At 40.9% G+C, this 144,179-nt stretch overlaps 3 long non-coding RNA genes across 3 annotated transcripts; 2 read left to right on the forward strand and 1 right to left on the reverse strand.

Annotated features, from left to right (window-relative positions):
- Positions 1–39,226: 39,226 nt before the first annotated feature.
- LOC310761482 lies at positions 39,227–97,676 on the reverse strand. The gene is made up of 3 exons (XR_014547536.1): positions 97,511–97,676; positions 44,359–44,425; positions 39,227–39,339 (listed from the first exon to the last, which is right to left on the reverse strand). It is a non-coding gene; the product is annotated as an uncharacterized lncRNA (long non-coding RNA).
- Positions 94,185–98,795, forward strand: LOC310761480. The gene is made up of 2 exons (XR_014547534.1): positions 94,185–94,344; positions 98,181–98,795. It is a non-coding gene; the product is annotated as an uncharacterized lncRNA (long non-coding RNA).
- Positions 98,796–108,700: 9,905 nt separating this feature from the next.
- LOC310761487 lies at positions 108,701–120,062 on the forward strand. The gene is made up of 3 exons (XR_014547541.1): positions 108,701–108,818; positions 110,578–110,621; positions 119,890–120,062. It is a non-coding gene; the product is annotated as an uncharacterized lncRNA (long non-coding RNA).
- Positions 120,063–144,179: the final 24,117 nt, after the last annotated feature.

Raw genomic sequence — 144,179 nt, forward strand, 5'->3', positions numbered from 1 at the left:
TTCTTTTTTGCCTCTTCACGTGTTGTTTTAAACTCCCTTTGTGGATCTAAGCAACTGCACACTACCAGTGCCCACATGACTGGTGGGCAAGAAATAGCTGAGCAAATGGGGTGATTTCCATCCCTCTGTCCCCTCCCACACACATTTTGCAGAGAAAGGTCCTCCTCAGGGTTAGCAATTGCTTGCTGCCAGCTCCACATTTTTGTTGGGCAAGAAATGGCTGAGCAAAAGGGATAGTCTCAATTATTTCTTCCTCTGCCTTCCCCATCAAAAATTGTTGCACCATGGGACAAAGCAAGAAGAAGCAACTCGATTGGCAGATGCAGCTGGTTGTCTGAGGGATGCTAAGAAGGGCCTTCACAGGCTTTATGTGGGTCCACTGTAGATGGACCTTCTGCATGAGACCTGTGTGACTTTGTTGTTGGCAGGCGGGCCTAAACCAAGGCAGGTACAGCATGAGTTGAAATGGGGATGGGGATGTTACTTAGATGAGCGCCTTGAGACATCCTCAAGCTCAATGGTGGCAGCACTGGTGGAGGAAATAGAGACATTCCCAGATCAAATCAGAAGCCAGTGTGGCTTTTGTAATTCTGTGACTATCCCTGGAAAATCAGGACACTTCAAGGGTATAGTGTATATAATTATATATCTGGGTAAATTTGCTCGGAAGGGGCGGTTTTATCAGGTGTCTAAAACAGTATACTTAAGTATGACACATACTTATGCATGTGCCATATATATTAGACATAACAGTTATTTAAGTTGTAGCCTGTAGTTAAATGTGTTTGATATGACTCATGCCTTAATTTTGGGGTGGTAGGGGCAAAGTTTGCCACGGAAGGAGGCTCACCTCTCCTGTCTCAATATAGATACTGTTAACTGTAATGCTAAATACAAGAACAACCAAGAATACTATTATGTAAGGAAACTCTGTCTTTACCTTATCACTGGGGTCCACTTTTGCCCCAAACAATTTACATTTTAATTGCAAAGTATTTGTTAAATATAGATCAGAGTATATATGACTTATATTTGTAATTAAGTAGAATGCTCTATTCTTGATCTCTGCAAATGTCTTAGACACATAGATATAATTAGGATTCAGAAAGAATCCAGATATATTTTCTGTTCACATTAAGTAGGCACCTTGTGTAGGTTTATTTATATCAATTAAATATATGCTGAAAGAATCTGTAGAATTATAGCAATAAAACCTTCTGTTTGACAGCAAAGAAACCTTTGGGTACTGTGCATGTTTATTTAGAGTGACCTTTTAATGGCTAAGCAAATTAAATAAAATGACTCATTTAAAATGATTTAGAAGCTAAAGTGGTTTAAAACAGCCAAAAGGGCATTTATGTCTCATTTCTGGGAAATTACCAAATACCATGAGAGCAAATAGTATGATAAGGCAACAAGCATACATCAACCTGATTGTTTAAGGGAAGTAAGGAAAAAATGCCAGTATTTTTATATCCAAGATGTGTTTCAATGCCTATTGTTATAAAACAAAATTAGAACTGCAATATTATGCACGCTTACTTGGGCATAATATTGTCCTACTGAGCACAGTGAGATATACACAGATAGTCTGAAATGCTGTTTTGTTGGATAAATATTTTATCTGTTGGGCAGGATACTGTGTTTCCATACAGCAGCCTGCTCCAACCTGGTGCCCTTCAGGATGTGGCTGATTTGAGTCAAGAAAACACCAGATTGGGAGAAGCTACCATGTGTTATGCCTTGAATAATATTATTCACATCAGCGATAACATTATTGCATTGTAAATGTGTTCATGGGAGGGGATTACTGCTGGTTGTTGTTACAATATGTATTTTGTGTTTTCATTTTTTCATTTTGATGTTGTAAAGTGCCCTGTGATCTTTGGCTAAGGGGTGGTTTACTACTACTACTACTACTACTACTACTACTACTACTACTAAAGTTTCCCAGCTCTGAATATGGACCAAGTTGCAATTCTTTTTCAAGTTATTGTTATGTAAATTTCACATTTCAGTTCACTTTAGGGCCTCCAAGGCAGCCCAGAGTCTAGACAATACCATAAAAGCGAAGGTAATGGGCAATAAACATAAAGAGGCCATATGTTATGGCCCACAACTTAGTGGCAGAGCACACTTTTTGTATGGAGAATGTCCCAAGTTCCATTCCTGAAATTTCCAGTTACAAAGAAATCTCTTGGCCTGAGACTCTGTAGACTTACAGAGCAGACAAGACTGCTCCACTTCCAGGTGGGGAGGTCCTGCGGTCAGGCCATGTGGCCTCCACACGCAGCGGGGCTGGGCGAAGCCCCACATCATCAGGGAGTCGCTGGCCATGTCACGGCCCCTGTCCGGCCAATCCAGTTGGCTGGGGGGCACAGCTTACCCCTTTTTAAGCAGCCGCATGGCCAGCTGATCTCCCTTCTTGTTCGTTCTTATTCAACATAAGGGGGAGGCCTCGGGGTCTTGACACACAACAGTGACCCAGATTTCATTTTCCAACACTGTATGTACTCCACATTTGTGCTCCAAATTTGGCTGAAATTTGAAATTCCTAAAGAAACCTCATTCCTTTTACACAAGAGCACTTCTGATGGACCAACACCCACTCCTATCCTCTTTTCTGCCTTCTGCTATATTTCATTCTGGTGCTGAAGCTCATCCATATTGAACTCCAGCCTCACAGAAAAAGGACAAAATAAGAAAAATCCTTCCAGTAGCACCTTAGAGACCAACTAAGTTAGTTATTGGTATGAGCTTTTGTGTGCATGCACACTTCTTCAGATACACATGCACGTGGAAGCTCATACCAATAACTAACTTAGCTGGTCTCTAAGGTGCTACTGGAAGGAATTTTTTTTTATTTTGTTTCAACTACGGCAAACCAACACGGCTATCTACTTGTAACTAGAAAAAAGGACAGGTATTATACAACCCTTCCCTCATTTCTGGAAAGCCCATTTGCTTGCCAGTTCCATTTCCTGCTTTGCCCCACCCTGCAATACTTCCTCCAAAGGAGTCCTGCTCCCTGCCTTATAGGCCTCTTTCCACCTGGTCTAGAATTAGGGTTGCTATATTTTGAATACACACACACACACACACACACACACACACACACATGCCATCACAGTCTCACTGAAACTCTGCCAGTCATTTCCACCTTCCCCAAGCTTCCCCAATCAAACTTTGAGATGGATGAATCTGTCAATTTCAGTTTCTCTTAGTTTCTCACCCCCCCCCCAATCTTAAATTCAATTCTACGCATTTCCTTATCTGTTTTCATGATTTAAAAAAAAAATTCTTGTGAAAATGCACCAGCATTTGAGTGCAAATGTGTCCTGTATGTGATTTTGCCTCTTTTGCAAAAAATAATAATAATTGTCCTACATAATGCATTTTTGGATGCTATTTTCACAACTAAAGTACATGCACATTTTACCCCAATGCATTTCTGTACACATTACTTGTCTGGAGAGCTGCACTACAAATTCAGGAAAGTGACCTTTTTGAAGGGTGGCTGTTTTTTGGTTTGCATATTGTTCTGGAAAGTGTGAATTATGTGAGTTAACCTTTAAATGAGAACTGAATTGAATTTTTCATCCATTCTTATTCAATCTCTGTCACGTCCTTCTGCCTTGGGATGATCTGCTCTTTCTATTCCATTGTTCTGCCCTGTCCCTTCCCATACTGCCTATAATCATCTACTGCAGAAACTAAACTCTTACTCTCAGTCCCTTTCCCCCAACTTTCAGTTCTCTCCTGAAAACAAAATCACTATCCAAACTCCCATCTTCCTCGGGCCACCTCTCCTTTTTATAAAGCAAATGACTCTAGTCATGATCCAAAATTCTCCTGTTAGCACCTCCACACTTCAGCCAAATCAGCATTTTCTCCTCATTTCAGTCACCATCCTCTTTCTTACCCTAAGCAATGTCACTGCATCCTAGTTTTAATTCCTATATTAGTTTTAAACTCTTTCAAACTTAGCATATAATTAGTGTGTTTTTATGAAAGTCTCTGTCAATTGATTCTGTTTAACATATTTAATAAATATGCTAATTTCCTTTTGATGCAATAAAATGACTTTGTTGTGTTTGTTAACCCCTGGGGTGCCAAATTCTGGAGGGTATTCAGGTTTCAGTGTTGAAATATCCGAAAAGGAGATGTCATGCAAGCTGCACGCTTCATACCAGTTGAGTGGGGATTTGTACCCTGATGGTCATGGGGCTGGTCTAACACTCTAACCCCCACATCACACTGGCAAGGGAGTGCATGTATATGCACTGTTGAGAGAAGACATGCTCCTTCTGTGAAGCAGAGTTCTTTAAAATTTCTTTTTCAATGTGTTCAATAAAAAGGGCATAAATGTCTTTTCCAGAAGGTTGGACACATCATGCAATGATTGCTGAACCTGCTACCAGCTGTGCTTCAGTCATCCATTAAAAACAAACCCTGTTGTGGGGTAACTGGTGCATTCAACTATATGGAAGAAATATCTCTATGGACAGACCAGCCAATTTCAATACCCAGGTAAAGTCAGACAGGTCAGCCATTTTTCTTATTGTTCAAAGAGAATAAAATCTGTAATGTCTAAGCAGTAAAATAATTGTCCACGTTTCTATAAATGAGACATTTCCATGCATATTGGACATTTTTGTCATTATACCTTTTGACCTTTCAAAAATAAGGCTGTCATCTGATTATGGGGAAAATGTGGAGAAGTGAAATCTTACAATTCTAAAAAGTCAGGGAGGCAGCACTAAAGGCAGATGAAGGCAACAGATGCTGGCTCTCTCTAAGGGCAGACCTCCGTCCAACTACATAAAGGGAGAACTGATGTGTTCTATGGCCTCTGTGATGTCTTCTTAGGGACCAGAGGATTACAGTTGGCTGGATTTGACAACCCATCTAATTTAATTCACACAAAATGCATATGGGTTAAAACAATATGGTGGAATTCAATGTGATACTATTATGAATATTTGCCCAGGCAGGCATATTATGTGACCCATGAGAGCAGCAAAATAACCAGACTGAACAACAGTAATGGGATAAAATCAGGCCAAATCTGTATTGACAGCAGCAGGCAGGGCAAGGGTTGGCATGGCATTGCGTCCCAGGATCAGTTCATCATTCCACAAACCCCATGTTGATGGAATGGACCTGCCGGGTTTGGTTTGTTCCGGAGCCCCATTCGCATCCCGAATGGAACGTAAGACTCAACGGCACGTCTGAGCGTGCACAGGTTGTGTTTTACCGCTTCCGCGCATGCGCATGATGTCATTTTGAGCGTCTGGGCATGCGCAGGCAGTGAAACCCAGAAGTAACACACTCCGTTACTTCCCGATTGCCACGGAGCGCAACTCGAACGCGCTCAACCCAAAGCACATTCAACTCAAGGTATAACTGTAACATGTTTCTGGAAGGAAGGAAGGAAGGAAGGAAGGAAGGAAGGGAAAGCTGCTTAATGATTCAGGTGAACCTTTTCCATTTTCAATAGTTTTTTAATTGATTAATTGATTAAAACTGATTAAGGTTGGCAAACGCATTTGTAAATCTATAGGGTGTGTACATAGAGGATAAAACCGTTTGCTTGAATTGCAGTTCCTGTAAGGTCAACAGGGATCATTGCACATAGGAGATCACAATTTCAGCTATTATGTAAGTACAACAGAAACAATTACATTTGCAGTCTGATCTCATCAATCAGCTCTCTGACCCTGAAGCACCTAAACCAGGGCAAAATGCTCCATCTGCCAGTGAAGAAAGCCAACTTGTGCCACTATGTGCACGCCAGTAGGATAACCCTGCAGTAGCTGCAAGCAGGCAACTGTCAACTTGTTACACAACACGCCAGCAGCTTTTCAGCCTCTCTGAAGTCAAGGGAACTAGCACAATTCATCTATACATGGAAAAGAGGTTCTGCAGTATCTGGATTGTTACTGGAAGAAACCAAAGCTATGTTGTTCTTCACACACTTTCTGAGTTCATGATATCACTTGTTATGGCAATGTTGCAAGCTACTGCTTCCCTAAGCAAATATATAGGATTGGGATGCTCTTCACAATGTGCTTAGGAGATGTTTCAGTTATGGAATGTTAAAATGTTATTCCACATAGCAGATTGGTTTGACCCAAAATGTTCTACTTTCCAGTGGGACAGAAAAAGAATGAAAGCACAATTAATGAAGCATATCCTCTGGAGAGAAGCTGCAAAATAATCCTATGGATCTTAATGAGATATTAATGCAGTCTGAGTGTTTGGAATGAGAGTGGCTGCTTAGAAGGTGAACCCCTTGCTACACACGCAGACACGGGTAAGGGGATGAAACTGATGGAAGGTCACCCTGTGAGAGGTATTGATGAAATCAGTTTTCAGACAGAGATAAGCCCTCTTTAGGTGTACGTTAGCAACTAAACTGAATGTGCAAGTAGAGAAGGTTATGTAAAGCCATGCTAGGACCACAGCTGCATCCAGAGCTGCATACAGAGAAGTTTTCATGGGCTCAAGAGGTTTTCCCATTGCAGTCATCATGGACAATGCAGAGGATGAGGAGTGGAGGGCAGAACTGAACATTCTGGCCTCTCCTTGAGTGTTCATTTATATCCTGTGATAAATGCTTGAATAGGGCTTGTACTCAGAAATGAAGAGTGGAAGGTTTGAAGCATTTTGGGATGCAGGCTACGAACCTCTGGGGATTTGATTTGAGGTAGCAAATCAGGCAGCAGCCTGCTTGGTGTTTTATGCTGCTTAATTCCACGTATGCTCTACTTGTATATTTGTACATAAGACAAGTGTATATTTATTTTAAAACAGAGTAAGTGAGTCACCCTCCAGTGGAAATCAAATCCCCAAACAACACCAGCCCTGGAACAGCCCATCATTCAAGGAAGTGTTGGGGGATGAGGACTGTAACAACACAGGGAAAGGTAAAGGAAGTATGCTTTTCCCACCCACCCTGCAAAAATGCAAAATATAACATTTAACAAGCAGTGAAGCATAACCTGTTAAAACAAACATAAATGGCATAAAGTGAACACACACACACACAGACACAAAGTATGCTTGTTCTACAAATTTAAAAATATATTTGAAAGGCACTCATTTGTATATGAATATAACTGAGCAACAGGATAATGACTCATAGTGAAGAATATGTTGAGGTCTTTTAGAAAAATGCGGCAGCAACACCCTCAGAATATGTCTCAATATTTTCAAGGAGGGTTTGCTGCTTTCACGTCACATTTTTCAGGAATTAGTAGTCTTATTGCTTTCCTGTTATCTTGGCTTTCAACCTTTAAAAAAATAAAAATAATGATGAATGATAGATTTCATGCATTCATCTTTTTCTGGCCTGGTAGAAGCTAGGTGTTTTCTTTTTATTAAAAAAAATCAAATCCAATTATTTGATTATCATCTAATTATGCAGAAGCCAACATACAAACATGGTCTTGACAGTTTTGCAAAATACTATTTCTATAATTGGACATTTTCTCATCATTATTAATTATACCTCTTTTTTTGGCCACACAGAATAATGAATATAAAACAATCATATTTACAACAGGAGACACTGAAAAACATTTACAGCAGTAAACACTGGAAAACATTGCAGCACATGCAACTGGAAGATGTATGGAGCAGTCCTAAGCATGTCTACTTAGAAGAAAGTCCCACAGAGTTCAATGTATAAGCACCCCAGTCCAAATCTATGTGCATTCAGCAACCGTGTAGACATTACCATAAGCACTTCAAATCAAAATTCAGAAGGGAACCTTGCACTATGCATTACAGGGCACCTTTCCTCAATGAATATCTAGGAAGTGATTACCTGGGTTGGCAAATTCACTTCTTTAACCAGCAGTGTTATAATATTCAAGCACCAGCACTACTTGGGATGCAAAGTAATCAGCAATCTTTTTCATTGTCTTTTTACAAAAATACATCTTCCCACCAGATGGAAACCAAAGTACTCTAAATTAATGGTTAGGAGACACACGAAAGAAAAAGAGTTTTGAATTGCTTATTTGCAACCTGAGCTTTGAGAAAAAGAAAGTGTAAGGAACAGGTAGAGAGAAATGTAAGCCATAAAGAAAATGTGTGTGGGGTTTTTAAAAAATTGAACTGCTCCATAAAATAAAATAAAATATATTCTAATGTATCCACTAAGTATTCAGATATGAATAGCACTGCATTAAAATTCAAGTTGTTTGTCAATATCCCCCAAACTTCAAAAGGATAGTATAATTTAAATTATGTACAGTTTGTGGCTGTGTTAATATTTAATGAAACATAGACAATTTGTGCATGACCTATTCTGCTATTGCTCTCTACAGATTTCTCACTGAACAAGGCAGTGATCATTTTATGCATGAGGGATTGAGAACAAACAATGCAAGGAACAATAAATAACCAAAATGCAGTAAGGATGCTCCACAACAGAAATTAAATAGGGTGGAGGAAACAAACTGCTCAGCCCCTTGCCTGTAAAATGAGGAGCCATAAAACATCTATAGTGCACGAAACTCTGTTGCATGGCATCTTGAAGTGTGTAATGTAATGGTCAACATCCATAGCCAAAATTCTTTTATCCTGTTTTGTAATTTGCTTGCTCCAAAGAGAAAGCATCACAGATTCATAATATGCAATAAATATGTCGTCAAATAAATATGGCGCTAATGCTCAAGTGTGAATCTTACCAAAATGCCCTATAACATGGCTGAGGGATTGTGAATATTTATGTATCTGCATATACCATACATGTTTCCATAAGCTTTTAAAGAAAGGTCAGTTTAAATGGGAGAGGGGTTCACTACTAATCTTGGAGCTCCTGGAAAAGGTTCTCTGCTTTCTTCTGTGGCAAAGTCACTTTTAATTGTATGGGTCCATAGTGTGTCCCTGTGTCAGAGGGGCACATTGCGTGGCATAATGTTATGGTTTCTAGTGAGAATTTCTGATCTTATCCCACTAGATAAAGGAGCTAGTGGGAAAGAGGGAAGAACCAAGAAGCCCAAGAAAACTGTGACATGGTCACAAGCTGCCGCAATTAAATAAAGCAGAAAACAAAAGTTAAATTAAATGGCAGGGTCTGTTAATGAAATGGCAGCAATACATCAAACATGGGCCAAAATGCAGCAACGGGGGCAGGGGAACGGATCAGATGGCAGCACTGAGGTGAAGAGTGGCAAAGTTAATTAATGGCAGCCAAACATGCAGAGAGAGAGAAGAGAGAAAATGGCCAAAATGAATTAAACATTGGCAATGTTTGTCATTAGATTAGCTGCAGAGAAGAAGTGTGGGCAGGATCCAGAATCTGTATATGCTCTGTGAACCGCTTTTTCAGAAGCCAAAAAACCACTTTCTCCCTTGGCAAGTACAGCTGAGAGTTGCGTGTACCGCTCAGTGGTGAGTCACACGGTGGTGTTATAAGTACTCAGATATTGCTCAGTGGATCATGCTATTTGGAAATACAGCTTTGTTCAAGAAGGAATGGGTGAGATTCGGGTGTTTTTGACTTGTGAAAGATCCAAGGCAAGTGAGAAAAAATCCAGCAAATCAGCATCCCAAAGGTGGAATCCATTCCCAATGTGAATGTCAGAAGAGACCTTTCAACCTGAAAGCACATGCTAAATCGAAAAAGAACCCTGGGATCAACGCACGTGAATATAAATAAGCCAGTAGCTTCCTATACTTGGGATTGCTCTGCTAGTGAGTAATAAAACATTTGTGATTTCACACCATTATTGTAGCTTGTACTCTGTTAATCCTATTCAATATTTCCATAGTGCCAGCTGCGCCCTAAGCTGCTCACTTTTAATTTCATTTCGTTTAGGATTCATATGCATCATGTAAGCTTACCAGGCTTGTTGTAGGCAATGCGTCATTACAAAGAGAAGAAGAAAAGCAACAATAGTCAGCATCTGAAATCTGGGCAATAAAAGTGCTAGCCTGAACTCCAACAAGGATTAGTATCCTCTTTTTTTCACAGAAAAATAATAACCAGGCCAGTTGATTTTTTGTTTTTGTAAGTAAAAATGAGATTTTATGTAAATTATATTCTTAACTTGAGTGCTAATGTATTAACATCATTCAGTATAAAATAAGGTTAGCTATGAAAATGTGACAAAATGTACAATATGACCTTCTAATTGTAGATGGCTGCTTTTAGTGTTCATCGTGGAAATGATTTCTCCCTTACCTTTGGCCAAAATCTTCATTACAAGGGCATCTTTCCCCTATAACGTAGCCACCATAGCAAGAATGGGTTGGGAGCCCCAAGTGCTGCTGTACTATGGCATTGTCCAACTATTGTGGGGCTTCAGAACAAGAAGTGGGTGTCCCACTGACAGCTGGGAAAACTGAGGGCCCCCCACAAAGCTATCCTATTAGGGCATAGAACTCAACACAGTGGCACACACCTCCATTCTCCCGGAGTCTGTGGCACTGAGAGCCCTGATATCTCAGATACTTCTGCTGAATAAGGGCACTTTGTGCCAGGTGAAGTTCCTTTTGAGCCATCTTTAACAACAAGCAACAAGGTGTCCAATGAAAATGCCAGAATTTAGTTTAATGTGCACATTAGAGTTGGTGAGAATAATTGTAGTGGTGTGCTCAATGAAATTTGGGTCATGATGATTTTGTTGTTGTTTAGTCGTTTAGCCATGTCTGACTCTTCGTGATCCCATGGACCAGAGCACGCCAGGCACTTCTGTCTTCCACTGCCTCTAGCAGTTTGGTCAAACTAATGTTGGTAGCTTCGAGAACACTGTCCAACCATCTCGTCCTCTGTCGTCTCCTTCTCCTTGTGCCCTCAATCTTTCCCAACATCAGGGTCTTTTCCAGGAAGTCTTCTCTTCTCATGATGTGGCCAAAGTATTGGAGCCTCAGCTTCAGGATCTGTCCTTCCAGTGAGCACTCAGGGCTGATTTCCTTCAGAATGGATAGGTTGGATCTTCTTGCAGTCCATGGGACTCTCAAGAGTCTCCTACAGCACCATAATTCAAAAGCATCAATTCTTCGGCGATCAGCCTTCTTTATGGTCCAGCTCTCACTTCCATACATCACTACTGGGAAAACCATGTCATGATGATTTAATGTTTTAAAAACCCTACAATCCCTTCATTTAGTTCTTTCAGGGGTTTTTTATTAGCATTGTTCTAGGATCTAATCCATTCTTTTTAAGTATCTGCATGTTTTTGAACATATTTGCTTTAGTCATTGATACCTTTTTGCTCCTTACCTAACATATCCTTACCACTGTAGCTCTTGTGAGTGGTGGTACTTAGATATGCATTATCCTTTATTTGTTTTCAAAACATGTTCTGTGTTTTTAATCTTAAAATGTACAGTTTGGAATTTATAGAATGAAGAATGATTACTTTTCACACCACCTAAATTCCAAATAATTTTTTGCCTCAAATTATGAGCATTAACTCTCAAGCTGTATATTTCAGGAATTATTTGGATTTTAGGTGAAATGATAAATAATCATTCATGGTTCAATACATTTCTCATAAACCAAAGTGTGAGGAGTAGAAATGTGTTCCATAGCTTATTTTCTCAGGAGCAGTGAGTGGTTACGTAATGTGAAAGGGCTGTCACAGAGTATACATCATGATCTGGTTTAATCATGTGAAGTGCCAAAATGCCAAATCTTTCATAAGCCCAGTAAGTAAAAAGTGGCAAAATCAGGACATGAAGATCTATTTAATACACAAGGGGCTTAGCATAAGTAACTCATATCACTGCACCAAGCAAGATATCCTGGTATTTCCTTCATGTAGGATGGAAGATATTTGCACAACAGTTGCAGTAATTGTCAGTATTTACAGTCTTATTTCTGATAGTATGAAATATAACATTTTAACTCACATCAAATGCAGTAGTTTAATGTTATTTCATACACCTATTTCCATACAATTTGTGAGTGGCAAATGGGATAATCTCTCTCTCTCTCTCTCGCGCTCTCTCTCTCTCTCTCTCTCTCTCTCACACACACACACACACACACACATTTAAGGAGAGATTTGCACATTATGAATATGGGACTGTCAAGGAAAATAGCAGATCTTTGTTTAGGCTTATTTAGGTATGGTTCAACTTATTCTATGCCTGATCTCATTATGATGTGCATTTTCCTCTCCCACACTTCTTTCTTGGCTTAGAATAATCTGAATGATGCCAGTACATTGGTGGAGATGGAATTGCTATCTATAGAGTTAGAATGTAGAACTTGACTTAAGGCTGCCTCCTTTGTTGTCAGCCCTAGTCCTATACACTCAGTATGCATGTAAAACCAGTGCATAAGGGACAAGTGGGGAGCAATGAGTAGCCCAGCCACCACATTGTGTGAACTAAGTCGTCCCTAGCATTGTATTGGGCAGGCCAGGTCGTCCTCTTATATACCTGCTGGGATTGACAAGGCATCTGACCCTCACCTGAATCTCATAGCTTTCCTATAGCTGCCTGTGATTAGTTATCATTAACTCTTGGGGAAAATAATTAGCATCACACGTCATGTGCATGGAAGTTGCTGAAACAATTAACCAACTAGAAGGATTACTGTTAATAGCACCAATTTTCCTATAACTTGATGTTGCTGGAAAGTTTTGATGAAATGCAAAAGCATTTTTAGTTTGCTTTCTATTGCCACCCTGGAACTTTTCTTTATTAGTGCCACTTTGTTTTGTACGATTCCTTGCCAATGAAGGTGTTAAATGTTCGGAAAAAGTCAGAAGCCCAAGGCAGTATAAGTTCCTCAACTAAGTTTATTCAACATTTGTCAGTGACAACCGCTCACTCATAGGAACACGAGAACCAAACTGACTGGACAACACAATAATGAACCCGAGCATGAACTGATCGTTGACAGTTGACAGTTGAAAGTGCATGCACTTACTTGCCATTAGAACGTTTGTCTACCAACGCTTATACGATTGGTTAGAATGTGCCTTGTAACATAAAAAGTGTTAAACCCAATACATAACACTCCTCCCCCCAACTTCCTAACAAAAGGAACAAACATAGTCATCAAGGTGTGCCGGCCTTTTCCGCTCCCACTGGACCGTCACAGTTCCTGTGCCCGAGTGGGTGACCCAGGAGGTTCCTCCCAGGAGGTACCTGTGGTCTGAGTGGGGCAGTCAGCGAGGTTGGCTCTGAAGGGGGTCACTGGCGATCGAGCCACTGATGATTCCAGTCTGAAGTTGCCTTGCTGGGGTAACTCAATCACCGGCAACCCCTCTGTTTCCCACCCTGGCCTGGGCACAGAATCTCCCGAAGTACCAATTTCTCTGTCCTCTGGTTCTGCTTGAAGTTCTGTGTTCGGAGGTGCCCTAGCTCTGACCTGGTTGAAGTGTCTCTTGTAAACCAGTCCCCCCTCCTACCCTACCTCGTAGGAAACCGGACCTGTATAGCGGGCAATGATACCAGGGACCGAATCCTGTCCGGGCCCATAGTTTCAGATGTACACAGTGTCCCAGCCAGCACCACCGGGAGCTTTTCATCAAAGTGTGCCAACACTGAGTTGGACACAAGCAAGTTTTAATTTTTAAACCTTTCTTTGTAAACATGAGAGATTTTAAATGCTCAGTCTTTTTATAAAGCAAACATCAATAGATTATCCCTGCTTCTGCTTTGTTATTGATCTGATGACGATTTCCTCTTCCAGTTCTCTTCTCAATTGTTACTGGGTTGTTGTTTCTTTTTACCCCTGACAACTATTTGGTTTAACATAGCTTTCCACTCTCAATACTTAATTTAATCAAAACATCCCCTTTGTTGCTTTTGTATAGAAATTGAATTATTATTCTTACCTTGGAAACCCTCACAAAGCATGTTGCAAATATAGCATTGGAAAGAATCACTGCAAAGCTTAACTGAAGCTCAAATTCGGGATGCTGGGATAGTTCAAGACTGAGAAGACTGGAAACTCAAAAGTTCATATGCAACTGCAGCAATTTTGGTAAAGGATATACAAAAACAAAACGTGTGTTACTGATCGCAGTAGTAGATAAATCTTATAGTTTGGACTTACCCACAAGAAAATGTAACTTCTAGGAAAAAAAGGGAGTTGAGATATAAAACAATTATGAAAAACTAATTCAAAAATGAAATTTTATTCCAACCATAAGATACAAAGGTAAAAATATTTAAAATGCACTTTTATAGCCTTATAAACCTTATAACCTTTATAATCTTATACAGGCTAAATCCCAACTGAAACATGTGAATATGAATGTTCCTTAATAATAAATAGGCCAAACATTTTTCTACACTGAGTCCTGTTTAGTGATTGGGCATTTCCTTAGTCTTTTATGTAATAAAACTGAGTTCAAGTTGTGTACAAGTGCAGGATAATGAGCTCCTTTCAGCTTTTTGTTCCTATATTTTCATCAAAAGGAATAATAATATAAATTTCAAAAAAAAAAACTTCAAAGAACTATAATAGAACGTAGCTGTATTTATTGTTCTTTCTTTATGTGTTTTATTCCCACAGAATAAAATCAGTTTGGGGAATGTCCAGTTTATGATGTAACTATGGTTCTTTGCTTAATGTTTGTATCTCTCCTATTCTGTTGTTGTAGGGACCAGTAGTAAGTTAGCATTACAAGAAGAACTTAACTATTTCAGTATTGATATTATTGATAAATCTACTTTAAACATAATGGCATGCCAGCATTGCAATACAGTTAAGACTGCAGTTATGAAAAGAGTGCACCTCCTTGGTACTAACAAGCACTTCCCACTTGTTTCTCTCTAGCTTTTCCAATCATCAAGGCAAATATGAGCTGGGAAATGAAAACCTGTTAAAATCTCACTGTATCAGAATAATTGTATAGAACTCCAACTAAATTTAGCTTAACATGGATGTTGGTTAATAATATCCAGAGTCTTCCACATTACTGAATGATCCACTGGCAGTAAGTTGAGTATCTCATAATGCATAGGCAGTGATGGAGGGTGCGGGAACATCATTTTTCCTGGTCTAAAGTTAGTAGCAATATTATAGAACCATAAGACGTGCTCATTTTGCTTAATTACATGTCTGATTAATTACTCATTACTTGCTTAAGTGCCCACATTCTCTTTTTTTGACATTAGGAGCCTAATTGCTAAATTGCCTTCGTTCTCATATTTTGCTCATCTACTCTCATTTTGATTTGATTAAAAGATTTTCTTCTGAATCTTCTACCTTTTCCATATCCTGCTTGCTCCTTTCTTAGTTCCTTAAGTTGCCATTGTTACAATCAGTTTTGCTGGTTCTCCCCTGGATGCCTGTACATATTATTTCACCTCAAAGCAGACAAGAGAGAACAGATGGTCATCAGAAAGGTCCTGCTGGATCAGACCAAAGTCCATCTAGTCTTGCATCCTGTCATGTCAATGACCAACCAGATGCCTACAGATAGGCTGGAAACAGGACATGGAAGAGTGCCTAAAGTGGTGACCATTGTGGTCTGGTGTGACCAGACGAACAGAGAAGGGAAGGAATTTTGCCCTGAGTGGTTGGCTGATAAGGGCCATGTTCCACTTCTTATGCTCCACTTTGGTCACTGAGATTTTCTGATTGATCACTTTTGGTGGTCCCCTATGCCCCTGAGGTTCTGTCAGCCATTACTAGGCTAATCCATAAAGAAAAAAGATTGGGGGCTCCTGCTTTCAATGATTATAAATATATCATGGCTGAGAAGTATGTTTGACAAGTATGAGTGCTGGTGTTGCTGTTTTTCCAAACGTTTGTTTCCAAAAGATATACATTTCTTATTACTAAATGAGATGAATCCATAGTTTCTGCAATGATAACTCTGCTTACTGGGCACTCCTTCTGGATGAAAGAAGAAGCAATTTTCATTCATTCTCTTTCCCTTTCCCCTGGAAATCTTCTCTAGAGGGTTGGTGGACATTCCAAAACAGTGTGGTATTCCACCAAATGTACATTAACATTGAGGGATTTCCCCTCCCTTAAGGGTTCTGGGTATCTGCAGGTGGAGAGCAAGTTTCATTCCAAGCAGGACTGGAGAGAGTATAGATAAATGTCCCTTCCCAATGAGCTGCACTCCCACTAGCAACTGCCCATGCACCTAGAATTAAAAGGGGGGGGGGTGAACCCTAAGACACAGAACTACTTCTGCCTGTCTTACTCCTCTCCTCTGTCAGAAGATCAAGGATCACCATGGAAACAGCACTAACAGTTTTTTCATGGTGATCTGGGAGAAGAAAGACATATACAGAACCATAAAGATTAGGAAGAGAGTCAGAGACACTGAGCATTCCCTTTACTTGTTTTTATTGAGCAATGTAAAAACAACAATGTAGGAAGCACAGTTATTATGTATTCTTATGATGGCAGGAATACTATATGCTTAATAGTCCAGGTACAGCAGAATTGATTGGTGAATTATGAGAACAATTTGGGAACAGAAAATGAACAGCTCCAAATATTTGGGCAAAGTATTTATTAGGCCAACCAAAATGTTCCTTTTCTCTCATTTTAAGCTATTTAATCGGGTTATAATGCACACTGCTAATGTGAAAGTCTTCTGGGATATATTTTTTTAAAAGGAATGAAGTCAATCCTTTCCTAGTACCCCTATTCAAACTGAAAGCTTTAGAATTATAGCCATTAACTGCTAAAGATGCACCAAAACGCTTTAATACTCTGGGTTGGATCCAATGTTAGTCATGCACAGATCTGTTGAAATCAATAAACACAACTGTCTTTGAGCCATTAATTTTAATAGGTCTACTTTGAGTACGAATGACATTGGATACAATATTTGGTTTAATCCTGGGCATGATCAGGAACATGCTTCAGGTGCAATACAAATGAAACTGCTGTTTCCCTATTAATTTTATTCTTTTCAGGGTTAAACTGCTGTGGTTAAGTTGAGGGAAGGGGAAAAACATTGGTTACTGCCGGCAGCCCAGATGTCTCTGCCTGTGGCCTCATCTCCTGCATCTCACATCTCTTTCTGCATCTTTATTCATTTTACCTCGGCTGCAGTAGAGCTCTCAGTCTCTCGCTACCCAATCCACAACCAAATAATTTGGATGCAAGAGTTCTTTGAAGAATCAGGTTACTGATGATCAGCCAACCAGAAAAAAGAAAATTGTGTTTATTCATGCTATCTTATGAATACTCACAAATCTAATAGTTATACACATTTGCAGGGGTCAGGAGTAGCTCATAAAATAATAACTGACATAGAAGATAGTGGCGAGAAATGACTTTCCATATATAATATAACCAGGTTCAACAATGACAACCTTATTGGTTTGCAAATCACTAGATGCCTGCTGAGTAGTGATGAGTAAATCCACTTGCTTCCAGTGAGGTGACATAGGAAGAGCCCTGAATGAATATTTCCTCCCCCCATCACTACCAATCCCAACTTACTTGTAGAATAGCTCCCTGTACTTAAGCGCTTGAAATAGGTTTCTGCCCTGTGTGGATCTTGGTTCTAACAATTTTATGCTAACTTCTAAAATGTTTTTGCAGTAACTAGGAATTTCATATCATCATCATGATCTTATTTCACAACTCTACCAATGTTTTCAATATTTCTATTTTTTATTTAAAAAGCGTAAGACCAGAACCGCTCCTAACATTTCTGGACTAGGATAGTCAGACCAATGTCATCCATGAGCTGGTAAACTCCAGGTTGAATTACTGCAGTGCACTCCATATGGGGCTCCCATTTAGGTTGGCCCCAAACCTGAAGCTAGGCTGTTCATTGGGGCACCTAAATGTTATGCTGCTGAAAAATAAATTGTGCCGGCCCCCAGTTAACAGCTGTGTTAAGTTCAAGGTGCTGGTTCTGGTGTACAAAACCCTATTCAGCTTAGGGACAGGATTTCCAAAAGTTTGTTTCAGCGTTTATATACCTAACTGATCATTGTGTTCTGCAGTGAGATCTGTTCTGCACAATATAGGAATCAGGTATTAAGTGAGACGACAGCTGCCCTTTCAAACTCCCATTACATGGCAGTCAGGCCTCGTCATCTCTGTTGTCTTTTTAGCACCTACTGAAGACCTTCCTTTTTTGGCAAGACTTTTAAGTGTAAATATGTGTCCCAGTCTGTATCTATGTTGTTTTTATATATGGAGTTGCTTTTAATTGTTCATGCTTTTTACTGAAAAACCAGTTAGGCATATTTTAAAGGAAGTGGAATCAAGAACGGAAATAAAACAAACAGATAAATAATGGAGGAGGGGCAGATTGTGTAAATAAATTACAAACCTCCAACACTTCAGCCCTGTTTGGTATCCTTCACTCTAGCGTAGAGGGACTAAGAGTGAGGCAGAGCCAAGTATTCCTGTCCCTGGAATGTTGTGCACCTTCTAGACATATGTGCACATAAATTAAATCCCAGTATGGGGGGGTATGCACCCCAATCATTCATGATTACAACATGTACACAGGAAGGTCTCCATACTAACTATGCTTGCACTGCATGTGCAGACATTGAGGGAAGGGTGTGGACTACTGAGAATGGCCCCATTCCTTCCTCATGTGTTCTTCAACACTGGAGTGAAGAACACCCGAAAAGGGTTCACACCTATCCAGAAAGGGTTGCCCAGAAGGAACCCTGTGACAGCAAATAAAAATAGTCTTAAATTTCCCACAATTGGAGAGAAAAATCAAAGGCATGGGATGTTTGGCCCATTTGTGCCCTCAAAAAGAAGATTGATAAACTTTCTAGTGTATCTACCTTACAAGCTATGGTCCTGGGTCTCATAGTGTTGATGATGTGTCAAGGGAAGGCATTGGGAAGGAAGTATCCCTGGTTCACAGTCTGTTTAATGCAGCCTTTCTCAACCTGTGGGTCCCCAGATGTTATTGAACTACAACTCCCATCACCCCAGCTAGCAAGGCCAGAACTCAGGGATGATGGGAGTTGTAGTCCAACAACATCTGGGGACCCACAGGTTGAGAACCGCTGGCTTAATGGCTTCTCCACTCAGTGACTGTCCCCTACTAATGCCCACCCAGCCCAATTTTATTTAACACCCCCTGGCATAATAAAACTCATCTGGGAGAAAATGGCAGGGGAGTAACAGAAGACACAAGATGGGTGGGGAAATCCTTTAATGAACCACAGTGCAATTTTAAGCATCTTTCGTCAGAAGTAACTCCAACAGAGTTCACTTTTTGGCTGGCATGTGTGTTAATGACATGTGTCCAAAAATGGTGTGCAAATCTGTTGCTGAAATAGAAACTGGAATTTCTAGGTGGATTCCCAAATGAAATCTTGGCACACATTTCTATTCTGCTCATAGAGATGTGCCTTCATATTTGCTCAGGAAGCTTCTTGAAATATACTTGTAAAATAGCAGTACAGTGTGCTACATTTTGCCTCTTGTTTACCTTGTGAATTATGCAAATTAAATTTCTTTACTCTGGTGTTCACTTGACTATGTACCTAAACAATTTAACATATGAAGCCTGTGCTTGTTTGCACAATCAAGACTGATTTGTAGTTTAAGTATAAAATGGTTGCTTTGGCAGATAAGGCAAGTTATAGTGTGAAATCACTCCACAATGCCTAGAGTTGTTAGGATTGCAATTAGTTGTTTTTACCATCTGGATTTTATTTTCTAAACTCTTCCTTGAATGCAGAAACTTTGTGGAGTGCAGAAATAAATAGTCTGGTAAGACTACTGCTTGATAAATAAAACTTAAGGTCTATTACTTGTGGCAAAAAAAAAAAAGTCATTTGAAATATAGGTTTTACATGTGGCCACTATGGAGCCAAGAAGTTAACATTAGCACATATTAACTCAGGCAGCTTATGTTGGGCACCATGAAAAGGCACTCACAGAGATAAATGCTTGTGGGGTGTTCTGACACCTATGCCAAACCAAACCAAAATAGCTTGTCCAGTTTTCCTTGCTTTGTGCTGTAATGTGAGAAGAACATACAGTGGTACCTCGGGTTAAGTTCTGGAGGTCTGTTCTTAACCTGAAACTGTTCTTAACCTGAAGCACCACTTTAGCTAATGGGGCCTCCTGCTGCCGCCATGCAGCCAGAGCACGATTTCTGTTCTCATCCTGAAGCAAAGTTCTTAACCCGAGGTACTATTTCTGGGTTAGCGGAGTCTGTAACCTGAAGCGTATGTAACCTGAAGTGTATGTAACCCGAGGTACCACTGTAATTTGCTTTCTGTCTAAGGTAGCAAAACATCTTATGCCAACCCTGGTATCTTCACTGAATGATCCAGTGCTATTGCTGGCAGCAATAAGTCTCTTAAAATAATGCAGTTTGCCTGGTGTAGCCCCGCACCCCTGCCAGCAGTGTTCATAGAAACAGCAAAGAGGAGTCACTTTCTTCTGTACAGGCTAACTGCTGATGCTGCCTTGGATAGAGGCTTCAGTTCTGCTGGTGTAGTATCACTTATGGCAACATGGAAGTGCAAAATCAAGGGATTTTGCACATGTTGTGTCCGGCATACTGTGGACTGAAGTTTTGCTGCCACTGCTGTTGTTTCTAGATAATGACAATAGCAGCAGTGGCTTGCTCAGTGAGACAAAATCACAACACTAGTTTCCTAGTAGGTGTGCTGCTGCCATTGACTGGGAGAGGGAGAGGAGAGACAAGGTGGTGGGGAGGCTGATGAAGTGTGAATGCACTGTTGCACCCACACCATCTTGGCTGCTCCATTGCCTTGCAACTCTCCATGACACTCCTTCTCTGGTCTATCTCAGTATAGAGTTTGTTGTCGTTTTAGAACAGGCTTAGATCAGGCTGTCACTTTTCAAGACCCTGCTGCATTCCTTCTCCTTTCTGGAAACTGTCAATCAGGCAAATGTCCATCTGGAATTAGCTTTTGGTCTGAATTTCATCCCTGTTGGCTCAGAAATCCTAACAATAATATTATTAATAATGCCTTCTTTTTTTTTTAAGGGAATGGGTTGCCAAAGAAATCAGGACATTCAGCAACAAACAATTTAGCAACGAGTAAACAGGACTGCTTATATAATACCTGGATTTTCTTCAGCTATGGTTCATCTTATCAGCTTCCATGCTTCCCATTAAAAATGTGCTACAGCCTAAAAGGATTTGACATACATTGAACACTGTAACCAACAAGATTGCAATTCCCTCACTAAAGAGAGAGAGGGACAAGACTGCAATTACAATATAGTTACATATGTAAATCACTACTGTAAAAAACAGATAATTCCAGAATGTTTCATCAAAGAAATGTTTCATTTCAAATGTTTTGTCAACTTCTGTTGATCTTTAGCCACACACATGCATAGAGAAGCCCCTAGTCTCAATGCCATTTAAATGCTCACAGCAAATGTATGCTGTATCTCCTTTTCTAGTCTTATGCTATTTAAATATGGTTCATTACTATAGCAACACAAATTATTTTATTTTTCTATTTGTCTCTTAGAATAGATATTCAAGTTTACTGAACCAGGCTAGCAACTGTTAATTTCGTTTACTCAAAGATATTTAAATCGCAGGTATTCCTCATTATTTCTAGTGGTGTGTCTAATCTGTTTCTATACTCTCCAACAGCACAACCCTATGCATATCTACTCAGAAGTAGAAGTAGAAACCCCACTGTGTTCAATGGGACTCTCAAGTAAGACACTCCATTTTGAGAATGTGAAGTCTGAAATGAGAAATCTTGGTGAGAATCTCAGCACAATTAAACACAAGACTATTTATTTGGCATTAAGATTTATGGCCTCACTTTCGAGGCAAAATGACCACTAACTAAATGAAAGTTAGAATGATGCTGGACTGGAAAGTAAATGGTTACTATTAGCTATGGTTAAGACAAGGAGAATAAGGAAGACTAGTCTAAATTTAAATTAAAATAAGGGAAGATTTGCTGAACAATCGATAAGAATTTGGAATACAGAAAAGGGAGGCATGAGGAAGTCAGGGAAGAAAGGTATAAGAAATTAGGATATGAAATGATACATGTTTTTTGTTCTGTTTTTGTCTTTGTATGTTTATGTATGTTGTGTTTATATGGAAAAAATTCTTGAATAAAAATATTATAAAAAAAAAAATGACCACTTTAGGTTTATAATACCTTAACCTTCAAGCTAGACACTGAAGAAGTAATAATTGCCCATATTATGGTATAATTATATATCCCTTTAAAAATATTCTTACCTTTGACAGAGAAGCCAACACTCCCTGCCCCATCCTACACATACAATCACCCTTTGCAGATAACTGAACACATCTGAATGAAGTTTTAATGAATGGTAGCGAGTAGTTCTGTGGTCTAAACCACTGAGACCCTTGGGCGTGCCGATCAGAAGGTTGGTGGTTCGAATCCCCATGACAGGGTGAGCTCCCGTTGCTCTGTCCCAGCTCCTGTTCAAAAGCACACCAATGCAAGTAGATAAATAGGTACCGCTGTGGCAGAAAGGTAAACTGCATTTCCATGCGCTCTGGTTTCCATCACAGTGTTCCGTTGTGCCAGTAGTGGTTTAGTCATGCTGGCCACATGACCTGGAAAGCTGTCTACAGACAAACGCCGGCTCCCTCAGCCTGAAAGCGAGATGAGCACCGCTGAAGCCTTAGATTAGCAGTACCCGGAGGTCCAGCGGTCCGCCAACCCCGTGGCGAGAGGGGAAAAATAATTCCAGAGACTTCTTGTCAGAGAAAAGAGATTTATTGAGATCTGCGCAGAGGCAGCCAGTGGAGTCCTCTCCAAAGACTGGCTACAACGATACAAGTAAACAAGCATTTTTATACCTGAGAGCATGTCCATCTCCCCAATTCCCTCCAATCAGCTGGCAAGGTTAAGCTTATTTCCTTATATGGCATATGGCTATATGGTTAGCTAAACGCCCCTCCTTCCCTTGTTCGTGTGTTCTTCTCTTGCGTTACTGCATCAGAGAGCATGTGCAGAAAGCAACTGCAGTTTCTGCTTAGCTGAGAGAAAAAAGGAAATGGGCCTCCCTGCTAGCCGGCAGAAAGAGGAAGTTGGCCTCTTAGCAAAGCCGCTGCTCTCTCTCTCCGCTAGCCGGCAGAAAGAGGAAGTGGGCCTCTTCCAAACTCAGCAAAGCAATTTATCAGAGCAATTTATCAGAGCAATTTACTTAAATATAAAATACAGGGAATACCTTCCCTCTCCCTTCACTCCCTCCTCTTCTTTTGGGACAACCTATCTCCTAGGTTCGTCCTGGTCTCTCGGGTTTATAATCCTGGGGAAGAGCAATAAGGGCCATGATTCTTTTTGCATCACACCTTGTAAGCATTGCACGAAGCAGGGTATACAGAGGCAAAGAAGCAGAAGGATTAATAGCGGCCCTGCTAATAATACCACAATATGCCTGAGCCAACTGCCATGAGGCAGCCAAGAATATACCCAACCCCATGGATCACCTCCTGTAGTCTTCAGCGGGTTTCCAGCTATCATTGTTTCCATGTGGTCAATGGTGGCTGAAATGCTCACAATATCATCTGGGACATATTTGTTTTATTGCAGAAGGGCCCACTGATATTCGTATTCTATCAGCTGCCTTGCTTCTTGGGAGGTTGTGTCCCACCTCTCTAAGGAGGAGCCTATTACCTTAACCAATTTTTCCCACCTGTCCTTGTGGATGCTTAATACTCTCATGATTTCCTCCCAACATACTGTATCCGAAAGGGGCTTCTCCCTCTACATATATTAACATACACCCACAGGAATATATATCCACCCTTGCAGAGGCCTGACACACGGAGTGACCATATCAAAGAGTTCTGGCCCCAATATCAAAAGTCCTGGCGGTGCCTTAGAATTTGCTGGGGGGAAAAAGTCTCTACGTTGGGGACGCTGCCCGCGGGCGTCCCTCCCATCCACTTGTCCAGCCGTGCGTAGAAGTGTCAGCGTCCGGAGTGACACGAGCAGAGCGGTCGTCTGGAGCTCTTCTGGAGATGGTTAGCTTCAGAGGATCATCAGGATTTGGTGTAACTGTCCAATTTAAAATAGCCTTCTTCACTTGAGTGTGGTGGACCCAAGGGGTGATGTCAGCAACTTTAACAGCAGTGGGCCTGGGTCCACCTGTTAAGAAAGAGAGAAAATCTCGGGAGAGTGACTGCACATAATTATCAAACAGCACATCTCGACTAGCATGGGGGGGGTTATCATTCGGATACTCCTGAGCTCAATTTGGACAGCTGGTTCTTTAGAGTTCTGTTCATTCTCTCAACTTTTCCAGAACTCTGAGGCCCATATGCCGTGTGTAATTTCCAAGTGATCTGCAATGCCTTGGCCAGCTCTTGCAAAACTGAGTGGACAAAGGCTGGTCCATTGTCAGATCCTATTGACCTAGGTAGTCCATAGCGGGGAATGATCTCCCGTAACAGGCACCTGGTTACCTCAGACGCCCTCTCAGTTCTGGTAGGCCAAGCTTCAACCCATCCTGTATACGTGCAGACCACCACAAGCAGGTAGCGGTATAGTCCACAGTGGGGCAATTCAGTGAAATCTGCAACAAGGTCTTCCATGGGTGCAGTTCCAATATGCTGGATCCCCGGGGGAGCCAAGGGTCCGGTTCTGGGGTTATTCTTTTGACATAGCAGGCGCTTCCTGGAAATCTGGGCTGCCAGTTGATAAAGGTGGGCTATGTAGAAGCACTGCTTCAGCTGCCTGGTTGCAGCATCTGGTCCCATGTGGGTGGACACATGATATCTTTGAGTTATCTGCCGGGACAGGGACTCTGGGATCCATATTCTGTCATCAGGAATAAGGTACCATTCTTCTTTGGACAATGTCAGCTCCTGAGCATCTGCAGTGTCCTTTTCCTGCTTGGTGTATATTGGCTTGTCATCGGTGCTCAAGATCCTTCCAGGGACCAGTGCTCCAATAACCGACGCTGGGGGCTGGTTCCCGGGCTGCTTCCTTGGCCACTCTGTCTGCCAGTCGATTTCCCCTGGTCACTTCTCCTGGTCCAGTCTTGTGTCCATAACAGTGTATCACTGCTACTGCCTCGGGTTCCCAGACTGCGTCCAGGAGGCGCAATAATGCTTGCGGGTGCGCCACCTGACTGCCTTTGGAGGTAAGCAAACCTCTCTCTTTCCACAAGGCCCTGTGTAAGGTTAGGAATGCATACTTGGAGTCAGTATAAATGTTTATCTTCTGCCCCTTTGCCAAGCACAAGGTCTTCCAAGGCTACCACTGCATAGCCTGCCTTCCGCTGCCCAGCCTCAACAAAGCTGCTTCCATCCACAAACCACAAAGGCCAATGGGGGTCTGCTTCATCTTTAAGGTCAGGCCTGCTAGAATATACTTTGTCCATAACCTCAATGCAATCGTGTGCTGGCTCCTCACCTTCTCCTACTGGCAACAGGGTAGCTGGGTTGAGGGCGGTGGTAACCTGGAACTTCAAACGCGGGTGCAGCAATAACATTTGACATTTTCTCATTTTAGCCTGGGAGAGAAAATAGGTACCCTTCATGTCAAGCAAAGCTGGGACTGCATGCGGGGTCACACAAATGGTGTCTTGGCCAAAGGTGAATTTGTCTGCTTTGTTTAGTAGGGTGGCTACTGCCACAACTGCTCTCATACACGGCGGTAAACCTTGCTCTGTAGGCGTCAGGCGCTCAGATAGGTATGCCACCGGCTGTTGCCAGCTTCCCAATTTTTGGCACAAAACCCCTTTTGCCGTCCCTTGGTCCTCATCTACGAATAGAGTAAAGGGTTTCTCAGGATTTGGGATGCCAAGCGCTGGGGCTTGCTGCAGTGCCCTCTTCAAATCCACGAAGGCTTGCTGTTGGTCTGTGCTTCAAACAAAGGGGTCTCTCTCAGTTCCTCTGGTTGACTCATGTAGAGGCTTGGCAATGATGCTGTAATTAGGTATCCATATCCTACAAAATCCTGCAGACCCCAGAAAGCCACGGAATTCCCGGCAGTTCTTTGGTTCTGGTATCAGGATAATAGCCTGCTTCCTTTCTTCACTGGTAACAAAGGGGTGTTTCACTGTGATTGGCATTGCCTCAAGATCCTATGTTGGAGCAGTCACTCTAGATGCACCCACACTCCTTCAGTCGCCCTTCGTGGGATGGGATACTTATTTACTGCAACAGGATTGACAAATGGCTTGGGCTTCACGATTATTGGTGGGATATTCTTTGCCATTCCTAGGGGGTTGCCTTCAGCCCATACCGCGGGGTTCACTTGTTCCAGAATACTGGCGGGGATGGGTCCCTCCTCTTCTTTTACCATCATGAGGCTCCAGTACTCTCTCAGGGGTGCCTCCACAACCAGTTCCCCAAGTGACATAGTGGACATTGTGGCTTCTCCCGATGGCTTAAAGGTAATTTGGGCTTGCAACTTTACCAACAAATCTCTTCCTAATAATAGAATAGGGCATTCTCTCTTCCAGTGCCCTTCCTGTCGGCAGATGGCGCACTGATTCCTTCCAAGACGGCTTCGCCCTCCTCCCCGGGCACTTCCTCTTTCCTGAGGGGTGGGTGTGGTAGCCTGTAATGCCATCAACTTCTCTGTTTGATACTTCTCCTTTTTTCTCTGGACCTCCTCATCTCTCTGATTGTAAATGGTTTGAGCTAACTCCAACATCCATTGCAGCCCATGGTCGATGCAACCCTCATGCTTCTGGATTTTTTCGGCGAATATCAGACGCTGCCTGAGCCACAAAGGCAGCCTTTATAATGGGGGCGATGGCAATATCATCTGGGTTCTCCTCAAAGGTAGGGTTCTAATTTCTCCAATTGCACACATCAGCACTTGAAAAAGGCACATGTTGGACTGTATAAGTGCGTGGTGGTGCTTCCCCACCCTGTCCTGGGGGGGGGGGCCTGGTGGGTCATACACTCTGCGTAGAGGCATCATTGCAGTCCCACCCTTTTTCTGTGCCTTATGGGACTTATAGAGGGACGCCCTGGTTGCTGCTTCTATCCATTTCTTCTGCCATTTCTTCCCTTGTGTTGGGAACATCCTGCTGCTGCCAACAAATGGGAACTAACATCCACTTCTTCCGCATAGGGTTGTACATACTGTTGCAACCTCAATGTCTGATACTGAGTCCACCTTTTTCCTTTCTTTGCTAACTCAATTAGTCCCTTCATAAACTCCTCATCATCCTCTTCCTCTTTGCTCTCTAATTCATCAACCTTGGAGGGTTCAGGCTGAGGGCCGGCTCCTCCCTGGTCCTGGGGCCCTGGGCCTGGGGGATTCGCTAGAGGGGCAGTTGGTGGAGCATAGGGTGGCGGCGGTTTAATGATTTCCCCCTCTTCTCCTTCCGGATCTGGTATCACCGGGGGGCCTTCCCTGCCGGTCTGACTTCCCTGCCGGTCGGACTGCACATATTGTATTTTGTGGGGCGTCGCCTCGGCAGGCTTTCAGCCACGGTGGATTCTTTTCTACGTTGGTTTTCCAGATAGAAATATAGGGGATCTGGTCTGGGTGGACGTCCAAGATATTTTGATATAGTGGGTTGATTAGTTGCAAATTAAAACTGCCCTCCGATGGCCAATTAGTTCCTTGGGTGGGCCAATCAACCTCACATAATGTCCTCATCCTCTCTCTTCTCAATTTGAACCCCCAATCATCATGCTTCGTAGCTGCTTTCCAATTATTCAAGAAAGATTGCAAAGGGGTACATTTGCTGCCCCCGGACCCCATTTTTCAGATACTCCGCTCCTAACCGGGCTTAAGATCCTTTCACACTCCACACACTACAGACTGTGACTTGGACGAGCTCGCGCTGCCAAGAAATGCACAATCCTGCAATCGCTCGGCCAAGGGGACACTAAGCCCCGGCCCTCACTTGACAATTCAGCCACTGGAGTATCTGACATGCAACATACAACACACAACACACAACACACAACACACACCCAAGCCCCCCCTTTCTTTTTTTTTTCCTTTCCTCCTATCCCGTCCCTGTCTGGCGGCACCTTATTGCCACTTTTTCTTTTCCCCTTTTCCTTACTGGCGGCACTCTACTGCTCACAACCAGTTTTCCCTTTGTCCCTTTTCTGGCGGCACTCTACTGCTCACAGCCAGACCCTTTCCTGGCGGCACTTTACTGCTCACGGCCAGGTGAGGTTGATCAAGCCTCTTACCACGCCCTTTCCCTTGGGCTTACCTGTTCCGCTGCGGACCCCTCCTTCGGCCGTCCTCTTTTCTCCCCCGACTGGGTGTCGCCTCAGGCACAGCGTGGCGATCTCCCCCTACGAACTGGCAGGGTGCGCGCTGGAGATTGCGAGCGCTGGTCCTGGTTGCTCACCCGGTCGAGTCTGGCCCCTCGGTCCACCTTTCGTGGGGTGGGGACCCATCCCGGACGAGCCCCCAAAATGAAGCCTTAGATTAGCAGTACCCGGAGGTCCAGCGGTCCGCCAACCCCGTGGCGAGAGGGGAAAAATAATTCCAGAGACTTCTTGTCAGAGAAAAGAGATTTATTGAGATCTGCGCAGAGGCAGCCAGTGGAGTCCTCTCCAAAGACTGGCTACAACGATACAAGTAAACAAGCATTTTTATACCTGAGAGCATGTCCATCTCCCCAATTCCCTCCAATCAGCTGGCAAGGTTAAGCTTATTTCCTTATATGGCATATGGCTATATGGTTAGCTAAATGCCCCTCCTTCCCTTGTTCGTGTGTTCTTCTCTTGCGTTACTGCATCAGAGAGCATGTGCAGAAAGCAACTGCAGTTTCTGCTTAGCTGAGAGAAAAAAGGAAATGGGCCTCCCTGCTAGCCGGCAGAAAGAGGAAGTTGGCCTCTTAGCAAAGCCGCTGCTCTCTCTCTCCGCTAGCCGGCAGAAAGAGGAAGTGGGCCTCTTCCAAACTCAGCAAAGCAATTTATCAGAGCAATTTATCAGAGCAATTTACTTAAATATAAAATACAGGGAATACCTTCCCTCTCCCTTCACCGCAACCCCCTAGTGGCCTTTGACTGGACTTAACTGTCCAGGGGTCCTTTACCTTTACCTTTTAGTGAGTAGTTCATTCACTAGGAAGATAGATGGCTGGGTCTGTGATGAGAACACAGAATACTAGATGAATTATCTGCCTGGTATAAGGGCTGAGGATATGCCCATCTCCTAGATCATGCTGGGTAGGGGTCAGTGGTCACAGTGCATGCTGACACCAATGGCATGTAGAAATGTAGTTGTGAGCTAAGTGACATTTATGTTCTTTTGCTCTGACCCTAAAGTTGCATCAGCTTATCCTTTCCAAACATGCCCAGACAAGTGCTGTAAACAGTAATTATATTGTGACATTTTATCCCAATCATTAACATGTCCTGTGTGTGTTGATATACCCCATATGAAAAGAGGCATTCATTCCTGGGGCAATATATGGACAATTTTCTTTCAGATTTTTAGATAAAAGAAGATGTCTGAAACTACTAATGAATAATGTTTCATGTATGAAAGAGGGAGGGTATTACAGAGTGCAGGGGGCTGGCACTAAGTGTCCATGTTGGAAGGCACATCACTATGAAGAGAATGGTAATAAAAGATGATAAGGGTAATAAAAGATAATAGTTTAAAAGTAATTAAAATACAATAGAATCAAAACGATATAAAAACCAAATATATTAAAATACAGACAGTAAAAACAACACAGCACTATTGAAAGCCCTTCTCTTAAAAAGAGTCAGTTCCCCAAAACATGTTGGAATAAAATGATAGTCATTTGCAGGCAAAGGTCAAGGAGAGAGGCAAAATAGCCTCTCTATGACGGGAGGTTCAATGTCTGGGAGCACCCACCAAGAAGACCCTCTCATGCATCCTCATCAAACATTAGTCAAGAAGGACATCCATGCAAATATTAATAACAAGACAAATGTGTCTACTCTTGTCCATGGTACTGCTTTGACCCCAAGTATCCCTACAGAACTTATTTCAGTATATAGCAACTGTAGCACAAACTATCTAATCTCCCAAAACATTACAGTATGTAGATACCAATGATAGTGTAGGCAGGTAGAGGAGATATCTGCAAAATATGTACAACATGACATTTTCCCATCTTCGTCACCCTTCTGCTAAAGTGCCTTGGGTGTAATTGCCTGCAGCACTTGAAACAATCTTAAAAAGTGTAATAACAGGGAAAGAAAAGAACAAAACACTTCACGTGGGATTAAAGGACCCTACAAAGGCACACACAGGTAGGGAAAGCATTTTCTAAGCACTATGTAGCAGTGATTGAAAAAAAAGGGGAAAAAGCCGTTCATTAAAAAAGAAAAAGAAAATCAACAGAAGCCTTATCAAACACACACATACTGTGTGTTATAATTTTCACATGGTGCCAACTATAGTTCTGTTGACTTAAATGATGTGCTTTAATTTTCAAAACGACCACCAACGCCTCATATGGCCTGTAGCCTAGTTCAGAAACAGGAAAATAATTTGTCAGCAGATAATTAATAATGCAGTCAAGCCATTTTTCTCTGTAACTTGCTCATTATAATGAGGCAGCCTAATTATTGCACTAAGCAAACAGACATATAGCATGGCATACAACTGATTCTGATCATTTAGTTTTCTAATAGATTACATCTCAACTTTGTTTGGAGAAAACAGGAGTGCTTCACAAGATCCCAGAAAGGTTTCAATCATTTTGGACCTTCTTAATTTTGCTTCTAGAATTCAAAATACTTGCACAGTTAAAAAAGAGATACGTATATCCAATTCTGAAAAAACAACAACAATCTGATGAAATCGTTTTAATTAAACAGGCAAATTGAAAAAGGTTAAGAATGAGAGAAAATGGCTGCACTCCAAAGCTTCCTAGGATCTGATGTGTACAGAGCCCTTTCACTGCATTGAGCTTATAAATTTATTTCTCCCCAGAATGTTTAGTTCACCACACTGTTAGCTAGCACATCTACCTAAATCACTACAATAATTTATGTATCTGTTGTGTTGTGTTCTGTCTTTCTGTACTTAACAGCCCAGAATGACTAAGAGCGCGTGCGCACACACACACACACACACACACACACACATATATATTTACAAGATGAAAATAGACGAACATATACATAGTGTTGCACACAACCCCAATCTCCAAATGGTGTAAGATTCCTGGGATCTTGATTCTCACTGAGGGTTCATGTTCACTTTGGCAATTAGGCACAGTTGAGACTGTAGTGTCTTTATGATATAGGGTTTGTTTACACATACAGTATAAACAACCTGAATGTACATTGGAGAGAAGGCTTAGAGCATTCACATCTCAAGATGATTCTTTGCTCCTCTCTTAGGAGCAGCAGGCTTAGGTCTACAAACAGAGGACCTAGCCATGTTGCTTTCCCCTTTGTTCCAGCCTGCTCCAGCCCACCCACCAAGCGTTTTACCAGCCCCCTTTCCCCACGCTTTTCACACCCCTCAATTTTCCTTCAGCCTACATTTTTACACAACATCTGTCAGCTCATCTTAATTCTCAAAGCACTGATCAAACCCTAGCACCCAGAAAGCTAGAAGTGGAATCTTTGATGTGACATGAGGAAATAACAGTGAAAAAGAAGGTTGTGAGGGTCTAGCAGCAAGTGGACCCAAGTGCCATTCTACTCCACTCTGCCTCAGTCAGAAGCAAACACAACTGGGTCAGAGGTGGAAATGCATGGTGATGGGTGGCAGCAACACACTTACCAGAAGTGAACGTATTGAGTGGCTTAACAATCAGTTCTTCCCAGTGAATCCTGGGAATTGTAGCTCTGTGAGGAAAATAGGGATCTGCTAACAACTCTCAGCACCCTTAACAAACTAAACTTCCTGGGATTCTTTAGGGAAAGCCATGACTGTTACAGCCAGTGTACTGCTATCACAAGGGTAGCATGAATAGAAAGCAATAAAGGTTCTTTACAAATTCTGAAATATTTCCCACTGATGAAACATTAGATATGAAGACCTCTCGATCTCCATTAAAACCTTTCTTCTACTGAGAATTATGTTTGGAAAAACAAGTATTTAAAATCTTTTTTACACCGAAAGTTAGGTTTAAATTGCTCTTAGATTGCAAGGCTTTAATTTTGCGAGTGCTCATATTTTAATCTTCAGTGGTTGCAACTGAGTACTCTCCTGTTAATATTTTAAAGAGCGAGATTTGCAAACCAGTTCTCAAAAAGAAAGTTAACGTTTACTTGTAATTCAGATACATTATAGTTTGAACCCTGGAGCCTTTAATTATCCATTTCATTTTGCTAGCTATCTATGCTCTCTTTTCATTTATATCTGTATTGTGTTTGGGGGGAAAAGGGCACCATCATATACTAGTACCTCATGAATATGCAGTGTGCTAATTTTATTAGAAATTTTCCCCCTGGCTAAAGGATACTGTTGCATGTCACCACAATGTCCAAGTGGTGTGAGTTTCCAGGAGTCCCAGGTGTTTACCCAGGGTCTGTGTTTCCTTTTCGGGATGAGGCACAGCAGAGACTGTGGTATCTTTATGATATAAGGAGTATTTACGCATATATAAAACCTGCGTCTATGATGGAGGGAGCAATAACACCCAAAGATGGTCTTGTTTCTCCCATAGCTGCAGAACTGAATTCAAACAGTCATCAAATATCATGGTTGCCTCTCTGGCTTTCCAGTTTTCTGCTTTACTCCTTCCTCATACTCTAAACTCTGGCTTTATCTGTGAAGGGAGTGGTCCCCACCCATTTGTCATCTCGCACCAAGCCCCCTTGATCCCATCACCTTAACCTTAACCCAGGATGCTAGCCTGATATAATTAGCTTCTAACACTTGCCAGATCCAGGGTTTATAGAGGTCTGGCATCCATTTTAACACCCCATGACTTGATTAAATTCTAACACTTGCTGGATCCAGGGATTAAAGATGACTAGCACCCACAAACTCAAAACAAGGTTATGGGGGTAAAGCTTTTGAGCAGGTGGTTGCAGTCCAGATCCAGGCGCTCTTGGAGGAAACTGATTTTCTAGATCCATTTCAATCAGGATTTAGGCCTGGTTTAGGCACAGAAACTGATTTGGTCACCGTATATGTTCACCTCTGTCTCTGTCTGAAGTCCTACTAACAATCCAGTTAATCAATTAGGGATTTAATGAAAATACGGGAGAGGTTGATTATTTTTATTATTATTTAAGAGTTACACTTTTCTACCATCCAGTAACCAAAGTTGCCCAGTGGCTTACAAATAGTAGTTAAAACCACAAAACAGAGCAATACCTAAAATCTAAAGCAGAAGAAATACATCCCAATACAAAACAGAATACAATCAGCATCACAGGATAACTTTAGTTTAAAAGGTTCAAGAAACATTTTTAAAAATCCTGGGAGAATATAAAGGTATATCTGACACTAAAAAGACCACAGTGAGGGTACCAAGAGACTGGTGAGAGGGTTCAAAATTTTTGTGCCCTATTTTGTGCCCTATTTTGATAGCTTCTCATCTCCGTTGGTGAGGGTCTTTGGAGAAGCGCCTCAGAAGATGACCTTAGAGACTAGGCAGATATGAAAGCGGGAAGATTCTCTTTCAGGCAACCGGGCCCCATGCCGCTTAGGGACTTAAAGTAATAATCTTAAATATTGGTTAATACAAGTATTTCAATAGTATAATAGGGGAATTTTTTCTTAAATTTTCCTCCTGTTTTACTTCTCTGACATGTATCTATTCACACTTGTCTCCAAAGTAGAGGGAACAGAAAACCACTGAGGTGGTTGAGACAGTCTGATTAATAGTTTGATTATTTACAGAATAAGGAGATTGTGATAAGAGTGCAATAATGTATCACAACGTAAGTGATTTCTCAATCTCCGATTACTCTGTTGTCAGATTGGGTATTCTGTCACCAAATCTGTATTGTAGCAGCTTAAATATGTTCTTTAAAAAACCCAAAAACCCTCACCAAGTGAGATTGCCAAAAAGCTTTTATCATAATGCATTAAACACCCATTAGTTCAGACAACCTAGGCTGATTGAAAGGGAGTACTTTATCTATAACAATAAAGCCTTGTTCAAATAACAGTGTCTGTTCTGATATGAGATATTCCAGTAGCACAAAAATAGTTTTCTTTGATTGAGGATTTAGCTGTATTTCATCTTTTTCAGAGATATGGAATTTTTTAAGAAAATCAATTGTTCTTAGCATAGGGAAGATTTCTGAATGCCCGGATTTACTGTTTTATTAAGTTTCTGGAATGGTGGCTTTTTCTTACTAACAAAATTCAAGGAAGTGGCAAATTTATTTTATCGATAACGAGGGACTCAGCTCTACAGTTGCAAATAAACGTTTTTAATGTGTTGTAAAGCGCAATATAAAATTGTGACACTAGATGGTGAAAGTGAGCTATGCCAAATTCAATGTATTTTTCAAAACTTTTTTAAAAAAGCATTTTCACAGTGTGTTTTTTTAATATGTGTGTACATTCCACCTAGCTTTCTTTGGCTACTGAGTCTACCTTGTGCACGTGATTCTGGTAAAAGCCAGCTGAAAGCATTGATTCTCCAGAGAACAATTTCCACAGATATGCAACACTGCACCAGTTCACTTAAAATTACATGCAAGATTTTATCTTACTTTGGGTGACATTTATTTTTCAAAACAAGTGCAACTTGGCTTGCGATACTCACCAAAGTTCACAGATTGCAATCCCACTTTCCTTTCTGTTGCTAACAGAGTATTCAGGAATCAACTGTAATTTTATGAGGCAGGCATTGATTTCTTTGTGGAATGGCTCTGCTTGTTGACAGGAAGTGACTCTTTGAATTGGCATGAAATCCCGATGAGTTCATTTCAACAACAAAAAGTGATCAGAGCCTACTGTTCCTTTTTAACTCTTTCCATGTGTTACAAACATAACTTCAGCCACAGGGACCCCTTCAATGATTTTGACTAAATGATAATTTTATGGTGGTTGAATTTTATAAACCTCAGATACAATAGCAATGGAATGGACTACTACAGTTGCAGAACTGTAGAAAGAACTGTGGCAAGCTATCTTTGTCTCTTATCTTGAAGCGTTTTTATACACAAGACCTGTTTTGAGGCTCCTAGATAAGACTATTTATGTGTTGCCTTTTCTATCCAATAGGTCTGCCTACATGCATGGATTTGTGGAAAAGGATAGTATGAGTGCAGAAAAGTTTGTGTTCTAATCTTTCCTTTAAATTCACCATTTAAATTTTTGTCTTCTCTTTGCTATAATCCCTGAAATGTTGAACAAGTTATAACTGGTTACCATTCCACACTTTTTAACTATTTCCTCACCTGATATCAGCTTACATTGTGTCACATTTTTGGATTTGTCCTGACGAGTGAAAGAAAGGTAGTCACATTAATCTCATTCTAATTCCACTTTTATTGGATTTCAACTGTTTCTTTTTTTCTTGCAGACTTGGGCCTTTGACAATACTATGTGGTGAAGGGGAATGAAGAATGCACCATTGTTCCCCATCCATTTCTTATAAACTTTTATTTCTGATCATGAAAACTGGAAACATTATGATATGAAATGTAAAAATTGCATTTGAATAGTTTTCCAGGCTAAAGAGCAGGAGCTTTAGATGTCCTGCAGATACATTCATTTCTGCTTAATGGAGATATTTTTCCGATGTTAAATAATAATAATAATAAAATGCCCGGCTTTAGCAACCTTCCCCAAAATAGTGCCCTCCAGATGTTTAGGAACTGAACTTCCATAAGCATCATCTGGGTCAAAGTTCAGGGAGGATGAGAAATATAATCTGAAACAACAGGAGGGCACCAGGTTGGTGAGGTAAAAAAATGACACAGCATCATGCCATGCATTCAGAATGTAGGGTTTTATGTATTTCTTTAGAAAGAGAATAAGCCCATGCCACCTTCTGTAATTTTGTTTCAAATATTGTCTACAAGTATAAATTTCCCCTTATTCTCCTAGAGTCAGATATTGCTGATTTTTTTTAATGAGTTGACCATTTCTGTGCCAGTTTTATCACAATATTCATTCTCCTACTTGTACATCAAACCTTAAGAGAGCTTAAGACATCGTGAATTATGATCATGATCATTAAGTTCATTTGATCTTACTACCAGGTAAGTGTGTAGGATTACATCCTCAATAAATATTTCAATTTAAATATTTAAGCTTGACTTAAATATCAGCTTTACTTCCACACCCATTTTTCAGGGGGATTTGATGAGTTGTAAAGCACAATTCAGTGTGGTATATCCTGTAAAGAAGACTGAGAGATCAGAATGAAAGTAGTGTTTCTTGGAGCTCTTGGAAATCCATATCTAAACGCCTGTTTAACAATTGATTTTTGCCCCCCCAACACACTTAGAGAATAGATTTTCCTTCCTCCCTTGACCTGACCTCTGCATCTCAGCCACACCTTTGATCAGCATTTGAGGCATTGCTAGGACTGCAGTTATTTTTATTGATAATAGTTTAGTGATTATTTATTGTAATTGTTTAGAATGAATTTCTGTTTAATTATTATTTGCTATGTTTTGAGAGTTAATTTTATTGTATACTATTATACAGTGGTACCTCGGGTTACATACGCTTCAGGTTACATACGCTTCAGGTTACAGACTCCACTAACCCAGAAATAGTGCTTCAGGTTAAGAACTTTGCTTCAGGATAAGAACAGAAATCGGGCTCTGGCGGCGTGGCGGCAGCAGGAAGCCCCATTAGCTAAAGTGGTGCTTCAGGTTAAGAACAGTTTCAGGTTAAGAACGGACCTCCGGAACGAATTAAGTACTTAACCTGAGGTACCGCTGTATTCTAATAGATTATTGAATAGTACATTATTTGATATAAATTATTCCAATTTAAAGTTAGGTTTTATTATATGTATTGAATCAGATTATTATAAGGTGTGTGTTCTTTGTTGTACATTTTGTTGCTGTAAGATGCCTTGTGTATAGTAATACAGAAAGGTGGTCTGCAAATTAAAAGTGAAATGAATGTTTTAAATGTTGTAACCCGCTATGGGAATAGGGTGAAGTGTCATCGTCACCATCTCTTATCCTATCCTGTTCTATTGAAACCAATTGTGTGTGTGTGTGTTCAAATTAATGTTATAAGAGAAATTAAACAGATACCATGCTAAGCCTTTCTAACAATTTGCCCGTATCAGCCTCCATTCTTGCATAGGAGGTTGACACAGTCCTAATTCCATACTACAAAAAGAAACAGTCAGGATTCATCAGAGTGAAGTCAAACCCAAGTAGCTTTATCACCACAAGCAGCTCCATGAACAGACATAACATAGAGATCCCACAGACCATCTCCTATGAACTGAGAAACACAAGAAACTGCTCTTTAGTGAGTCACACCATTGACTCATTTGGTTCAGTTTTGTCTACATTAGCTAGGAGGGGCTTTTCTGGGATTTAGGCAAGAGTCTCTTCCAGGCCTACTTAGAGATGCCAGGACTTGAATCTGAGACCCTCTGCATACAAAACATATATTCTACCAGTGAACCACTGCTTGTCACCAATAGCACAATGATTTGCACAGTGTCTGTCATGTCCCTCAATCACCAGTCACATTGTCCATGCGGAAACTTACACAGTATTACACACCATTCCTTTTTCTGCATCCCCTTCTGTACAAAAGTCAAGTGTAGTAATATGATAAAGAAGGCTATACAACATCAACTGTCCACTTCAAGTGGCAGCTCAGCCTGAGCACAGCTCCTAATTTCCGAGATCTGCAGAAGCTACACATACAAGTGGTGCTGAAAGGGAAGCTGTCGAGTTGGATTTAGAATTCAGAAATTATGTGTATTTTCAAATCCCTATTCCATACAGCAGCCAGTACAGATTTTAATTTTCTTTTGAAAAGCATGAGGCATCATGGCAGATAAACATTCCAATATGTGTGTAAATATCAGTCTGCTCATAATCATAACTATGGCATATGGGACCACTCTTTCTGATCAACTATTTAGTGATTTGCCAAAACAGAAGTTAAGCAAATAAAGCTTTCTGAGCTAAAGCAAACCCCCAGTGTCCGTGCACAATGTGCCTGAAGTATGACCTACAGAGGCAGGCCAGCAGTTGCCAAAGGTGAGCACAAGAATGTCATTCTGGAACTTCTGGAACTTCCAGGTTTGACGAGAAGAGAAACCTAGGCTGCAATAATAACACCACTCAACTAAGAGTAAGTCTCAATGAATTAAATGGGATTTACTTCTGAGTAGACATGCTTAGGGCTGAAGTCTAAGTCTCTGAGCCACAATATATGTTGATTGTCCCAGCCCTTTAAGCCTTTTCAGTGGCATTTGTGCTTAAACATTGTTCTGAATATTTTAGCCCAAATCTCCACCATCTTTCTGTGACTATGACCTTTCAGTACTTTATGACAGTTTCACTTTTTAATGTATTAATTGTGGAATTCATACATAGACGCTTGAAGTGGGACAGGTGTAATTTTTGTAAATTATATATTGTAATTTTTTCTTTATTTGTAATATGATTTTGCGTATTTGTTTGTTGTGTTGCGACCTGCAGGGGAAACATTTTTATGATGAAGGGTGGGGTATACATTGACTAAATAAATAGGTGGGGTTTTATCAAACTAAATACCACTTCTGTAGAGTCTGGTAATTTGGGAGGGCTTAATCAGAACTGCAATGGAAACTATTTTCAGATATTAATATAGTTTCCCTACAACTCAGATAGCACAATTTCTTATTTGGAGGCAGTAAATCAGCACACTTTAAATCTACCACAAAATGTCATTCATAAATAACCAACAATATTAGACAAGTCACATAGATAGATGGAACAGAAGTTTCAGTCTTAGGTACAAATTCTGTACCTATTGGTAAACCAAACATATAATGGATAGGTAGCTTATGTATTAAATATTTATGTATTAAATAGTGGGTGGCACTGTGGTCTAAATCACAGAGCCTAGGGGTTGCTGGTTAGAAGGTCGGCGGTTCGAATCCCTGCGGCGGGGCGAGCTCCCATTGCTCGGTCCCTGCTCCTGCCAACCTAGCAGTTCAAAAGCACATCAAAGTGCAAATAGATAAATAGGTACCACTCCGGCGGGAAGGTAAATGGCATTTCCGTGCGCTGCTCTGGTTCGCCAGAACCGGTTTAGTCATGCTGGCCACATGACCTGGAAGCTCTACGCCGGCTCGCTCGGGCAATAAAGTGAGATGAGCGCCGCAACCCCAGAGTCAGTCACGACTGGACCTAATGGTCAGGGGTCCCTTTACCCTTTACCTTTAGAGTCACTTTGGGTTGCCTTGGGCAAGATAAAGCAACTAACACATTTAATAAATAATTGTAATCATATTAATAATAACAACAACAGTTGAAGTGTTTAGATATTAGAGTCTTTGAATGTCATTGATTCTTGTCCACTGCCCTGCATTCTGAAGAAACTCCTCGAACCCTGAACATATTTTTGGTATGACTCTTCTCCTGCATCAAGTCCCTAAAAGAGATGTAATAAAGTGTTTATAAATAATTGCACAGCAAAATAGAATATAAGCTATTCAATTTCCAGCCGCAAACATTGCTAACCAAAGTTTGGGGAAATTATGAGCATGGCAAAACAATGTAACTATTAAACCACGTACAGACCACAGTGATTGAGATGGTGGATGAATAGACTTTGTGCATATGGCAAAACACAAGCATTGACCTCTGTATACATCCTGGAACTCTGTGGCTTTTGAAAGCCACCATTAAAGTTTGCCACCCAGACCTTCTTTAAAAGGTGTGAAAGACTAATGATATAATAAGCAATTCATTCACATTTTAGAGAGGTTGCAGAGCAATTAAGCCTCTACGCTGTAGCCCAAATTTGCATAAATAAATGCATGGCTACATAAAAAGGGGAAAATCTCACATTGTGAACTCCTGTATCGTGAAGTCATTATGTCCAAATTTTCCTTCAGAGAAAAGGAAATTGGGAATCTGGAAAGGGGACTAGCAACATTTCACTCAAAATCTCTTAATTTCTTTATGAGAAAAGGCAGAAGACAGACAAATTTGATTTGAACAGCCATGCCGTGCTGTGGTTTTTACAGAACTATTAGCAATGTAAGTAAACATTCCAATGGTTTCAGTTTGATGCAATAAGCTAAGATACGGCCATATAATTAGTGAATCAGTTGAATTAGATTGCTGTGAGAACTGTGGTAGACCCATATTTGGGGGCTATTTTTTCCCATTTCTGTAACACACCAAGCCTGTGTTATCTGGACATACAGTTGCATGTGTATGCCTTTGCTGTAAAGGCATAACTCCATTGTGTAGATCAGAATCCTCCCACAGCATAGCCATGGTAGCAATTTAACTGTGCCCTGTGCTGTTCTACCAGTCATCTGAATGGTAGATTCCTCCTCCTTACACAGCCAGTCAGACTGATTACAGCTGAATCGGGAACATGGTAAGCATTAACAGAAGTTTCCCCTAAACGATCTCCTCTTCATTTGTCTCACTCTCCTAAGGCACACGGAGCTAATCATGTAGAAAGAGTACTTTCTTGTTTCTTATGTGATCTTTGGCCATGGCTTGGCGTAATTCTCTTCTCTAATAGGCAATGAAAAGGAGTTATAGTGCTGTTGGCAAAGAAACTAATGTTAGAATGTCACAAGCTAAATGGATCTGTCGTGGAACTTAAAAGGGATGGTGAGCATCATTTTAACTAGAGAGGAGTTATTGCTAATCAGAATAGCTAGAAATAGCCCTGTATTGCAAATTACCGGTTCTGAATAGAATCCATTGAGAGAATCCAAGCTCGCATCAGGCTCTTTGAGAGGACAAACTGTTATTACGGAAACAACTCTAAATTTTAGAGCCTACAGTACTATCGATGAAATCCAACACAGAGTTAGGCACTGGAAATTTTAGATCCCAGATTACTATCAGCAAAGTTACATACACTTAAGACAATTGATTTCAGTGGCCTTAAGCACACCTAACAGTGTTGGGCCTATATAATGTATTTTGCCAGGTCTCGTCCCCTTCAAGTCTAGTCATTCAAAGCCCACAAATTAAACATACATTATGTATACATTGATTACCTCGCTTCCTCTTTAGCCGTGCACAGCCTCTCCAGCTGGGAGCGGCTGCGCGCAGCTATGGCAGAAGCCAAGACAGCCAGCAGGATGGATCCTGCTGGCTGTCTTGGCTTCTTTGCTCTTTGGGGCTGGGGGGGGGGGAACCCGGGCTTCCCCTGGCAGCCCTGAGAAGCTCTGGGAGAAGTGGACAGGCTGCGCGTAGCCTGTCCGCTGCTCTTTGGGGCTGGGGGGGCGGAATAATATTTTTTTCTTGATTTTCCCCTCTAAAAACTAGGTGCGCCTTATGATCAGGTGCGCCTTATGGAGCGAAAAATACGGTAAGTACCATGAGAATTCCTTCTTTTGTAACATATCTATAAGTATCAGTGATCATAGCATAGCATAGCATAGCATAGCATAGCATAGCATAGCATGATGTTGTCAGACATATAGTATAGGAGTCCACATTTGTAATGTAGATAATATTCAGTTTATGAAAAAGAAAAATATTACAGGAGCAATTATGAAGAAAGGTACAGAAGGAAAGAACACGAAAGTAGCTGCTAAATGTATCAAGATGGAACAATGTTCAGTCTAGTGCTATGTATGCTGATTGACAACAGTGGTATTAGTTATCAAGCCCAGCTCATTTCCAGCCAAGCTGCTTAAGATCCCTTTACTTGAAAAAATAAGTAACTTAGAACCATTCTCAGTAAGAAGTATCATTGGTGGATATGTCCTTGACTGGGGTGTAGGTTAAACACAGAATGACCAATATAACCTGCACTGGTTCAGCAAAACCGTGCTTTGAGGTCCATTGGGATATGAATCCAGTTTTTTCTCAAAGTCTGCTGCCAAATGGCCACACATGCACAAGAGCTTTAGCTAAGGCCTTTGTACCAGAGTCCACTCTGCCACCCACAAGCTGATGCTAAACATTTGGTGACCCTCTGGAATAGCATTTTATGTGGTACAATCTGTCAGGAAACCAGCAAAATTACACCTTGAACTTTCCTGGAAATACTTTGGATCCTGGACATAATGCGATGTGACCAGAGTTTGTGTTGGTAATTCCCCAGATATTTTGGCCATGTGTCACTCAATTATTCTACTCCTTAGCACAATTTCAGGATGGTAAACAACCTAGCAAATGTTATTCCATTTTTTTTAAATTACCAGGCAGAACTAGAAATATTTCTTTTAAAGTGTCACCACAGTGACAACTGTACTAAACAAAACCCTTTTTGTGCGAGAAGGTAGTTATTAGACAAAAATAGATCTAAGAATAAACTTTTTTATTTAATAAAAATTAACACATCTAGACAGCATGAAATATTTGCTGATTTGGGGCAGGTGGCAAAAATTATAGATTATGTGGAGAAAGTCACACATGCACAGAAAAACAACTGTTTTGATTGAAAAGAATCTGCGTTCCATGTTTATGTTAGATAATTCCTTGTCATTAAATTATAGGTTGCATTATATTCATTACGGGCAGTGAGAGGGCATTGAAGCATAGCTAATCAATGTGTTTCCAGAAATCAATGTGAACTAGACACCCTATAATTTAATTATAATTATTCTCTGAATCAAAGCATTGTTATTAACTATAGAAAATTGTCATATGCTTATAAATATTGATATTTACATTATTATTACTGTTGTACAATTATGATTATTGTAAGGCAAAATCAGAGTAGAACTGTGTAAAATGGAAAAAAGAACCCTTTTAGTCCAAAGCAATAGAAATAAAAACGATGGAATCAGAAATAAAAAGATCTGGATATGAAGAAGGAAACTAACTGAACATATGAATGAAGGGGACAGATAGGGATGGCAATAGAGATAGGTGGTCTTCAGCATCAGTTGAGATTGGGAGTGGCATTGACAACCATATGTGGAACATGTGCAGAAAAGTTCTTTTCCAGGAATTCCTAATGTGCTTGTAATTGCAACTTTTTTACTCCCGCTAAGATTAACATCAGAGCTATAGAAGAAATGTAGAAGACCACAAAGCATGTATCGTTTTGAAAATGAGCAAATCTTTTCTTATACCTGACTCATTAAAAGTAAGTATAGAGGACACATTAATTGAGCAATAATTCTGAAGCAGACACATATGATCTGACCTTCAGGGATCAGTCCACAGATGCACTCCAGAATCAGCATACTGCTCAATCTCCACATCCTTATGGATTTTGTCTGTGTCATTTTACATCATCAAGACTTCTCACTCCCAGGATGCCTTGCTGCATTGATTTCATTACATGTGATGCAAAGGTTCACACTAGTTAGCCACTGTTATGATGCTGAAATTATTTTTAAAAAAGAAAAACAAGAAAAGAAGGCAGACAGCCCTGAGACCACCTCATAAGCACTCACAACCCAGACCATCTAGTATTTTTAAATGCACATTTAAAATGGGATGCACATAAATGGAATGGTATGGACTTCAGTTCCATTCCCATGACAAAGAAGCCTGACACATATATTTTCATTGGGACCATTCCTATGTACTTCTCTATGCAACTGAGATGGTGCTGGCCATCTATCTGGTGTCCCCCATATCCAAACATCATGTTTAGATAGGGGTCTATGCATGTAGAGCTGGATGTGCATGGACACATTGTCCACACTACTGCTGTTTACAGCACCCAACTCAACCTGATCTGGAGCCCTAGCACAGCCTTGCATATTATTATTATTTAAATCCCTAATGAAGCATGTGGTCTTTCCAACCACATGTTTAACCAGAGTTTAAAACCTTAGTTCATTGTGAGGTTAACAGCATGGTGTGTGTGTGTGTGTGTGTGTGTGAGAGAGAGAGAGAGAGAGAGAGAGAGAGAGAGAGAGAGAGATTACAGTTCACACAGGTGAATTGTACACTAAATCTGGATCTGGGCTACTGTTATTTCACCCCTAAAAATAAATTCCTGTGGGGCCTTTTTGTATCATCTGGAAATGCCATGAAAACATCCCTTTACCCATTCAGAGGATTCATGCCTCAGTGCTAAGGTACCGTGGGGAAAAAATAATAATTGGAAACTGTTCCATCCGTTAGGAAGCAATAATGGTCCAAATGTGTAATTTTGATGGAGCATCCTGCTGTGTGTTACATCTGCTTAAAGTTGCAGGCTTAACAGCCCTGATTTTGTGAAATTTGACAATATTGAGGTCAGATCAATGATATCGTAACATATGGCCTTGAGGAATCTGTCTGAAAGAAAGGAAAAATTGCTGCACTTGTTTATACAAAAGCAGCTTCAGCCATTGTCAGCTCTTTAGCAGTTAATGATGCCAGAGATGCTTACACAGCATCATAGGCCAAAGAAACAGGGATGGAGGCTTTAAAAATGTAACTAGAAGTACGCTAAAAATAACAGTATGACAACAATAACACTGTGTAAAATACAGCTGCGCTGGTCAAATACTAGCCATTTACTCACCCAAGGGAAGAAGGGGCGGGGGATGGGGAAGGAAGCATTTTCTTCTCTGCCTTGGCAACATGTTGGTCTGTAAGGAAAATTCAATACAGTGAGGGCTTGTTCCAAGCCAGTAAAGAAGAACAGGAATCAGAGCAGGAGGGTAGGGAAGGAAAATAATCAAATGACAGCTCACACTGAAACTGCTTGCCTCTGCCAATTGCTGAAGGAAAGAAAGTCCAGCTGATAGGAAAATAGGCTGCTACTCCTGAGATTTTAACAGACTTGGTGGGGCGCGAAGGGGGAAGGAAGAGAAATAACTCAGGGTGATATCATACACCTACAAAATATTGGCTAAAGAAGATAATAGTTACACACATAGAAATGGCAAGGAAATGATTAAAAACAAGGCACAAGTCTTCTTCACCTTGTGAATTTATTTTCCCACCTATTTGTATTATGCCCTGATATTTCTCTGAGGAGCTTGCAACGAAAAACATGACTTCAGAAGATGCTTTCTGGGTGGGGCAGAGGTGGGATACTAGCTGCCTGGCAGTGAGTTGCCTACTAGGAAGAGAGGGAATATTCCGGGGAGACTGGCATTGTCCCTTGGGGGCATGGCATGTGTCCTGGGGGTGTGGTGCCCAGCATGGGGGGGTGCACAGCGTGTGTCCGGGGGGGCATGATGGTACCTCCTCCCCGATAGTGCCAGGGGTGGTGCACTCCCCCCGTTTCTCCACCAGTGTCCCCACCTCCTGCATTCCCCCCAAAAGTATGTGGGTCAGGAGAACAGTGGGGGGGGGGGCAGGAGACGGGAGATAATTCCATCCAGCAAGCAGAAATGATTTCACTGGTGGATACATTGCCTTAGTGTGATGCTACATTCCACTCACAGTATTCTCCAGAACTGTTATGCAAAGAAGGGGATTAGGGGGAGCTAAATAGTTGCTGTTTTTGCTTTTTCTTCTTCTTCCAAAGACTGGAAGAAATCTACAAAATCTTGAAGGATTGAAGTAGTGTTGAGTTTCCCACTATTTTCCAGTGATAAATACAGGCATTCCAAAGGGATGATCCCATTTCCACTACAAACCTTTGTCTTGTATTAAATAAAAATATATCAAAATTTAGTATTAGGTGCTTTATGGCTTCAACCTTTTCAGTATTCCATACTTTGATTGCCCTGCCCTTCCACTCTACTTACAGTTTACAACCTTACAGAAGAGCAGATACAGCACAATTGTCCAGCCAAAAAACCCCAAAATATAAAAGATCAAGCAGAAAAGGTCAAAAGTTTGCATGTCTATTTTCTTGCTAGGTATAATTAAACAGGCATCAAAATTTATAGACCTCATTTACTTTGATGAAGCATGTAAGGTGAGAAAGGGATAACCTAATTCCAATGGTCTTTATGAGTATGAGGAATTATACTAGGAGCCTACAAAATGGCCAATGGCCAGGAATGATGTGACCCCTGTGAAGGAATGAGTTAATTCTCCATAAGTCAGTTGGAATGATTTATTTCTAAGGTACAGCTGCAGAGTGCACATGATGTCCTGATCTCTGTTGCAGTCCAGCCTTGGTAAGAAGCTCATGTTACAGCTTTCTGTGTAGGACAGATTGTTGAGACAGAACTGGAAACAAATTGAAAAAACTGAAGATCAGAGAAATGTGGATTTTGTAGGACTCTGGCAACTTTGTACTATACACTTGCTGAGAACTTTGTTGAATGAAGGACTCTGAAAGCTCTCTCTGGGCTCAGAGAGACTTTTTGAAGCAACTGTGTATAGTTTGTATATAGTTTCTGAGTAAAACAATCTCTGCTACACTCACATTTGCTTTGGTAAGCTTATTCGCCTTGACTGAACTTCTGACTGCACACAAACACACCATCCCCGCCATGAAAACTTACAAAGTCAACTGTATCTTAACAATTTATTTCAAAACGTAAGAATACCTAGAATGTAAATCATGTAAGGACCATCATTTGGTCTTTTCTCATTCTGCCTTGAAGACATAATGCTGCCTGATCTCAAAACATTGACTAGAAAATCAGGAATACACTGTGAGCTCTCATTCTTTCCTATCATGTGCTCCTTTCCACCTTTTTTCATTTGTTTGATGCTAATTATGGCAAATGTTATTTCTGCACTATATGTCAATGTCTGTTCTTTTCATTTCTCCTTTTTCTCATCTTAAATTCATATCACTAAATTTCCATATTTGTATTTTTTAAAAAAACTCTTAATGAATATAAACTGATCTGTAGCAATGTTCTCAGTAGAATAAGAATTTTGGCATTCTCATTTTTGACCATTGGGGGGGAGGGGGGAATAAAAATTCAGAAAATTGGGGTTTTAAAACACACTGGGTTCCTCCATGGCTTCCAGAGGCTCAAAACTTCAGCTCCTTGACCTCCAACAAATGGAGCCTCATGAAAATGATGGTAATGGGAAGGTCAGAGCCTACACACTTGTTTCCACAGCCTACTCTTGAGTGTTTAGTTAGCACATCTACAGACTGTCTGAAGAAGACTAGAAATATTTTTATCATTTTGCTGGTTTGGGACATTTGCCAACTTCAACATGGCATGTGTCCTTTATTGTTAAATTATGGAAATTATTATTGGTAATGTAACAAATGGTCATGAAATTTATGAGTAGATAGATCTTTCTGATATATTGACCTATGGACTTTTATAACATGGATGACAAATTTGTGGCCCTCCAGGTGTTTTAGGACTTTCACTGTCCCTGACCATTACCAATTCAGGCTGGAGTTGATGGGAGTTAGAGCTCAATGACATCTAGCGGACCACTGGTTCCTCATCCCTGTCTTATAATTGCTGATAACAGTCTATACTTAGGCCAGAACTACAAGTGATGTGTACTAGGGGAGTGGTGCTAAAAGCAACATTCTTAGTGTTACTTTCCCTGCCCCACTTCACCTCACTGGTTGCTTCTGGCAAGGAAGAGATAGGTCAGCATGGGGAGTGCCATTTAGGAAGCAGTTTACAGCAGTCCAGTCTTACTGAATGTCTGCCATTAACATAGAACAACTGGCAAAAAATATTAATTGGATTCACTATAATATCTCATTTATGCTGAAATCTGGCAATTTTCTTTGAGATGTTTTGCAGTCTGAATGTAGTCACGAATGCAGATATGATGGTCTGGCAGAATAGCAAATGCATAACAGCAGGATGTTCTGGAGCAGCTGCAGGTCTGCTACAAATATTCATCTGCCCCCCACCCCCGCCGGCCACCCTGCAAAATACTTGACCATAAGAAAATGAGTGAAATGATTAGTTCATCCTCGGTTAGAAGCAGTGCTTGACAAAACAAGGAGTATCTTAATGAAGCAATGCTTAATTTGAAGTGACATTTATGCACTTCGGTGTTTACCAAGTTCTCAGCTACTTTCTCATGTAATTACCTGTCTTAGCAGTGCAGCTTGACAAACTCTTATAAAGGAAGAAGCAAATGAGACTATAACAAGTGATTTGCCTTTTTTGTGTGTGTGTGTGTGTAAATGGTTCCATCTTTAAAATCAGGCTAGATTCACATCCAGAAGAAGTGTTGTGCCAAACTCTGATCCCTGCCCCCCCCCAATCTATTCACTCTCTGGGAAAGACATTCACTTTGGATAATGTGCGTGAATTTTAAAGGGGTTGGGGTGTGCTTACCTTATGAATGCAATGAGGTGCCCAAGGGATTCCTTTCCACCACCACACCCACCCACAAAATAGGCTTTTAACACCCTGTTAGCACTTGTGCTTCGAGCCCCAAAACCCATCCCGAATGGAAATACAGACACAGTGGAGACAGAATTTAGTTTAAATGTTAATGGGCAAATTTTGGCCACAACTTTATTAAAATACACAAATGTGACTGGTATTGACTTAGGCATTGGTATCAAATTATATCTGGCTCCTGCCCCACCCTGCAGGAAGCCTGGAAGGGTAAACAACCAGCAGGGGGATCTCTGTCAGTGTATATTGACTGGTGCTCACCCCTGGGGTTCCCAGGGTTCCCTAGCCCCTCTCCGGCCTTCAGACGAGTTCCAGACCCCCAGATTCCTTTAACGGAATACCCTATTCATTGGAGGAGCATGTGATGGCTGCACTTCCCCTCCCCACATTCCCCTAAACCAATGCCTGACCACCAAACCTGACAAAGTTGTGACAATTGCTAAGAGGTAGGCAAAAACCAAGTGGCCACAGCCAATCTGCCACATTGGACAAAATTCCTACCCGGCCCCTGTTCCAAAACAGGTGACCAACCGAAGTCCAAAGCAAGGCCAAACACGACCTATTAACAGGTGGGCGGGCAGGTGTTCGGCAGCGCAAAGCAAAAGGAGGTCCCTACATCACGCTGCCAAATAGATACCCCCAACCTTGCCACGCTGCTGATTGGCTAAAGGCCATTGGCATAACTGTGCACCACCGGCTTGGAGCGCGGCAAGCCCCACCCATAAGCTGGTTAGGGAAGAGTTTCAGGGCTGAGCACAACATGGACCCTCTGTTAGGAGGATCCAACTTGTAGCAGCAGATGGTTCTTTAAAGAAAGTATTTAGCTTGGCAGGCATTACATGGCATCATATCCAGAAGTGCTGCAAAGCTGGAAGCTTGTCTTCAAAGGTCTGTATGCTGTTGTGAGCATGTGAATGGGAGTTTTAAACCTGTTTTAAAGTGTCTGGGTGTAAAAATGTATACTTTTTTTACAATGAGGCTTTATGCACCCCACAATCCTTTTGAAGCTTCTTCATTTCATCACCCCTCAAATGCTTAAAATAAAGACCATTCAAAAGCTTGGCACAACCCTACCCCAATGTAACTTCCTAGTGAAACACTTAAATTGTAATTCTAGCTTTTAAGAGCATCCTATTCCCCCCTTTAAAATGATAGCTTTTCATTTCAGTTTTTAGCCTCTATGGCTGCCTTTTGTAATGGATAATTTGTGGCGGGTGGTGGTGGTTATATGTGACTGTGTGGAATGTGTAGTTTGGTTCTTCTAACTGTGGGGCTTTGATATTTGTTTTCCTGACATAATACTATGGCTTCATCAGGTAGACTTGTTGACTTAAGAAGTTGAGTTTCGCAGAATGCTGTACAAAATGAAATTCTAAATATGGTTCTAGCTGACTTCTCTTGTGCTCCATACCTTCTGGAAATATTTTGTTATACTTACATGGCTAGAAACACAAATGTGTAACATTCTATCTTGCAACACATTTTTCAAAAATTACCCAAATAGTAAAAGAAGCAAAAGGCTTCATAAATATTGTTGAGCTGTGGAAGCAATTGTAGAACAAATTATACACGAATGATATCAGTGTGAATGATTGCATCTTAGAACAAAGGAGAATGCCCAGTTTTGTCCAAACTATTATAAACATTTCATTTGTTATATAATGAAAGCAAGCACACACACTCATATTGACTTAATCTAAGAACAAGTAGGAATTAATTATTGATCATTCAAGCATTGCAAAGCATGTATAGTGTTAAGTTGTGGGTGAACATATCAGACAACACAGTGATTCTCCAAACAGCTCTTGTTTATTCACAGGCCAGAACAGAACTGAACTGAAGGGTTCAGCCAGCCTGCTTATATAGAGCTCCAGTACAACGCAACTGTAACAATGTTCTGTAACTATCCAATCACTGAACGTCACTTTCAATCCCTTATTTGCATACGTGGACCTGAGTGAAAACTATCTACAGTATCCTCCTGCTGGCCCAGGGTGAGAACTTCAGTACATAACATATAGTTTCCTTGGTCAATTTTCTCTCATATAGTTAAGGTACATGATTTTTTGACATCAGAGAAGTTTAGTTGCTTGTGTGTAAAACTCTAAAACCCACCATAAAAGTGTGAATCACTAATACTGATAACTATGCATGCCACTTTGCCATTTTGTAAGAGCACATTTATGACTATATATAAAAATGGAAAGTGCTCCACTACATATCCATGTATAATATGCTTTAGGGTGTTAAAAACTCATCCAGATGTCATTTTTAAGAGTACTGAAAATGGCCTGAAAATAGCACAGAATCTAAATACACTTTAACTCTATATTGATTTTGTCACTCTCCTCTAGGATTTTCCCCATTGAGTTGCACTATATAATATACTACCAAAAATCAGGCAGGAGAAAGGCCAAAAACAACCTCCCAGGTTTGCATTCTTTTTGTAAAATAGGTTGCTTTTAAAAAAGTGCATTCATATGACATGTGAGAGACAGATATTAGGATAATCAACTCATAGAGAGGGAACAGGGTTGTACTCAGTAGCCCATATCCATCCTTCATATGCTGCGTGAGTCTTCTATACAGAGCTGGTGTCAGCCTTCTCAAACCTGGTGGCATCTAGATATTCAGGACTACCGTTCTAGCCTATCATTCCTTACCTTACCATTACCCATCTAGCTGGAGCTTATTAGAGTTGTAGTCCAAAAAATCTGCAGAGCTACCCTATGGACTAACAAAATTATATTGTATATGTCCCTTTGCAAGTAATCTGTACTTTGCCAAAAAGTTAAGTGTGGAAGCCCTGATCAACTCACAGAGACTGGTAAAACCCTCTTCATTTCCGTCATCTGCACAACACTGCCATGGTGCCAGGTTTTATATATAATTTCATAAAACTCATCCAAAGACAGATTTGACAAATATTTATTAGCAAATTAATACATTAAGGAAGCTTTTTAATGACAGTTAACTACCCATTTCTATCAACCACTCCTCACAATTATATTTTTGCTACACGTTGTAATTACAGTGCAAGAAAAAGGTCCCATACGCACAACTAACCACTTAGTAAATGATAGGCTACGTTGATAATTGCAAACAAGGTCGAGCTAACAGAATGAAAATACCTTTCTAGGTTCTATAATAATCTTCCCTGTGGGCTGCTCTCCTATTGTATATGCCTCAATTGCTTTAGAATTCAAAAGACAGATTAAAGTAATATTTGCTTGAATTGTTCCTGCTGCCAGCCGCAAACCCTATTTTGCACATTTTGAATTAATTATAACCTGTTTATCCCACTTTCAAAGAGAATGTGCTTATTTGTTCTATACTATACTATATACGCTGAGCATTTCCATTACCTGCAGTTATAAACACTTACTTGAGAGTAAGCCCCACTGAAGAACTCAATCAGATTTAGAAGTACACAAGTATAGGATTGTACTGTTGGTTGTTGTTAATCAGTTTGTTAGTTATTTGCTGCATAAGGGGTCTTGAAGGGACTTGCAAAATTTTAAGAGCATAAAGATTGACATAAAATCAAAAGGAAGAAAATATGTTATATTAAAAGTGCTACAGTAACTCTTGGTACACTCTATGTTAACCTAAATAATATGTTCAGGTCCTAAATATGGAAATGGCTGAGCTGATATTGGGGGCAAAATGCTTCAGATTTCAGCAAATGTCTGCGACAATCACTTGCACCATACTTTGTCTTTTAAAAAATAACTACGTGTAAGTGAGCATAGAATTCCCACCCTTGAGGTGATAATAATGATAGATTTTGGGGAACTTTTTGAGGGTCTGGAGAACGAAATTTCATCTATAAAAGGAAATAAGTAAACAGCCCACCCGTCTTATTTAGTCTGTTTGACCTGATTCACCATTCCATGGAGAATCTTAGGCACAATCCCCCCCCCCGGGATTCTTTATTTCCCTCTTCCTTTGAAAACATTTTACATGAGTTAATTAAAAGAAAATGGTTGCTACAAAATGGGCCCCACTTCTTTCCAGGAATCCATTTTGGGTGCCAAGCAATGCCAGCTGTTCCGTCTTTCATTTTGGAGTGAGTGAGTCATACTTTTGCCAAATAAGCAAATACATAACCAGTCATTAGCATTTGGTGAAATGAGATTCAAATCCTCTTTAAAAAGTAATTCTTTTACACTTAGTATATTTCATTTCTTTTACAATACTTCTTCCGGTTTGCCTTACACTTTGTTCCCAGCCATGCTTTGCATGTTCAGACCTTTAAACCTCCCCCTTAAAAAAAAAAATCAGAAGAGACTCAAATTTTGGGTTGGTTTTTGGAAGAATTTAGGCCACAACTTTATTGATTACAGCAAGTGAATGGTTGCATAGGCTCTGGTTTGACTAGCTCCCTGCACCCTTGCAGGCAGCGCTGACCCAGGGCACCAGCATAGGTCAGCCTAGGGTGACCACCTGAATAAGCGGAAAGCCAGGAACAGGCTATCTCCACCACCCAAATGCCCCCCCCCCCCCGACTCAAGCACAGGCACAACCCCCTCACAGGGGTTGACCAAACCACTGAGTCCCTGGATTCCTTTAACGGAATACCCTTCACATAGGGATGGCAAGAGCGTTCTCCCATCCCTATCATCTGAACCAGAGCCTATCTGCAACCTTACAAATTGTGATGATTTGCTATGTGGCAGGCGAAACCCAAATGGCAACAGCCAATCAGCCAAGTGGGGAAAATTCCTGCCGTGCCCCTGTCCCAATGACAGACGACACACAACGGCATAGCAAGGTCAAGTGCACAGCCCTAAAAGGGAGAGGTGGACGGGTGTTCCAATACATGCACTGAAAGAGGAAGCTCTGGGTCACATGCATAGATACATATAGGTCCCTTGATCCGTTTAGCCTGCACCCCATTGGCCTGATTAAATCCAGCATCAAGGGACCTACTGATTGTGTTGTGTTGTGTTGTGGCTAATCAATCAACCCACCCATAACACAGGGTTTGGTTGCCAGGTCTCACCGCAACACATGCCCTCTTTAAGGTTTCTCAGAAGGAAGCTCCTCTGAGTTTTGTAGTATTCAGCCTAAGGGACTCAGGTGGTGCTGTGGTCTAAACCACCAAGCCTCTTGGGTTTGCTGGTCATAAGGTTGGCAGTTTTGAATCCATGTGATGGAGTGAGCTCCTTTGTTCCAGCTTCTGCCAACCTCACAGTTCATACCAGCACGAGTAGATGAATAGGTACCACTGCGGCAGGGAGGTAATGGTGTTTCCATGCACCAGAAGTGGTTTAGTCATGCTGGCCACATGAGCATAGATGAAAACTAAGTGAAGTGATGCTAAGTTTCTAGATACCCTAAATGACTAGCCAAGGCATAGGCAAACTTGGCCCTCCAGATGTTTTAGGACTACAACTCCCATCATCCCTAGCTAACAGGACCAGTGGTCAGGGATGATGGGAATTGTAGTCCCCAAACATCTGGAGGGCCGAGTTTGCCTATGCCTGGACTAGCCTATGAGGGAATGTAGTAACAGGGCTAAAAAATATCTGAGATGGGCTTCCATTGCCCAGTAAGAAAAGTTGAAAGAAACACAACCCCTCTTGATCTATTTTTTTGTCAAAATATATCTATGTTGTAAGAAAGCGTGTTCTCCTTAATGGAGAGCACGTGTTGCGGTGGGGTCTACTGAGCCACCCCCTTTGTTGCCAGGCAGGTTCTCCAAGTTGGCCTGGGGGCAGTGATTGGTTTGCTCGGTTGCTGGGGTAAAAGTGATGTTGCAATTTTGGTGGGAGGGGTAAAATGTTTAAATAATCTGCACGCAGCTTGGGGCTTTCTCTTTGCTGCGTGCAACGGATCACCCGCCCACCCGCCCTACAGTAAGGGGTTGTTGCGTTGACCTTGCTATGCCTGTCATGGGGTCGTCTGCCTTCGAGCAGGGGCCTGGTAGGAATTTTTCCATCTAGCAAATTGGCCAGCTGTGTGGTTTTTGCCTACTGCGTAGCAAATTGTCACAACTTGTAAGGTTGGGGTTAGGCATTGGTTATAAATTGGTGGAGGAGGGGTTAGGATAGGCTGGGCCTGCCCCTCCATGGTTGCTGTGGAAAGGGAATTCCATTAATGGAATCCTGGGGCTTGCCATCTTTTCGTCCAATCCCTGGAATGGGACTAGGGCCGGCAAGCCTTCGGTGAGCTTGCGGGTGAGAATTGAGGGCCTGTGACTCAGCTCCAATTCTCCCCCGACTTGTTTTCCCACACTGGCTTTCGGTGGTGCCCTGAAGTCAGTTCTGTCCCCAGGCGGGGGGACAGATAGTCTTAACCAATGCCTAAACAACCACTCACGGTTTGTAATTGAATAAAGTTGTGGCCAAAATCATGCCAAAAATCTTAAACAAAAGTTACGTGTCTGTTGTGAGTTATTTGGGGGGTGGATTGGGGACCTCAACACGCAATCATTAATTCAAGTGCTGTACTCCATCCTCTGTTTAAAGTGCCCCTTTCTGTGTTCAAAAGGGCATTTTTGCTTGGGAGCATGCATCAAAGAACTCAGTGAGGCTGACTTCCAAATAAACATACATATGATTGAACTATAAATAAATGTATTGACTGTCTTCTGAACTCAATTGACCCAAATCAACTATTAATATTAGTGTCCTTTTCAATGAATGATTTGTGATGACTTTCTTTTAAACAGAAAGGTACATGATACAGACAAGTGGAATATGAACACACAATTTCTAATGAAGAAATTGATATCTATAATACAATGCATGTCTATAATGCATTATTCATACTGGAATAATGGACACTGTCATCAATGGCTATTCAACCAATACGTTACAGCAAAATACTATTATTATCATTCTTTATAGGGAAATAAGGTTTGACCTCAGAAATGGAAAGCTTTGTGAAATCACACACATCAAGTAACTTCTAATTTTGCTACACCATATACAAAAATATCCTCATTAAAATGTAGTAAACATATTTACCATGTAATCCTAAATCCTGTAATCTTCCTAGAACAAAACCCCATTGAGATCAAATAGATTGACTCCCAGGAAGAATGTCTGGGGGGATCCCTAACATGCCACTGTTTTCTTTGGTGCCTGCCAAGGCCTTCTCCTGCTCCCCCCCTTTTCTTTGTAAAAAAATAAATCAAATGTTGGAAGGGTTGTTCAGCTGGGTGTGTTTTGTGGTTCCCTTCCCCATACAGGGTAAGAGGAGACCCAGAAGGAGTGATTCTGGAGCATGTCCAGTTTTCTTTCTCTTTTGGGGGTACTTTATGGTGCTAATTACAATTTGTAATGTCTCCCGAGGCCCAGAATATTTTAGAGCACTGATTACTAAAGTATGCATGATGGGTATGCATCAGCCATGGAAAGTGAAAAAAATATAGAATTGAAAGTTTGATAGTAATTACCATTTTCTCCCCATACTCCATATGTTATGAATGGTAACATGGCTCAGGTGTAGCCTTCTAGCCTAGTACTTCTGAAGTAGCTACTATAGCAGAAAATGCAGGATACCATTTCATATGCTTCTGAGGCATCATTTACCCTTTTGTTGGACGAATGAAATGTGTTCTGCGTCTATCATACTTTGTCTGCTGCAACACAATCACAACTTATATTTTGGCCAGCACAGGAAATTCTGCTGGTCCCTTTCTTCTTAGCTTCCCCTGTTTTGTATTTACTTGTACTTTTTCAGTCAATGAAATGGAAGCATTAGTGCACATAAAATGTTTTTCTTTCCTTTTTAAGAAATGTTCATTCCCTTAATTTCAACAGAAATAAAATGTTGTTTTAAAAGTCATTCTAATTTCATTAAATGGTACCACACAGTTCCTACAACATGAATTACTTGTGCGGAATAGCAATTTAAAAAGAGCATTTCAAAGAAATCTCTTTCCAAAAAGCTCTTAATAGAATATTTGTTCAGCTACTGCTGCATGTCAAAAGTGCGCACTCTTTAAAAATCGGAACACATTTGTAACGACTCCAGAACACTGAAGACATGTAGCACAGAACAAAACTCCAGAGAATTCATAATAGCTTTTCTGAGTGCAAAATGGGTCTATAGATAACAATTTAATGTCTTCCTTTCCATCCTATCTTGGATAAATTATTCATTTACCTCTTGTTAGTTAAATATGCATATTTGATGGTGCTTTAAAGAATTAGTAGTAATTTTTTGCAATCAGAAGTGTTTCATTCAGGATCTGGGGATTTCATGAAATTATTATCTCACCCAACCCCAGAGTTCTGCAAAGTATATGCAGGCACATCCACTGTACGTGAAGCTTTTGCTGTAGCTCAGATGTCTGATTTGGTGGCCTAGCTCAGAAGTAGCATTCAACTTATGGTTTAGTGTCATGTGAGCGAGTCTTGCTCGCTCTCCTTTGGGTGCAGTCACAAGGTGGAGACTGGAAGCTTTTGCTTCCACTTTTAGCTAGCTACAGTTGCTACATTGGTCTGCATGTGGATAAACAGTGGTTAATTTTAACTATAGTTGGAGGAACAAGTCAATGCTGTGAGAAATTTGCAAGGCACTTTGAGGGCAAAAATGCTTATCTCCATAATGAGCACTCACACTTTACAGTGTGGGTGCCCTTTGCCAGATCGTGCAGGGTGTTGCGGGGGGGGGTCAAATTTGACCAGGGGGTCCGGCGCGCTTCCGCTGCGCAGCTTTGCTTTTGCCCCCTGGAACCTTTGACTCCAGCAGAGTAAACACAGCAAGAAGTAGAAGCTTGGACGTTCTGTCGTGTGGCAATAACTCAGGCTTGAAACACAGCAATCCTTATCTTAAAGACTTTATTGCTGTACAGTTCAACACATCGTAAATCTTCCCGGTGAGACGCAGCTCATGGCTCCTTTCTCCGTGGAGCGTAACACACAGACTGGCAAAACACACAGAGATCCACGCCCCTTCCGTGTTCTCTGCCCGCCCTCAGAATGTGAGGCGTCACCACTCAGAACTCTTAACCCTGTAAGTTCTGAGCCCCCTCAACACCCCCTCTCGAATCACGTTCTGAGGGGACCTCTGAGTGTTCAACACCTTCCCCATTGCCTTCCGCCCCTTCCTGGCATCGTTGTTAGGCACCTGTTGAACCTCACAAACCTCAGGTTCGCACTGTGCGAAACCAACCCACGCATTTGAGACCTGAAACCTCTCAGGTGGAATCCCCTTTGTTGCCCTTGAAGACCGTCTGGGCACAAACTGGGGTTCCTCTCCTGACCCACTGGGGCCAGCTTGGGCGTCTTCCTCATCAGAAGACTCCCCCTCTGACTTGACACGTCTGTGAGCTTTCTCCATTATGCGCACAGGAGATGAGGGCTCACTCTTGGACACTCCCTTAACAACCTGTGGAGACGCCTCCCCCTGGTCCTGATCCTGATCATCGACCAGATCACCATTACCTGGCTCTCCCTCCTGCTCAGATTCGGATTCAGACAGACAATCTGAGACAGCGTCATGGCTGACTTTGCGCCTTGACCTATTTCCCTGCTGCTCTTTGAACTCAGCATGCTTGCTGACCAGAAGCTTGGTCTGATCACCTTCTGGGTATGCGAACCTCCACCCTTTGGTCGCGGGTTCATACCCACAGAAGATCATTTCCTGGTACTTTGGACCATCTTCTTGCTGCAACCACTTTGGTACAGGCACCATGGCCCTGCAACCAAAAGTGCGAAAGAAATGCACAAGCGGCTTCTGCCGATGAAGCAGGAAATACGGGGTGTCACCTACCACTGCATTGTAGCACCTGTTCATCGAGAAATTGGCCGTTTTTACCGCCTCCCCCCAAAAACTGTGAGGCAAACCAGAGTCATCCAGTAGAATTTCGGATGCTCGGACCAGAGCCTTACTCCTAAGCTCTGCCACGCCACTCTTCTGAGGCGAAGTCACCTTGTGACGTATCCCCCTCTGGCGAAAGAAACCCTTTAGAGCAGACCCAGTGACCTCAGAACCACGGTCAAACTGGAAACCTTGCACCTTGGTGGAGAACCTCTGTTCCACCTCTGCAACCCAATCTTTGATCAGTTGCGCTGCTTCCTCCTTAGCTTTCAGCGTGAAAGCCCATGCGTTCCTGCTAAAATCATCTGTCAGCACCAGCAGATGCCTGGCTTTGCCCAGACTTGGCTGTGGCATACCTACAAGGTCTGCATGCACAAGCTCAAAAGGCTTTGTGGTCACCCTCTCCACTCTGGGATCATCAAATCCCTTGTTTCTGGCTTTCCTGCAAGCCTTGCAATTCAAAGGTTTCCCACACTCTTTTACCTTGCAACCTTTGGTGCACTCTGATAACATCTGGACGTCCTCGCAGGACCCATGTGACATCCTCTTGTGCCACACGCAAGCACACGACACATGAGTGTGCCCCCCTCCCTCTAGAGGTGATTCCAGAACAAAGAGGTTGTTCTGATCTTTTCCAACACTTACGAGCTGCTCTCCACCTCTGGAAATTGTACAAACATCCTTTTCAAAACTCACAGAATATCCCTCCTGTAAAAGAGAAGGTACAGACAGCAAGCAATGCTTTATCTCAGGGAGAACATAAACCTTCAATTCAGCCTGTAAAAAAGGGACAAACAAGTTAGAAATATGTGTTACACGGCCCTGTGCACCTGTAGCAAATCTAACTGTTTTCTCAGTGGAAACAGCCTTGCAGTTCCACATTTGTCCATCAGGTGGCGCTGTTACCAAATGGGCATTCGCAGCTGAGTCAACAACCCAACGTAGGACCCTTTCCCCACTGGAGTTGTCCTTCTTTGTTGCCTTAGCAACTGACTTGACCTTGGAGCTCTCGCTGCAGGTGGTGTTGTCCAAAACTGCCATTGACGCAGACAGTTGAAAAACGCTCTCCTCCCCTTCCTGCCGACCCTGGGACTTCCCACGCTGGCCTCTTCTCCCGGGCTGGTTCCCATGGGAAACGACCTTGGGCGCATCCTGCCTTGGCTCTCTCGCTCTCTGTGGGCAATTGCGACACAAGTGGTCTGGGGAGTTACAAACAAAGCAGCGGCGAACGGAAAAAGCCTGAACAGAGCACTCCGCTGGTCTGGCCCCCCTGCTGCTGGAAGAGCCGCCCGAGCCAGCCTTGCCCTCTCTGATACGCCGTTCTTCTTCATCCCCCAGACGGCCGGTCACATATTCCAGCGTCAGCTGCTGTGGATCCATTGACTCCAGAGTTAGACACAAATTGTCATAACTCTTGTCCAGAGAGCTGAGCAAGATATAAACTTTCAGCTCCTCTGAGAAGTTCACCTGCAGCAATCTCAGCTGGTTGAACACAGCAAGCATCTCAGTTACATGCTTTCTGATGCTGACCCCAGGACGCAGCTTCATCTCAAACAAGCGTCTGGTGGTGTGTATCTTTGCCCCAGCTGTTGTTCTGTGATGCACTCTCTCCAGTGCTTGGTAGGCCTCCTGCGCAGTCTCAAGTCCCTCAACCAATGGCAGTTGCGAACCCTCCAGGCTGAGCACTATAGCTCCCAGGGCCTTCTGGTTCTTTCTGCGTGAGGCATGAGCTTCTGCGACCTCCGCTGCCGTTGCTCCGGCTCCTGGCTGGGGCAATGGGGCCTGTTGCACCGCCTCCCACAGACCCTTGGCTTGTAGCCAGGCCTTTAGCTTCCTACTCCACTCTTCCCAGTTCTTGCCGTCCAGCCTCTCAAAAGGGACGGAGTACGATTCATGGCTGTCTGCCATCTCTCCCCGGGGCCCAGCTTACTCACGAATACCTCCGGTCCGGCAGATCTCAGCTCCTCCCAGCGAACTCCTGGCTGGCTTTTGGCTGCTCCTCAGCCGATTCTGCCTGCAGCTTTCACTTCCCAGCGAGCTCCCTTCGCTTCTGCTGGCACCAGCTTCTCCTTGCTGGCCTTTGGCTGCAGCCCTCTCACACGCACGAACGTTGCTTATCTTTATTGCTGACACCCATAACCTGTTGCGGGGGGGGGGGTCAAATTTGACCAGGGGGTCCGGCGCGCTTCCGCTGCGCAGCTTTGCTTTTGCCCCCTGGAACCTTTGACTCCAGCAGAGTAAACACAGCAAGAAGTAGAAGCTTGGACGTTCTGTCGTGTGGCAATAACTCAGGCTTGAAACACAGCAATCCTTATCTTAAAGACTTTATTGCTGTACAGTTCAACACATCGTAAATCTTCCCGGTGAGACGCAGCTCATGGCTCCTTTCTCCGTGGAGCGTAACACACAGACTGGCAAAACACACAGAGATCCACGCCCCTTCCGTGTTCTCTGCCCGCCCTCAGAATGTGAGGCGTCACCACTCAGAACTCTTAACCCTGTAAGTTCTGAGCCCCCTCAACACAGGGAACTTACTGGTTGTATGGGCTGGCCTGCCTCTCAGTGTTATTCTTTGGAGGTTCACGCCCAGCCTCAGTTAGTCAATTTACACTGCTGGGAGGTGGGGCCAGTTGCATAAATAGGGGGTGGAGCCGGCAGCAGCCAGGCAGTCGGGCTCAGGAGCTTCACCCACCCACCCAACCAACCCTCCCTTTGTTTAAAGTTTCTTGTTTGCAGGTTAACCCTTTTCTTCCTGTTTAGTGGGCGCTGCTACATTCTTTTGACTGGTTGCTGTTGAAGAACCAGGAAGATCCTGCATTGGCAGGTTTTGTCCTCCCTGTAGCAATTTGTCATAACTTTGGCAGTTTAAGGCCTTGGGTGGAATCCTTTAGTCTTTTCTTCCCTATAATGGGTGTGTGTGTGAAGTGCTGGCTCACCCCCCCCCCCCCGCGGCAGCGATTCCTGGTTCCCTCTTAAAGGGGTTGTAACATGGGTGTCACTGGCCATACACTGAAAGATTGTCAGTGAACTACCCTGCGTGCGGGAATATGGGGTGGGCTGCCTGCGTACACGTGTGTCTTGCAGTGCACCCCCATATCCCATTAACCCTGAGGAGCCCCAGTTTCCCCGGCTGGGGGGCTGGGAGGGATACACGCCCAATGCCTAAGCCAAGGTCTTCCTACATTTGAAAGTTTAATAAAGTTGTGGCCAAATGTTAATTCCATAGCATATTATCACGAGTCATTATTCCTTTCTGGTGGCCCCTGGGGGCTGGGGCAGTTGCTGCCTGGTCACACAATGTATTGAGAAGCATTGCTATGACAGCTGCTGGGAAAGTGGTTGTCCTGATTCTCTGAAGGCTCTGTGAGTAAGGTGTCCCTGCAGGGGTTCAGGGGAGGAGATGTGGGCCCTCCTGCCTGAAGTTCCACATGTGATGGACCAAGGAGTGGATTCATCCCCTCAAGACTGTCATCAGCAGAAGACAATCTCTCCAAAGGTTCCTGGTTTGGACCCAGGACACCCAAAGATCTAGAATGATTTTCCTTTTGCTGCAAAGGAAATGTTTATGGATACAAATCCAACTCCCAGATTGCACATGTAAAGATGAATGACCTTTTCTTCTAAAATGCAAAGCAAAAACACCAAAATATATTTAAGAAGTAGGGCACTAGAAGCTCCCACACTCCACCAATCAACATAAGAAATGCAGGAAAAATGGGTGGTTATAAACAATACCCCAAAGCTAAAAATTCCTCATTTTACACATGCACTTATAACTACCAGATCGAAGCCAGCTGCATGATGGTGAAAATCTATTCTCTCCCACGTAATGATCCTAAAAGTAAATTACAAAATATTTATTTTAGAAAATCATGCCCCACTTTTCTTGCTGCAGAAATTTGGTACCCTTGCAAAGGTTTATGTGCTGAGACACATATAAATCTTTTGCAAAGAAAAAAAAAGCGGTGGTTGAGGAATAGTATTGTAATATGCGCTGACACCATCCCAACTGTGGTGTTGTAAATGGCTATCTTTTAAGGTTCTATTTTGCCCTTCATTTATTTAGAAAAATAGACTTGCTGCACTGGGTTTGGGGACCATTGAAGTGTCTGGTCGCAGCTGGTCAGTGCACCCTCTCATCTCCATGTCATCACCTCCCAGTGCTCCAAGTCCTTTGCCATTTCTGACACACTCGCACAGACTTTGCACTCTGTTGCTTCCATCACTGTCGGGAAAGCTCAGTTGCTAGAGCATGAGACTCGGAATCTTAGGGTTGTGGATTTGACCCAAAGATTCCTGTATTACAGGCAGTTGGACTAGATGACCCTTGTGGTCCTTCTATGATTTTATTCTCATAGTAAGGAGGCTACTGCTGGATAGTGCAAGCTCTACACACCCGGCCGCAAGGAGAGTAAGGAATTCTGTTAGGATGCATTGCACAGCAGTAGCCATACATTGAGCCAGATTGACTGGGGGCATCTCCCAGAAACTTCCTATTAACAAACAGCAGCAATGTCATGATGGGCTCAAGGAAAGCATCTGTCCATAGCCAAACTTATCATTCCTACCTGCTGGCCTGCTTGGGGAGTCTATACACTGACATTTCCCTCTCATATACTCTGTAACCAACATATAGAAGATTAGGGGAAGGTCTGGGAAAAGACAGGAGTGTGCAGGAAGTTTGAGCAAGCACAACTTCTGACTTGTACTTGGTTGGTAGAGAGGTTGGCAGAGAGCATAAGCACAGTCTCACTTTTTCCTAAGGAAAAGCGTCTTCTTGGGTGAGATTTTTAAAGCAAGGCTCACTCCTTAAGAATCCTTAGAAAGCTTTTTAAATGTGCATTTTGCTTATTACAATTCCCACCGTGGTGCTTTTTGGTGGGTTTTTTTTTTTTTTTTTGCTATATATTCCACGCTTTCATACTGTATCTTGTCAAGCCGTAAATGCTGTTTGATTTCTTTTTTAAAGGAAACCAAGTTTTTATAAAGACCTTCTGCTCAAGCAGTTTGATTCAGATTTAATGTCCATGCAAGACCTGTCAGGACTCACAAAAAATTGCAGGCATATGTTCTTTATGGATAATCTCTCACAGTGTGGTTAGCACAAGCAACTCACAGTTTGTGTGAGAATTTATCTCTAAGAAGCATGCCTCAAACTTTTGTTTGTCAAGCAATAAATTGGAAAGTAGTTTTAAAAGTGTAAAGGATGGTCAGAATGTGGAGACTGTCTATATTTTATGGCTCCAGAGAGGCGAACAAAGATGACACACTGCCAGATTTGTTAAAGGCACTGCGTTGTATGCCCTCAAACAACCCGTTGGAACATCAAGAACATTTACTAGATGACCCAAGAGGCCTTCTGCAGACTTATTACCTGCAGGGTTTCTCTCCCCCACCCACCCAGCTTGACATGATTGCTGTTATTCGGACAGGAAAGTTACCTTTTTGTCCTGTAAACCTCATTTGTAATAGAACACTCTTACAGACACTTCAGTTCTAAAATGACATGGCAAGTGTGATAAGGAAAACAATGAGCAAATAAAATGTTGGCGACTGAGAGCATATAGCTTTCAAACAAAAGGACAAATTGCTGCAGTAACCTGGCCTGACATTGAACAATACACTTTCTTTGTATTAGCGTGGGGTATAATAGTTCAAACCCCACCCACTGCATCCATAATTAATCTATAATGGGTTGGGGTGGGATTTTTTCCACACAGGATTTGCTCCTTGTCCAGTTGAAATTTCTGGCCATTATTCTATTGGCGCATATAGCTGGGAGCAAATAGATATAAAGTATTCTCGAATAACTTAGATTACCATTCCATATCCCTGTCACTTTAGTCTTTAAAAGATTAGCGTTTGATCTCCCTACATTTAGTATTTGATGTAAAGAAGCAGCTAAGTGTTCTTACTGTCAACATGCGTGTTATAGAGTTTAATCATATAACACCTAGATTTTCACACTTTCTAAAGTGAAAAATATGTAAGCAGGAGACATTTCTACAGACTTTGCTGCTGATGCTTGATTGCAAGGTTATTTGGCATCTTATGGTCTTAATATTAGCCCCAAACACTGTTAAAGGATGCCATTGACTGATATAAACTCCACTCTTATACCTGAGGAATGTGTGCATACATTCATAGGAGCACTTCTAGAATACTATCAGATCACGAAAAATACAATCCTGAATCTGCTTATTAGGTGCTGGGAGGGAGATATGAATCTGTCAATTTCAGTTTCTCATTTTTACAACCATCAGTTCTATTTTCCCTCATTTTTACATCAGATTGCATTTAAAAAAAAAATCCTCATGAAAATTCACCATAAAAATCAACATATTTTAAATACAAATATAATGCCTTTCTGTGTGTTTTCTATAACATATGCACACTTATATACACTCCCCTCTAACATTCATTCTTTTATTGGGGAACTGCACCACAAAATTCAGAGATGTGCAAATTTTGAAGGTAGTTGCATTTCACTGAACCTATTGTTTCAGGAGGTGCAAATTAGGTAGATTCACAACAAAATGCAGCAACTTGTTAGTAGGGATTCAGTCAGTAGGCCCCACTGAACTCAGTGAAACTTACTTTTGAAAAGATGTGTATATGATTGTGCTGTTAAGATATCTTCCTCATCTAGTGACCTGATTAATTTAGGCAGATTTTCACGTGGGTAGCTATCTGAGAACTCATTCTAATAAGAAGGGTATTAGAATGGTAAGCACAAAACATGCTTTACCATATGAAACTTACTGACCAAGTTAAAGATGCTTCTGAATCATTCTCCTTCAAAAAAAAAAACAAAAAAAACCCCCCGCTTCAAATCTAAAGCACATGGTCCCAATACTGAATCTGCACTGATGTTTGACTTTTGCACTATTCTTTTAGTTTGCATTGCCAGAATATTGAAGATCTCTGTCCACTCTTTCCCTTAGTATATAGCCATGTTGTTGCTGCATGTCCCTGTTCTCTGATTAGTAGCTGATCAGGAATGACACTTAGAAGTATTCTCAGATATGGTGCTATTCCTGTCCTTGATGTTTCATCCTTCTATGTTTGAATATCTTGATGCTTTGATTTATTTTATCATCATTTTATGGTTTGCTTTCAGCTACCTTGTAAAGATTTGTATTATTAAAGGTGGAAAAAACAATCCATCAATAAATACCATATAAGTTTTCAGTTCAACACTTCCATGATTTCTCAGTTCTGTGTAATACTGTCTACAGAAGTGCAGCTTCTCATATGGCCTTGATTTTTTTAAAGACCAGACTGATTTAAACAGGTGTGAATTCTAACTTGAACCTCCATAGTCCTTTATTATTTGTGCCAGTTTTAGATCTTCCTTCATCATAGAAAGTCTGAATGTCTAAAAAACCACAGCAGACTTATCATTCCTCAGTAGCTTCACAAAAGGGCTTGGAAATGTTCCACATTTCCTTTATTCTCTCCAAGCCAAAATCTTTTGTAGAAATCATAAGAAAAAGAAATTATTCATCTATTGAGAGGCTTGATTAATAAAAATGACTCTGTGGGATTAAGCAAGGAGACTGCAGCTTGTAAGAGAGTGTTTATCTAATGGAAAACATCCCTTTAGAAGGAATGGAGCAAAATTTGAAAGCAGTTCATGCAGGTATGCCTGGAGGGAAAAATACTTTACAACCACTTATTTGATCAGTTAAATAACATGTTGGCTGATATTATTCTATTTTCTGTAACAGGATTAGTCAGGTGTTTGCATTCTCTAAGTAATGATAGATAATGTGGTTACCACCCTATGTTCAGTTCATACAGTTGAATATATATAATGTGTCCTGCTGCTCAAATTTCCTTATTCCTGTTGACATCTCCCCCTTTTATCCTATTTCTCAAGTTTAGTAAAAAAACAACAACCCCACAATGGATGTGAGTTACTATTATTCAATTGATTTCTATCTGCCCACATCTATTGGAAATCTTCAGGAGTTCACAGTCGCTGCGTTTCCAATAGCAATGCTCCCAAATGCACTGCTGCTTTTGAAATGGCATTGAAATTGTTTCTAATATCTTTTAACCAGATTGTTTGCAGAGATCTCTAATTATATATCTGTTTCATGCTTCTTTACCCTCTCAGAACCATTTGCACGGTAAATTTCATTTCTTCTATCTCTATGTTGTTCTCCTATTCTGCATTCATACTGGATAGAGAATGTTCACAGCAGAAATTTTTGTCCTCTGAATACAGGCAACAGAGGCTTCCATATCATGTTCATGCCAAATCTTTGAATCAGGACTATTGAGCAAATTCACAGCTGTCAGATTATTAAACTCTGATCATTTGAGCACTGGTCTGGAAAAGCTCTAAAGTGAGAAAGAACTGAACATTGTCATCATTATTATTATTAACATCACTATCATTATCAGATAATATACGGTATGCACCTATTTGCATAATAGTGTTTGTCTTTCAGGAGGGCATTATCCCACAGAACTTGTGGCAGTTCTCACAAGTTCAGTATTTCTTGGTGCTTTCCAAAGTGTTCTTCTATTTGACGACTTTGGCTGTGGTTTTCTGTATGGTTGTATGCAAAATTGTAGTAGTGAATTAAAGCCTGTTGAAATGTGGCCTGTGACTGAACTGCTAAAAAGTAGGGATGGGGGAGAACTTGAGTTTGGTTCACATTTTAATATGAACATAGCAAATTTGCACTTTTTGTTAAGTAACCCCCTGCATTCCAGTGTACATAGATTCAGGCAGAGGTTTTCAACCAGTGTGCTGTGGCACCCTGGGGTGCTTTGAATGATGGTGAGAGGTGCCACAGGCAATACTGGCCTCTGTCCCTCTTTCCTTCCTCTGATGCCCACTTGCATCTCTGCCTCCCAAACGCTTGCACAGCTGTTTATTGCAGCAGCCCTAGCTATAAGCTCCCCAGGCGAATGGTGCCTCTGGGGCTTACCAGGGGGTGCTTCCCAGGCCTCTGTGGGGCAGTGTGAAAAGGGACCTCTCTTTGGAGCAGGGGGCAGCTCAGAAACCAGGGGTGGCAGTGCAGCTGCCCAGAGGACTCCCAAGGAGAGGGGGAAAGAGAGGAGGCTGAGGGAACACTCCACAAGAGAAGGGGTGAGGGGCTGCCAGCTCTGCAGGCAAGGGGTGACATAACTGGGCTCCTGAACCCCACAGTGGTGCCACAGAAAGAATGTAGTTGGTCAAGGGAGACAGGGACCCCAAAGGGTTGAAAACATAGGGAATATGTGCTACTTAGTTCAGTGGGATTTACTTGTAAATAATGAAGGTGTTAGTGAAGAAATGAAATTGTCTTAATTAAAATATTAAGAACAAAGGAACACAAGTGGGTAAAGGTTTAACAAAAGTTTATCATCTAAGAGCCTAGCAACCCTGTCTACTATATCTATGTATGTTGTATTCTATGTCTTAGGCTACAATCCCATACACGTAGCTGGACATAAGCTCCAATGGAATGTACAAAAATATTTATCAATCTTCACACATACATAGAAACATCCTTAGATGTTAGGAACATTTCAGAAGCTTGATCATGGTGCCACAGTCCACTTTCCCCAATTTTTATATTCATATTGATTGTATAATCATCACATGTGTATGGGGAGACACATCAATGAGTTCTCCTAGCTTCCATACCAGATCGGCTTATATCCGAGTGATAGTCACACAAATAGCACTTCTGCTTTTCCAGATTTCTAATTTTCCAAATGTTCAGGCTGTCACTTAAAGCCTGCCTTTGGGTGTTACATCAACATGCAGTGAAATGACTTGTGCTTTTGCATTTCATCTGCCTTTCCTTGTTCATTTGCTTATGATTATTAAAATGCTGAAGGGGAAGCTTCTCCACAGAAAGATACATGGGTTTCAGATGCATGTAGATGAGCTCCTGAATGTCCAAGTTTCTTTTTAAGGTAGGGATTGGGAAACTGTGGCTTTCCACCTGTCTCCCATGAGCCCCACCCAGCAAGGCCAACAGCCAGGGATGATGGGCGTTGTAGTACAGCTTCTCTGTTCCTGGTTAAAGGTGTTAAAGCGAGTTAAAGCAAGAACTCATTTTCAGCAAGATACCACTTACTCCCCTCGCCTGAAGAAAAGTGACATCAACAATAGGTCTGCTAGAGTGTGCTGTAGTTGAGTTTCAGTGACAAAATAGATTAAGGGAATTACTTCTTCAGGAAGGGGATATGGGCCTATTGTCAAGACAGTCCTGGAGGAAAACATATTTAGAAAATGGATTTACAGTATCTCTTTCAGCTGCATGTGCAGTAAATGAGCTTGCTGCAGGTTATTTTTCTTGAGGCCAATAATAAACTCATTTCCTATCAGTCAAACAATAATTTATCAGTTCTGGGAACAAGCTAAGAATCATATGCCGGGCTTCCCCCTCAATAGTGCTATTCATTACTGTCATCAGACAGACACTCCAGGGCAGTCTGCAGTGGAAAGCTAGACTCTTGCAGATAGTGAATTGTCCTTGAATTGGGACTTGAGGGAGGTTCACAAGGACCAGCTTCTTGCTGTTTAAAACCAGCACACATAGAGCAATTGGCTTGACCCCGGAAATTTTGTCGCCATCTTTTCAAACATGAACTTAGCAACTTTATTTGGGGAGACACTTCACAACAATTTTTAGCCTACTTTCCTGGTGATCTATCATATTCTAAAGTGAAATGAACGAGTGAAGGGTTATGCAGATAGGGGCTGACTTGATTTTCAGTGCCCTTCGCTGAATCCTGTAGGGCAGGGCTCTGCCTAATGAACAAGACTGGTAAGAGTGAGATGAGGGAAAGTAACTCTCCAATCTTCTTCCACTCTAAAAATTTCTGCAAGAATGAAGCACCTGGTGCCTTCGCCTAATTCCGTCTGTTTCCTTTATTCCTCTTTCCCCACCCCCATGGTCCCAGCCACCCTCCTCTGGGAATGGAGGAGGAGGAGGAGGGATTGGCAGGCATCAGAAAGGGGATGGGATGTGTCTTCTTGAAGTGAAAGCAGGTGTCTTGTGTCATTCACACTTTCCCTCTCATTCATTCCCATAGGTGAATGGATGGCAGATGACTATGGGATGAGGGAGGAGATGACTGCCCTGAGGGAGAAAATTCTTTTTTTAAATACATACTAAATAATGGTGAACTCACTGAAGTGTGGCATCACTGCAGCAACTGTAAATAACAATGCAGCTCTCGTCATGTCTACTCTGAGGTAATCCCACCGAGTTGAATGGGGCTCATTCCCAGATAAGCATGTCTCCCAACCACAGTTTTGGCAGTAAGCCCTATTGAATATAGTGGGACTTACTTTTAAATAAGCCTAAGTAGGATCAGGCTCCTACAATCAAACTCAGACATATTATATTTTTGTGATCCAAAAAGAGCAGGTGGGCACTTATCCATCAAGAAAAAAATCCATAGTTATTTACATATTTCATACATCTGCATTTTATTTGAGCTAAATGCAAGACATATTCCAAATTATTTGCATATAAATGAAAAGCAGCAAGATGTATTTTTGACAGCTCTGCTTATAAATAGAGTTTTCAAACTCCTTATTTTGGGGGATCCTGCTGCTGTTCTGTGACTGGTGCTTAATCACACACACAAAAACCACTTTCAACTCAATTGCACTGAGGACTGAAATTCACTTCAGCTATGACTACTATGGCAAAAGGAGATGTATTAACTAAACTCCCATTTTTGTATGGCTTTGAAAAGTTGCACAGATAACAAGGCGAGATCTAGACACATCAAAGAAGCATTTCAGTTTAAAGCATTGTAAATTTAAACAGGGAAAACAGGTAGAGAAAAATGGGACTCCATGTCGCCATCTGGTGGCACATACAACACATATAATTCTCTTTTTCTTTACCAGTCTAGCTGAGACCTAAGACTACAGAATGGATATCCAGAACACAGTCTTGAGGGCCTAGTTAAGTCCAGCAAGACTCTCTCCGGTGATGTATTAGTTGTGAAGATGTGATCATATCTATCTCTGATAGGATTCTTGCTCCATCACCTAATATCCTTTGAAATGAGGAGGCAAAAACACCACCCATAGTATCACCTGCATTGTATTTAGTGACAGGTGGGTTGGTTACTGTACAAATGCAATGAAGTGATAGAGATACAGTGAGAAATACAGCAGTGTTCCTATTATCACCTTTCAGTTTATTGCAAAGAGATGCTTAATTGACTTCCCACACTACCCAGCCTAGAGAATAGTATGGACCAGTAAATAAGTTCCAGAGGTTCTGAAACCACCATGCAACTATATGTAACTATCCAATATAAGTACAGTGGTACCTCGGGTTAAGAACTTAATTCGTTCTGGAGGTCCATTCTTAACCTGAAACTGTTCTTAACCTGAGGTACCACTTTAGCTCATCCTGATGCAAAGTTCTTAACCCGAGGTACTACTTCCGGGTTAGTGGAGTCTGTAACCTGAAGCATCTGTAACCTGAAGCATCTGTAACCTGAGGTACCACTGTACAATTAAGGAAAAGCATTAGAACAAAACACTTTGTAGATATTAGAAAGTAATTATTCAACATTGTGTGTTGAAATAATATCTTTGTTCAACACAGTCGACACTAAGATTTGAAAAAATATCATTAAGTCTTTCTCAAGATACAAATTTATCTTCCATTACCAGATTTCAGGCTAGCTATTTGACATTTTAAGAGAAAAAGGTGAATAATATTACTGTAATAGTCTGTAATTTTCTGGATTAAAAAGCAGAACCTATATGCTCAGCAGGCTATGAATTTAAATCATCTTAAAGGGAAAAGGGCGTCATTAATTTTAAACGGGAGAGGGAAAGGACATGAAATTTTAAAATCAAACCTTGATCTATAAATATAGGCATGTTCTGCTGCATCAAAACTATCGGGTCCAAAGGAACCATGCACAGGAAGGAGATTGCAAAGAAAGTCCAGAAGTTCTCTTGTGCCTCCATTCATTTTCATGCTGAGTCTTGGGTTGTGCACTGGATCCGGCCCACTCCTGAGCTCAAACAGATATATTCAGAGGGACTCGGGTGTCAGGTGAGTTGGCTACAAAGAGCCATGTATCGCTACAGGTCAAGATGGCCCAGAGCTATCTGTTGTTGTCAGAGTATGGCGCATAAGGCAGAGAGGCATCAGGTGGGCGGCTTTAATTTTGAAGAATTAGGTCTCTGGATAGGTCTACCTGGAACAGCATGTTTGTTCTGAGCATGAGGTATGAACTAGAAGCCACTGCTTTAAATCTCAGCTCATGTCATAAACTTATTGGATGGTGTTGTGCAGCATAAAGTCCTTTAGCCTTAGACCACCATGTATAAAATAGATAATAAGACTGATCTACTTATAGGGTGCTTGTGAGGATTACTAAGTAAGGGCCAATCTAAACGCTAGAATAAACCCCATGTGTGATTTAGCTTTCTTTGGGTTTACTACTTTAAATGCAAGTGGGCATTGCATGACTCTGCTTTACAAGTCAACAGATAAATTGCTTTAAATATGGAAAATACAGGCATTTGTATAGAATCAGTCATGTTGTTTGCTTTTTCTTGTTTACTCCATAAATTGTCCTTTTCTATTTTATGGCCTGGGGAGAAGATCTACTACACTCATCTCCTCGGTGTTATCTATACTATGCATATGATGGATTAGGCCCATTCCTTGGTTGTGCTTATCAAAGTTGTTGTTCTTCTAATATGTTTTGACGGCATCCTTCAATGACATAGCATTTATCATAACGAACAGCCTTTCTATTGAGCATGATCTCTTTGATCCTAGGTTTTCATTCCTCTGTGAAGTCCTCATATAAAGCTCCTTTGAAATTTCTAAATTCAGCTACTCATGCTGTTCCGATTGCACCAAACTTCAGTCTTGAGCAAGCATAGGACAAGGCCAGCATAAAGCAAAGCTAGCATGACTGTGTGCATAATGGAGCCTCTGCTTGGTGGCCAGGACTCCATTTTCCATGGTTTACCCAGAATACAACAATGGGGTTAGAATGTCCATGTGCGCGCACACACACATGCTTCTGTGGTGTGGAAGAAAAAGAAGAAGAGTTTGGATTTGATATCCCGCTTTTCACTCCCTTTAAGGAGTCTCAAAGCAGCTAACATTCTCCTTTTCCTTCCTCCCCCACAACAAGCACTCTGTGAGGTGAGTGAGGCTGAGAGACTTCAAAGAAGTGTGACTGGCCCAAGGTCACCCAGCAGCTGCATGTGGAGGAGCGGAGACACAAACCCGGTTCACCAGATTACAAGTCTACCACTCTTAACCACTACACCACACTGGCTCTCCACACTGTGGAAGCACACCACAGGGAAGCATCTGCCTCATCACCATGCATGTGTGTATATTAATGGGGTCTCGGCTGCTGGGATATCCAATGGTAATCTTGCATGATATCACACACAGCTAACCTTAAACTTTAAAAAAAAAAAACATTTATTTTTATTCAAAGGAACTTCACTGTTAAAACAAAGAAGGTACATAGTGGATTGGAGACCCCATCCCACTGGGAAATATGCAGGCCATATTAAAGTTGCAAAACATATATATTTAATAAGGCTTAAGGCTATAGCCTGCCAGATTTCATGGCATAATTGTCCTTTTTTTCCCTGAAAATGCCCACAGCAACTTTGTTTCAGCAGAGTTTCAAAAGGTCACCTTCTGTCAATTAATACACAGGAATAAAATGTTAATAATGTGGGAGAGAAATACCTTTTTTTGTCCTTTTAGTATTTTTTCTCTAGCTATGCCCACTTTCCCATAAGTATTCCTTTGACCAGGCTCCAAGTCTCTGAGACGCCCCCAAAACTGAATGCTCATATGAGGCGCCCTTACACTGGGACTTGATGTCAGCATATGGCATGGCTAGGCTAATGACAAAACCCGCACACCTTTGACAGAGCCACCGAGACACTTAACCTGCTGAGCCCTGAAACCACTTGGTGCCACCACCATCTGCTCCCTTCTTCATTGTCTAGAAGAGGCCCAAGCAGCAACCTTCTCCAGCTAGAGATAGGCAGTTGCCATTTTTATGCCTCACAATACAATGTTACTTCATTGGCATATGCGCTCCTTTAGATACACTGCTTTTTGCTGGAGAAGTAAAAGGCAGTCACTTTCCTTCCTCATCTCTCATGGGGGAAGAAATGGGGTGGTTTGTCTCTTGTTCTTTGTTACCTTACAGTGATTAAGCGGTGGTCAAGTGGTGTGTATTCTGACATATAGAATTTTTAAAATGCTGCCGCTTCATATTGGGTTTTCTATTACTTGCTTGTGTCCTCCAATAGCCCTTACAGTCCTTTGATACGACTTAAAACATGATACTCTCCAGAACACTGCCTTATGGGTTCTGATGAGCTCTGGGTTGGTTGGTTGGTTGGTTGGTTAAATTAGACCAATGTAAGGTTGTTGTTTTTAAATGGTGTTACAGTGGTACCTCAGGTTATAACTTAATTCCTTCTGGAGGTCCGTTCTTAACCTGAAACTGTTATTAACCAGAGGTACCACTTTAGCTAATGGGGCCTCTTGCTGCCACCGTGCTGCTACCACGCAATTTCTGTTTTCATCCTGAAGCAAAGTTCTTAACGTGAGGTACTATTTCTGAGTCTGTAAGCTGAAGCGTCTGTAACCTGAAGCATCTGCAACCCTAGGTACCACTGTACATTTAACACACACACAAAATCCAATCCTGAGCTCCTCAGTGCTGCACACACAACATCTTGCAAAGCCCATGGAGCTAGAAAAAAACAAAGCTATAAAAAAATAGAACTATAAAGGCAGAAAAATGAGAAGCAAGAGAGTTACTGTGCAACATGAAGCTTTGTGGGCGCTCTAACGCAATCCGAGTGGGGTTTATTGACATTGCACTTTGACTTGGAAGGGAAAGACCCTGAAAAGACCTGGAGTTGCCTCATTATTTTGCTCCTGCACAGAACCAATGCATACCTCTAATCGGGGGGGGGGGGGAGAGAGAGAGAATACTAGGGAATGAAGAGGAAATGGGGAACATTAGAACAGAAATCAGGGAGAAAGACCTTTTATTTTATTTTTAGTACTTTTTCTCTAGCTATGCCCACTTTTCTATTAGTATTTGGAGAGATCTATGATGCAGAAAGAGAGAAAAAATAAATTGTGCTATAGGGCACAGACAAAAAGTGGGAATTAACAGTAGACTGTTGAAAAACAAAATGTTTGATTAAAATGATAATTAAGATGCTTCTTATGGTGAATGTAGTGATGCACTGCATGTTCATAAAAATGGGGATGTGTACCTCAGAGGGATTTACATGGTACATTCTAGTGCATTCAGACTCTTAATAGTTGTACATCAGATCTTGCCAGTTTCTGTCTTTAGGAGGCATTTCTTGTAATCGATGCATTCAGCAAAACAGAACAATAAATAATAGTCTACAGAAAGACTCTCCATGGCTAAAAACATAAAATCAAACTTGAGGCAGCTTTATGCTGTGCTAGCAGCTGTTAGTTAGCCTTGGAAAACGCAAAGTGGCTTAGGTCAAACGTCTTAAGTTATTGTTTTTTATGTTTAAGGTATTCTGCTCTTTGGTATTCCTCTCACTTTTCAGCTTGCAAATTTCATCTGGCAGCCACAACAGTGTCATTATTTCCAAGGAACGCTTTCTGTATTCCTTAGCAAAGAAACCTAAGGTTTCCAGTTGGAATGCAGCAAGACCTTGCATTTGCAGTCATCGTTGAGCAGTGATTAGACTAATCAAAATTCTTTGATTAAAAAATGTTTCCCAAGTGTCTGTCCCTGATAATTACTATGCAGCCACAGTATTCTAGGATAACATAATTGAAGGTACTGATGCAAATCTCAGACTTTACACAGCAGTTTCCCAAACTATTTTCTAGCCATTAGTACAGACCCATATGTTTTATAGGAAGTGGTGCATGACTTACAAATGAACTACACATTCAGCAAATTCAAATGTCAAGTCATAGCTAAATTATAGCTAAATTATAAATCAGGCGAGGCTGTTGATATCAAGCCTTGTCATTCAGAGGCATTTGGCACTCTCCAGGTGCCCGGCTTGATTCCTTGTTGGCCTCCCCCGTCAGCGACTCCCGGCAAGACAAGGCGAGGTCTTTATCGGCCGATCCTTCTTCAAACGTGAGAAGAACACAGCCACTCCTCCTCCCTCACTCCCTGCCATCCCCAGGGAGGGGAAAGAGACAGACAGAAATGTATTTACATGCCTTTATTTCTGTCTTTCCTCAGTGCAGAGAACAACATGTCTGCACCCTCTTTACAGCCACAGCAGAGAGAGAATAACTCCACCCATGTACTTCCAGTACAGGGTCATGTGACACTCTGAGCTAACATCCGGTGCTCAGAGCACATAATAGACTGTTCCTTGTTCCCACGGTACAGTCCCAAAACATCAACATCCTGTTTGGCTTTCCAGCCATCTGGAGCACTCAGCAGCATTGCTCCTTTTTCGTAACAGAGGCATCATACTGTCAGATGTTCCCTCAAATAAGCAAAGTGTGCTCCAAACCATATGTACAAAGCTATCATATACGTAGTGGTAGCCAGTGAGGTGGATTGCTGGCATGTCCTGCCATTCAGGGTGATTGTGAAAGGAGAAGGAAAGTCTTCAATGGCTACTGCAACTTCCAAATTGGGAAGAGAGTTTTCCTTTGAGGAGGGTGAGTTTTCTTTCCTTCCACATTCTCTATGTACAGTTATATGCAAATATCGAAGATTTCCAGCAGAAGGAAAAGGTAATTAACACCCCAATCGTTAAGGCATGTGTGTGGAGACAGGTTTTTAGATTAAGTGGAATCTACCTCAAAGTTCTGGTATTTACAGTAAGAGCTTTTTGCTATCATCTTCTTTTGACTACTTTTCTGTAAATGTGGACAAGCTCAGTCTTATTCAGCTGTTTGCTTGAGGAGCAGGTGGAGACTCACCCACATGTTCCACTCTCAATGTCCCTTCACAGGTGGGCTCCTCCTCACAACTTCACTGTGGAATGCACTAAGAAGCCTCACCCTTAGCAACATTCCCATTCACGTGGAGACGTATACAAGTGTTCATCTGAATGCGACAAGCTGCATACATGGCGATGGGGTAACACTTGTGGGCACTTTAAACAATGTTCAGGTGACTACCTGAATAGGGCTACAAATTTATGTGCCTTTGCTGGTGCTTACTTTAGATATCTGATCTATTTAATTCAGTTGTAGGGAACCTTTGCCCCTCCAGATGTTGCTGATCTAGAATCCACAACATCCTTGGCTATGCTTGCTTCATTATTTTTCCAGTCTTTCATTCAGTTCTCCACATTTCTCTATCAGTTTTTTTTAATTTTTTTTAAAAATAGTTCTCATGAAGATTCCATAGGATTTTAGTTTGGCTTTATCCAAATACACACATTATTGTATCCATTTTTCTGGAACATACACGTTATTGCAAACAATTGTCCATAATACAGTATTGCATATTACTGTATGTTTACTGATTTATCCATTTTTTGTACACTTACCATAGTATATGCACCTTTGCCTGCATTACTGAGCTAGAGGACTGCATTGCAAAATCTAGAGAGGTGTGAATTTAAAAGGATCGCTGTGTTTCATTTCACATATTGTTTTGGGAAGTGTGAAAGCTGGCTTGTTTTTCAGTTTGAACTGAATTGATTTTCTCCCCCATCCCTGTGGAATACACAGACAGCCTGCTATTACTACTCTTTCTAAATCAGTCCTTTGGTGTAGGAGTAGTGGTACTGGTTCCAGTGAGTCTATATTTGGAGTGCATTTCTGCATCACAGAAGCAAAAACAGGGAATATGGCCCTGAGATAAGATTTCGAATTAGAGTAACAATATTCTGTCAGTCATAAAAACAAAAGCAACACAAACATGTGGAAGAACAGCTTTCAAGTTCATGTCTCTGAAACAATGTTTGTCCGATAACAGGAATGCTGTTATGAAAGCCTTGGGCAATGCTTTAGTACAGTCTTTTGACAGCTGTATTATTTGTACATTTCTCCTTCAGACCCACCCGTGCAGTTAAAGTGTATACACGATGCTATAAAATATGTCAGTAGGTACTAATTGCTTCCTGAAAAGGTTTTGGTGTAAGCTCAATGAAAGGTACAATTTAGCAAACAGATTTAGCAAGCAGCAGATAAAACAATTAGAGTAAAGATCTTTTGGCGGGGGAGTGGCTGGCTGTGCACCCATTGTGACTTTGTAATTTAGCAAACAAATTTAGCAAGTGGCAGATACAACAATTAGCTGAAAACTCTTGTGAGAGTAATAGCGTGCTAGCTATGCGAAAGGCAGACCTATTTGAATAAAAACAATTAGCTTATATTTCAGATAAAGCCATTCTTTCCACATGCACAATCTATTTTGCTTTATATAAGTCTGGTGGGAACAAGTCCATGGCATATATTGCATTTACTGTAGGAAGGAAATTTGTGAAAAATGAATAGTGATGCATGAGCTATTCCTGGCACATGATAGGCTGGCATGAAAATTGTTCAAACCAACTCAAACTAACCCCTTTGAACTCCCAAGATCCCCTCTCTCATGTCCACCCTGTCCCTAAATGATCCTCCTAAGACTGTTTCTGCCTTCTTTCCCAAACTACATAGTCAGTTGTAGACACATTTTATCTCTGGCTCTTGTGCCAAGCTATATCTCATATATATATATATTTGAGAGAGAACACACAAACACGGAAGGAGTCCCACCCCCTCTCCAAGCCCTGCTCAGGCTTGAATTACCCACTAGGGGATACAATTTTCTACCCTAACTGCTAGTAAGTGAGGTTGAAGCAAAAAGATAGATTTGGGGAATTAATAAGTGGGTGAATGAGAGACGGTTGGTGAGAATTCATCTCTGAGTCAGATTAAATATGAGCTAGAGAAGAATACGAGGATCATATTTTTTGCCACATCCTTGAGATGAATATTATGCTATGTGTACATCTGAGTCTGCAAGTAAACATTCAGTGATATAACCTACTGGTGCTGACCCAACCATATGATTTCTGTGACAACATGAGCTTCTGTATACATACAAGCTTCTAGGGTAAAGGAAAGTACAATGATGGAAAAGGAAGACAAGATCCATGCCTATCAAAACTCAGATTCTACTACTTCTTCCATTGATCTTCCCTGAAGGTAAGGACTCATTTGGCAGCTGAGACACTGCTCTATATATGTCAGTGATATTATATTTCTAAGTATTCCAAACTTGGTCATGTGTGGAAAATTCTCCATCTATCATCTATTGGAACATCTGATGCAGACATATCAAATAAGTGGCATTAAAAGGCTGTCCTAAAAATAAAAATAAAAAACAGCCAAAAAGATTGGGTGTAGTTAAAATATTTAATGTTGGCAGAGCTCTGGTAGAGAAATAGCCTTATCTACCATGACCAGGATTTGAGCTCCTGCCTTTTAGCTCCTCCTAAATAGCTCCTACATAGTGAGCTTCAGCAGCAAAGCTGAAAAATAGAACATACACAGAAGACAGCAATGTAGCTGTAATGTAAAGAATAATGTGAGTTCACAGGAGCTGCTGAGTGAGACTGATAGTTCATCCTTTGAACGAGAGGCCTAGCTGGCAGACTAAGAAACTAGTTCTAGAAAAGAGGCCTCAAATCATAACATATCTCTGGGTGTGAGGCTATAAAACACACTGCAAAGCTTGCTATTACCGTGCTTCTGCCAGAAAGGGAACAAGTTGTATTGAAGTTCAAATCTAATGGTTTAAACACTTGTTTTTGTTGCTTCCTTGTGCTGTGCTTTGAAGTCCCAAGGCAGGACACCAATATTGATTTGAGTGACGCCTCCAAGTTAGAAAGAGTCACTTCTCTTTTATTTGTTCTTGCAAAATCATTTAAGTTCACCAGATAAATATATTTTTAATAGTTTTATTCGAACAAAAGCATTAAATCTTTGATGCTGTCCACTTTTTTATAAAAGCAACTGCTGGACTAGATCAACATTTGGATTGATCCAGCAGGCTCTTGTCTTCTTAATCACTTGCACAGTTAAGCTGATTTTGATAATGCTACACAAGCTCTTGTATCCCATTTTCCTTTATTTAATTGGTCAGCATGAATGCAAGAAATATGTACATCTTGAATTATCTCCAGCCGTATGTGGATCTGTTTAAGCAATGCAACAATGTTGACTATGATTAAACTTTTGTGCCATTTGGCTCAGTTTGTAATAACATTCTGTGAGTGACTGGTTTGAATGTGCAATCCTAGTTGTGTCTACTCAACCGTGAATCCTACTGAATTCAATGAAAGTAAGTGGGGTCAGGATTGCTACTGGGCAGAATAATCTGAGGGGCTGGATGAGTCCCACTGCCCAGTTCTCCTGACTAAGACATCCTTGCCACTGACTGCTGCTGATGGAGCAGTTCATCAGTGTGGCATTTCCCGATCCACACACCATTGGATGATCCAAAGCTGATCTCTGTCCCTGTTTTGTGTGTGTCTCCAGGCTCAGTCTTGAGCTACTCATTAAGCTGAACCTACGAAAGCAAAGCCTCAGGGGGAGGCCAATGACACATGGTTGTAGCTTCCAAATCACAATTCCCCTTTGCTTTTTTAGAAAGTAACTTTGTGTTGACAAATGTAAGATACCATCCCTAATGCTCCTGCTTAACTGCTATGACTTGCAAAAGGCGGGAGTCAGGAATGTGCTAAGTAGCAGTAACTCTTCATGGCCTTATGGAATCTGCTGAGTTTAGCAGCAAAGGCAATTTGAAGGTTCAGGGGATATTGTAAATATGGCCATTAGCCCCACACTGCAGCTGTGTGTCTGGGGGAGAATTAGATATCAAACACTGTGCATGCCTCATCACCAAGCAGATAAGTTTCTAGGTCATCTCTAATTGATGAGCCTGTGAGGTGTGAAACAGCAAAAAAGAAAAGAAAAAAAGACTGCTTACTCTTCTGTGTTTATCCTTATTTAGAAGGACAAATATTCCCCCCCCATGGGATTAGTTTTCATACACAATATAAATAATTAAAATATGGAAATTATCAACATAAGATTTCAGAAATATAGCCACCAGCTCAGATGGCTTAAATAAATAAATAAATAAACAAACAAACAAACAAACAAACAAACAACAATTAGTGGAGTTCCCATTAGCGCCTTGTTGATCACTGAGAGAACAGAGTTCAGGACTAGATAGGCCTTTCATCCAGTGCTGTTTTTCTAGAAAAAGAGGCACCATAACTCACAATGAACACTTCCCTTAATATCGTAGAATGGCAATGGTAGTCACCTGAGAGGTTCTGGAACTGAGTTCTGTCAAGTTCCAGCTGAAAAAAGCCCTGTTTTCATTTTAAGCACTGTAATACCCCAAACACCCCATTAAGATTTGCCCTAGATACAGCTCCATCATGAACATCATTTCAGATAGAATCAAACATCTGCTCCTAGAAAGATTAAAGATCATTTAAAAGTGCTTTTAGAAGCATTATGTTGTGCTTTTTCATGTTTTAAAAAATCTCATAGTACTATAGTAGCACAAACCACCATACGGTTGTTGGGTTTGTTCTATCATTTTGAAGCAAAAGGGTTTCTGTTTTCGCCACACAGAGTTAACGTACTTCCTATTCTAAGAATCACTCCCTGCATGGAGCTTGTGAGCTGATCCAAGACATAGGTGCTCTTGAATAATTCCCATGTGGTCTGAACCACATGGAGGTAACTGCCCCCCCTTCCTAAATGGCACCCATGAGTTTCATTCAACCACCAGCAGAGAAAATTGAAATAAACACAAAATATATCACTATAAGGTGAATTCAGGCAATTTCTTTCTGTGTTATACATGTTCTGGGAATAAAGAAATCATTCTGCCCCCGCCCGCCCCCTGAATAACTACATATTTACCTCTATCTAATAAGCTGCAATAAATATGTAGGTGTAAGTAGTATACGTTCTCTACTCTTCAAAGCTTATGTGTGTGGGGGGGGGGAAATCAGCATTTTGGCATAGAGCCATCTACCATTTAAATGGATACGCTACACACTTTAGCTTTCTTTTAAGTTCGTCTAAAATACGTTACAAATTCCCATGTGGATGCCGTGCCTCGGAAAATATGAAAAATCTTCTGAATGTCTTTGCAAGCTGCAAAAAGGTTCACATTGTACTTTTAATAAAAAGTCATAAGATGGAAATGCCATGCTGAAAAGGAATGTGTGTTCCTGCAAGTATTAAAGGAGTTCCATCCCGCCTTTACACTAATTAGAATGTCCAAGTAGGGATGTTCAAGGAATTCATTTCATTCTTATGCCAGCATGAATTCAGTTGATTGACACCTCCTGGACTCAGGTGCTGATCAGACATAGTTTTTTCTCTGGATACTGAACTTCTTTGCAACTAAAGATCCCCTTGAAAACTTCTAGTTACAATATGGTCAAAGGCCTTAAGTGTGTACACCCTTTCTTTGTCTCCAGAGGGTGGCAAGAAATGCAGAAGGGTTCCACCAAATGATTTCAATGAAAAGTTATTTCCATGTGGAGATTTCCTAGTTATCCTGGTATTAAGTGCTTACAGAGCAATCCAAAAGATGGGAATAGGACCAAAGAAAGATAGCCACCTTTTATCAATGATCAACTGGACTCATACTGGCAGCACAAATGGTGTGATGAGTTTTCCCCAAATTAAATTGGAGGGAAATAATCTATGGCAACTCCAAAGCTGGTGCAGTTTGTGCTCCATTAGGGATCCAGTGTGTGTGCCAAAGATATCTTTTGTAGGAAAAAGACATACAAAATGTACATTCTATGGGGATAACGTGTACAAAATGTATACAATATGTATATATTTTAGGGGAAGTGCATACAATTAAAATACAAGTTTTTATACCTTAGACTTTTTATATCTTAAACTTACGTTTGACCATAAGAGAAACATATATAGAACTGAGGTTGCTGGCAATTCTGTAACTCCCCTCACCAAACTACAGCCCCTTTATGGTGAGATAATGACTATCAATCCATTTTAAGCTCATAATGTGGAATGTGTTCCAAGATTTGCTAACGTTACTCAAGCAGTGCAGATATTAGTTTTCTTTTCAAAACTGACAAATTTGTTTGGCATTCATTTAGCTTGATTTAAGTGATAATGGTGTGGGGCTAGGGTGTGTGTGTGTGTGTCTGTGTGTAGGTGTGGGGGTGTGTGGATAGAGACACACAAACACCCTTATAAAAACACACTGATAAGAATTTTAAAAGGCTTCACTTAACAGTGAACATGGCTGACAGCTGGAAAAGTGATTATTTTAAATGAGGATTGTAATCATGACCACTCCCCACATAAAATGGGGGGGCGACCTTTGCGTGGACGCGCGCAGCCCCTGGATCTGGAGCGGCTCCATCAGCATAGGCTTGGCTTCGCCTTCCCTCAGGTGGGATACCTGGAGGTCTCCGCCTACCCCAGTCAGCTGTCCAATCCCACCTGGGGGAAGCGTTGCCAAGGAGGGGGTAGGGGAGGGATTACCTGCCCACATGTATGCACTTGAAGGTGTCTGTATAAAGATAATTGTACAGCCCAATCTTATTGTCTCTAATTCTCATCACATTACTGCACAAATGAGGGGTCAACCTCCAAACTCAAACCAAAGCTTTCAAAACTAGCACAGATAAAACTTTTTGACCATACCCTGAAATTGAAACAGTCACTCTCCATAGTTGACAAGTGTTTCTTTCCTTCTGTAAATTAACTTTTTATAAGAAATACCCTGGAGCTTAACAGCTGTACCAGGATGCTCTTTATCAGCCCCCAGCCAATACAGTGCTCATATTTGGGAAGGGTTAGGGCTCAGAGGTAGAGCGCATGGTTTGCATGCAAATTTCCCATTTTTAATCCCCAGCATTTCCAATTAGGGCTGAGAGGGATCCCATTTGAAACTCTTCAGAGCTGCTGCCAGTCAGCATATCAAGCTAGCTATACTGGTGGTCTGTCTCAGTATACGGCAGCAGTCTGTCATCCCATGTACCTTTTTTCTCATTCCATTCAATTTAGCAGGATGTCTTACATCCCTCCACATTCCCCTTTCCAATATCTTGGATCACACTATGTGAATCTCATGGAATCAATCACAGTTAAAGGGGACTTGGAGCCCACAGTGGAGCAGTGCACAGCAGAAGGTGGCAGTTTAGTCTCCCGCCCACTCAGACAAAACCATTGGTCAGCCACTGTGACTGGCAAATGCCAGGTCCAATTGTGTAGGGACCCAGTGTATGAAATACATGTCAAATTTCCAATTGGTCCTTTCTTATGTCTCCTCAAAGAGGCCTTCCAGTAAAATAGCTCTCCACTGCCTAGCAGCAGCAGAGAGATCTGTTGTACAAGTAAATGGTTACGTATAAGGTTAAGTTACTACACCAAGGTTAACAGTAAATTACAATCTTATCTTCTGTTAATATTTCATATAATAGAAGAGTTTGGAAATACTTCTCATTGTGGTGACTTGTTGGCATAGTAACTAGTTCCTTGCTGCAGATTAAATACCTTTCTATTATGCGAAGGCTACTTTTGCACATCACCCTTGGATGTTTTTGAAAACAGAAAAGTCTACTGTAGGTCTTCATTTCAGATGACAATGCAGTAAAACACCCTACTTCAACATAAGCTACGTGGAAACCTGCACCAGAGAGGTATGTTTTTATGCTTGCTAATAAAAACAAAATTACATTTGCTGCATGTGTAATGTGCTTTAAAAATTGACTTGTGCTGCCATCAGAGGCAGTACAGAAGATCTCTACATTTTGGTAATGTATTTCGAATGAAATATCATAATGAAAATAAAAAGCAAATGCACCCCCAGTCCTGAAATTAGACATTGCTGCAATAGCACACAGAGTGGCTTCTGTCACCTTAAGCACCCAATAAGAAGCAAGATGGCTAATCAGTAGCATGGCAACCAATTACAACTGTATATCAGCTAGATGTCATTAAACCAGCAAAGAAGTTTCCATGGCCACATACATTCTTTTAGGAATGCAAATCTTTTAGGCAGGGCCTCATCATCATCATCTTTTACCTATGGTATAGTCATCTAGCTATTATAGGGTTCGTGCTCCATATCCTCCCAGTAATATGCCAAGATTTTGGTGCACTGCTTTATGACAGCGATACCTACTGTTGTCACAGTAGTGCCAAACCATTATATTGTCTCAGCATGAAAGCCAAGCTCAGTTCCCTAAGCTAGCACAACAAAACAGAATCATGGTGGTATGCTGACAATATTTGCTTTAGGACAACACCAACCCAATATTTTAAGAAAACAGAGCTGACTACCCCTGCCCACCCTATTTCCCCCTATCTTTGTTAACTATTATGGAAGTAGTCAGCTACTATCAGAGCTTTTGAACCAAGAAATGAAGTATATTAACCCTACAGGAACTCCTGCTGTAGTGAGGAGCAATCTACATGAAGAGAGGCTCTGGGGTTGATCGCTTCTTTTTACTAGGCTTGGAATGTGTTATTAAAGTAATCAAGGATGAATGGGAAGTTTTAGAGACATGAAATAAACATCAGATATCCAACAGAGATGATAGCTTGAACTGAGAAGGGAAATCCTAAACTAAACGGATGGTTTTTCTAAGGGGGGAAAATAGCACTGGTTGCTTTTCCTTTGCTTGACAGAGAACAGGAGGTTTCAGGACAGGGTTTCCTTTTGACATCCCAGTGTTTTCCGGCAGAATTAGGGCAGCTCAGACTCTGAAAGAAACCCACTCTGGTTTGTGATTCTGATGCCCCACTCCTGGACTCCAAGAGAGTGTATACGTAGCATAAGGTATGCAGATGGCATGCATACAGTATATATAGTTGTAGCTCTTTGTATACAAACAGTATTTACTGGAAAAGACATGAAGCTTCTTCCCCCCACTCAATATTTCCATTCATATATTTCACACATTTTAAACTGCCCAATAGAAATGGAAGAAAAGAACAACCCACAGGTTTTCCTTTAAAAGATACAGCCCTTCAAGATAACAAATTATGATTCATTTGGAGAAATCACTCTGGTTTGGGGATAAAATGAAAGATATGTTCTGAGATAGCATGGGTGACATCACATGGTTTACAAAATCTCATCTAAATGTGAACTCCAATTCAGTCATTTTTTCATGTTTTATTTCAGGCTATAGAGCAGCTGCATCTTCATTGCTTCAGTTCAATTTTAATTGAATGTGCAGCTTGGAATATGTTAAAATGATCCAAATGATATTAAAAAGAGAGAGAATGATACACACAGACAGATGAAGATCCAGCATGATTTAAAACAGAATTTTAAAAAAATCGTAATTTACAATGTAAACAGTATGTGACATTGCAGACCGTCTCCAGAGGTGTGCATTTATTTGAACAAATGTATCATGGTCTTAAAAAGAATAGATCTTGAATGAAGTGACTGCAGACTATAGAGGTGATAAGATGTGCCAAAAATGTGTAAAGATATAGTAATTCTGGGTTTTATTGTTCTCTCTGAATCTACAGTAATTTAGTCTGCTGCACGGATTAGAGAGGGCCTAAGTATTCAAACAGGAGGCCTTGTGCTTAGCCCTGACCTGGTGCCAGACACTGAGTCCTCAGAAGATAAACCAGACACTCCATGAGTCAAGGAGGGTCTCCTGGAACCAGTGTTAAAGATACCATTGAGGGTCGTTCTGGGGGAAGACCTGTGAGAGCCACCCCCCAGTCCTCAAGAACACTGGTGCAAAACACCAGAGCATGCCAGATCCAAACAATATGAATAAAGCAGTCCAAATCAATTTGGGCACCAGGCAACTTTAAGCAAGGAGTAGCTGATATTAGCACAAACACCTTGGCTGTCTTCCTTCCCCCCACTAACAATCCTCATTCAACATGAAAAAGTCTAAGCATATTGGGGTAGAGGGATAGGGTAGCAGGCAGTTGAAAGCTCCCATTCCAATCAGAAATATCTCAATAGCAAATTATCCCACTCATGCCCTCTGACCTTGATGGGGAAAAAGACATACCACATGTTACTTGCTACTGGAGAGACGTGCTAATGGAAGCCTTCTGCTACTTGAAACCATCTGCCCCTTCTTTATCCTAAGGCTTTTTTTTTTTTTTTTTTGCTTCAGGAATGGGAATTTTAATGGGATTTTTCACTGTTTGGTTTCTCTCCTATGTAGACTCTCTTTAAGCTTCTGTTGCAAATTCCATTGAGAACTGACTTGATCCACACGTCCTATGCTGCCCAATCCCCACCTAGTCAGCTAATGAACTGGGCTGCAAGCCCAGACCTGCTTCTGCATCCTGGAGTGCACAGCCCACTGTTCCCTATGTCTCAGGACCCACGATGTTCATGGGGACGAGGGCCTCTCTGGCTCTGGCAAGGGGTCCCTCTGCTCAGCTTCCTGTGCACTGCCCCCTTGTCATCCTCTGTCACCACATGAGTACTACCTATACCAACCTCTCCTTCCCCACCCCCAGCTTGCCCCTGTGTGACTCAGTCCCAGCTGCACCCCTTGCTGGGATCCTCCTCCTCCTTCCCGAAGTCCTGCCAGTTCATGACACAAAATAGTGTAGTTTTTAAAGATTCAGCCTGCCATCTTGATCCAAAATTGTATCCAAATGTATCCAAACATAGACAAAAAATGCTGCTCCTTGATCTTGGAAATCATCATGCAAAATTTGCTATATTAAGAAGTATTCAAATGCATATAGAACAGACAGACAAACATCTATCTGAAGAAGTGTGCATGCACACGAAAGCTCATACCAATAACAAACTTAGTTGGTCTCTAAGGTGCTACTGGAAGGAATTTTTTTATTTTGTTTCAACTTTCTGAAGTATATGAATGGAGCAGACTAAAACAGATTTGTTAGTGAACATAGACTGGATACTAAGAGACACTAAGAGATGTTTATTACACAATTTACAGGGAAATTCGCCTTTAGGTGTCAGGCAAAAACATTCCTTTTTAACAAGACCTTTGGTTGATCTTATTGACATTCAGCATCCTTCTGGAATGTGGCTTTTTTGGGGGGGTTATTGGGTTACTGCTTTTGGTTTGATTTTATATGTTGTGGTCCTGTTGTGAACTGCCCTGAGACCTCTGGGTATAGGGCAGTGTATATGTTGAATTAATAATAATAATAATTAATATAGATGTTTCAAAAGCAAAATTTATATAAAAATCTTACTACTGACTGAATAAAACATATATTAAGGAAATTATTTATTTTGAAAGCGTAACTTAAAATAAACCACTCCTTATTTTCTTTACATTTTGCTTGATGTAGAAGCTATGGCAGATGTTCCCTAATCAGGTAATTTGCTGTTACCGCAGTAGCTTTATCACAATTATATTCTGCTTTCTTCAGTGAGCTCAAGGCAGTTTACATGATGCATCCTCACCACAACCCTGTGAGATAGGACATACTGAGAGATAGTGATCGGGATTTTATGTATTCACTTACTGTACTTAAAAAAATTATGTATTTCTTTTCCAACAGAAGGTTTCTAAAAGAGTTATAACTAGATAACAATTAAAGTTATCATGTTGAACAACAATTATTCAGTGAACTCAATGGGGCTATGCTGTGAGAACTCAACAGAGCCAAGGTGGCAGTTGTGGGGAGGGGAATCTCTCAAAATAAACAAATGAAATGATGAAATGCATTCCTCTTTAATATGTGGTTAGCACCAGCTCTAATAAGTCTTAAAAAACAGATGAAGACCCATCTTTACATTCAGGCATCAGCTGATCACTAGCACATGTGTCTCTTTGTTATTACTTTTAGTTTTCCACTCGTGGAGGAATATGGTATATTTATTTACGATGCTTTATTGCATATTCTGTAGTTAAATTTTTTATGCAACTTGCTCTGGAATTGTTATTGCAATGAAGAGCAGGCAATAAATATTTCAATAAATAAATAATACAAATGAATATAGCCCCTATTTTTAAGAGCATCAGATACACAACTGCATGGTTGTGCCTATAATTAAGATTTTGTTATATTATTGATTGCCCGTAATATGTTGTTTATTATAATTCACTCAGTTATTTTCCTCCAGGGCCTGCATTATATAAACAGCAGAAGGAATGTATGTGCAGAGCTGGCAATACAATGCATGAGATTTATAAAATGGAAGACGAAAAGGGAAGAATTCTCAGGTGTAGTTGGATGAGGTTGCAAAACAGGGCATACACTAGGGCACTAGATCAATACAGTCATTGATGCCAAACTCAAAAGACAAAGCGTGTTCTCACTAAAGGAGAGCACGTGTTGCGGATGGGGCCTAGCAAGACACCCCATAGTTGCCAGGCAGTATAAGATAGAGGGGCCTGGCAAGGATTGGCTGTTTGAGTTGCTGGGATAAAATTGATGTTGCCAATTTGGGGGTGGGAACAGGTTAGTTAAACAAGGTTCACAGCAAGCTGCTTTCTCTTTCAATGTGGGAACCGGATCACCCGCCCGCCCTCCCTTTTGGGCTTGTGCTTTGACCTTGCTATGCCTGTCATGGGGTCGTCCGCCTTGGTGCGGGGGCCTGGTAGGAATTTTTCCATTTGGCTGAATAGTGTGTGCCATTTGGTTTTTGCCTACTGCGTAGCAAATCGTCACAACTTGTAAGGTTGGCGGTTAGGCATTGGTTTAAATTGGTTGGTGGAGGGGTATGGATTGGCTGTGCCTGCCCCTCCAATGCTGCTGCTGCATGGGAATTCTGTTAAAGGAATTCAGGGGCTTACCATCCTCTCGTCCAAACCCCTGGAATCGGGTGCGGGCCGCGTAAGCTCCTGGGAGCATGCGGGGAGAAGCTGAGGGTCTGTGTCGCAGCTCCAGTTATCCCTGATCTTGTTCCTCCACACTGGCTTTCGCTGGAATCCGGGAGTCAGTGCTGTCCCCCAAGGCGGGGGGGACAGATAGTCATAACCAATGCCTAAGCAACCACTCACAATTTGTATGTTTAATAAAGTTGTGGCCAAAACTATGCCAAAAACCTTAAACAAAAATTTATGAGTGATGTGTGAGTTATTGGGGTAGGGGTGTTTTGGGGGACCTCAGCACGCAAATGTTTTCCTGTGCTAGTCTTAAATTTAACATCAATATGAAAAGAAACATTACAATACATTTATTTCCAGACTCTCAAATTGCTTTATTTCACTGAAAATGGTTGGTAACACCATTTCCCAAGTGTTTAGTTTTGATGGAAAAGTGACAGATTAAAAAAATGTTCTTTTTCTCTCTCTCAAATTTTCTTATATCTGTCTACTTCTACTCTCCATGGAAACAAAATGAGTATTTCCCTATTTCTATTAATACAAGTATAAATATTGCCCTCAAAACATGATGAAGGGAGTATTCATAATCTGCATAGCCTGGCAAGTCCTGCATCCAGTCTACACATTTTTATACTTAACAAGTAGCATTTAGGGTTGTTGTTGTTACATATTTATCAGGTTCTCTCACCATTCGGTAACAACAGGAAAGGAACATATAGAAATAAAATGCATTCACACACATCGTATATGCAGAAAATCCTCTGCACAGTTTCTGACACTACAAACAACTGTTGACTGAGGAAGCAGAACTGACTTGTCACCTCATTTGCAATGTAAAACTGCAAAATGGAAAGTGATGACTTGGACACTTAGATGTGTTAACTTCTGAGGCATCATACTCATGAATTTTCCTACTCAGGACAAATCACTGTTTCACATATAAAACAGGTGAGCTTTGAACAAGAGGAAGCACAAGTCAGTAACTCTTCTGCTGTGCTTGAGTATAATGTTCAAAATCACCATCAGAATCTACTGTTGTGAGTTTGTTATAGGTTGCATCCAATGGTGATTACTTTGCATTACATGAATCACACCTATATGATTGCTGTGAAGGAGCCTGGACTTTCAATAGAAGAGGATGAAAGGCACCAGACCTGTTGCCAAGTATGTGTAAGTCACATATTTTGTTAGGAAAATTACAGGAAAATAGCTCATAAAGACTGGGAAATAGATGAGGAAGGTGACAGAAGAAGAAGAAGAAGAAGAAGAAGAAGAAGAAGAAGAAGAAGAAGAAGAAGTTGTAGTAGTTGGGGAGAGAAGTGGGGGTAGTAGTATAGTTCCTTTCTTTTTTCCTTACAAGCTGTTTTTGTTTTTGGATTTTTTTCTGCCACTGCAAGTAGCAACAATGGCAACTGCATTGGAAGCCTGGCCACCATTTTGTATCCTCTACAATACCGTGGCCTTGTGGAGAGAAGATGGTGGTTACCACAAACAAAATGCTGGGGGGTATTCAGAAATAATTCTGTAAAGTGGTCTTTTTATAGAGGGCAATGATAAAAAAAGAGGAAGAAATCAGAAATTTTCTCCAAATAAAATACTTCTGAAAAATTTCAACTTGTCTCTGTCTAAAAAAAGCAATGTAGGACTCCTCCATGTCACTAGAACACCCTTTCTCCAGTGGTTTGGAGAGTTTCAGAGAGTCTCAATGCTATCAGGGAAATCAGGACATCTGTATATAAGGGGAAGGGACATATGGTGGTGATGATTCATACACTTGGTGTCTCCACATAAGCCAAGCTGCACTGCCAGCTCAATGGCATCCCTCTGTGCTCACATGGGGACTGCCATATGTCTAAAATAATCCAAGTATGGTAAAATCTGCCTCAACTGTCAATATTTAAAATAGATGCAGTGTGCTAAACAAAATGAAATAATACGCTGCAATTTAGATTTAAAGTATGGGATATATATATATATATATATATATATATATATATATAAAAGTAAGTGGAGAATGTTTTCCATTTATTGGAAGAATGTTTGCTTGAAGGATAGGCAATCTTTCAAGCCAAGATTTGACATAAAATTATTTGAAGTATCATGAGTAAAGGAAATCAAAGCAGTAATGGATATGAAAGAATAGGACTTAATAACTTTTGAGCCTAAGGTTACTAGCTAAAAGTGGAGGTCTCCAAATAATTGTATAAAGAAGGGAGATTATACATTATATATGCAAGAAAGATAATATTACAACCTTGTACTGTGCTAAGCATAACAAGTTGCATTTTAAGATTATAAAATGAAGGCATATATTAAAAGTACCAGATTTTTAAGGGGAAATAATGCCCCCTCCTGCAGCTTCTTTGTTTTCATTGACAATGTGTGTATTTACATTTCTGGAGGTTTGTTTGCTTCTCACTTCAAGGGAGGTGGCCAAAAATAGCAGCCACAGGAGCATTAAAAAAACACACACACACACAATAGTTATATGTTATGCCTTAGAGATGTGCAGTGTACCTTCATATGGAATCTAATGAGCCAGCTCCACTGAATCATAAAATTATGAATTATTTCTATGGGGAGGAAATTGAACTCTGTTCTTTTTCATGAGAGGAATTAACTGAGAGGAATTAATTTAGTTGCCATGCTAAAGAGACAGGGCAATATTTTCTAGGTCAGTTAAAAAGGTTAGTTGTTTAAGTTTTGTTTTTGCTTTAACCCAAGCTGGTCTGATAATAAGTAAATACAATAGGGAAGACTCCCTTCACATAATTCTTCCATTTTAAAACTTGCCATTTAACGTTGCATAAACTTCGTGGCTCTGACTGTATACAACCTGATCCTGGCTGGCAGCAGCTGTTCAAGATTTCAGATAAATCCAATATGATTGTAATAATTACAAAAACAGTCGCCACCACTGTGGGAATACATCAAAGAAAAGCTAATTCCATTCTGCAAGGTGCATGTATGTATATGAAAGACCAGGGGGTCCTCAATTTTGACTGAAAGAGATATCATAATAGATGTTGTATATGTTTTCAAATGTCATAAAAACAGAACAGAAGATGGCTTTGATACCCTGCATCTCACCAAAAGGACAGATACATTTCACACATCATAGAACACCCTCAAAATCCACTTTATGTGAGTCATGGCTTCCTCGTTTCACCAAAATTGCAGTCACATATCATAAAATAAAAAAGCAGAAGGTTCCAGCGTTCTCTGCAAATGCTGTATTTTATTCAAGATAAAAAAATACAGTTGTTAAATAGTCTAAGGTAAATATGCAAATGTCTGTGAATAACCACTGCATGTACACAAAATTTCAATAGGGTGTCATGAGAAGTAACGGCTCATTCACACATGCAAACACCTCACTGGAGTTTCTGTAATTGTGACAGCATTTTGAAGGCTATGGGCTGTTTCCATGGATCATCTAGTTTAGACAAGTATTTCATTGTGTGATCCTAAAGGTCAAGGGCAGGGAATTTGTGGTCTTCCAGATATTATTGGTCATGCTGCCCCAGCCAGCATAAGCCATAGTAGGGGAAGGTAGGAGCTGGAATCCAGCAACAATCACTTGTAATCTAAAATTGACATGGAGAAGCAACAAAGGAAGTAGTTGCCATTTAGTTCAGTACCATGAACACCAACTGACAGTGGCTCACCAGGATTTCAGGCAGAGGACAATTTCTATCCCTACATGGAGAAGCCAGGAATTGAACATGGGACCTTCTAGATGTAAAGCAGATGGTCTTCCAATGGGCTCTTTCTCATCCCAATATTGTGTCCAGACAATTACAAATAGTTTGCAAGCTGCTGTTTTGCAAGGGGTGGGTGTGTTCGAATAACACACAGGACACTGGAATTACAGCTCTGTTGTTCAAATGGATATTTTCTGTTTGTCTTCAAAAAGTTAATACATTGATCTCTTCTGAAACCCTCGACAAGAAGTTGAACTCTATGAAACCAGGTAGCTTAACTACCTGACAACTGCACTAAGTCCTATAGGGATTTGGAAAGATCTATTATTCTTAGAATGGCAATGGTATGTTACCTGGACAACCAGAGATGATGTATGACTACATTACGCACCATACTCTGATGACATTCAGCTCCTCTCTGAGACTTTGATAGATTTTGTTTATTGAAACAGCACCCCAAACCATCAACTTCCAGGGGTTAGAATGAATATTAGTTCTCAGCCTATTTCTTGATGATGGTGCTGATTCAAAGCCATCCACTTAAGACAAAAATAAAAGGGTTCTTTCTGTTTCCATAGTGCACTGCACACATGAAGTCACTAAAGACTGGTTAAACCTTAACTTTGCCAACTTTCCATGTTTGGCGGGACAAAATCCAATCATTGGCTTGAACACCTTAGTTACTCACATGATCTTTTGGGTTTGCTAGACCCTTTTGTCCCCTTCTTGTATGTGTCAGTTTCTCAGAGATTGTGGTAAATATGCCAGCTGCCCATTGTTATGCTGGAAGGATGTGGTCAGCATAACAATGGGCAGCTGACATATTTACTGCAATCTCTGAGAAACTGACACATCCAAGAAGGGGACAAAAGGGTCTAGCAAACCCAGAAGATTTTGCTGAGGTCTGGTGGAATTTTTGTTATGCATATGGACAAACAGCCAAAATGTCTATACCAACTAGATATGACTTCATTTAGAAAGAATTATAAGAGTGACCCCACCACTACCACCTGAAAACCACATGCATCTGGCAGGCTCCAAGGGCCGATGAGGACTCCTCAAGTTGTGGTTCGAGGACCCGACCCCCGCAATGTGAAATGAATACGCAAGGACACGTGATATAAGGTTAATGGGCAAGAAAAGGCCACAACTTTATTGATTACAGCAGTGAAAAGGTATTGGCTTAGGCATTGGATGTCTAAAACAAGGGGGTTTATTCACCAGTAGGTGGAGCCTGTTGATGCTAATCCAACTATAGGCTCTCCCCTGATGTCACCGAGGGTCGTGCCATGGCCTCCCGCCAAGCAGGCATCGGACAGAGTACACGACCGCCAGATTCCTTTAACGGAATACCCAAAAATTGAAGGCATAGGCGATGGCCACACCTAGCCCTTCAACACACCACAACACATTATTCCAATGCCTAACCTACCCAGCCCAATACCACAAAAGTTGTGACGATTGCTACGAGGTAGGCGAAAAAACCAAAAAGCCTAATGCGAAATGGAAAAATTCCTACCAGGCCCCCTGGACAACCAGGGCGACCAACCTAAGGTCCATAGCAAGGCCAATGAACTAAGACCCTGAGCTCAAAGGGAGTGGAGGGTGGGTGACTCGCGATGAGACGATGGAGAGAAGAATGAGGCCGAGGAGGAGCTGGCGCCGCAGCAAAAGGCTGCTGTAAACGCCCCCTCGGAGGCACCTGGTTGGGTGCCTGCCGATGGGCATGGGCGCCAGCCAGGTGAGAGGAGGAGGCAGGGGGCTAACGCCCCCTGCTAGGGGCGGAGCTCGGGCTCCCGCCCACAACCACTCCCCTCTCTTCCAGGGAGGAGAGTCTTTATCACCCTCTGGGAGCGACCATCCAAGTAGGACCAGAACTACTACAAAGCAGTGCCAACCACCCATAACTCAGCTGCAGCAGGTGGTCTATGGTATCAAAAGCCTCTGAGAAGTCAAAGAGAATTAAGAAGGATACCTTTTCCCTCCAAGAGTGTCTGGATCTAGTAAGTATGTTTAGAATAGCACCCTGAATGTTACCTCCCCACCCTAAGATTTTGCAGTGCTTCCCCACAGGCAACCACACACACTCTGAAATTTCTCACTGAATGATCGCGACCAATCAGGATCAGGTACAAATGCTGCTTACATTACAGTGCTACATAGCAAATAATTTTAGGCTATGTGTTGATACCACTAAGGGCAGCTTAGGGGCATTTATAGTGAAAACATTGCTGGTCAGCAATCATGAACCACTGAGAATAAAGCATTTCTACACTCATGATACAATGATCCTCCTTTTTGACACAAAGCTCCTTTTCAGATTAGCCCCAGTATTGAGGACCATTTTAATTATTTAGTCTTCAGACACCGAGAGCAATGTTTAAAAACCAGGGATATTTCTGAAAAATGTTTGTAGTACAGTAATGAAGATAGCAGCTTTGAATGTATAGAATCTGCTTCTCTGGTGTAAGAATGTTTGAACCAGGAGTTAAAAAGCTGTTTGTCAATATCACTTCATAGCTGAAGTTACCAGGTCAATTGTGGTAGACCCAGAGGTGATGGTGTTTTTGTCTATTAAGTTATAAATGGGCCTGTCAGCAATGCTTACATATGGCAAATCTTGTACAGCTTTCATTACCCATGTGCCATCTTGAAGTTGGTTAGGAAATGCCCTTGGCAAGGTCAATATTGTATCAGTTTCAGAATTACATAATTCCCCTTGCGAAAGGAGCATTATTATTATTTAATTATTTACTAAAATATTCCCATTCCATCATTCTGCTTTATTTCTAAAGTGCCCAAAGTGGCTTACATCATGCAAAGTACAAAAAAACAGTCATAAATAAAGTTTTTTAAAGTCAGGACAATAAAAGCATAGAGAACGCCTCAGAAAAAAGCAAACAAATAAGCCAAAGGGATAAAGCAGCATCAACCAGCTAAGCCATATGCACCTGGAAACAGAATAATAAAATTATAGAGTTCGAAGGGACCCCAAAGGTCATCTACTCCAACGCCTTGCAATGTAGTTGTTGTTGTTGTTGTTGTTGTTGTTGTTGTTGTTGTTGTTGTTGTTGTTGTTGTTGTTTAGTCGTTTAGTCGTGTCCGACTCTTCGTGACCCCATGGGCCAGAGCACGCCAGGCACTCCTGTCTTCCACTGGCTCCCGCAGTTTGGTCAGACTCATGTTTGTAGCTTCGAGAACACTGTCCAACCATCTCGTCCTCTGTCGTCCCCTTCTCCTTGTGCCCTCAATCTTTCCCAACATCAGGGTCTTTTCCAGGGAGTCTTCTCTTCTCATGAGGTGGCCAAAGTATTGGAGCCTCAGCTTCACGATCTGTCCTTCCAGTGAACACTCAGGGCTGATTTCCTTAAGAATGGATGCATTTGATCTTCTTGCAGTCCATGGGACTGCAATGTATTAGTCAAAGCCAAATAATCTCTGACAGACATTCTAGCTTGTCAATACCCTTCTCAAACTGTGGTATCCAGAGCTGGACACAGTACTCCAGACAGGATCTAACCAAGGCAAAATAGAGTGATACTATTGATCTAGAGTGATACATTTATTCTAGACACTATATGTCTAATGATGCAGCCTAGAATTGCATTAGTTTTTTCCCACTGCACCACCCTGTTTAATCGTGGTAACCTTGTGGTCTGCTATGACCCCTAGATCTTTTTCATGTGTACTGTTGCCAAGCCAGGTGTCACCCATCCTATATGTCTGCATTTGATTATTCCTGCCTAAATGTGTGTGAATATTCATATTCTTCAGCTATACCGTGAGGCTCATTTTACTACTGAACAGAAAAACCTTCTTACAGGCCAGTCTAAAGCAATCCACCATGTGCCTCCCTGCCTTCCCATTCACTCTTTCTCTTCCTAGTCCTCTTCCTACCTTAACATCCTTCACCAGCCAGAGAAGATTAAGTTCCCTCTAGCTGGGAGCTTCAGACAAAAGTGGTGCAGCTTCTAACATTTGGACAATCAGCTGTTTGAGCACTATTTTGGGCATCATCGTCTGGGAAGAGGTGGTAGTAGCAAGCAAGATGCACATGGCTGATGGTTTCAGACAGTGTTCAGTTAGTTGTTGAGTCTATATATTTTGTCCATATATTCCCAGAACAGGGAAGGACCTGCAGTGAGCTCTTTCTTTTCCATCTGCCTTCATCCTGAGTTCCATGAAGGCTTCTAAATAACTAGCTTACGAAGCGGTATGTGCAGATAGCTATTAACACACTACATAAAAAATGTATGAACACATTCTACTTTATTGAAATGCAGTAGAACAAATGAATCAAATCAAAACTATTAAAAGACTGCAGTACAGTTCATAAAATGTAGAAGCAGCTTGGGGGGAAATAAACCACAAATCTTTGTTCAAGTGGAACAATGTCAGATGTCAACTGCCTGAGAAACATATGCCATTGGCTTTTCATTTTACATTAATAACTGTTTGTAAAAACAACTACACATACATAAACCCCCAAAACTCCTCTGCTTCAGATTAAGGTGTTGGAGATCTCTCTCTGTGAACACACCCAAAGAAGCAATGACTCTATAATGCTGAGGAAGGAAGTCAAATTGTGTTTGGCTAATGATAAAAGTGTAAAGGTGGAATGCTCAGCAAATAAGAATCTACTGTTGGGGAGAGTTATTCATAAAGCATATGTTGCTGGCCAGTTGGTCAACTGACATAATATCCAAGTGATCTTTTAACAAATCACAATACAAGCATGGACAAATTTAACCCCCCACAAAAATTGTAAGGGGATCTTAACATCAGCAGGTGTTCAGATTTTAAATGAAGAATTGTAACTGTTCATTGCAAGTTTCACTGTGATCTCTCAATCTCAACATCAGCTGCTATACAGCAAATGTGTGGTTTCCAGGTGGTCATCCATCAAGGCACTGACCAGGCACTGCTTAGCTTCAGAGGTGGTGGGTTCATGTGACTTCTGCCCATGCACTGGGACCATAGAGATTGCACAGTGAGAAATTTTCTGTGAACATGGTGGAAACTCCTTTGCTCAGTCTTTCTAAGCTTTATCAGATAAGTTGCAGGGGGAGGGAATCAATTCTATGGGAAAGTTGATATATGATTGGCTGAGTCTGACGGGGCACATTCATTGTAAAAAGAGTCCCCAAGATTGGATTGAACCAGGCTTACCATTCCCATGTTGCAAACCATTCATGGAATGAAGACAGCCAGCCCCCTTCAGACCCAGCTAAGCATGAATCAGCTTGGTAACATTGCTGGCATGTGCGGCAACACTGAGGATACAGACCCCTTTTCAAGTACTGCAGTAAATAGGGATGCCAGACAATTCTGGTGCAAATTGAAAAGGAAGAATATATTGCTGCAGTTCACATGTTCATCTATGGTCAGGAACAGAACTCAGCCAAGCAAATACAATCATTGTTGTGGTTTTTGATTCCACAAATAATTGTTTCAACATTCCATTTACACTGAAATGAGTTCAACAAATAGCTATGTAAGTTATGCTAAATAGTGAACAAGATGAATAATGTAGTATTTGGTGAAAAGCGAGTTTCAGTGGAACAAAAACAGCACTGATTTTTATTTGAATGGATCTCACAGCCTTGTTACATCCCTTGCAAATAATGCCTGAAAGGGGTTAGCATGCACTGAATTTCTTTCTAATATGTCAGTGTTCAAGAGCATAATTACAGTGCAAACAAACCTGCAAAGAACTTGAGTGCCAATCAAAAGCCTCACTAAGTTTGGAGAACAATTTCTTAAAATGCTCAAAAGGAAGCAAGGTGGTGGGGGAGACATACATTAATCGTACAATTTTTTGTTTTATCTATAAAAACAGAAGTGAGGCCTCTGTTAGATCTCCCAGTTGCTATTATTGCTGCACTATTCACTCAACATTGTGCTGCTGTACGTCACTGGGACTCAGAGCAAATCCTGTGCAGTCAAGGAAAGCAAGTTGATAAGGCCCTTTGCGGTCACAATACTTGTAAAGAGCAGCACAGCAATCAGCAGTGACAAAGTGCTAATGAGGACTGGCATTGCAATTAGTGGCACAGAAGATTTCCTCCCACCCTGTCCCGGTTTGGCATTTGACTTTTCATAGGTCTGATCTGAATCAAGCTGGTGCTAGATTATTCCACAGAAGTAAGCATCTTTTGAACTTCTCTCTTCAAAGTCATTAGTACTGAAATCAACATAAATAGAATATGCTGCTTCAGACTTGACTACCAAGTGCTTCAAACTTGGACTGCCAAGCATGACTACCCAAAGGAGCCACACAGTAGTACATGGCGCAAAATGAATCAGCAAGGTTTCCTGCTGCCTCTTCGATTCAGAGTGAGTAGCACCTCACCTAACCTGTGAAACATATGATGCCAATTCTAGTGATGTGATGCTCCTGTTTCTGCCTTTGCCGCTAACAGATTTATTAAAGACTGAGCCGTAGAAATGATTATTAGAATCAGTTATTTTTGTGATGTGTTTGTTAGGATATTTCTTGCAGCTGACAAATCTTTTAACAGAAAGGCTCACAACTGAAAAGAGGATTTATTTATGTATTTTAAAAAATACCATTTGCAACAGTATTTACTTTTTTAAAAAAGCAAACAACATGTTTGGTCCTCAATCTGTCCCAGCAGTCCAAACACATTCTTAAAAGCCATGCATGTGTAGACAGAATTCTGAGATGCTTTAATTCCATCCTCCTCATGAAACTTTCCTGATAAAGCTAGGCACAGATAAAACTGAACCAAGCAGAGCTCACTGGTAGTACTCTGGTATCCTCTTCCCCCCAAAAATATCATTCCAAAGAAGGCTTCCAGAAACCTTGGGAAATTGAACTACCCCCCACCCTAGGAAAGGAGGACATGGGGCCAGATCTGGGGTAAAGAGTCACAACTCTGTTAACTACTGTGATGAAGGACTGAAGAAAATGGGACTGATTAATTCCATCTAAGTGAGCAGCCTAGCTGGAGGAGGCTGATGGGAGCTTTTCTCCAGATTCTCCTGGGAGTGACACCACCCTGGCTCTGAGCACTGGAGCATTAAGTTAACTGGTCCATGTCCTTCTTCTCCTGCTCAAACAGAGAACATCTGTTTGCTCCAACCATCCTCTGCTGTCAGGAAGGAAGACTTATCCAGGGTCAAAAGATTCAACCCCTTTTAACTGCTTGGCAATGTGAGGTAGGTTTGGCAGTGTTTCTTCACCATGTAGGTGCCTCAGGGGGCTCATCTGGGCAGCCTCTTCACTCCTCTGCCCACACCACCTACTACCAAAGAAGCCAGCTCAAGCTCAGTGAATCTGCAGATCATTAGGTTGAACAGGTCTTCCCACAGTTCCTTAATAAAAGTGTCCCACTCCTCCATGGAGATATGCATTGTCTCTATAAAGGCACATGTCTCTACAGCCACAGCAGGTGCTGTAACCTTCCAACAGTTTGACTTCACCACCCAAAAGCACATTCCTCCATTGTCTACCGAGACAGAGGGATACCAACAACAACAACAACATTATATATAATGGTGGCATGTGAGATATAATCACCTCCAATTTTCAGAAGCCTCTACTTAACATCCCTCCTAATTCTCTTTGTTGCTGTCTCAGTCCTATTGAAATGGTGGTCCCCTACCACACCCTCTTCTCCAGCATCTCAGATCACATGGTAAGCAACTCAGGGGACCATGCTAAGGCATCACCTAAGTCCTCCCATATCTATACTCCCATAACTCCCATACTAAGTGACAACTAAGTCATCTGCACTGAATCATCTTCTCCAAGTTGCAGCACCAAAATCTGAGGAACTAGTTCCAGAGATGCCTGATGAAATAACATGGGGAGGAGTTTCTATAATAACCATGAAAATATTATGGCTGCAATCCTGTGGTCTCTGGGGCCATGTTCCACAGCTCAAATAACTTTTAGATTTATCTTTCTGGATGGATGAATGGATGGACAGATGGAGAAAGTAAGATGTTCAGCCTCAGGAAGAAGTTGTGATTTCATCAAGCACTTCCCAGCCACTGCATAAACCTCCACAGCCCTTACTTTACTGATGCCAGAGTTCTTACATCAGTAGAAACAAAAATAAGGTGTATGGGAGACATTAAAGAAAGGGGGAGTGGAGAAATTGTTCTTCCCTCCTCTCCACCCTACTGCCACTTGTCCAGCAGAGCTTCAGACATCTTCAAACCTCTGACAACATGGCATCTCCAACCCACCAGTAGCATTCAAATCTATCACTGAATTTCATTTCCAGCCTCAATTTACAGAAGCAGCTACTATGGACATCAGATGTTAAACTATTATTATTATTTACAGCAGGCTCTAATATAAAAATAAATCTCACACTTCTTTTCACTTATTTCATTTTTTTCTCTTCATAAGAATCACGATGGACATTTATTATATTGACATATATGACACTGAATAATGGTTGTTTTTCATTTAGGGCTTGAACACCAATATCTTATCTATATGAGTTTATTTGCTGAGGAAATATTGAATAAACACACACTGTGTAGCCTGGTCTACAACTGGAATTTATGGAGTGATTAATCCACTACTACAGAAACTGCTAATGGTATTGCCTACTAATTATTTATACATAAATAGCTCACACCCTATTTCAAAATACTGTTTTAAACAATGATGCCAGTGTTTATTGATTGATGCTATTCTGTTATTTTTCTGCTACTGTGCTATTCCTAAAAGCCCTCTTCCAGCATACTGATTCCATGTTAAGTAAACATGTGAGACCATGGTAAGGAGTGTGACAGTTCTTTCCCTCTTTCACTGCTCCAGTTGGCCTCCATGAGTTAGCTGTTAGAGGATGAGCTACTGAAAGTTGAGCCTCTTGTACTCATGGAGGTTCCATGTACATGTTAGAAGCCCTGGAAAATCAGGGTTCTGAAATGTATAGGAAGCTCTACAAGTTCCCACCTTTAGACATTTGTCCTCATGACTGATGTCAGGAACAACAATGAAGGGTGGAGCTAGCATACTTCTATTCACTTACCTGTTTGAGGTAAAGGGTAAAGGGACCCCTGACCATTAGGTCCAGTCGTGACCGACTCTGGGGTTGCGGCGCTCATCTCACTTTATTGGCTGAGGGAGCCGGCAGACAGCTTCTGGGTCATGTGGCCAGCATGACAAAGTCGCTTCTGGCGAACCAGAGCAGCGCACAGAAAAGCCGTTTACCTTCCTGCCGGAGTGGTACCTATTTATCTACTTGCACTTTGACGTGCTTTTGAACTGCTAGGTTGGCAGGAGCAGGGACCGAGCAATGGAAGCTCACCCCGTCATGGGGATTCGAACCGCTGACCTTCTGATCAGCAAGTCCTAGGCTCTGTGGTTTAACCCACAGTGCCACCCGCATCCCTTACTTCCCAAACAAGACTTCCTGAAAGAGCTATATATTCATATTACTGCAGCTAGAGTGTCTATTAATTACAGTGCATTTCAAACTGCCTTCAACTAGCACTCCATCCATTCTGCCAGCTAAGCATGCCTCCCACCAGTTAACCCCTGCCCCAGCTACCGCTAGAATGGAGCTTTCTCTTCCAGCCACTGAACATGCATAGGGATGAAAGTGCTGTTAGTGGAATATTCACTGGTGGCTGTCATTGGAAGGCACCAAAAAGGGCATTCTGGAAGTAGGGAGGGATTGAGTAACCCTAAAGTCCATTGGCTCTTGAACCAGTCCCACTGCCATTGTATGGTGACATTGGGTCCAATGTGGACCAGACTGCAGCACCAACAGCCTGGACTGATGCAGCAATCAACCTACCCCCATCTTCTATCCTGCCCACCATGTACAGCAGGGCTGTGGATGTGGCATTAACCCCACCAGTCTGTACAGCCCCACCAGTTGGCAATGGGAGGGGATGGGGGCATGCTCTCCAGATCTTTTGGATGTAATTCCCATCAGCTCCAGGTGGCATAGCAAACAATGAAGGATTATGGGAGTTACAAGCCAAAATATTTGGAGGGTAAAAGGCTGGGGAAGGCTGCTATAATCACTTACCTGGAAGTATTATTCATTGAGACTTATGTGAGTAGACATGTATTGGATTTTGCTGTTATTTTAAAAGCATATTATTTTAATAGCTTCTTTCCAGTGTGTTTGTTTGTAGAAACATCCACACTCTGTACGTTCTGAATCACATCATATGTCTCTATAACTGTGTACACATAACTTATTTAAAACACATACAAAACGCATTCTTTTCCTCAAAGAGTTCTGGGCACTGTAGTTTATCCCTCATAAAACTGCAGGTCCCAGCAACCCTTAACCAACTGCAGTCCCCAAAATTTATTGAGGGTAAGAATGTGCTTCTACTTTTGTGGAATTGAATAGGGTATAGTATAAAGTTTCCAGATCAAGGGAAGTAATAGTACCACTCTGTTCTGCCATGATCAGACTATACCTGGAGTACTGTGTCCAGTTCTGGATACCACAATTTAAGAAGAATATTGACAAACTGGAACACATGCAGAGGAGGGCAACCAAGATGATCAAGGGTCTGGAAACTAAGCCTTATGAGGAACGGTTGAGGGAGCTGGGTATGTTTAGCCTGGAAAAGAGGAGATTGAGAAGAGATATGATAGCCATCTTCAAACATCTCAAGGGCTGTCACATGGAAGATGGAGCAAGCTTGTTTTATTCTGCTCCAGAGGATAGGAACCAATACAGGAGATTCTGACTAGACATCAGGAAGAGCTTTCTGGGGGTGTGAATTGTTCACCAGTGAAATCAACTCCCAGGAGGGGTGATGGACTCTCCTTCCTTGAAGATTTTTAATAATAAGTTGGCTGTCCATATGCCCTGGATGCTTTAGCTGAGATTTCTTCATTGCAGGAGGTTGGAGTAGTTGAGTCATTGAGTTCCTTCCAACTCTCAATTCTATGGTTCTATTAATGTGCTTTAAAGGTATAGTGCAGGCTTCCTCAAAGAAATAAATTACAATGCATTTTACTTGTTTTCAAGTTACTGTGTGCCTCTACCTGTACATTTGCATTTCCTTTTGCTTGAACTCTGGAATTTTTCTAAAGCAACCAGTTATCTCTTAATTGACTACATTCAACTGGTGAATCCCTCATACTAGTGCACTTTTCTATGGCTACTCATTCTGAATATAGATGAACAAAATTAGGCTGTGTTGTTATTTATGTTCTGTTGGTTTTTCCATTTAAATCTTTGAAGCACAATATCATTCTTGATGCCAAAATAGCACTTTAAAAGTTAAGACAACCTCCCCTTGTGTTCAAGGAATGCATGGTGGTGGTAATGGAGGGTCATGCAAGTTGCACTTGCCCTTTCCCATTCCTATCCCTGGGGACCATGTCCCTCAAACCACACATTCAGTGCACCGGTGTATGCATGTAGGGATCATTGTGAGCCAATAAGGATCCCTATCACATGGAAGAGCTCTATGTATATACCAGCATACCTACCCCTTCCCATATGCTGTGAACAGTGAAACATGTGAAGAGAAGAGGGACATGGCCACTGAGTGCATTGGAAATGGGAGCAGGAGTAGACCAAAGAACCACAATTCCTACCACACTTTCCTTGGAGGGGTGAGGATATCATGGGAACTCTTTACTGCTTCTTCTTCTGACCTAACATTGTATCTATTATACCTATATCAATGTAACTTCTAACATTTTCATAACCAAACGAGAACCTCTGTCCCTTATCCATGTCCAGCACTATCCTATTCATGTTCACTTGGACGTGTCCTTACATTTGAAGTGGTTGACTGTAACAATAATTTTAGCCTTATGGTCCAATCCTATGTTTGCTAACTCAGAAGGAAGTCCCATTGAACTCAACATGGCTTACTCCCTAGTTAGTAATGGATTGCAGCCTTATGTCTAGAAGAATAGGAGAAACTGTTCCTTTTAAATTCAGCCCACAAGCTGTCTGTCTGACAATCCTAGGTGAGCATTTCATGTTTGCTATATTGGCAAAGTACTTCTCTATCTATCATGAAGTGACTAGCGATGAAGCATTGGTGACAGGGAGCTGATCTCTATGGATTAGGTGCTCTTGGTTGATTTATATTACCTAATGGGCAGGACATCCCTATTGGTTTTCTTGAAGATCAAGAAGAGGTGCACGGATGAGGAGAAGAAGTACAGGTAAGAGTATATCTGTCCTTACTTGGTATTCAATAATGGCTCTTAGAGCTTCTTTACAGAATCATTTATCTTGGAATAAAATTCCCTTGACAAGTGTAAAATCCTTGACTTATTTCCAAGAATATGAAGCCAGCGTGAGCTGTAACTTAAGAGAAGACTCGTTGCACAATAGCAGAACACATGCTTTGCATGTAAAAGATCCCTCTGTCATCTCCAGGTAGGACTATGAAAGACCCCTGTCTGAAACCCTAGAAGTTGATGCTAGTGGACATTCCTGAGATAGTTAGACCAATGATCTGCCTTGGTGTAACATGGCTACTTATGTGGGCTCCAAGAAGGGATGCAACAAATATCTACAATTTTCATTTTCTAGAGAAAAATTGCTTATCTGTAGTTGATAAGTTTCCCATCATATAACAAAGGACTTCTGAATTGATATTGTAAATCCACAATAATCAAAGAAGTAACTTGCTGTGCAAGACTTCGTTCCATTACACCAATGTCACGGAATGGGGAAGGATTAACAAAAGCCCATCAGCATGAACAACAGCAAGACAGCCACCTATTTAAATGGAAAACAATAATGAGAAATAGGTTGGCATTTTGCAAAATAAAAAGTCATTTCTCCATTCTGTTTAAAAGTCTAGAGCTATAAGTAATAGCAAGCTGATTGGCTGTTTGAACAGAGAGCTCTACTGCAATTGCAAGCTGCTCAGCTTATTATTCACTGAACAAGTCACACAAAGACCAAAAGAGTTTCCCAGCACATCTGAATGGTAATAGTGCACATGGGCTAATGGGAGAGGACATAAATTATAGAGAGTGTCCATACCTCAGTTCTAGTTCAAATGTATTACAGATTTTTATTTGACTTTGTCCAGTTCACAGATTACCCAGTTCCTTTGCTCCCAAGGTTAGGGAACTGTTCACAGAGTTTAAGAAAATTGTTCATAGAGTTTAAGAAAACTCTGTCGTCCAATCCTTCTAATGCAGTAAATCCATTACTGCAAGATCACTGATATGTGGCAACCCAGCCCCTGCTTAAAAACCTTTAACAAAGGAGTCCACCACATTCGAAATCATTATGTTCCACATTGAACTGCTCATATTGTCAGGAAGTTCTTCCTAATGTTTAACATGCTTTGAATCTTCCTTTAAACATCTCTCAGTGTGAGGAAGCCTGAAGTGGAACTGGTGCATGCAAAGATGTTGGGGCTTGCATCCATATTCCCCCACTTCAGTTTTCAAGCTAACAAGTGTTTGTTTTGGATGCTTGAAGGTGGCTTAAGTCTTTGTGATAATCAGCTGAACTAAGTAGATTTTTGTTATTTAGTTTGCCACCTGTAATTACATACTTGAGTGATTTGTATTCTGGTTGTATTCTGGGAACCTGTCTTTAAAAATGTTTGTATCCCCTCTCCTTGTTTCTATAACTTGCTTTTTTCTGGTAGTGCCTACGTCTATGAAAGAAGGAATACTCTAGGAAGTAATGCTAGGTGCTATGTGCATCTCATCTCCAAGAATCTTACCTTCACTGGCACACACACCACTATGGTCACACTAGGACATTGAATTCCACATTGTGATGTAGTGACCCCTCCTCAAGAAGTGAGCGCTAGCCTGCGAGGTAGAACAAACTGGACAAGACAGCATTCTGGGTTTAAAAATTGTCCACAACATTATTGATTCCAGGTGTATGAAATTTTCAGCTTATGCATTGGGTATATATTCCTCTCAGCCCCCAGGGCTGATACATGACAGGGTTGAGCCTAGGATTAATGGATCCTCCACAAGATGCAGGTGTACATGGATGGCCTTCCAAAACCACTGAAGAAGGCTCTGTGGCCCATCTGCCACATGCCTTGGATTTGGGACAGATACTTCCAACGAGAGGAAGGGTTTAGCAAAAAAGAGTGGAAATTGGAAGTATCAGAGACTGTGACCAGTATCCTGACTGGGAACAGTTGTGGACCACAGGTATGAAATTTATGGCATGTAATGCCTTAAGAGAGAATATTATGAAAATGATATACAGGTGGTACATGACACCAGTCAAGCTTGCAAAAATATATCATTTGCCCGATAATAAATGTTGGAAATGTAAAGAAATTGAAGGTACATTCTTTCACCTTTGGTGGACGTGCCCAAAGATTAAGGCTTTCTGGGAGATGATATATAATGAAATGAAAAAGGTATTTAAATATACCTTCCTGAAGAAACCAGAGGCCTTCCTCCTGGGCATTGTCGGCCAATTGGTGCCAAAGAAGGACAGAACTTTCTTTATGTATGCAACAACAGCAGCAAGAATACTTATTGCAAAGTACTGGAAGACACAAGATCTACCCACCCTGGAAGAGTGGCAGATGAAGGTGATGGACTATATGGAATTGGCGGAAATGACTGGCAGAATCCGAGACTTGGGAGAAGAGGTGGTGGAGGAAGACTGGAAGAAATTTAAAGACTATCTTCAGAAATATTGTAAAATTAATGAAGGTTAAAATTATGTTCGGATTGGCAATAAGTGGTATTCAGCAACAAAAGTTAATAAGAATATGCAAAAAATGAATTGATAAATGGATGAAAATATAGAGTTACAATATGTTATGATATAGAGTTAAGATAAATGAAAGAGGGTAAGGATTTGCTGAATTGATTATGTAAATGGGAATACAAAAAGGGGAGGTGTGAGGAGGTCAAGGAAACAAGCAAATGAGCTTAAAGATATCAAAAAATGGATTTGTTTTTTGTTTTTTGTATTTTCTTTTATTCTTCTCTATGTATTTTTGTATTTTTTGTATTCTTCTTTTTCTTTGTTTTCTTTTTATTCTGTAAATCTCTGTTTTTTGTAAAACCCTAATAAATATTTTTTTTAAAAAAAAAGAGACTGTGACCAGTATCAGAGACTGTGACTAGAAACAGAAATTAAAATCAGGCTTAGCAGGTGGCATGGAAAGAGAGGAAGCAGGCTAAAGGGGACTTCCAACATCTGAAAATCTGGAGAAAGGGGTCAAGGAATCAGAGAATCATAGAACTGGAAGGTTCATCCAGTCCAACCCGCTGAAATGCAGGAATGTGAACTAAAGAATCCATGACGGATGGCCATTTATCCTCTGCTTAAAAACCTCCAGTGAAGGAGAGTCCACCACCTCTTGTGGGAGTCAGTTCCACTGTCAAATAGCTCTTACTGTCATAAAGTTCTAACTGATGTTTAGGAACTATTCAATTATTTTAAATTTATGTTGGTATTTTGAATCTTTTTATCTTCAGATCTTTCTTTTTTTCTTGTCGCATATTACATTTGAAGAAAGAAGGGCTGCTAGGGATGGCAGAGGCTGATTGATTAGCCCAAAGAAACATCACCGCTTTCTCCATGTCATTAGTGGGGATGAGTAAACCATGTGAGAAAATGCCTCAGTCCTTGCATGGAGCAGTCTATGTGATTTGAACCACCTGTGGCTCACATACTCTACCAGCCAGCATGTCAGAAATGCATCCACAGCCATCAACTAAATTAGCTCCTTTCATGCTGGGCTGCTGTACTCTTGGATTATTATTTTTTTATAAACAGACTCTGTTTCAAGGAAAACAAGATACATGATCTATTCTGAGCCCTTTTTTCCCTTTGTCTCTTGTATATAGTAGTTTCTGCTCCCAACAAAGCCATTTTCTATAACGTTACAGATTTCTGTAAGTATATCCGTATACCAGCAGGCTGTACATTGTGGAAATAAAACAAATGAAGTACATTTGCTTGTTTTGCACTTTGCTCTGCATATACAAAAGGATTACAAAGAAATGTGAGCTCATATACCTATTTTTGCTTAACAGTACATGTATATGTGCTTTTTTATTGCTGAGTCGCTCTGTAATGTGTCTGTTTCTGTCTCTGATTAAGGTTCTGATCAATTTTGTGTAAAATGAAGTTCTGAGTCCTCCATTCACCCTTACGCAAAATAAAAGTGGCTATGACTTTTTTTTCCCTTTTGGTAGAAGCAAGTGAAATTTGCAGGTACAGAGGCCCCTCCATAGTGGATTAAGCCTGTCAAAATGTAGACAAACAGGTATGGCTTTTGCGGAGAAAGTAATAGGAAGTCACTTTTCTCCATAATCCATATCAGACAATACCTTTATTAGTTTAATTAAATTTCCAAAATCCATATTAATTATATTGGGGTTGGGGAGGGGGCTTGTCTTTTGCTCTTTCTTACCTTAGAAGAATTAAGAACTGACTGAGAGACCCCAGACTGAAGAAGAATCCTGCTAGGACAGTGACATTGTGGCTGAGTTGTTCCCAAATCAACAAATTTGGATTTGGATTCCCTCTTGAAGCAACAAGTATGCAGTTTAGGAGTGCAATTTGCACCATCTTTGTCCATAGAGGCCCAGGTGACCTCTTTGGCAAACAGCCCTTATCACCTACTTAAGCTAATATATCAACTGTGCCCTCACCTGGAGCAGGATTGATTTGTCACTGGGTAACATCTTCTGGTAACCTCATGTTTGTTGTTGTTTAATCAATTAGTCGTGTCCGACTCTTCATGACCCCATGGACCAGAGCACGCAGGCACTCCTGTCTTCCACTGCCTCCCGCAGTTTGGTCAAACTCATGCTGGTAGCTTCGAGAACACTATCCAACCATCTCGTCCCCCTGTCATCCCCTTCTCCTTGTGCCCTCCATCTTTCCCAGCATCAGGATCTTTTCCAGGGAGTCTTCTCTTCTCATGAGGTGGCCAAAGTATTGGAGTCTCAGCTTCAGGATCTGTCCTTCCAGTGAGCACTCAGGGCTTCCTTAGGAATGGATAGGCTTGATCTTCTTGCAGTCCATGGGACTCTCAAGAGTCTCCTCCAGCACCATAATTCAAAAGCATTAATTCTTCGGCGATCAGCCTTCTTTATGGTCCAGCTCTCACTTCCATACATCACTACTGGGAAAACCATAGCTTGAACTATACGGACCTTTGTTGGCAAGGTGATGTCTCTGCTTTTTAAGATGCTGTCTAGGTTTGTCATTGCTAACCTCATGTTTACACTACCGTAAAGTTCTCCATGTTGAACATCTCTTATGGCCAGTGCAGAATGTTGCAGGTCAGTGCTGAGAGTGGAGTGGTGCCAACACACTGGCAGAACTGACCCAGCACTCCTGCTGACATGTATGCACAATGCTGTTCCTTGACCCTCCCTCTCTCCAGTCCATTATGCAGTAATGACATGGATAACTGGAAATTAAGTGTTTGCCGACACCCCACCTTCCCTGGCCATCTGCTACTGATTGGAGGTGTTGTGTCTTTTTCTAGAGTGGACCAAGAAACCCTAGGGAAAATGTATTAAAACCCAAGTTGGAGAAGCACTGTAGAGTTGTATATTTGAGATATTTCTCATGGAATCCAAAGTGTTTTATTTCAAAGGGAATGGTTTCTAGCTAGATTAGATGCATGTACATATATAGCTTAACTTTATTATAATTTTTGCTGTTTCCTGTACATTATTCAAGATATTGATGGTGTCTGTAAGTCTGCACTTATTTATTTAGAAGACCTGCTTAAGTAGGGGGAAATGTGACAGTTAATGCTGGGTAATGAATAGTGCTTATCAACTTTCTGCCTCAAACTTTTGTTTTATAATTGGCCCACTGCAATTATGCCATGAATGAAACACTATTGGTTGATTTATTATCATTGGTTTGAGGCAGATGGTGGTAAGTGTTCAGCTGCACTCTGTATGGCATGGTACTAATGACAATTGCACCACAAATGGCATAGTGTGTAGTTTGATCAAGATAAGTTAATACTTTCTCTTTTATAAATATAGAAGGCATTGGAGGAAACAGGGCAATAACTTAGTTTTTTGAAATGTCTTATGTTTCCTTTCCTTAACTACTCACACTCCCTTTATAGATATTATCGGATAAGTAGATTACTAAAGCAATCTTATCAGCTGATCTAACAGAAAGGGTCTGACCCCCTACTTCATAAAACAGTCTGACAGAAATCATCTTGCCACAGATGTCGGTTATTTTCCTCTGAGCTGTTGGGATCACAATACGTGTGATGTGGCACTGATATAAAGAGAATAACTAAGTCGTTTTATTTCACAGGGCTCAGTAAAAAGAAATTTTCTCAAAACCTTCATGTTTAACAGGTAAGTTTAGGTTTTGTGCTGCATTCTATTCATTTATCTTTCACTGAGCCAAATGAATGGGAGATATATAGATAGATATTCTGCATGAGTTTGTGCCTTCCAGTCACTGGAGACAAAAATTGAATATTACCGGTGGCTTATGAGCTTGCAGATTCATACCTAAAGAACTGCCTGTCAAGAAACCAAGCAAACTACTAAAGTCATTCTATTCTGGTATCAATTAGCAACTTGTGATGCCTTCTCTGCTCATGCAGCAAACAAATCTTCATCTCCATTACTGCTTATATTACCATAATATTTTTGTTACGATGGTAATAATTTTTGTGTCACTGTGCTCACTCACATATTTATCTCAGAAAATGGCATAAATAGAGATGGGTGGTAGATATTTGTATGAAAATAGATACTGTGAATCAAATACCACTGGTGCTTTGCTTATGGAAATACCCACTTGGGGCCCTTTCCCACAAAGATATATTAGTCTACAAGTTTTGCTATGAGAGTGAATGCTACCTCTTCCCAGAGTAACCGTTATAATTTCTGGAATGGTGCCCTGGCTTCAATCTGCTGATATTACTGTGGAATATGAATGCTGGCACTTTAAGACATCATGTCCTATAAAATCCTTTCTTGCCCTAAGAAGAGCCAGTCATATCTATTTAATTTTGGCTAGCTAGCCATTTATTACAAAGAATCCCTTAGACAAAATACAGCCATTTTACAGCTTCTGCCTTTATAAATTCTTCTAGCTAGTTTCATCACCACTAATTGAAAACAATAACAGCATTTTTCTGAGCACTAGAGTAATTAGCAATATGATTTTAATTATGGAGACTTGCACTTTTTTAAATCAAAAAATCATTCCAGTTTCACTCCACTATAAATGATATCTTAATCTTACCTGCACTGCAGAATGTTTTTTTTTTAAAAAAAGAAGAAGCAGCAGCAGCAATGCCCTGTTAAATTAGAGGAAAATATATTTTATTTACACATAAAATGAGAAGACATGAATAATTCTTTTTAATCATGCATGGCTATTCTTCACGTTTAATACACATTTGCAGCATTAACCATGGGTGCCCATTAAATTAAACTTGGAATTCAAAGCAGGAATTTCAAACATTTGAGCAGGTACAGTGGGATTCTATACATGTCTACTCAGAAGTAAGCTCCAGTTGGACTTATCTTAAAGTAAGATAGGTGTATACAGGATTGCAGCCACAGAATTGTAGCCAAGTTCTACTTAGAGTAGGCCCATTTAAATTAATGGCTCAAAGTATGACTAATGTTAGACACAACTCCTAATCATTATTTATTTAATAATATTTTCAAACTATGAGAACACTAGCCAATTGCATATCTGTTTACTTAACCTATTGCTTGACAGCCATCTCCTTTCTTGAAAAATTGAAGCTACTGCTATGAGCCCTACCCTCCAGAGCAGGAGAACTCAAGCTTGCTCCATCTTCCATGTGGCAACCCTTGAGATATGTGAAGATGGCTATCAAATCTCCTCTCAAACTCCTCTTTTCAAGGCTAAACATACCCAGCTCCTTCAACCATTTTTCATAAGACTTGGCTTCTAGACCCTTGATCATCTTAGTTACCCTCCTCTGCACACATTCCAGCTTGTCAACAACCTTCCTAAATTGTGGTGCTCAGAACCAGACACAGTAGTCCAGGTGTGATCTAACCAAGGCAGAATACAGTCCACAAAGTTCAGGTATTCTGGCAATGTTGATTCGACCACACTTTCTTCTTTGTGGTATTGGTCCTTTTGGCAGGGGATGGACCTTGCTTGCCACCAAGGAGTGATTTGCGTCACAGTCAGCACTGTGATAGTCATGTGACACAATCATAGTTCAGTGTCAATTGCATGGAGACAATCAAGTTCTTCTGGTGACATTGACCTGACTTTAGATGTCTCCAGGACCCTTGCTGTTTCAGCCTAGTAGAGAAGAACATGTTCATGATGCAGCAGCTGTGATATGGACACATCTCAAGCAGCCTTTGTCCATTCTCATTCATGCTGCCAATACTCAAGTGCCCTATACAGTTGTCCCATGCATCATGATCACTCCCAACTCTGGCATTGAAATCTCTCATTAGTAATAGGCTGGGAACATCTTGCTTAACCAAGCTTACTTAGTCAAGGTTGCCGAAATGTAGTCATCTTGGACATTAACATTATGCCAATCTGCTGTTTGACAGGAAAGGGAAAGCAGGGAATAAATCCTGTCTTCATGTCTTATTGAAAAAGTAATTAAAGCCACCTAAGGTTCGAATCCCCACGACGGGGTGAGCTCCCGATGCTCGGTCCCAGCTCCTGCCCACCTAGCAGTTCGAAAGCACATCAAAGTGCAAGTAGATAAATAGGTATCGCTCCGGCAGGAAGGTAAACGGCATTTCTGTGCGCTGCTCTGGTTTCACTAGAAGGTGCTTAGTCATGCTGGCCACATGACCCGGAAGCTGTATGCTGGTTCCCTCGGCCAGTAAAGCGAGATGAGCGCCGCAACCCCAGAGTTGTCCGCGACTGGACCTAATGGTCAGGGGTCCCTTTACCTTTAAGAGTGTGTATCACTAGCTAACCTAGGAGCTCCAGCACACAATGAAATCAATGTAGCAAGTACTGTTAGGAGCAACAGGTTTTAATAGCATGCCATTTTCTCTCAGGGGGAGTTCTGTGTATTGTTCATATTTTACGTACAGTCTGCATGCTTTATGTATTTTACCTATATATATTTTTACATATGTTATGTTCAATCACCCATAAGATGCTAAGAGGGAATTGAATGCAAACTGCATAAAATTCCCTGTGAGAGCAACAGCATACTATCAAGAGTTGTTGCTCCCGGCAGGACTTTCTACATTGTTTTCAATGTACACAGTGACAGAAGCCCTGCATTCCAAGTTGTCATTTTTAGGAGGGTGAAATTACTCTTTAGAAATAATAAAAGAGGGCAGGCAAGAAGTCTTTGGACCACAAGCACTTTCAACTCAGACCACTACATAAGTGTGTGTGCTTTTCTTAATGCATTCATTATATATATATACATACACACACACACACACACACACACCCCTTTGTCTTTAAAAAGTCACATGGAATTTAAAGGATTTTTCTTTCCATTCTGTGACAAATCAGCCCAACAACATTTTTGTTTTTTGTCCACCCCTACCCAGCCTGCGTAGTTCTGAACAACTATACAAAAACAATTCACTTTCCTCCATGTGTTAAGTATTTATTTGCATCAGCCTCTAATCTGTGAATCTTCTAATCAATATTGTTGTCATCGGGCAATATAATCCCCATGTGGGTAGCATCATTTGGGAGAGATGAATATGCTAAGCTCTGTCCCTGCAACAATGTCACCATCCACAGTTCCCACTATAATCATGGACGATTCTAAATCACACAGGTTTTGAATAGGAATCAGACACTTCATTGTCATGGAGGGCGACAGTGACAGGGATGGAGCTTAATAGTGCTTGTTCCCCTAAGAGAGTTAACAGTGTGGCCAATTAAAATACTTGCAGAGAGTTTGTGTCATAAAGAAAAAACTTGCTAAGATCCAGTACATACCAGATCACACCACACCTGGAATACTGTGTCCAGTTCTGGGCACCACAATTTAATAAGGATGTTGACAAGCAGAGGAGTGCAACCAAGATGATCAGAAGTCTGGAAACTAAGCCTTATGAGGAACGGTTGAAGGAGCTGGGTATGTTTAGCCTGGAAAAGAGGAGATATGATAGCCATAATCAAATATCTTAAGGGCTGTCACATGGAAAAGGAAGCATGCTTGTTTTCTCCTCCTCTGGAGAGTAGGACTCAAACCAATGGCTTCAAGTTGCAAGAGAGCAGATTCCGACTAAACATTCGGAAAAACTTTCTGACAGTAAGAGCTGTTTGGCAGTGGAACAGACTCCCATGAGAGGTGGTGGACTCTCCTTCCTTGGAGAGTCATGGATGCTTTAGCTGGGATTCCTACATTGCAGGGTGTTGGACTAGATGACCCTTGGTCCCTTCCAGCTCTAAGATTCTATGATTCTAGTCCATTCACATCTAAGCCCTGATAAATGTATTCATACTCCAGATGTCATGAGACCCTCTGTCGTGTTGCTGCAGCAAAGACACTGCAGTGTTGCTCTTGTTGCTTTAAAAAACACCTTATTTCTTACTTTTCTTATAATCACTGCTTTTGAGTATGTAGCCTTACATACCTAACTGTATATTTAGTAATTCTATGTATGTCAGGTGGAATATAAAAAATATGTGGCATGATAAGCAAGTAGTGAACAACACCTCCCCATATGTCAGATTAATGTTTAACTTTTAAATTATGTGAACAAGTTAAATAATCCATATCATATGACAGTTCTTAAAAGCTGAGCCCCTAGATCCTATAATACGTCTTAAGAAAATACAGTTTAAGAATTTTTTTCTGTCACAACATAGGGTATAAGACTGCACTCAGATTTTATTTGTTAAAATGTTTATCCATCCACCTTTTTGCTTTTAAAATGTATTTTTTCCTGCAAGTGTCTCTCCTTTGTAGAAGCATCTATGTAAGGAAGGCTCATCATTTAATATATTAGCCTTCCTGAGCTTTACCTAGCAGCTTTATATAAGCACACATGTGCCACGCTAATCTATATGCCATAATGGATGATCAGAGTGCAATCCTGGTGGCTGCGGGGATCTGCTTTGTCAGGATGTTCCCTGCAAAGAATGTGTTGGTGAAGAAGCACCCAGCAGAATTAGACCATCCGCCCCTGCCCATCAGATGACTGATGTCAGCTGATGTACAAGAGGGTGTGGTTTTGTGGAAATGGCCCCAGAAGCCAACTTGAACCCCGTGATGGGCCAAGATTGGAAGAGGAACTGTGCGTCAGTGGGTTGAGCATCTGGTTCGCATGCAGGTCCAGGTTCAGTCCCTGGCTTCTCCTGGTAGGGCTGGAAGAGAACCATACCTGAAATCCTTCAGAGTCACTCCCAGTCAGTGTCATCTACACTGAGTTAAATGGGCCAATGGTTTGACTCAGTATAACACAGCTTCCTGTGTTCCTAAAGTAACACTGAGAGTAGCAGCAGCAGAAATATAGATTAACAGTTTAATTTGCAGTAGGTATCCCCCCCAAAAAAGATGACATGATTTTTACCTGCCTGTATATCCAGAGTACACAATCACATTATGATTAATAAATTATCACAATATTTGCAGATTACTCTCCTTAACAGTATGTTCTAAACTGTATTACAGTTATATAAATACGGAGGAATATGTTCTGCATTCTTATAAAGAGCTTCCCTCATTTTTTTGCCCACCACAGCATAAGTAAAATTCATTCCGTTGACAGGATCAAAAGATTAGCCATAGCGGTGAGGGGTTTTTTTGTTTTATTTTGTTATTTTTCTACAGGAAGATCAATCCGGTTGCATGTTTTTGGCATAAAATATTGCTTGGTGCTACTTAGAGGGAAACCATAAATCCACCGAGGTGCTACATTAATCAACCCATCCCTGGCAGCTTAAGTATATATCTGTTAAAATGAAACTCATTGCTTTTACAGGTACATAATTTGATCCCTCTGTCATCCTTTAAGTTCACCCTTAAAGCTCTGCGAGAGATGTGGGTGTCATAACCTAACTTCACAATGAATATTCATTGTATACCTTGCAGGATTCTTTAAAAAAAAATCAAAAAAGAAGTCATCACACTCTAGGAATTGCTGTGGAAAAATACTCTGTTTTTATGTGTAAGCTAGCTTCTTCAAAAATAGTGTAAATAATAATTAGAGATTTAATTAGCTGCTGCCTCCTCATGGAGCAGGCGATGTGCTGGAGAAGTTGGAATTGATGGGATGCCATGCAGAAGGGGAGATGCTGACCCTGCTCTCCTAAATGAAACCTAAAACCTAATTTTATTCAAATTAATCCCCAGCAAGTCAAGATCACTGACTTGCCAACAGAAGGTAGAAAATAAGCCAATAATGAATAAAACTCCGAGGAAACTGTTGTATTGATGTGGCAGGAAAACGCTCCTCCCTGACTTCTAAGCCTTATTCAAGTGGTGTTCTTAAAAATACATTGAGGGAGGTATGGGAATGTGCATGCCCCAACTCCCACCATGAGTTGCCTCTGACTTTTGCACATTGGGTGGAAGTGCTGAAGTTGAATTCTTCACATGAACATGCTTAGATCTGGAGCCTCAATGCATGGGGTTCCTGATTCTACATGCAAGTGATTCTACATGTGTTCAGTCAAACAAACTTGGAATCCCCCCTTTCAGCTCAATATAGCAAAGTCAGGGAAGCAACTGCTGGGTCCAGCATTGGAGGCTGTGTGGACATTGTGGGAAGGAGCGACACACATTCTCTCCTCCTTTCTTTTCCCTCTCCTAATATGTTTTTTCTTTTTCCTATGAGGGAATTTTTTTGTGTAGAGGAGCATTTTATGAGGGGTTTTTTGTGGGGGGAGGGGGGAGTAGGCTGTATGCCGAGACCCTTCTAATCCCTGAATCTAATCCCTTCTAACCCTTCTAATCCCTGAATCTAGCAAATGTTAAAACGTAAGTGAAGATTTAAATTCCTGGTTTGCTGATAGGTTAGGTAATGGGCCATTAAGTGAACAAAGGAAACAGCTCAGCACCAGAGGGCAATTGTGCAGGGCCCCTTCTTCAACTGGCTGGTAGTTAGAAAGACAGTGGCCAGGGTTGAGAGTTGAGTGATGTGAACTAGAAGCTGGAAGCAACAGGCTGGGAAGCCAGAGAGTTATAGCAATGTTTAAATCCAAGGCTGTGGCTTTTGGGGGAGCAAGACTATCTTGTGATATTAATGCTTGTGAACCCCTCTATCATAGACTCAGGTTGTATATATATGTGTGTAAAAAACAACAACATGAAGCATAAAGACACCACAGTCTCTGTTGTACCTCATTCCGAAGGAAACAAAAATCCTGAATGTGTGCCTGGATCCCCTGGAATCTTGCACTGCTCAGAGATTGGGGTGGCATGCTACAATATTCAATCCTATGAGTGTCCTCCATCTGCAATCTGGAGTGGTACAAGTTTATCACCTCAGTGGAACTTGCAGGCTCACTAAGAAAAACTAGTGAGTAAACTAAGCACAGTAGGCTATGAAGATATAAGAAAGCAAAGGGGGAAACAGAAGCTTCGATTTTGTTTTCCTCTGTGAGGGGCCTGCATTTTATAGCAACTCCCAGTCAATTTTCCTTTTAATTATCTGTCTCGGCTGCAGTTTTCTTACAGCAGTTCAGGACAGCTGGGCCTGCTGTAGAGGACAAGTTGTTTTCATGAATTATTTCTACTGCATTGACTTCCTTCTGATCCCCTTTGTTAATGACTGTTGTATTTGCTGCTACTAAATAACACCTATGCATTTTGCATTAGGGTCTTGTACTGAGCAATCCTAAAACTCAATGTGGGTGGCACCAAAAGGTTATTTCTATCATTGTCCTTGGAAAGCAAAAACTTTAAAATGCATTCCTTTCCCATATTGCCCTTAATTTCACACATAACAGAGTTGGCAAACACACAGAGAGAGATGCTCAGGCTAAGGATTAGCTCTTCATTTTTGCCTGAAAACTTGAGCCCAGCCCCTGCATATTAAAGCAGATTTTTTTCTCTCTTTCTAGTAGAGTTGCTATGTGGCTTTGTTCAAATAATGCCACCCACTGCCCTTATGCGGCCCTGGCTGCATCCCCAGTTCTTATTTTATTACAAAAGCCAGCCTCTTGACCTGAAAGTGGCATAGATACAAGGCAAAAAGAGCACACAGTGTTTTTCACAAATGCTGAGGTTTTTTTTTATAAAATGAATCCACAGACACTTTCCATTGTTCTTCATCAAAGAAGGAACTAAATGCAATGAAACCTGAGATAGTCATGAGAGCATGAGACTTGGATCTCAAGGTCGTAGTTTCGAGCCCTACGTTGGGCAAAAGGTTCCTACATTGCAGGGGATTGGACGACCATCATGGTTCTTTCCAACTCTATAATTCTATGACATTCAGAGAAGCAGTCATATCTAGAGAGGCAAAAGAAAGAAAGACCCATTGCCTAGAGAAGGGACTTCCTGGTTCATTTTGTAGCTCTTTCGTTGCTCTTCCCTGGGCCAGAAGTGAGAGCTGTGCAGAAAGCAGTGTAAAAATCCAGGAGTCTGTCCTCTTTCTAACTCAAGTCTTATTCCATGAGAATAAGGTGGGGTGGGGTTGGAGGGGAAGCAAGCCCAAACTGTTCTGCCAATGGCAACAGAGATCATCGTGTGTGTGTGTGTGTGTGTGTGTGTGTGTGTGTGTGTGTGTGCTGAAGGAGGCTGTGGCTCAAAGTGGACAGTAGCTCATCAACCATATTGTTGGGGTGTGTGGCTGAGAAGGAGCAATATATACGAACCCTGCAGAATAGTCCAGGGTTGTTGTCCAATCTTCTGATGTTTCAGGGTGGTTTTTTAAAGGGGAAATCCTAGGGGTGTGAAGTTGATTGGAGCATCAATGACTGAAGAGAGGGTGAGGCGATTAATCACTTTCCTACCCATTATTAGAAAAAGGGCTATTTTTGGCTGAGGGACACCATTTCATTTTTTAAAGAAAGCCAAAATGGAAAGTATTGTAATCTAAATGCAATCTAAAAGTCTCTACAATATTCACGTTTTCTAGGTTCTGAGGAATGTAATTGCCTCCTATGTTCTAGAGCTGCAGTCTTGCACACAGACCTCTCAAATCCCTTTGACTTCAATCGGTTTGTATCAGCCTCATTGTACAGGACTGAAGCTTCTGCTACACACTGATAATGTAATATTTGAGTTGGACCAGAGTTCTGAATATGCTTTGCCCAGTATGCTATAAGCTCATACTTCTCACTCAGAGAACCACCACCTTTGAGAAGTCTCTCTGACAGAGGTCTTTCAGGCATTTCCTTTCTGACAACCACGTCTTCCGTCACAAAGGGAAAGAGGGCAGCCTCATTCTGAAACAGCTAGTCCCAATATGTTTTACATTGCTGCATGCATGAATGACTCCTGAAACATCTGTGTGTGAGTACTGAAAGCTGACAAGTACAAGACTGGCGGGGGCACAGAGGGAGGGAGGCTCCACTTTAACTTAACATCTCTGAAACAATTACATTTGCATGTAGGACAATTCTCAAGAGAGAACTTCTTTTTTGATCCTGTCAGTTCTCTTTATAGTTTCCGTCTTGAAGACAAGCTTTGTTTCAAGGTGTTCTATTGTTTGGTTTTATTTTTTTCAGAGAAAGAAAGATGAGGGGGCAATGGAGATCAAATGACCACCTGTTAAGGAGGCAGGAGTGGGAAGAAAGAAGACAAGCAGGTCCTTTCACCTCAATGTAGAGCTGGAAAAGGTTCAGATAAAGTCAATCACAACAATCAAGGGAACAGAGCAGCTTTCCTATCCTAAGAGGAATATTGCAACACTTGGGCCTTCCTCATTTGTATAAAAGGTGAATAAGAGGGGACATCATGCAGGCATGTCCAAATTTTACTTTGGAGTAAAATTGGAAGAAAAAAAAGAAAAAGAAAAAGAAAGCTCAACAACTGTGGAGTAAAATCGTAAAAAAAGCTCAACAACTTCAATCCTAAAAAACAGTCAACTTCGGTCGGCCCTCACACATGTTCACTTCATCAAATCTGGTCCTCTTTGAAAAAAGTTTGGGCACAAGGTATATAAAGTTATGTATGGTGCAGGACAGAAAAAATATTTTACCCCTCTTGCACTATATTAGAACTTGGGAGTATCTAATGAAGCTGAATGTCGGAGGATTTGGGACAGACAAAATACAGTGCCAATTTAAGCTATGGAGTTCACTCCTACAAGCAAGAGTGATGGATGGCTTTAAAAGAGGATTGGGCAAGTTCATCGAAGATAAAGCTATCAATGGCTCTAGGCCATGATGGTTCTGCTTTGCCTGCACAGTCAGAGGCAATGAGCCTCTGAATACCAGTTGCCAGGACTCACAAGTGGGCAGAGTGCTGTTGCACTCAGGTTCTGCTTGTGTGCTTCTCATAGACATTTGGTTGGCCACTGTGAGATGAGGATGCTGGACTAGATGGGCCATTGGGCTGACCCACCAGGCTCTTCTTAGGTACCAAACGAAGTTCTGGGTCATTGTCGCCTCTTAACTTAGCTGGATGATGGAGACAATCTGCTTAGAGGTGTTTCATCTTCTTCAGTGTAGTCAGAAGGTCAAATTCTGACAAACGCTTCACATCTGAAAAGTTTGCTCCGTCCCCTTGATCAATTTGGATGTCCTTTTTCCAGTTCTACAATATCCTTTTGGAAGTGAGGCAACCAGAACTGCACCCAGTATTCCAAACTGTGGTCACAACATAGACTTGATAAATCTGAATAGAAATGTGCATATCTTAGATGCTCTCTAGTGAGACTTCTGTCAAGAAATGATGAATCTGGTCAGTTTCCCGACATGAACAGTTTGTAATCAGGAGAGGAATGGTATCAGTTTTGTTTGTTTTCAAGTGTTGCTTTGCTTTGTTTCCTTATGTTTGTCGGAGCAAATTCAGCAATTATTTTGCTGCATTATTCAAAGGTATGGGAGAGCTTCTCCTATCACTCTTCATGTTTTTTAAAACGTGGCAAATTATTTTAGCACTTAATTTATCAGTTGTGTGTGTGTTGAGGGGTAAAACCAGCTACACTGAATGCATAACACATCACAAGTGACTTCACAAAGTGTAGAAAGATTTTTTAAAGAAATGGAATTTGTATTCTGTGCTGGCAATATTCCTCTATTACAGTTGCACATATTCTATCTTTTATGATAGCTTAGAGTGCTTTGGGTAGCTGAGCAGCATTTGGATAAGTGACTATTACATCCACACTTAAAATATTGATAACGCAATTGAATATTATAAGAGGATTTTCCATGGAAGCCCTTATGCACAGCAATTTTTCATGTGTCCCTGAGAAATGCTTTCGAGACTGCACTGCCAAGATGAAGGGTTTCTTCCTTCCACCTCCCTGACACCCGATTGTCTTCATTTGTTATTCAGTGACCTTAAAAAAAAGGACTTAATTCATTTACTGAAGGGGACTGTACTGGTCCTAATGACATGTTCTCTGTGTAATTCTAATTGGTTTTCTTTTTTGAAGCATAACTAACAAAATGAAAAGCATACAAAAATAAATTTAATAATTGTAACATTTTAGAAACTCATATTACATTAATTTCTGAAGTTTGGCTCATTCTCATTCTTTCTCCCTTGATTTCAGCAAAAAGTGGTTTGCATACATATAGACACACACAATTAAATTAATTTGTTAGCCTTCAATATCCTGTGCCCATGGGAGTAAGTGTCATTGAACTGAATGAGATTTACTTCTGAGTAGACGTGCACAGACTCCTTTATTGTAACTTCAATCCATTAGTTCACACCCTAACCTCCAGAGCAGGAGAAAACAAGCCTGCTCCATCTTCACGTGACAGCCCTTTAGATATTTGAAGAGACCTCCCAGTCTCTTCTTCTCTAGGCTAAGCACATCCAGTTCCTTCAACTGTTCCTCAAAAGGCTTGGTCCTCCTCTCTTTGTTGCATCTCAATGCACCTAGACCCACCTTCATCCACTATCTAAAAGTCTGAAAATGTGTATGTTGTCAGCCATACAAAAGACATTATATATGTGGAAAACCAAATACCCTAGACAGGATGTCTCGTTTTCCATATATAGGAAGTCTTTTGTATAACCAACATCTTCATATTTTACAGAAACAGATTTAACACCAAATTCACTCTTTTTGACAACTATATAATTGTGTTTGAATGACTATTTTTTACTCTCACACTGGAATGGCTATATATTGAAGCTTATATAAATAGTAGCTTAATTAGAATATGCAAATAAAAATGCAATTGGACATATTAAAAATTGGCATAATATATTTTTTGTATGACAGCCTAATGGCATATTCACATCACTGACATCTAAGGCTATAAATGATTGGGCTTTAAAAAAAGTATTCTCATATGAGCTTGATTTCATGTAAATTTTTCATCAAACACTTAATGAAACCATCTAGCAAAAAGACAACATCTGGTAAAGTTGTTTATTGCTGCTACTAGATCCCATTTCATGTAATTTCCCCCCATATATCAAGAAAGGGGTTGTGAAAAATTAATCAGGGTAGTCTAAATATTTCAGTATAATGACTATTTTTGTTCACTTGTATGGCTAACTTTTGGGAAATTTCTTAGAATGATTTGTTATTATAGAATGTCAAGCAAATCAGCAATTGTCAATTTTATTAAAACAGGAATATAATGGCAATGCTACAAATAATAGAAATCATATGATACATCTCAACTGTCTTGGCAATCTTTAAAATAGTCCTGTAAGGGAGCTCAGTTTTCTTCTCCTGGTGTTATGCTGAAAGAATGATAGATTGGCTAAAGTTAGTGCAGCATTTCCAGATCACACATGGCACCAACTCTGACGCTTCCTCGCCCTACGCCAGAGGCAGATTTAGGGGAGCACAACTGGTTTGGTTGCACTGGGCATGGAGCCTCAGGGACACTGAATGGAGTGCGAGAGGTGGAGGGCTCTGAATTCCGGCATTTCGCACAGGGTGCCACTAAAAGTTGAGACCCCAAGATCTGCCACTGCCTACCCTAGCTTGGTTAACTGAATGCTGCCAGGAGAGTATCACTGCTGCTCCAAGCCCCTCCATATCCCACTCTCGATTGCCAACTTGAATAAAATATGGGGGGGGGAGGCAGGTAAGCCACGCTCCACATAATTGGTCACATGACATGGTGCATGCACACCATATGAATGGCAATGTCCATCAACTCAGTGGGGGGTTGGCTCCCTCAGATATTTTATTGGGGGGGGGGGCTAAATGGAACTTGGCTCGTAGGAGTTGCCTCCTATGAGCTCCTGTTGGACACTGGTTGCTTACCGGTGAGAACAATTTCAGAAGAAGAACATAAACTCTATCTAAAATTTCAGAGCAGGACATGGCTGGTCCAAAACTGCTTCAAAGGGTAGTTGTTGCTTCTTGCTGATCTTTGTGCATAATTTTTGATTAGTGTCAGCTTCCTCTCATTTGGAACAAAGTGATTAATAATGACAGAGCAGCCTGGAAGCAAGAGTAGGAGTGTGTCATATTATTTCATAATTCATAAAGCCTTTTGGCACTTCATATTTCACCACATGCTGAAATTAACTTTTACCTGTCTTATAGCATAAACATGTATGTATGGGGGGGGGGGGGGACTTAACATTCCATTTCTTAATATGGAATACCCAAATCTTGAAAATTGATACTTTGACCTCAGTAATGCAGAATAAACATTGTACATTAAGTTTAAAAAAAGACTAAGTTTGTTCAGCAAACTTAGTTTGTGCTGCTTCCTAAGTGGAAAATTACAGTGGTACCTCGGGTTACATACACTTCAGGTTACATACGCTTCAGGTTACAGACTCCGCTAACCCAGAAATAGTAACTCGGGTTAAGAACTTTGCTTCAGGATGAGAACAGAAATTGCACAGCGGCAGTGGGAGGCCCCATTAGCTAAAGTGGTGCTTCAGGTTAAGAACAGTTTCAGGTTAAGTACAGACCTACCTCTGGAACGAATTAAGTACTTAACCCGAGGTACCACTGTAATTCTCAAAAGATTTTGGGATTCTTCTTGCTCAGGAACTAGGGTGAATTGAGAGATCGTTGCAGCAGTAAGGAGGAATGTTGCAGGATGGTCTTGTCCTCAAGGCCTCTTGACAACTGCTTTCCCACCTCATGGAATATGCCTGGAATGGCCTCAACATTTGTACCCTGGATGTACAAATCCCCACTGAGCCGCGATACTCACTGGGTGGCCTTGAATCAGTCACTCTCTCTTTGCTGAACTGACCTCACAGGATAGCACACCCCCTGGAGCTCCTTGGAAGAAAAGCGGGATATAAATGTAATAATAAGTCCCCATGCATGGAGACATAATGGATGATGCTGTAAAGCTAATTGGGTGTCTATAACAATCATTCCGCTCTACTGGTTTCCTTTGCTGCAAGAACAGTGATGATCAAAGCAAATGTCTGCCATCCAGAAGTGCCACCATTGAAAGGGACAGTTCTGTATGTTCAAAGAGTTCCAGTTTTCTTCTCTACTGGGAAAACTCCAATGATGAGTTAAGGGCAGTATTCATAGTCTTTCCTCAAGTGGTTTTGAGATTTCCTCCCACCCTTCTTCCTTTAAAGCTATTGTTGCTACCTCTGCACTTCTGCCCAGACAAACTGAATTAATCAACAGAGCTGTGACACCTTCTTTCTACTCCTGGATAAGGAGGTTGCTATTTAGGGTTGCTATATAGTCAGGAATTCTCACCCTACCACCTCTCACAAATCTATGTAGCTGGAGATTCTACCCAATTAAATCTCATTTTCAGATAACTCACTATGGAACTCACTATGGCCCTACAACTCTTAAGGACATGACCTTTTCGCCTTGAAGGGGAACATTATCAGGCTCTTCAGTGCCTCTATATTTCTGCTAGATTCATGTGGGGGCATCTTTCTTTTTATGAGAACTTGCATTTTGATTCTTTAGGTGAGATTTCCTGTGACTCAGTGCTCATTAATAATATTTTTCTTGTCTGAACTTCTCTTTTGTTGGTGAAGCACATGAAATTGCCTTTTTTATGCTTTTTGTTCTTTTTCTTGCTCTTCCATCTAGACACCCACCGTCTTTTCTTAAAAAAATTCCAATTATACTACTTTTTGAAGTGTGCCTTCTCGCCTACCTTTTATCACTTATTTATGATAAAGTCATGACTTCTTTTTGACTGACTGGCTCTTTCACTTTAATACATAAATCTTTGTATTTCATAAAATTTGAGGAATGACAAAATCATCAGTATTCTGATGGTATCTTCTCTGAAGTGTTTTTGTCACCTATTAATTCTTAAACGGTTTGCCTTATTCCTCCTAATTTCAATGGGATGTTTATGACTTAATTATTTATGACCGTACTGCCTTTCCTTTCAGATTATACGGAGTATTCATCATTATTACATCTTGTAACTGTCACATACTAAATGCAAAGGAGGTCAGGAATGCTCGTTAGTAATTACAGTTTTTGAAAGATATGAACCTGTCACAAATTATTTTGTTTTCCTTCCCCCCCAAAAAAAGAACATTCCAAGTTTCTTGGGAAGCTGTAGGTCCTCATAACTCCTACCATATAACTCCTTAAAAAAGGTAAAGGGACCCCTGACCATTAGGTCCAGTCGTGGCCGACTCTGGGGTTGCGGCGCTCATCTCGTTTTATTGGCCGAGGGAGCGGTACCTATTTACCGTATTTTTCACTCTATAAGATGCACCAGACCACAAGACGCACCTAGTTTTTGGAGGAGGAAAACAGGAAAAAAATATTCTGAATCTCAGAAGCCATAGCAGCAAGAGGGATCGCTGCGCAGTGAAAGCAGCGATCCCTCTTGCTGTTCTGGCTTCTGGGATAGCTGTGCAGCCTGCATTCGCTCCATAAGATGCACACACATTTCCCCTTACTTTTTAGGAGGGAAAAAGTGAGTCTTATAGAGCAAAAAATATGGTATCTACTTGCACTTTGACATGCTTTCGAACTGCTAGGTTAGCAGGAATATAACTCCTTACCTGCCCATTATTAAAAATGTAACTGAATTTTAACCTTTCTTTCACATTAAACAATATGGACGTATTCAGCTAAACCACCATGGAAATATTATTGTTAGTGCAATAGGATTTCTCCCATTTCCCATGTGCCGGGTGCCCCTCCAAAATCTGCTCATAGGATTGAGGAAATCCCTAGGACAGGTTTAGGGGAAACATTATGTAGGAGTGGTTAGGTCCCCTTGTGGAACTACGTGCTTAGTGCTACAATGAATACAGCCCTAGGATCTTAAGGCTCAAAAAGGGATCCCCTTCTGCCCCTGCCTCTGCTTGATCAAACCATTTAATTTACAGAGCTTGAGTTGAGCAGTTGGAAGGGAAGCTTGATAGAAATGTGGAAGGCATGAACAGACTCCCATCACACTCCTGTATGGTTTTGTACATGTGCTCTGTGACAAGAGAGAAAACCTGGTTTTGTTGAGCCAAATAGGCATGCTACCAATGATACTGAAATAGATCAAACTATGAAATACCATCTTATCAGGAGGTCCAGCATAGTAATCAGGCCTTTAGAGTGCAAGCACCTACCTTTTGAAATTCCCTCCTGTTAAATATTAGTGAGGATCTGCCTCTATTTTCTTTTCTGAAACTATTGAAAACCTTTCAGCAGGTTTTATATATTAGATTCTTGTAATTGTGTTTTTTATCACTGATATGCTTGCTGCCCTGGGATCCAGGAGGATGAGTGGGATATAAATTTAATAAAACAATAAATAATAAAAAGGTAATGAAATCATGGCACCTATGAGTATGAACTGAACATTTCATTCCTTTATTGGAATTAAAATACACTTGTCCCCTTGTATACTTGTATCCTGTAGATTTTATTGTTGTGAGCTGCTTTGAGACCTACATGGTGAAAAGTGGGAAACATTTTTAAAAATTAAATATAAATAAATAAACTCCACAGGAATGGCTAAATCTGCTCCTACAGTGGCACTTGTGTGACTCATCTCTAGCCCAAGACTCTTGAAAATAAGGAACTAAGGAAGCAGCATAGGCTAGGAAGGAAAGTAGGGGTACTAGCCATGATGGCTATTCACTGTCTCAACAGTCAGAGTTACAAGTAGGTAGCCGTAGGTAGCCGTGTTGGCTGCCGTAGTCGAAACAAAATTTAAAAAATATCCAAAAAAATCCTTCCAGTAGCACCTTAGTGACCAACTAAGTTAGTTATTGGTATGAGCTTTCGTGTTCATGCACACTTCTTCAGATACACTGAAACAGAAGTCACCAGACCCTTACATATAGTGAGAGGGTGGGGAGGGGTATTACTCAGAAGGGTGGTGGGAATGGGTGATTGGCTGATAGGTGTGGTAAACCTGTTGACGACTGATAATGACTGCAATTGGTCTTACAGGAAAAAGCAAGGGGTGAGATGGCTAAAAATAGCTTTATCATGTAAAATGAGATAAGAATCCAATGTCTCTATTCAGACCAGGTCTCTCCATGGTTTTAAGTTTGGTAATAAGTTGCAATTCAGCAACTTCTCTTTCCAGTCTATTTCTGAAATCCTTTTGTAATAAGACAGCTACTTTGAGATCTTGTATAGAATGTCCTGGGAAACAAGTATTCTCCTACTGGTTTCTTCTGTCTTGTGATTCCTGGTATCAGATTTATGTCCATTTATCCTTTGGCATAGGGTTTTGTCTTGGAGAAAGTGTGGCATAGTTTCCTCACATATTCAGTAGGATAAGTGGATTGTAGGGGGTTCTTAATTCTAAGACCCTTCTTAGTTCTTGCATTTAGTCAGAAAGAAGATGTCAGTCTGTACCTGTGCAAGTTTCTTGGTGAGGTTGATGGATTTCCATTTCAACAGTCGGAAGCAGTCATGATTTTGAATACCAGTTGCTTGAAACCACAGGAAAGGACAGTGTGTTCATGCTCAGGTTGTGCTTAGGAGTTTCCCACAGGAATCAGGTTGGCCACTCTGAGAGCAGGATGCTGAACTAGATGTTTCATTGGCCTGCTCTAGTAGGAACTTCTTAGATTCTCTTCTTAGGGCCAGCAAGGGAAGCTGTGATCTCCTGGGAATTGAGTAAGGGAATGGCTGCAAAAAGTGGTGATTAAACGATAACAGAGAAAAGAGAGTTAGGGTCATCACAGCTAGTAGTATTTGTTGTGGAAAGTGAGATGGCCAGAAATAACAGCTCCATTACATATATCTGCTTTTGGGTTTTTTTGTTTTGTTTTTGGAAACCAGATGTGAAGTATTTATTGATGAAATCATTAAAATACTTACCCAAGAGCAGCATTTTGTTATTCTTCAGTAGCCAACAGGCAATTTGTTGCTTTTCTAGAGACCCTCATTTTATACTTTGAGGTGAAGGAAATTTAATTTTTGTAGACTCTTCTTCTGCAACAAAGTCCACATGATTCTCTTGCAAATCTTACCCATTTTTGTAATCAGTGCATAAATGCAATCACAGCCCATTAGCACAGTCAGATATGTTAAAATTAATTAGCAGTTGTTGCTCTTCATACTGAAGATGCAACCTTTCCTGTTCCGAAAACATTTTGAAAAAATTAAATCAGTTTTCACATCTGACAGAAATAAGCATGTCCATTTAGCCATAGTCATTTCTTAATCTTAAAATTTCAGTCTTAAAATTAAAGTAGAAATACTGATAGTAAAATGACTTAATAGTTCATTAATCTACGTTTTCAAGCTGTATGCTTTTATTAACCTTTTGCCAACTTTATTTACTTTGTTTGGATTTATCATTAAATGAAGCTGATAGACTGTGAAAAGAGATGCATGGGTGCAGAAATGCTTGCCCCGGCCTTTCACAACATGGTCAGAGAGGAGGAGGAGGTGGAAAACACCAGCCTGCTCTTGGATAACATTAGTTAGCTTAGATCCAGAGTTTTGCCAAACTTCAGCCTTACAAGAAATCCACAGGGAGAAAAGGAGCACCAGGAGAAGCAGTCCAGCTGATAGGAAAAGGGTTTTCTCTTTCCTTCTTCATTCTCCAATTAAAATTCTCACCTCCTGAAACTGCTTTCTCCTAGTAGAAGCAGGATTAATCACTGGAATTTGACCCATGTTTGTGTGAAATTCAGGGGCATACTTTGGTAGTATGGCATCCCATGTGAAGCCAAAATTTGGTGTGCCTCCCAAGCAATTGCCAACCAGTTGCACTGGTGCAACAGGAAGCTAGCACTCTTCCTCCTCTTCTCCTATCCTACCCTACCCTCTCCCTTCTTCCTCTCCTTTGTTTCTAGCCTGCTTTCCCTCCCAGCCCAGAAGGGATCTCTTGGGATTTCCTCCCACCTTAGCCCCCTCCCTCTCTCCTTTCTATCCCTCTTTCTCAAACATAAATAACAATTCAGTGCTTCAGAAATCTCCCTTTCTTTTTTCGTCCCCACTTTTTTCCAAAGAAAGAGAAAAGCCATTGACTTTTTTAAAAAAACAAAACAAAAATGGACTTGTACCATTAAAGTGAATTAAAGTGCTCTGTTGCTACAGCACAAAACATGCCTGACTTTAAAAAAAAAGACTTTTTGAAGTTAGAAAAATGTGCAAAAAAGTGTGTAGAATAAATCAATGATTAATAAACTATGTGCCATCAAATTGGGACCAGTGCTCATTGTCGTATAATACCCCACACACATAATCTGTATGCATACAAAACAAAACAAAATACAAAGCAAAATCTTTTCATTGTGCATTTTGGTAGTGGGTATCTAGCAATGTCCCCTCTCTGGCACTACACAGAACTAAATATGCTTTTGGTTTGAACCAATAATCTCCCCTGCCCTACCTTCCGCTGCTGTCATTTGCCTCACTGGAACTGGGGATAAAAGGATCTATTTCAGATCTCTCATTTGTTCATTTTCTAATTCAGATCTCTATAGGTAGCAGCAATTTGCAGAGCACATGTACAAAAATGTCACAGAGCACATGTACAAAATTCCGCATGAAAATTCATTGGCATGTTAATACGAATTTCTCCTAATAAACCTATTTTTATATATTTTAAATGAATGTACACATTTTGGCAAGCTATTCCACAAAATACAATGCTGTTTTTAATGTTATTTTCACAGATATCTACATTTTAATACACTCCTTTCCTTAATATATGCATCTCTGCAAGCATTGTTTGGTTGGAGAATGGCATCACAAAATTTGGACAAGTGCAAATTTCATAGCTGTGTTTCGGTTTGCTGCAATCAGCTGATCATTCTAAAACCATCTCACTTCCTCTCTGAGATCTAAGGACAGAACAAACTATTAATCCAATTAAATAAACAAAAAAAATAGAAACAAGCATTTTAGTAATTTGTAGAATGCTGTATTAAGGAGACCCTGTAGCTACATATGCATACATTTTCAGCATAAGGACCATAAGCATTATTAGCAATAACCTGAAAAAGTTATCTACTTATTATAGCAATATATCGAGGGAGGGTGATGAGCTAGTGAATGAAAGGCACTTGGAGCCTCTTTATTTATTCACTGTCAATACTAAAAAAGAAAAAATAAAGTACTAATGCTGTGAGCATTGACAGATGCTACATTAAAAGTGATACCAACTGCACTTTGACTCTTGCTTAATGTAACACATTTGCTATCATATGGCACACTATTTAAAAGTTCAGAAATATCACCTGCATTTGCCAACTTGCTAGTTGATCGAATATATTACAGAAAGTTCATCTCTCAAAATGGCATATGACACAAACAGATGCAAACTATACAGTCCAGTATAACTCAAGGTTCAAAACTCTGGCAGCTATTGCATGATGTCCAGCAATTTGGCCTGTCAGTATTCTCCAGAGGAACAATCTTTAATGTGAAAAAACAAATAGTTGCAAAGTTTACCTCTATTTTAGGGTAACGGTTGCTGCTACAATGGTAGAACAGGAAAGCTGGTCTATGCCGGGAGAAAGGCCAAAGGAAGCAATTAAAGACTGATGCAAACCTGAGGCTTATAGTTCATCTAAATGTTGGACACCCTGGACATTTCACGAACAGATGTTGTGGTTAGTAACAGCAATTAAACTTGCCATGCCGTTGGTCTGTATTGAATCGTTTTGCAAAATGGTGCTGCTGTACAGGGGCATCCCATACCATTTTCCTGCCTAAGGTGAAATGGGAAGGTGCTGCCCTGTGTGTGCAGCCAGATGGGTGGGGTATAAATAATAATAATAATAATAATAATAATAATAATAATAATAATAATAATCTATTTTCATCTACCTTATATCTCCCACCATGACCCTGCTTACCGTGGTCATGAAGCTGTGGTTTTCTGGTTCTGATGAAAGTCCTGTGAGAGGCTTTTGGAGGCCTCCAAATAATCATGAGATCTCTCCAGAACCCAGAAGATGCCACAGCCACTTCTACTCACTTCTCTCATGCCAGGGTGGGAAGGCATTGGCTGCAGTGCCAACAGAATTGTCCTTTGATTCTGCCACCTGAGACGGCTGCCTCAGTCTGCCTCAAGGACTGACTGGCCTTTGTATCATTAAAGGACCACTTCCTGGTTTGGGGGCCCAGGAAAGGCAAAGGTCTACCTGCTTTGCTCTCTTTGCTGTTCCTTGGTTCTCTTTTATCCTTTTGGTCTCTAAAAAACATCAGTTGAGGCCTTATGCTATCTTTGATGAGGAGCCTATGCTTAACATGTGTGTTCAGCTATCGACAGCTACTAACAGGAGCTGGAGTCAGGTGTAGGTCAACAATAAGGCACCCAATGTCACATGGAAGATGGAGCAAATGTGTTTTCTCCTGCTCCAGAGCCAAGGACCCAAACCAATGGCTTCAAGTTGCAAGAAATGAGATTCTGATTAAACATCAGACAGAACTGTCTAGTGGTAACAGTTGCCTGGCAGTTAATTAGCTCCCTCCGAAGGTGGTGGACTCTCCTTCACTTGAGGTTTTAAAGCAAAAGTTGGATGGCCATCTGTCCTGGATGCTTTAGTTGAGACTCCTGCATTGTAGGGGGTTGGACTGGAAAACCCCCAAGGTCCCTTCCAGCTCCACAGTTCCAACTCTACAGTTCTTTGGTTCTATAAATACCCTGTTAGATTACAGTTCCTGTTTGAAATCTTGATACAGCAGCCAAGTTTCAACAAGTGACACAGTGATTCCTTAACAGATTCCTTAACACTTTAGATCTCTTTGTTCTGATCACACAGAGTTTGTATATGCTCAGAAGAATATAAGATAAACTCCTGTGTCACATCATTATTTCCTAGCCAGTATATGAGCAACAGCGAATTTTCAGTCATAGAGGCAATGAAAAATTCCCAAGTGGATTTGTCCCCTTTGTAGCAATGAGCAATTCAGACAAACACAGCGAAACCTTATTAATCTAGTTTCTTATTCATCATCAAAAAAGGTCCAGTTGGGCCACTTTAAAGTTTGGTTACACCATGAGACTAAAGTAATCCTCATTAAACTAAGTACTTCAATTACCACTTCCTATGCAGTGTACCAAATACATGGAATTAACGTTCTGTATATCTTAAATTTTATTTTCCACAAGGCAAAATTAAGATATCTAAATCACAGTAAAGCTGATCATTGTTCTTCGTTCAATTAATTTCTTCTGCTTGAAATTATACAATATTTGCATTTTGGCTTGTTTGTGTTACATCATTTTAATGCTGAGCTCATCATAAAAGGAGTGTGCTATTAACCATGGGAATAAATATTATTTGGTAGTTGTGGTTTTTAAATTGCATTGGTAATATTATTCTACTTAGTAATAGCTTTTTCATTGTAATTTAAGAGGCAATTTATCTTGCCGTTAAAGTAATAAAATGTAACTGTGTATAATAAAAAATGCTTCTGCAAACCAGTGATTTAATTATGTTGTGAGTTTGTAGGAAGTTATTTTTCTAATTTTGTATTTTCATTGTACCTTCATTTCATGTGCAAACATACAGAGATAAAATATAGATACACCAAAGTCTGTGGTCCGATGAACTCAATAGTAAATAACCAGCTTTGGTTTGAATTTTCCATAGGTTAAAATTGCAGTCACATATATTTACACACAGAGTCCTGTTCTGAAGGCATTGTATGGATATTCAAATTAGTATTTATAATATGCTTTATTTCAGAAGTTACAATTAGTTTAAAAGCACTTAGCATTTCCACTTTGTTACAGAAAAAGCTAATGTTAATATAATTTCTTTTTAAAAGTATGTCTAGTATTGGCTATGTAAGGTGAATTATTCAATAAATGTTGAGGTTGAAGCAAATTATGCATGTCCAGCTTTTAAACTTCCATATATCAACTTTTGGAATATATTTTGCTTTTTAGTCATGCTTTTATCAGTCCTTGACAAATTCTCTTATACATAGTTTCTCACTCATTTCTTACTGTTGCTCTTTCATGTACAGGATGAAAGAAACTGCTGGTGGGATTCAAATATCTTCTTTGTGGGTGTGATCCAGCCCAAGTTAAGCACATTTTAGTCACATTGCTTTCAAAAGAAGAGTTAGTTTAGTCCTTTATCCTGTGGAAAGGAACTGGATATAAAATACTTAAATTTTGTTTCAATTATATCCAATGGAATTCATAAATTGCATGATACTAATGAATTAACTACGTTTCATCCTGTACTATATCTTCCTTCATCTTTTTCTACAGTTGGAATCCAGTTTCTAAGAATGCTAAATAAATATCCTTTTAATTTCAGGCACTTACTATTTAGCTTGAATGGTCTAACTTCAAAAATATCTCAACCACTGATCCTGAATATGTCTAATGATGAATTGTGTTGGAATTTAAACATATAAATTGACTTCTGCAAAAGAAGCAATACATGTATTTCTAACCTGAGTTAACTGGAAATTTCAGCAGAGGAAGGCAAGTTAGATATGGATCCAAATTTAACAGGTAAACATTGACTGTCCACAAATGTAAGCTGACCACATCACAGTATTGTCCCTGTCTAGGAGACACAAGAGCACAGTCTGGATAAGTCACTGCTGAACTGCAATCCTAATACAGTAGAGATTCTCTCCATAGTGCTTCCAAGTAAGAGGCCAAAGTCAGGGTTACTATACTGAGTCAGGGAGGAAGAGAGGCCTAGGGAACCAGTCTACAACAGAAGTGGGGCAGGAGCAATTGCACACGTGCAATTCAAGTCTTAAGTAGCCTGGCCAAGAGAACAGCCAGTTCTAAATGATTACTGAGATGGCTTTGGGACCTGATCCTCATAGAACATACCTATTCCTACTTCCTCCTGAGGCATCACTGATAAACTGGAAGAGCTCAAACCATTAATCATGCAGTCTTCATGCCAAGTGCCATTTCCCTTTAAGTTTATTGTCACCATCCTAAAAAGCAAAGGCAGACATTTTGCTCCTTGGGAAAATTATTACAAAGTACAGTTGGGCAATATTTTTATTATGACCAACCATAAACTTTGCAAAACAGTGAGCCAAGCCTTTGAATATTCAGGATGGATATTGTGCAACTAACACAGAGGGCTTGATGTTGCAGCCATGGAAACAGTCATCTGTTTTCTATGCAATGACAAAGCATAATAACATTGTGCCTTCTGAATGGCATTTGCAGCCCCACTTTCATAGTACACTGCTGCCAGTCTCTCAGTCTCTCTTTAAAGTCTTATCTTTAAAGTTGTTTTTCTTTCTTTTTAAAGATAGAAGCCAGCCCTCAAGCCACCTTGCAAAGGAATTACTACATCTCCCACCTGAACATCCCCCCATCTCTCGATTTTCAGAAAGGTTTGAAGATCCTCAAAGGTATGCAAAAACACTGTAATTGTAATACAAAAGTTTTACCATCTCATCTACCTTGTTTAGGGCCAAACTTAGTATGATGTTTGTTATGTAGTTCAGCCTTGTATTATTTTTTTATAGGGGTGGGGGAAGCCTGATCCAGATTGAGATGTAGCATGAAGGAAGGGCATTCTGAGTTTTTCTCCCACTGCAAATAGAATGCATAGATCAGACCCTCCAAGTATCCCTATTTTCCAGGGATGTCCCTGATTTAGAGAAGCCATCCCAGTTTCTGATTTGATCCCAGAATGCCCCACTTTCCCTTAGGATGTCCCTATTTTCATTGTAGAAATGTTGGAGGGTATGGTAGGATGTGCCTGTTTTTACTGGAGGGTATGGAGTTATCTGACTCCTGAGCTGTCTGAAGGCAATCCTGTATAGGGAATTTTAAAAAATGTTTAATGTTTTATTATGTTTTTATATACGTTGAAAGCCACCCAGAGTGGCTGGGGCAACCCCATAAGATGTGTGGGGTATAAATAGTAAAATTTTCATTATGGAATGGGATGTCCCTATTTTCATCGGAGAAATGTTGGAGGGTATGATAGATTTGTCTGTTTCTGATCAGGATCATGGTAGGATTCCATACAATTCCAATCTGGGTGTCACACATGCAGAGTCCACTGGAAATTTACTATTAAAAAAAATCAACAATACAAAGTCATATGACAAACATAAAGTCCAACTAGGCCCTTCATTCCGACTCGACTTAAAACTTTAGCCTTAGCTTATATCAGAAGGCACCAGCTGTTTCTGAGTCTAGCCTTGGAACAGTCTGTCTTTGGAAAATACTGTTTTGGCATGTTTTAAAAGTAGTAGAAAGTGAATTAAGAAGAGCTAAATCTCTATTCCATTACACTCAGAAAATTAAGAAACATTCAGCCTTATGCAATGAAGCTTTCATTATATGCTGCTGAGCAGCTGATTGTACGGATATTAGCAAAGCATATATTTTTGGATCGCCGATTGTGCTACTGGGCAATAATGGCAGATAATGTTTCAAATGTACTGCAGTTTTCTTCTGCATTATAAGCCCCCACCCCCCACCCCGTGATAGAATAAAATAATCAGTCTTGTGCTGCTACTTAGATTACGAAATAAACTGTTTGAGGAAAAGTTTTGGTTTTTTTGTCTATTAAATTAGTCAAATGTGCAATAAACATAGCTTCCCTGCTTACACTAGGAAAATAACAGCAGCTGAAATAAATGCTTGAAACATTTTAGAGTAAAAGCAAGGGTTATTTTCTATTTAGTGGGGATATCAGTCTGAAACACTGATTGAATAAAGGAAAGATGTTTTGATAATCAGTACAGATGCTTATTAATCATTAAGAATATTTACAAATATTGTGCCATTAAAAGAAAGTTAAAATTAACAGACCTACTAACCAGAAACCCTAAACTCTGGTTTTCAAACAAACAAACAAAACACCAACACCCTGTGTGAAGCTTTTGCACTACTTATGTCCCACAAACCCCGAGTTTTGTATCACCATCTTTTAATGTGTACTAGTTGGTAGTCCCACTCCACAAAAAAAAAACAACAAAAAACACACACATTCCTGGATAGAGAGCTTCATTTTCTTTACTAAGAATTCTAGTCTTCTCTGTTACCAGAATGAAATTGCCAAAAGTCCAGAGAAGCAAATCTTCAACCGAAGATCAAGAGCGGACTATGATAATATGCTGCCCTGTGCGAGGCCATTTGAAGCTCTCCCACCAGCCCTTGTGATGCCAGCTTAAGCCAGACTTTGATAAGAAGCTATGAGGCTCTGTCAGGGTCCTAGAGCCCTCATGCCTCCTTCCCAAAGCTGAGTGCTCACCAAGATTTGAGAAGGTGTACTCATTGGCTACACACCCAGTGCAACCGCACCATTCACACTGCCCTAACTCATTGCTGTTGCTTAGATTTATATACTAAGGTAAAGGTAAAGGGACCCCTGACCATTAGGTCCAGTTGTGGCCGACTCTGGGGTTGCGGCGCTCATCTCGCTTTATTGGCCGAGGGAGCCGGCGTACAGCTTCCGGGTCATGTGGCCAGCATGACTAAGCCGCTTCTGGCGAACCAGAGCAGTGCACGGAAACGCCGTTTACCTTCCTGCCGGAGCAGTACCTATTTATCTACTTGCACTTTGACGTGCTTTTGAACTGCTAGATTGGCAGGAGCAGGGACCAAGCAACGGGAGTTCACCCCGTCGACCTTCTGATCGACAAGTCCTAGGCTCTGTGGTTTAACCCACAGCGCCACCCGTGTCCCTAGATTTATATACTACCCTTCATCAAAAGATCTCAGGGTGGTTCACAAGATAAAAACACTCTGCAAAGATACCTAATCTGTTCTGGACTGGCATATCCCCAAATCTCCCCATCTGAAGCACTGATTACTTTATTTTTAAAATGGAATTGGGTCAAAGCTTACTGGTGTTTTATTTTTATTGGTAATTATAGGGTCCCCACCTCATTTTTATGCAGATGCTTTGCATTTGCAAACCATTGCAGAATAATTGAAGAGGAAAGGGTGCTATCAGAATCAGTACTGCAGGGTAATAAAAAATATCCCCAAAATAAATTCACGAGGCCCTAAACAGCCTAGGCTCTGAAGGAGCGTCTCCACCCCCATTGTTCTACTCGGACACTGAGGTCCAGCACTGAGGGCCTTCTGGCGGTTCCCTCACTGCAAGAAGCCAAGTTACAGGGAACCAGCCAGAGGGCCTTCTTGGCAGTGGTGTCCTCCCTGTGGAACGCCCTCCCACCAGATGTCAAAAAGAACAACTACTACCAGACTTTTAGAAGACATCTGAAGGCAGCCCTGTTTAGGGAAGCTTTTAATGTTTGATGTATTACGGTATCTTAATATTTTGTTGGAAGCCGCCCAGAGTGGCTGGGGGAGCCCAGCCAGATGGGCGGGGTATAAAATTATTATTATTATTATTATTATTATTATTATTATTATTATTATTACGGCACTTACACCTGTATTCCTGAATGATAGTTAAAGTAGTAATAATAATAACCATGGAACATTTTTATTAGCGTCAACCTTTGGACTAGGTTTTAAAGAGATATTGGATCTTTTAGTGTGGGGATCCATAGTTAACCAAGCCGAAGTTTACCATCTCTGTATGATTGTTACACTGAATGATAACAATACCAGACAGAGATATCTATATAGAATACACAGGAGTAAAAGCAAGCAAACACAATCTGTGACCCACCAAACGAAATTCAGCCAATCAGGTGGTGGACCAAACAACAAGCGTCCTGTTTGTGCTACATGCCTTGAACTTCCAAAGGGGGCGGGAGGATGAGGTTGTACAAGTTTGCTGAGCTGCATTAACTTTGGTTGATCACAAGTTGTGTAGGCTTCATTTACAGAATGTAGTTTGTAGTTTGATTTCCTTCAATCGTTTTCTTATTTTTACTTGTGCATTTAAATGCAGCAGCTCAACAAGCCCACTCCTGCAGTTCTAGGCAGGGAGCAAACTAGAGATTTATCAAGCCCTGGATGGGCTGCCATGTGTGGTTGGTACACAGTAGAAAAAAGATGTGTCAGAGATGGAGTGTTTTTAATAGACACATCCTGCTTACATATTTACACTGTATTCACCCATAAATATATAGAATGCAGCAATTTTTAAATATTTCACACAACATTTATTGGTAAATATGTGTAAACAATACAGAGCAGTGTTTATTATCTTTACCATTCATAAGGTGAAAAAATGATTGCGCACAATCTCATATAGTAAGGCCATTAGGAAACCTCATGCACATTACATACTTCTTTCTTTGAAAGCCTGAATGAGTGACTTCCTGTTGTGAGATTGTCAGAACAAAGCAGGTCCTTTGACCTCTTGCTGATCTTGCTCATTCCCCATGGTCACCAATGAGACTGCAAAGTATGACACTGAGCAAATAAGAAGCGACTTTGGAGCTCCAGAGTGTCAGGTGAAGAAGCGCAGCTGCCGTTCTCCTCAATCCATCACATCTAGGCTTAATCAGGGACATCTTCAGGTGGTGCCATTGCAAAGAGTTCTGCTTCAATGGGTCATGATTGAGGAAAAAAGTGTTGTGCTTAGAATCAGGTATAATGTACAATGGTGCTAAAGGATATTTTTAATATCATCTTGGCAAGATAGAAAAAAAACTTGTAACATCTGCAAAAAATATGAAGTATGAATTACATATGCTAACTTGACTGTGTTGTGTTGGAACCAGTGATGTTGTCATAATGAATTTGTTAACTTTGTAATGCTTTCCCACAAAAGTTGTTTTCTGGCTCATAATTTAAAATGATGCTTTGCAAAATTCTTCTCTCATGGTCTGCATTCAACAGTCCAAAGTCACATGTTCCTGGACTGCAGGGGGTTGGACTAGATTACCCCTGGGGTTCCTTCCAACTCTCCAGTTCTTTTGCTCTGAAAGAAACTGTATTTGACTACTGTACCTGACCAGATCATCCAAACAGACAGTTTTATTTAGTGATCTTTTTCTCTATTTCGGTTGATTATCTTGATTTCCTTCCTCATGTATATTGTATATGATTGCTTTCCCCTTTGTTACCATGCTTGCTTGGAACATGTGTGACTAGTACATGTTTGAACCAACTTCCATGATGTCATCCAGAGCATTGTTTGTGAACTATAGGACCTGAAAAAACAGGAATGGTTTAGGTTTCATTATGAACAAATACTGTCACTCAACATTTCAGATAAATGGGCAGTTAAATTACTTAATTCTCCCTTCTACACACTGTAAGATAAGGCACCTTAGAGAGGTAGGGAGAGGATGTAGAAAAAAGAAACAGCTTACTAACATATATAACATAGTCCTGTGTGTTATATCTATAATTGTAGAATGGGCATGAAATGGTGGAGAAAAGGTCAAGTACTGGCAAATTAGTAGTGGAGGTACATCAATAGCAGTACATCGCAATATTTCAGGATTTGTTTTTTAAACAGTTGTCTTCATGTGTTCATTGAATATAGTGCAATCCTATACATGTCTACTCAGGAGCAGGTGTGGAGAAAATTTCAGTTCAGTTTCACATTTAAAGGCAAGCTTGCTTAATTTGCACTTTCCTAAATAATATGCAAACTCAGCCATCCTCAGAAATCTTAAATCTTTGAATTTTGCAATGCAGTTTTTCAGCTACAGAATGTGTGCAAAAATGCATATACCAGGGTAAAATATATAAATGCATATATTAGAGCACTCACATAAAAATGCATTACAACAGGGGGAAATACCTTGCAAAAATGTGCCTATTAGGCAAAATAACATTCAAAAATGTGGATCTTGGGAGACATTAGCACTAAGAGGCTGATGAATTTTCATGAAAACTTTTATTAAAATGCAAACTGATGTGGAAATATGGAGAACTGGAAAAAAAGAAACTGAGAGAAACTGAAATTGTCAGATTTGCCCATCCCTACTCAGAAGTAAGTTCCATTGAGTTCAATGGAGATTACACCTTGGTGTGTCTATAGGATTGCAGTCTGTCTTGCAGTATTGCACTCTAGCACAAAGAGCTTTCCTGAGAACACCCTCCGGTGTTATAAATTAAAGCTTTAATTGCAGTGTCATCATCTTCCCTTATTGTGTGTTGATGGATTTATAGTTCCCCCCATGAATTTGAAGCAAACCATGCAGAGCTAATACTACCAGGTGGAATAACATTCTGGTGCAGGACAAATGAAAGACACCTAAGTTAAGCAGTTTCCCTATGCTTCTTATCAACTAAGCAAGATGTACTTTAGAAATGAGAGTATAACATAAGGCGCTGAACAGATAAAACAGATAAAATCATACCTTTATATAAAAAGATGGGGGGGGACCCTGCATACTCTGAAACAGTGTATATAAATATCACAAAGCTAAAAATGAAAATATGTGAATTGACTTCAGGTAAGTAATTAGATTTATATTTGTTCATCTCAGTTACTTTCAAAGCGTGTATTAGTCTAAGGTAGCAATCATACCACCTTAGTTTTCAAAATGATGATACACATTTATACCAAACCTTTCAGCACAATAGACTTCAAGTTGCTTTCCAGCGCCTAATTTACAAATTCCATGGAAATTACCACTGCAGTGCTGCATCAAAACCTTTTTAACTACAGTTTTAAACTACAGAAATCTTAAGCAAGGGGAGGGATACTAATTTATTTTCTGCTGCTACCTGCTTGTTTAGATTGAGATAGAAGGGCTATTGACAGACAACTGAAAATGTTGATAGAAAAGGAGAAATCACATCAACCACTGAAGTCTACAAAATGTATGAGAGTACAAATATAAAACAGGATTCCTAAGAATGCAGCCCTGTGCTGAAGATTGCACTGCAACTGAGACACCTGTTAGCCAGGGCCAGACTAGATGAGGAACCGGTTGGCCTTAGCAGTTGCATGGATGACTTTTTCAAAGTAAATTGTAGGCACTGGGACTCCAATCTGGATCAGGAATGCAATGGGGGCAAGGGCTTAAAGGCCACACCAGAGACCTAATCCAAAGCACAGGGTCCATGCCTGCAACTGCGAATGTATGAGTAACATTGTGTGGTTCAAATTCTACCTAAGCTATGTTCAGATTGCAGGGACACCCAGGTTATGGGTGCCCAGTACGCACGCCATGACATCATGACGTCACGTGCCATGTGCTCTTGGAACCTGACTTCTGGTGGTACCAGAATTCAGGTTCTCAGGTTTCGCAAAGCTTCGGACGTGACTTTCCGGTGCTTTGCGTCTCTATAGTTGGTGCCCCTGTCAGATTGCATTGTGACAGATAGGAAGGTTGTGCATGCTATAAAAGCATTTATATACTGCTATATCTTAAAGCAGAAGTATGGCATAAACAATATAACACAAAACACTACTAAATACAGTACAAAAGAATCATTAATCAAGGAAGTTTTATAAAGATGCATAGGCCTGTGGACATAAAAAGACACCTGAAAAAAACAGTGAAGATGCCTGGTGAATCTTTGCTGGGAAAGTGTCCCCTAGCATGGGGCCAGTGATATAAAAGGCCCAGCTTCTAGCTGACACCAGTATGGGGGCGAGGGCAACTGACAGCCTTCGTCCAGATGATGTCAGTGATTGGGCTAGGATATAAGGGCTTGGGCAGTCTTTAAGATATCTGAAGGCAGCCCTGTTTGGGGAAATTTTAAATGTTTATATCATATAATCATAACATTTGAAGAGGCCATGATGATCATTCTAATCCAAGCCCCTGCAATGCAGGAATGTTTTGCGCCAAGTGGGGCTTGAATCCATGACCCTGAAATTAAGAGACTCATATGGGAAGAGGTGGTCCTTGAGGTATTGCAGATGAAGTTACCAGCATCCAGGACATTCATATGAAAAGCAGCTCTTTCCATCTAGAAATACCTTTCTGAACAATTTCAAGAACTATTTTTGTGTACACCCGGAAGAAGACTGGAAAGAGGTAACTTTTCATTTAAAGTTATATTTTGCAGCAGCCAGATATCCTGTCTGTAAAGCTGCAGGTGGAATCTGTGTAAGCAAAGTGAGGCAAACCCCTATTGTCATCTTTGGCAAACCACAATAGCTAAATTTCACTGCACTAGAGGGATGGGAGACATTTCCCCTCCCCAGACTGGAGGCAGTGCACCACACCTCTGCTGTCCAAAATTCAACAGATACAGCAGACACAGACTATGTCCAAAGAACACCAACCCAAAGACCTGCTAAGTTGGTCATAAATGGAAAGTGGCTGGAGCTGTGCCTTCACCCAAGAATGGGTGGAATTTACCATAGGTGTTCCTCAAAATCCATTAAATTGGCCTGCACTAAATGCCAATCAAAGCAACCCCAACCACAAAAGGCCAATTACAATTTAGGACAGTATGGAACAGATGAAAATTGTGTCCAAAAGCTAACTGAGGAGACTGCATGCACCAAAAAATCCCACTCAGCAGCACAACCAGCAACATCCACATTAACACAGTAGATACAAATTGTGAACAATTAAGTGCCAGGGGATGTGCTAGCTTCATAAGGCTAAGCGCCAGTCCTGTCCTGATTGGCCCAATCAGGCTAATAAAATATTGCTCTTCATCCAACCCTTTTTTCTCTGAGGGGTTGGGGGGAAATTGCACCCCTCATACATTCTTTCAAACCCCATTAGATGGGTGGTTCATGTGTGTGTGTGTTTGTGTGTGTGTATTCCCATGTTGTTTCTATTTCATCCACGTGACTCATATGATGTGAGGAATTACTCATCACTCTTGATGTGAGCTTCTGTAAAGTAAATTGAGACTAATAAGTTGCTCTGACTGAACTCACATTTGCCACACAGCTTGTGGAAGGAAGCATGAATAGGTTTTCTGGCAAACTGGTTATAGTTCCTGTCTGATATTCTATGGCTGATAGAGTTCTTCCTGTACCTGACTGATTGTTTCTCCTCTCTTAATTTCCTGAATATTATTCCTTTTTGTTTCTCATCTCTTAATTTCCTGACTATTATTCATCTTTCTACTCCTGGAATCATTTCCTGAAAGTTTTTAGATTGCTAGATATGCAAATTGTTTATAACCACTGCACCATGTTATAAAGAGCAACATAATGTGGAAAATGAGTGTTCTAAATAAGTATGACAAATTAAATTAAAGCCATCTTAGACAGTACAGGAGACTGAAGCTGATCAGTTGGTCCATCCTCACCTTCCTATCCCCATCATCAATAAATTGCATGGCCCAGACATGGGCAAATTAAACCTGCAAAGTATTTTAAAGTCAGTAACAGAAGACAGATCTTGATTATTCCCTCTGTTAAGCCATATAATTGAACCATACAGGCTAAAAAAAGATTTTTTTATTTAAAAAAACTCAGAACAGTGATGTATTGAAAATGTTTTAATGTAACTCCAACCACTGACCTTGCAACTATTTTGCTGCTGTTGATGCTGCTGTTGCATTGAGTGCCTGGCTATGCTTTCCACTAAATAATCAATTGCTGCTGCTGGAAAATTAAAATATTTGGCTTAAATCATGGTGTCCTTTTGGGAAATGGTGCAGTGGTAATTGTAAGTAAAAGTCTGAGGGAGGTATCACAGTGGGCGATATCAAAATAAGGCTGCAATTCTAGT

This window comes from Podarcis filfolensis, assembly GCF_964270895.1.
Source record: "Podarcis filfolensis genome assembly, chromosome: 4".
NCBI classification, from domain to species: Eukaryota; Metazoa; Chordata; class Lepidosauria; order Squamata; family Lacertidae; genus Podarcis; species Podarcis filfolensis.